Genomic DNA, 144179 nt, shown 5'->3' on the forward strand with positions numbered 1-144179 from the left:
AGCAGACGTTTGCTGTCTTGTTGCTTCATAAGATTTGAAACTTTTCATTTTGAAATGTAAAAACATTTTTAAAACACTTTCATTGTGGGACTGGAGAGATTACTCAGCAATTAAGAGCACTGACTTTTTCAGATTCTTGAATTCAATTCTCAGAAGCCACATTGGTGTCTCACAACCACTTAGGATGGAATCTGATGCCCTCTTCTGGCATGCAGCTGTACATGCAGATTGAAGCCTCATACACTTAAACAAAAACCTTTTAAAACTAAGGGGAGAGATTGCACCTGGACCTTTGAGCTGCCTTTTGTGAAGTGTTACCTTTTGTGTTTGCTACCTTTAGTTTGAAGTATATAAATCTTATCTGAATTCTTTAGTTTTTGTTTGTTTTTGTTGTTGTTCTGGTTTTTCAAGACAGAGTTCTCTGTATTGTTTAGAGCCTGTCCTGGAACTCCCTCTGTAGACCAGGCTGGCCTGAAACTCACAGAGATCTGCCTGCCTCTGCCTCCTGAGTGCTGGGACTAAAGACGAGTGCCACCAACACCCAGCTCTGCCCTCAGTTCTTAAAGGGTTCAATGCCTCTGCAAATCCTAGTTGTGATGGGACTTGGATGCCATGTGACTGAATTGTCTGGCATTTGTCTCTTTGGGGTGCTTCAAATAAGAGGTTTTGGTAAGCAGATATTGACTTGCTAAGGTATAAATTGTAAAACAATTTTAAAAGCCTTTTGCAAAGCTTCAGTCAGTCAGTTTACCAGAAGCTGACTTCCCAGTGGCTGCAAAAGCTAAAATTCGTCCTAAAGTGACTCTGTTTCTTCCACAGACCGCACAGCACCTGACACTACAAAAAACACAACAGACAAACAAAAATTCCATTGTATTAGTTAGAGTTTCTATTGCTGTGAAGAGACACCCTGATTACAGCAACTCGTATGAAGGAAAATATTTAACTGGGGCTGGCTTACAGTTTCAGAGGCTGACATGGTGCTGGAGAAGGAGCTGAGGGTTACACGTCTTGATCCACAGACAACAAAACTAAGTGAACTGTGTAGCACACTGGGCATAGCTGGAGCCTATGAAACCTCAAAGCCTGACCCCACAGTGACATACTTCCTCCGCACATGTATTCCAACAAGGCCACAAATCCTCATAGTGCCACTCCCTATGGGTCAAGCATATGAGTCTTTGCAGACCATTCATCTTTAGTGCTGGAGAGATGGCTCTACCAGAGGACCCTGGTTCAAGTCCAATCTCCTGGCTTCACCATACCTTGGTAGTGGCATACACTGTAATCTCAGCACCTGGGGCATGGAAGCAGGAGTGAATTGGAGACCATCATGGACTACATAAAACCGTGTCTCAAGATACAAACAAACCAGGCCCACCCAAATGCCATAGCTGTGAAACAGAGCTCGGGAACAAGCTATTTGGGGACTGCAGAAGCAAGGCAGATCCCATCCCAGATTCCTGGTGGCTACAGAAAGTGATAGTGGATCTTACAGTCAACCAATTATACCCCCTCCCTTGCAAAGAGCCCCCTTCTCCATGCTTGGCTACAAAAACCACAGCTTGAAGCATGTAATCTGCAGTCTCCCGAACTCTCTGGCCATTGAGTCACTGGGGCCTGGGGCCAGAGCTCAAGGAGACTCCACTTCCCTGGTGTCAAATAAACCAGCTTCATCTGTTTGAAGTCACCTAAATCTCATCTCTTATTATTCCTAAAATCTTATGTATCCTCCCTTACACTACCTAAAACACTGGCTCATTTTAGGACTACTGTGTGTTATAAATTGCAGTGATTTGATGTACATACAAAGATTTTCCTGCTCATATAAAAACATGGTAGTTTCACTATAGAAGACACTTTAAATATTTTCTACCTTCATGCCAATTTTATTCACAGTTTCTATTGCTACAGCCACAGCAACTGTTATAAAGGGAAACATTTAATGGGGGTGGGCTGCTCACTTACAGATTCAGAGGTTCAGTCCATTATCATCGTGGTGGGGAACATGCCAGCAACAAAGCCACACCTCCTGACACTGGGGCCATTTCAAACCACAATGCCTCAGCATGTAAGTATCAAACTATTAGAATTTGGACTGTGCTGGTTCCGATGTGGGCCATTTTATTGTTTTCCAAAATATATTTTAAATTTCATTTTCATGCTTAGGCCATGCCATGAGGGAATCTGTTCTCTCCTTCTACCATGTGGGCTCTGAAGACAGAACTCAGGGTATCAGGTTTGGCTATCTTGCTGGTCCTGATTTTTAATTTCTTCTTTTGAAATGGGGTCGCCTGAGACTCCTGCTCCCATGTCCCAAGTGCTAGCATTAGAGGCTTATGTCTCTACACTCTTAAGTTTTACTTCATGCTGGGGATCAAACCCAGGACTCCACCAAGCAAGAACTCTAGCAACTGAGGTATATTCTCAGCCCAGAATGTTTGATTCTTAAAATTGCTGTTTGAGGGATAGCATGGTGGCTCAGCAGGTGAAAGCACTTACTGTCAAGCCTGATGAGCCCTGGATGTGACTCTGAGAACTCACATGGTGGATGATCCCTGGGTGTGATTCCAAGAACTCACATGGTGGATGAACTCTGGGTGTGATTCCAAGAACTCACATAGTGGATGGAGAAAACTGATCCCTATGGTTTGTCCTCTGACCTCCACACACATGCTCTGGGACACACACTCACAATCTTGTTTTGTTTAAGATCAAAGAAGAGAGAGCTGACTTCCTAGAAGTCAAGTTCCACCTCCAAACAGACCACACACAGAAACACAAACAGCTTTGAGTGACTGCATTTTTAAAAAAATTCTATTGATGTCTCTGACTTCCAATTACCAACAAACAAAAAAGAATCATTAAATAAGGGCTGAAGAGATGGGTCGGCAGTTTAGGAGCGTTTGCTGTTCTTCCAGAGAACCCAAATCTGGTTCCCAACTTCTATATCAGGTTGTGGTAAACCACCTGTAACTCTAGCTCAAGATCACACACCCTCTCCTGGACTCTGAGGGCAACTGCACTCACATAGGAACACACACACACTCACACACACATATACATGCACGCACACACACACACACACACACACACACACACAATTAAGAGCAAAATCAATTTTTAAAAAATAAATGGTCTGAGGTTAGGACAGAATTCCCAACAATTTCCAAGTGGCCCTGAACATACCTTTGTCATTTTGCTCTCTGCATCTATGTGAGGTGGTGTTCTCATCAGTCAACTCTGAAAAACATTAAAGATGTTCTGTGTCTTACAGTGTCAAATATTCAGCCAAGATCTAACTCTTTATTTAAAAGTAAGCATACTCTTCTCATAGTATGTAAGTTCTGTTCCATGTTTAGTTAGTGGTGCAATTAAATTATTAATCATATACTGTGGTATAGTTATATGCTTCAAAGATTAGTGTTTTTGTCAATTTGAATCAAGCTAGGGTCATCCAGGAAGAGAAAACTTCAATAGAGAAAATGCCTCCATCAGAGTGGCCTGTTGGCCAGTCTGTGGGGGCATTTTTTTGATTCCTGGTTGATGAGGGTCCAGTTCACTGTGGGTGCTACCACTTTTTAGCAGATGGACCTGGGGAGTATAAACTGAGCAAATCATAGAATGCAAGCCAGTTAGCAGCATGCCTTCATGGCCTCCAGGTTCCTGCTTGAATCCTGCTCTGATTGTCCCTCTATATTGGGCCATATACTTAGCTGTAACCCTTTCCTGCCCAAGGTATTTTTGGTCATGCTGGTTTATTATGATACTAGAAAGCAAACTAAGACATATACCAAATAATTTTAAGTTTATGATTTATTATCAGTATTTATTTATACATTGATTTTATATGCCTTTGTGTACTGATAAACAGGCCTTCTAATGGGATATAATGAAGTCCTTTATGTGCTCAATATTAATACATACTTATAGAATACATACAGTAAAAACAGATGATGAAAAATTAGGAACATTTCACCATTGCACAAGAGATCTGTGGAATTAAGCTTTGGCTGTTTTTTCTTTGTTAGCTGCTTTATGATGCTAACAGTAAATTTGTACTGTTTTGTAGCCATCATCACCCACCTCTAGAATGCTTCTGTTTTCCTCAGCTAAAGCTCTGTACTGTTATGAAGTAACTTTCACATCCTTTCCCTCAAGGCCCTGACAACTATCATTCTACTGCCTGGTACCATGAATTTGACATCTCCAGGAACCTTGTATATGCTAGCTATTATGATTAGCCTATTTATGTCTTTCTCTTTTTGAGGCAGGCCATCTGTATCCCGGGCCATCTTGGATTAAGCCTAGATGCTCATGAGGATGGAATTAATTGAACTAAAAAAAGTGTTTTAAAAAGATACTTAAAGATGGCACTGACATCAAATTCAGTCTCCTGAAGTCCCTAATATGGATGCTATCATAATGGCAGGACATACCTGTAGGGACGTGGCAGAGGGGCAAGAGCGGGAGGGACAGTGTGCCCCACCAGGGCCACCTCTGTAAAGCTGCACTTCTCACACTTGCTGCACTGGGGACAAGGTTCATGTACCCTAGGCCACACTCAAGTGAGGCCCACACCACAGCATCCCCTCGGCTGAACACTAAGGAATGCCTGTGCTCTTGCTCATCTGTAAATTGTTCACGATTGTTCCCCATTTGAAAAAACAAATGCACTTTAAAGGTTGAAAACATACATACACTGAAGGTTGAAAATATACACACAAAATAGTTGAAAATGCACACAATTAAAAATGCCTGTCCTGTTAGTCCTGTAGGCTTTTGTTTGGTGAAACAATGTCTTATTATGTAGCCCAAGCTAGCCTTGAACTATCCTCTTAAATAGTTCCGTGTGCTGAGGTTATAGGTGTCTACCACTAACTACCCCTGCCTTTAGCTTTGTGGTTTTAATAACAAAAGGTAGCGATTGGCCTGTCAGAAGTCTACCTGGGAATTTCCACCTGGCAGGCACATGGTGAGAGTGGACGCTTTATCTAGGGCAGAGGCGTTTCCCAATGCATGGAGGCTATGGCACAAAGAAGCCATGGCAGCTGTGCAACAGAACTTGCCTCGGGGCTTTACAAAATGCTCAGTGGCTGCTCTCTGGGGCAAAGCCGACCCAGGCAGTGGGGAGGCTACTGTCACTCATGGTCCACTCCTAACTATTCCCCAGAGCAAGTGCAAGTTAAAACAGACTTGGCTAGAAGAAGTCAGAGGTTAGCTACAGGTGGACGTTCCATTCACGCAAACTACGCTGGGTATAAAGCACACAGAGTAGCTTTCCGTGTTTGTGTCTGTCAGTATATGGTACAGCCATGTCTCTAGTAGCTGGACCTCAATATGGTCTCCCCCAACCTCCACCCCACATACACCTATAATGGCTTACAGGGCCTTTTCATTAGTCACATTATTATTTAACCCATTGGTTCCTAACCTGTGGGTCACCACCCCTTTGGGGTTGATTGACCCTTTCACCAGGATCACACATCAGATACCTTTCATGTCAGATACTTACACTTCACAACAGTAGCAGAATTACAGTTACGAAGTAGCAGTGGTTGGGGTCTCCACAATAGGAGGGACTGTATTAAAGGGTCAAGGGTTAGGAAACTGCAGAAGCACTGCTCTAACCTCTGCTGAACTCCGAGGGGCAATGGTATCACAGTGACTGCATTTTGACTGCAAACAGGGTCATGGGGGATTTGTTCTTGGCATAGTGTTTGGGGCACATGTGATTTGATTTGTTGGGTGCGAGCCCAGGTTGTGCCAGCGAGAAAGGCCATGGGTAGTGGATGCGTTTAGAGAAGGCCAGCTGAGAAACCCTGGAGAAACACTACAGCTCAGTGAAAGCAGAGGCTGTGGTGATCAGCTCCCGAAGCAGCTCCTGAAACAGCCTGTTCTAGAGCCCTAATTGTTCTCTTTCTAACCATTTACATTCAATAGGCTCATGGGGCTCTCCTTGTCCGGCCCTGGCCTTATTCCTTGGTTTTATCTCCTTTCTGACTGTTACTGCCTCCTGAACATTTAATTTCTCCAAGCCTTGCTGCTCCCTAGTCTTCATTTGTACTGTTCTTTTGGCTCATAAGTTCATCTTCAACTCCCTCCATGCTAGGACGCTCAGCCTTGATTTAGGCTCACAGGGGAAGGCACTTTAATTGTTCCTGATGAACAGTTGCAACCCCCAGAAGGTGTGTTGGCTCAGTACCCTGGCTCACAACTCAGTATGCTCTACCCTCTGATGACTGCCCACCTCTGGCAGCAAGCTATATTTAGCTAGGGATAGTGCATGTTATCACGCACTGTGTGTGACACCCTGTAGACATTCAAACACTTCAGAGAAGGAGGAACTTAACATGCAGCATGAGGGGCTCAGGTTATGTTAACAGTGACTTTCAAGTGGCCACAGACTATGAACACCAGATTCCTGGGGGGAAACTGAGTCTCTGGTGCAGTTAAAAGGTCCTGAAAGTTGTGGCTGCTCAGGACAGTTTGGAGACACTGAACATTTGCGTGACTATTTGAGGACAGCAGCCACAGTACCAAAACAAGGTCCCTTCATCCATCTCTATGAAGTGGTTCTGAGGAAATACCTTTCCAAGACCTGAAACAAAATGACAAAGATATGGATGAGTTAAGTGAGAACTCTCAGCTAATATTTACTTACTACTGTAAATTTACTGTTTTACTAAGGGTTCTCTTTTACTCTTACTCTGACCCTATGACCCTCTCATGTTTTTGCATGAATATACATGATGAGAAATTAGTTTCACAAGAGATCTTATTGGAGAGATAAGAAACAGCAAGATACATTATCCTTCTTGGACATCTTAATTCACACATCTCTAAAGAAGAAATGTCAGGTAGTCCTGAATGTGAAAGGCCAGACTAAACAACTTCTACAACACTGAAGATTTTTTTGTCTAGATCTTGGGAGTAAAGGGTTTCTTAAACAGAATACAAAATTTCTAACTAAGTAAGTCAATCTGACTAGATTAAGAGCTCTATTCATGAGCTGGAGAGAAGCTCAGTGGTTTTGTGTGCATACTACTCTTGCAGAGAACCAGAGTTCAAGTCTCAGCATCCAGTTCATGTGGCTCACAACCACCACCTGCAACTCTGGCTCTGGTGAACTGGATTCCCTTGTCTGCCCTCCATGTGGCATGGCACTCTGAACACCCACCCCTCAATATACACAAAAACAACAAACAAACAAACACACAAACCCCCAAAAAACTCTAGTCACCAAGGCATCATAAAGAATGAATCACAGAAAAACACAAAATGACGAAGAAATCGTGTGCTGAACACATACACCCAGATGTGTCACAGTTTGAAATCCTGGTTGAAAGTTCATCCCCAATGAAATAGTATTAAGTGTTTGGTCATTAGGCACAGTCCTCATGAATGGAGCTAGGTGCTCTTACATAAAGTGTGGCAGAGGGAGCTTAAGTCTTTAAATTTTTTTTAAGTAATATTTTAAAATCCCTTCGGTGTTCTTCATTATTGTGAGGATACCACTCCTGTAGAGCAGTGGTTTGTAACCTGTGGGTTCCATCTCTTTGGAGGTTTAATAACCTTTTCACAGGGGTCACATATCACATATGCTGCATATCAGATTTATATTGCAATTCATGACAGTAGCAAAATTACAGCAACAAAAATATTTGTGTGGTTGGGGTCACCACAGCATGAGGAACTGTATTAAAAGGTGACAGTATCAGGAAGGTTGAGTACCACAGCTCTAGAGGATGGTGTAGTAAGATGCTGGACCTCAGACTCATAGGGAGTTGCATTGTGGGAGGTGTCAGTGTGTCACCCGGGGTGGGCTTCGAGGTTTCAGATGCTCAAGGCAGGCCTAGTGCCATTCTCTTTTCCAGATAAAGAACACTGTTACTTCTTCAGCATCATGTCTGCCCACATGCCACCAAGCTTTCTACCATGATGACAATGGATTAAACATCTAAACTGTAAGCTAGCCCCAGTTAACTGTTTTCCTTTATAAGACTTTGCCATGGTTATGGTGTCTCTTCATATCAATAGAAACCCTAACTAAGCCAGAAGTTGCCACCAGGGACTGGGGTATTGCTGTGATAGGTAAGACCATGCTTTTGTTTGGAGAGATATGGAACACATTGGGATTTTGGATTAGAAAAGCAGTTGAATGCTATAAGTCTCGGTTTCACGGCCCATACTAGTAGTACAGAGGACAGTGGTGCTGAAGGTGATTTGAACTGTGGGAGGGGGCCAGCGCAGTGGGGGGTCTGAGAGCAGAAGGATATTAATACGTGGTCTACAGATAGTTCTTGTGGTGTTTGATGAAGAACGTGGCTGCTTTCTGCCCTTATCTTAAAATATCTGTCTGAGGACAAACTAAAAGAGTCATGTGTTAATGGTTTTTGCAGAGGATAGTTCCAAACAACCTAGCATTGACTGTGCTGTGTGGCTGTTAGTGCCCAATCTTATGTGGATCTTCAATGAAAAGGAGCAAGCTGAGCAAGGAAAAACACAAAATGGACAGTTGGAAGAGAAAAGGAGCATCAAGAAGTGCAAACAGATTAAAGAAAAGCCCGATGCTTAGTGTAATAAAATGAGTGGTGTCCTCAGAGCAAGACCCCATGCAGCCAAGCTTCCAACCTATGGAAATGAGTTGAAGGAAAGCATAGGACTAGGTGTGGTGGTGCGTACCTTTAGTCCCAGCACACAGAAGGCAGAGGCTAGCAGAGTTCAAGCCAGCAATAGAAACCTTAACTTACAAGTTATCTTGGAAGAGGAGGCTCTGAAGACAATGGATCCGGTGAAGACAATGGCCAAGAATCTCAGATTCTTGTCATCTTGTGATGAGAAATAACTTCCAATTCTTCAAAAATTACCATTTTGGGTAGTTTGTTATAACAACACAGCCTAAGACAGAGCGTGTGCTCTAGTGTGTGTGTGTGTGTGTGTGTGAGTGTGAGTATGCACGCACGCGTGTATGAGCGAACATAAGACAGAAGGCTTTTTTGTTGGTTTTTTGAGACAGGGTTTCTCTCTGTAGCTTTGACTGTCCTGTAACTTACTTTGTAGACCAGGCTGGCCTTGAACTCAGAGATCTACTGCCTTCTGCCTCCCAAGTGCTGGGATCAAAGGTGTATGTCACCAATCTACAAACTCAGAGAAGTTAGGTAAAAAGGGGACCCTAAGAGGGGCAAACATGGAGGGCCCCCAAAAGGGAAAATACTTAAGATCTCCTGGGTAAACTGGGAAGGTAGGGATGGGGAATGGGAACACGAGGGACCAAAAAGGCCAAGTTAAAGGAGGAATGGAGGAAGAGATGTCTTGGTAAAGAGAGCCATTATTAGGTTAGGGAGAAACCTGCTGCTAACGAAATTCCCAGGAATCCACAAGGATGATCCCACCTAAGACTCCTAGCAACAGTGGAGAGGATGCCTGAACGGGCCTTCCCCTGTAATCAGATTAGTGACTACCCTAATTGTCATCATAGAACCTACATCCAGTAACTGATGGAAGCAGATGCAGTGACCCACAGCCAAGCGCTGGGCTGAGCTCCTGGAGTTCAGCTGGAGAGGGAGATGGGATCATATGAACAAGTAGGGATGGATCAAGAGCATGATGGGGAAAATAACAGACAGCTGACCTGTGCTAGTGGGAGCTCAGGGACTATGGAATGAGAGCTGAGGAACCTGAATGGAACTGAACTAGGCCCTCTGAATGTGTGTGACAGTTATGTGGCTTGATCTGTTAGCGGGAGAGGGCCTGGCAATGAGACCAGGACCTATCTCAGGTGCATGAACTGGCCTTTTGGAGCTCTTTCTCTATGGTGGGATGCCTTGCTCAGCCTTGATACGGGAGGTGGGGGGTGGGGGAGGGGCGCTTGGTCCTGCCTCAACGTGGTATGCCAAGCTTTGTGGACTCCCCAAAGAAGGTCTTACCCCCTCTGAGGAGTGGATGGTAGAGGTGGAAAGGGGGGAGGTCAGAGGTGGGAGAAGAGGGGGAACTAGGGTTAGTATGTAAAATGAAAAAAAAAATTAAAACAAAAATCTATTTTCAAATGAAAAGAGAAAAAAAAATGTATGTCACCACACCTGGCTGTCAACAGGATTATTTTCAAAAGTAGAAATGAATGAAATGGTTCCCAACTTTATCCACATTCAGAGAAACACTCACCAGACTGGCCAAGTTTAAGTCTGGCAGCACCGATATCGGCAACACGAGAAATAATGTGACTCCAAACCCTCTGGGAATAGGAGATGAGACGGAAGAGGAAGACTCGAGTCTTTTCAGGACCCTAGAATTCTTGCACCTTCACGCCCTGGATAAAGTGTACAGGCACAGAGACGTGCAGATCATCCCTGCTACGCACTGCAGGCCCCACCTAGCAACATCTCCAGTCTACAGCTGGCTGGACAGTGGGTAGAGCCATGCCATACCACCAGGACAGCATCACGAAGAGATGAGACTGACGCTTTGAAAACCAAGATAAGGGGCTGGAGAGATGGCTGGAGGTTAGCAGCACTGGCTGCTCTCCCAGCAGACCTCAATTTGGTTCTCAGCACTTACATGGTAATTGACAACCCTCTATAACCCGTGACAGGGGATCCAAAGGCATCAGGTATGCACGTGGCACACAGACACACATATATTTTGTGGGAATTCATTCAGCCAATAGCTTTTGGGGTACTGGCCCTTAGGTTGTGGTCTGAGGTGCTCCGTGTGGACTGAGTAGTGGAGAGAGGGGTGGTGGCTCTCTTGGGAGGTGGGAGAAGAAGCAAGTTTGTGTTGTTGTTCACATGGCTCTGGGGCAGATCGGTGGGACAAGGCAGCTTCTACCTTGCCCTGTATTTTGTTAGTCTGTGTTTCCTTTTGAATCCCATTTCCTTTTGTAACCCCATAATGAAGAGAATTTATAACTCTTGCAATACTTCTTGCTTTATGCACAAACATAATACCCATACATATGCAACAAAAACCCCTTGAGCCCTATATCCTAGTATGCTGATGCATGCCTGTTACCCCAGCACCCAGGAGGCTGAGGCAGAATTGCTGAACTTGTGGCATTGAGAGCAAAATGCCATTGAGGGCTAAGACCTTGTTGTAAAATCAATCATTTGAATCCTACTTTATGGTATGTTGGGATGTCAGTGGCTCCAACAGCAGCTGTCCACAGGATCAAGAGCAAAGGATACAACCTTCTAATTTCTTGCCCAGGCTATTCTGTCTCCTGACTCCATGATCATGAAAACATAAATATGTGCCGGGTGGTTTAAGAGATGGAGAAACTAGGCAGGTTAGCTTTGTCTGCGGGCCTCACAACCCTGTGTGGACTGCCTCAGATTCTCCTTCATAAAGACCCGACTCCTAGGTCATGTGTGTTCCAGATGCTACCAGATTCAATAACTGTAACTCGCGCGGTCTCATCACCTCTTAACCTGGATGAGGACAGGGACTCAGACTGAGCAGGTCACCAGGATGAGGAAGGAGATGGTTAGTGGTCAGCTCAACAGCTCCAAAACCCTTACAAGTCTTATGAAAGAACACTTAGCCTTGTACCATCACTCACATGTCCCCAGAAAAGGGACATTTATCGGCTTATTTCATGAATGTATCACAAAGGCCTTCCTTTATATAACAGTTGTAACAGAACCAGGGTACACAGAAAATGTGCTTGGAACCCTCAGTGTAATATTGTGAACCTTTCAAGTTCAGGTAGAGAAATGGGCTGCCTTAGTACTTAGTACTAAGTACTTAGTACTTCCCTGGCCTTGTCCATGAGGTGACTGATTACATGACCAACCTCCTTAGTACTTGTGTGGCATCATGTCTTCAGCGTTCCAAGACACCATAGGATTCTTCCTGCAGAGGTCACCGCTAGAAAGCTGAGGTCCCACCACAAGCAATGCCAGGAGGAGGCTATACAGGCAATGGGTCCTTCAGTTCACCTCTGTGCTGCTCTCTTGACAAATGAAGAATGCACTGTTGCCCAGTTGTGAAGACCAGAAACCACACAGACAACACGCAGATAAGTCTAGGAGATCAATAGCAAGTGTACAAGAGAAACAGGATAATTTTATTATCAGGTTTTGCTTCAAATAAAGGTACAATAGAATCTCTACAGTTCAGCATGATTAGACATGGCAAATGACAACAGAAATGAACCAGCACAAACGACAAAACTACTAGAGGAAAGGGAAGCCATTTCTCTGATAAAATATATACTATAGCTAAACTTCCTTAGAAACTACCTTCTAACCACTAAGTGCCTTCACCAAGTCGTTAATCAAATGCTTCCTAGATTTAGAAAATGATGATCAAGTGGACTGAAACATGCAATTCTTAATCTTGTTTCTCCAGCTACAAAAGAACAGTATTTCAAGAAAATAAAATATTTTCTAAGCTGTTTTCTGAAAACTTCAATGACCTTTTCTGGCTCAGTACCTGCCTTGAAATGTTCAAATGTTTGTATTGCACACAAAAGAAACTTGAGCAGCATAGTATGCACAAGAGAAGCTGATGAGAAATAAGATTGGAAACCCCCTTAAATTGTGTCCCATTTACATGATTTAAATATATAGTTTTCTGTATCTTTAATTAGTATAAGTAAAAAGGTAAATTTCTGAACAGCACAGAAATACAAATGTATCCAGAGTTTTACAAAATATATCCAACCCCTTAGACATGCACAACCTCTTAATTTTGGAGTATTATACTACATAAGGGAGCCAGTTTTTTCATAATGTAGGTAGGAAGTCATTTTTATGAAGTTATTTTATATGAAAAAATAAAGATGCACTTTCCTTTTCTTTCTGAAAAAAAGTTTGTGGAATGTTGGGAATTATGAAAAAGCAATTCCAAAGCAACGAAGTCAGAAGACTTGGAATGGGAAAGTCCTAATGGCACAGTGTGTCGTGAGGAGTGATAGTTATCTTTGAGTGATTCCAGGAGTATTTCGTCATAGTTAAGGGTTACCAAGAGATGGCATGGAAATCCATGAATGCTGGGCATTTCTCATCAAAGAACCAGAGTGCACAAAAGTTGCCACTTCAGAGATCCCAAGCAATGCCCTAATACACTAACAGGTTGGTGCAGTTAGCACCATAGATCAGTCAGCAGCTTCTGCCCTAGCAGGATGACTTCTGTGGAGGCTGCAGCAGATATCTGCCTGTGGGTAGGATCAGGATGTTGGCCTGCAGGACTTCCAAACTTATCACCAAGGGAGGGAAAGGGGCCACTGGCTGCTAACTCCCACAACATTTTCTCCATAAAATATACAGCTACCAGGAAAAGAATGTTATAGCTTCATTTAGAAACATAAATAGCTGATTACAATTCTAACTCCTTTAACGAACTCATACCTGAAATAGGTTAAACACTGATGTCAAAATACTCTCATTCAGACTTGAAATGCCCTGCTCCCCAGCCATGCAACACCCCAATTTTGTTTTAATTTGCTTTCTCCTTGAGTTTGTAAGGGAAGCAACTCTAAAAAACAGTAAGTGCTTAGTCCAAAACCTGGAAAGCAACAGGGTAAAGGAAGTCTTCCCTGTGGTCAAGAAGCCCCTGCTGTTTCTTAATTCAGGCTTGGGAGCTAGTGAACCATGAATGGATTTAGGGATGGACAATTCATACTCTTTATGAATCAAATATACATATAAAATTGCTCTCCACCTCTGTTACCTGCAGCTTCAGAATTTCTACTCATCTAGTCCACAGATTCACAGCTTTAATTCTGTCCCTTATCGATGTCACTGCCATTATGCTAGGAATGTCATGGGCTTCCTCATAACCACCTGGACAACAGTGCAGCTACCACCAATGTCTGCATCCTATAAACCTGAAAATTGTTGACTTTCAGTTCCTTGGGTCTAGTTACAAACACTCAGTTCTTAGACAGAAAAGCATTGTTAATCACTGGAGAAAAGTGTGGGTTTCAACAGCCACAACTCTACTGGCAAGCGTCGGAAGGCCTGGTGAGGGTTCCAGGGCTATGGTGCCAGTATTTGGAGACCACTCTTCAGTCTCTTGCTGGTGCCTAAAACAGTGTGTGGGCTCCCTGGGCTAAGGCCGGGTTTCCTAGTCTCCACACTGGCTTCAGCAGTGCCCTGCCAACAACAAAATGGCCTATGGACCTTGAAAAGTCAATGTTCCCTAAACCTGAAGGAAGCAGGCATATGGTCTTTTGACCATTCTAAGATGTTTTCTATTCCAAGAGAAGTTATTATATCCTGAAAGCCAGTAAAGTGACCATCTTAAGAGTTAAGTTTTCACTTACATTAAGAGAAGATTGAATTAAAATACACACTTAAGCCTAGCAGAGTGGTAAACTCCTATAACCCCAGGTATTTTGGAGACAGAGGCAGGAGGATGGCAATTTAGTGACCTGTGTAGTCAGACTGTGAGATTCAATGCAGGGGGACCCATACACACACTCAAATGGGGAATGTGATACAAAAACAGAATTAAATTTCATTTAACTTTTTTCCTCAAGTATATTCCAAGGTGAGCATTGCATTGCTTTTTAAGTGACAGCAGGCATTTACCCAGTCACACAAACCTGGTGTGAACTAAAGAATGAGTCATCATCTTATTGGCTAGCAATGCCAGTCACCACAGATACATCGCCGTGCTCCAGCCACATGAATGATAGATAGCACAACCCTGATTGAAATGCCTTTCAGCTTTGTGTGTCTTCATTACTTCTCTTTCAGATATTCCCTGGCTGAAACAAATGAATGGTATTCTCCCATTAAACTATTTATCTTGCATTAGCCAATTTATTCTCACTGGATTCTCTCAAGGTATTATGCTCAATTGAAAGTAGCTTGTATTTTGTGGTTTTGTGTGTAAGTACAAATCGTGAAGTTTTAAAGATATTAGATTATGACTATGTTCTTTTCATAGTCTTTAGTGTATTATAAGGAATAAATGAAATCAGTGTCCTTAATCAGGCCCCTTATTTTCCCAATGCTTGTAAATAATATGTAGATGTAATGATTATTCTACATGTCTTCTGTTACTAAAAAGGCAGGCCGTTCCCCAAAAGTAGTCCCTGAGAACACCTATTAAGGATCCCCTGAAAAACAAATGAAAGTTATAGATGACAAACACATGAACTCCAGCTGTGTACAAATCTTGAGAGGTTGACCAATTCTTGCCTGTAGTAACATGACACTGGCTACACTTTACCAAACAAATGATTCATGACATGCGTTTGGACTCATTCTCTTGCTTCTTACATTTCTATCATTGAAGGTGTGTGTGTGTGTGTGTGTGTGTGTGTGTGTGTGTGTGTGTTTGTGTGCGCGTGCGTGTGAGAGAGAGAGAGAAGTATGTAAGCATGTACAGTGACACACCACCCACACAGAGGTCAGAGGACAATTTTCAAGAGCTGGTTCTTTCCTTACACCTTGTTTTGAGGCAGGGTCTCTCTTGTTTCTGCCAATTCACTGCACACTCCAGGCTAGCTGGCCTGTGAACTTCCAGAAGATTATCCTGACTCTGACTCCCATCTCACTATAGGAACACTGGGATTATAGTTGTGGCTTTTTTGTGGGTCCCAGGGATCTGAAATCAGGTTGTCACGTTTGTACATTAAGCACTTTTACTCACTAAATCATTCCCTTGGCCCACTTCTTAGTTTTCCAAATGTGAGCTAGGTTGGGGTTTATACTTAACCTTTATTGGTCACCCTGTTTTTCTTTTAAAGGTGGTAGATCTGACTAAAGGAGGATTTCCAGTCAGGGAAGTAGGAAGGCCAAGTACCTTTGAAAGGCTCAATGAGATCCAATGGGCAACCATTCACACAAAGAAACAAGGCACACATTTTAGATACCAAAGTGCTGATCAAGACTACAACATAACTGGAGCTGATCATGCCAGCATGCGGGTTATTAGAATACCGCCCTACTGACATGTATGTGCCAGCCCTTCAGTGCTGCTGAGCCACCGCTGCTCTTCCCCCGCATGGTCACGGCCAGCAGGAGGGAAGCACAGTGGCATCTCTGCTGCCTCACACCGACTTTGTCAGGAAGAAATTCATCTAAAATGGCAACTCATCTTCAGAGCTTTCCCTTCTTGACTTTCACAGCTCTGGGAAGAAATGAGCTGGCAAATGTGTTTGGGGGTAGAAGGTTCCCTCCATGCCCCACTCCCACAGCAGAGTTAATGTAGGCCGGAATGCATAGTCCCTGTACTTTACAGGTACACTTTAGGGCTAACTTCAGAGAAAGTATGATAGCAATATAACTTAATTTTAGTCAATATAAATTACAATGGTCATCTAAATATTTAACCAGCAAAATAGAACAAAATATACATATTAAAATTTCTACGTAAACAAATGTACAATTTCAGAACTTAAAATTCACTAGAAGGTTCAATTGTGTACATTAATTAGGCTCAGAATGAAGTAAAAGTAGTCAATTTAACCCCCAACCTGGAAATCTAGTCCTGCTATGGTTGTGATTCATGTGTTCAGCATCCTGCAACATTCATTTAGACAGAGTGCAACTGTCCATGTAAACACTTTGCTATCTTGGTCCATGGGTATGGACCCATAGATAGAGGAGACCCTGGGAGCAACAGATGGGGAGGGAACATTACACCTTAGAGAACAAAGCAACTTCTGCTGTTGGCCTCAGGGCTTCCCGTTGGGTGGCTCAGGAAGACTCTGAGGGGTAGATGTGGTGAAAGTAGATAGCCATGAAGACATAGCTGTCTTTGCACTGGAAAAAGCGCCTCCCACTGACTGGCCTGTGAGGAAAAACAAAAGGAAAACTATATGAACTTAATAAAAAGGTTTAATTTTTTACATGCTGGGAATGGAACTTAGGGAGTGCTTTAATATTGCACCACACCTCTGGCCTATACTTAATATTTGTTAAGACACAATGAAAACACAACAACCATGAATAAGGGTAAATCACTGAAACACAGTAAAATGAAACAGGTACTAAAATACCATTTAAATCTTCAGTTCAAAATAACTCTTTTAATGGAAATGTCTTAAAGACAACCAAGTAATTTGTAACCAAAGGAGGAACATTAGGTACTTTGTAGGGGTTAATAACAGTATTTTATAGACATAGCACTAGCAACTCTGTGAATCAGAATTATCTGAAGAGTTTGTTTAATAAGTCCAACATGGGGCTGCAGAAATGTCTTAGGAGTTAAGATCATTTACTGTTCTTCCAGAGGACCTAAGTTAGGCTCTTAGTACCCGTATCAGTTAACTCATAAACCACCTTTAATTCTAGCTCCTAGGGATCCAATGCTTCTAGCCTTCATGGTCTCACAAACACACACACCTGCACATATTCATACAGAACACACACACACACACACACACACACACACACACACACACACTCACACTCACACACATACAAAATCTATGTACCTTAAAAGCTGAGTAACCACTTTCTTATACTGGAAGAAAATCTAAAACTGGTATATTAAACCAAGAAACACAGAACCCTGCAGGCCTCAAGTCTTTGTTGTTTTAAAGAATATTCTCTTCAAAGCTGCTGTGAATGTGAAATTATTTGAGTTGCTGCTATTGCGACTTAATTAGCAGCAGCAGCAACACTGAAAACCAAATGCAAGTGTCCTCCCTATCTTGTGGCTTCAGTCCTGAATTTGAGTTCCCTGCCATCTAACTCTTCAGAATTAAAGTAGGTAAACATTCAATGGAATATTCTAGAAATAAATGACTTATACATTTCCAGGCTGTTCTAAGTGGTGATGGCCCATCACACTCCCATCCATCCCTGTTCCTGCTTATGTCCCCTTTTGTCTAATGTATACATGCTCATTCTCCTGTCTACCTGTCATGTGGTAGACACCTGGTTATCAGACCGACTCCCATGGCATGCTGCTTGCTTTTTTATCAACTAAACACAAACCTAGACATGTCTAGGAAGGAAATTTTTTTTTTCTTGGTTTTTTGAGACAGGGTTTCTCTGTGTAGCTCTAGGTGCCTTGGAATTAGTTCTGTAGACCAGGCTGGCCTCAAACTCACAGCAATCTACATGTCTTTGTCTCCTGAGTGCTGGGATTAAAGGTGTGTGCCACCACTGCCTGAAAGAGGGAATCTTAAATGACAAAACGTTCCTGACAGATTGGCCTGGAGGTCAAGCCAGATACTCAATCTGCACAGAGGTCCTAGCCTCACTGCTTAGCAGTTTTTTTGCTCATGCAGACAAAAAAGACTAGACATGCAGCAAAAGAGGTCCTGATGGAAAAATGTATAGACAGGATTCAATGTGTGTAGGCTTAAGAAAGAAAGTAAAGGTATGGACAGTCATAGAAGTAAATATTTTAAAAATAATTAAGTTTTTAAAGAGAGTAAATGTACTATAAAAGAAAAACGCCATGTAAGATGGGAAATACAAAGGGAGTCTGGATCCTATATAGTACTGGCTGATTTTAATTTTCTGTATGCTGACAAGCAAACAACAGTGGCTTAGGAGACATGGGATTGTGAACAGTACAGCTGCAGTCCACAATATCATACAGTGAGATTTCAACTGACAAATCTACCAGGCTAACCCATGAGAATTATCACCAGTGTGTTCCACTGGAGAGAAACCCCATTTACAAAGCCTTGGGGATACCTGTCTTTTCAACAGTCACAGTCATCCCGGTAAAGCCCTTGTGAAAGCATAGTGCTCCTCCTTTTTCATAGTCTCCCAGCAGTGTATTAATCAATTACTGGGCACTACTCCTTGTTGTTCTGTAAACTATGTAACTGTCTCCCACACTGTGGGGCCCTGGTGTGAAAGTGTTCACACAGTCAAGGAAACCTTTGTTCTCATAGTCACAGCCACTTAACTTAAAGGATAGCTCCTACAATTATCTCCTATGGCAGGGCACCTGACAAGGAGAGGAGCCTTGCAAATACCACATTCAGAGCTTCAATAGACAGGGACTGAGCAGGAGACAGGCATGTCTGCTCCCACTGACAAGCAGGACTGGACAGCACCGATTCCTCTAACAGCTAACTCTTGAGAGTGCAGCCTACTGGCCCCTGCTCTACCTTAACAAGCTATCAATATTTTGTACTCAATTCTACTGTTATAATACCTTAATTAATCTAGGAAACTGTTTGTGTCTTTACTCCTAAGATTCAGGTAAAAGCATCTGATTGCTTAGCCAGCTCCAGAGAAAGGAGTCCCTTCTCACCAGAGTGTCAGCGGTACCAATGCTCTGACAATCAGCCCACAGCGTGGCTGGAAGCTGCAGCTTCTGGCTCTCACATAGCCTCTCCCCTTGATCTAGTCCTGGGAGAATTCACTAGCATTTGGCAAAAATGCTAATACAGATCAAGGTCCATTTTCCTTCTACAGTTTATACGAGTCACCATGGCTACTCTTGATGCTGTTTCCAGCTACCGCGAAAGCGAAAGTGAGACCCAATACATAGTGATTCTTCCTTTTAAAAACATTAAAAAATTCTAATGTTCCTTCTTTTACATTTATCAGTTATAGATTTCCAGTGTAACTGACCACATAAATGTAGCTTCATGTACTAATATCACTTTCTCCCTTCTTAGTGATCCCATTTAACCCTTCATCCACCTCTTGAATTTTGCCTAGACACCGCACAAATCACATACCCACTGAGATGTGAGGTGCCTGCTTTTCTCAAGATTTTATCTGCCTTCCTGATTCTCAGAGATATGCATGCCTGGTATTTTTGCAATTGTCAGAGAATTGCTAATTGTACATGTAAGGGGTATATAAACGGGAAGCCTTATGGGATGTGGAACCCCCTGCACCCTTTGAAGAATAAAGAGCCATTCAAGGAATGTATGTGAGCCTGTTTGTTTCCCTTCACCTGCAGACCGTTTTAGCCAAGCCTTACCAGCTTGCTGTAAGCCCCTAGAGGTGGCTGTAAGCCCCTGAGAGGACACTGAGGCTGGAACTCGGAGGTCCTCATTACAGTACTGCAAAATTGAATCAACTAAGATACTTTAGGTCTACCTTGACTTGTAAAAAGAAAAAAAAAGTATTTGTCAAATGGAAATTAAAAAAAAAAAAAAGCTTTGGAGTTTTGTTCCCACTGGAGATGAAAGGTTGTGGATTCTTTCAGGAATAATATGGATCAGGTTTGATCAAGGAAGGCCTCCTAAATCTTGACGGGTGTTACTGCTGGCCTTTCCAGGACTTGGCCATTATCTCAAACTTTCTCAGGGACTCCTATAAGATGCCTTCACCCACAGACACCAGGAAGTAGTTTGGAGAAAACAATGCCCACATTCGCAAGAGTTGGGGGGTGTGGATGGTCTTTGGTTATTTGTTGGGCTGTGGATGTTTGCTATCACTTACAGGAATATAGTATATTTTTGTTACACTGTACATAGGTTTCTACTTTTGTTTAAGGTTTTGCACCTATGCAGTTCATTTACAAATACAAGGTAAAGTTACAGTTTTTGAAACCTATTATAAATTATTTAGGATATCAAGAACATAGGTTAGTAGTCACCTATAGCAGTCAAATTTGTAAATATATTATAGGAATGTTTTCAAGATCATATAGAGATATTTTAGACAAATGGTTTTCACACACTTCAAAGACCTACATAACATAGCATTTAAAATGCTTTGTTAATCTAAGGTTTTTTTTTTTTTTTTTTTTTTTTTTTAAAAATAATAGTGAGACACATCTGCTCCTGGCAGTACCAATTTACTTCAGAGACAATGATGTGCATTGAAGAAAATCGTTATGGGGTTTGCTCTCAATGTGGCAAGGTAAGCCACTGGGCAAAGAAATCACTCTGCCTTTGACTAATGACAATGTGTTGTGCAGACTGGACATGCAGGACACACAGGAAAGACTGTTGAGCTTTGCCAAAACAAGGCAGGACAGTCCATCAAAATTTCTGCTTCACACAAGTCTGCCAGGTAGTCTGCAGGACACAGAGGAAATTGACTGACAAACTTTGCCAATGCAAGGTTGGACAGTCCTTCAAATTTCCTGCTTCACTGAAAAGTCTGCCAGATACTGTAGGTCTTAGGCTGAAGATGGATTTCCCAAAATTGCAGAGAAACTTCGGGTGACTGTCCAGGCAGGCAGATGTCTCTGTCATTTCTAGAGTTTTGGAAGTTGCTTGCAATGTTCTTCCTGTTTATTCAGGTAATATTATACTCTTCTGGAGTATTTGGAGTTAAAGACTAGATAGTTATAATTACAGTTTTCCTTAGTTATGATAGTATACTAGGTGTAAAACTTTGGATTCACTAAGATAGGCTAGATAATGCTTTATATCTCTGACTATGCTAACTACAAATGGACAGATATTGTAAGTGTAATTCTTACTTGATAACTGTTTTTGTTGCATGTAGTTTTACTATGCTAAAGTTACAACCTTTCATTTATTTATTTATGTTTTGTTTGGAGACAGGGTTTCTCTGTATTGCTTTGGAGCCTGTCCTGGAAGTAATTCCGTAGATCAGGCTGGCCTAGAACTCACAGAGATTCACCTGCTTTTGCCTCCCAAGTGCTAGGATTAAAGGTATGTTCCACCAATGCTCAGCATATTTATTTAGACAAAAAGGGGGAAATGTGGAAAGTTATTTTAAGGTTTAATATTTGTTTATGCTATGGAACATTTGTTTTAAAGATGCAAAGATGTGTTGCAGTCTTTTATGTTGCATTTGTTTAACTCTGAGAAGTCGAGTTACTTTGCCTGTCTAAAACACCTGATGGTTTAATAAAGAGCCGAACAGCCAATAGTGAGGCAGGAGAAAGGATAGGCAGGGCTGGCAGGCAGAGACAATAGATATGAGGAGAAATCTGGGGGGAAGAGGAAATGATCGAAGAGCAAAAAGGACGATAAACAACCACACATATATCAAATCCCATTCCTCTGGCAATAAAATGAATTTAAAAGTAGGGCTATATGTTCTATGCCTTTTAAAATGAGTTCATAGAGTCCTTTCACTATCTTTCTACAGGTGTAAAGAATGTTAGCTACCAAGATGACTATGCATATGTTTGAATGTTTTGTCCTTGCATGGTAGTGCTATTTTGGTAGTTCTTTGGTGAGGCTTTGGGATTTTATCTGTTTCCAGTTCCAGCTCCATGCTTCCTAATCCACTAGGATCAAAGGAATAGCCACGTGCTCACACTGTTATGAATTCCATCACAGCTTTGCCGACGAACTGTAGGCACCCTTTAAAACTGTACACTAAAGCAAACTTTTCCCTTGCTTCTTCTATTAGGTATGGTTAAAGTGGTGAAAAGGTAACTCTGGTTTCTAGGTTTGAAACTGGATCAAAATAACAGGTTAAAAATATAGAAATCAGGAGCTGGGTGTGGTGGTGCATACCTTTAATTCCAGTATTTTGGAGGCAGAGGCAGGCAGATCTCTTTGAGTTCAAGACCATCATGGTCTATATAACAAGTTGCAATTTAGCTACAGTTATGCAGTGAGACCCTGTCTCAAAACAATAATATCAAAAAACAAAACAAAACAAAAAACCCAAAACCAAACTGAAAATACCAACCAACCAAAACAAACAGACAAAAGAAAGGGAGGGAAGAGGAAATAAAGAATTTATTCAGATTCAACAAGGAATATCCTCTTAAAATATTTTTAAGTGGCTGGGTGTTGGTAATGCAAGCCTTTAATCCCAGCACTCAAGAGGCAGAGGCACATGGATCTCTATGAGTTTGAGGCCAGCGTGGTCTACAGAAAAAGTTCTAGGACAAGCTCCAAAGCAATAGAGAAACCCTGTCTCAAAAGAGCCCCCCCACACACACAAAAATTTTTTTATGTGAACAAAATGCTAGGCACAGAAGGATATATGTAACATGCTATGATTTATCTAGCTTTGGGTATCTGGTTAATACTGGCCTCATAAAATGAGGTGGAAAGTGTTACCTCATTCACTACTTTCTGAAAGGTTTTGTATATAATTTGTGTTATTTCTTCCTTAAACATCTAAGAGAATTTCAAAGAGAAGCTTGTACTCTCAGCACCTGGGATGCTGAGTCAGGAGGATCCAGAGTTAGAGGCTAAGAAGGGCTACAAAATGATACTGCCTTAACAAAAAGAAGGGACCAAGTAAGAGAAAGAAAGAATTTAAAAGCAACTCATGTTGGATGTGGATAAGTTAGAAACCTTCAACCAGGTTTTAATTTCTTCAGTAGAACCAGGGTTAGTTTGATTTTAAATTCCTTATTTGTTTTTATCTTTCAAGGAATTTGTCCATCTATGTTAAGTTTGTTGACATAAAATTATTCACAAGCTTCCTTTGTCCTTTCAGTTCCTGTGAATCTACAGTGAAGACACTGCTTCAGTGTCTCTTTTAGCCTTCCACTTGGAAAACACAATTGCCTTCCTTTTTTTTAAGACTGACATTTTTTTGAGACAGTTTTTCTCTGTAGCTTTGGAGGCTGTCCTGGAACTCACACCGTAGACCAGGATGGCCTTAAACTCACAGAGACCCACCTGCCTCTGCCTTTCAAGCGCTTTGATTAAAGTTGTGAGCCACCGCCTGGTTAAGACTGACAATTTTAAAATTCCCTTTGTATTATATGATCCACAAATGTCTATAACTTTATTTTAATGACCTACACATTGAAGAGAGAAATGGATACATGTGACAGCAGTCTCTGTTGAGAGTGTGCCTTACCGACAGCTTTTCCTGTTTGTACCACATTCCGGCTAGTTGTAACCATGACATTGCCAATTTTTTTGCCACGTTCACTGTTCTGAACAGAACTAAGGAAAGAAATACAATTTTTAAAAATCTCATACATTTGAGAACACCCACAACCAAATACTCTATTATCATCCCAAATTAGTACTGGGAAAATAAAAAGCAAAATTATTATGAGTAAATTTCAGAATGTACTAAAAGAACACAAGAATGAGCTAGGAGGTGAGGGCATAAAGACGTATCTCCTTTTCAGACATGGTTTTCTGAGAGCATGTTATCAAATGGGTTACTCTCTGAAACACAAGACCATCAAGCAGATAAAAAAAAAAAAAAAAAAAAAAAAAAACCAAACCACAAAAAACAAAAAACAAAACAAACAAAAAAACCCAACTGACAATGAAACACATGGCACATACTCAGACAGAATAATTTCCCCTTACTCTGTAAGTACTCACTGTGAGAATCTGAGTTTCATGTCTGACACTGAGTATTGGCCTTGAAAAGGATGGCTGTAAAACAAAGTTTAAGTTTAGATTAAGAGTACATCATCAATAATGCTGCAAAGAGCAGTCACAGGTACTGTCAGTAACCTCTTTGGGGGACACAAGCGGACACAGTGTTCTCAAACTGACAGTGGGGCCCTGTACATCATTCCTAATATAAGCTCTAGAAGTGACTCAACAGTTTTGAGCTCTATCTTCTGTTAGAGGTAGACATGTGTGCAGAAGCTACATGGTGAGACTGTCTCAATAACAAAGGACTTTCTTTGAAAAGCAGCCATTTTCCATCCCACCCATCTAGAGGATGTACTTACTTTGGGTTTATCTCTGAAAGTGCTGGGTGCTTATTGCTGTTCCATACCCTGTAGTTGTGAGTATTCTTCCAGGCAGCAACAAAAGTCGTTCCATAGTCTGATAACATCTTTTCATTATCTGCCAAGTAAATGGTTTAAAGAAGTTGAGCTGGACCACAGCCATCTGGGCACAAAGATTAAAACCATAAAGGGTGAAAGCAGAGTATTAAGTCCCACTCCCACAAAGTGGGGACACAGCCTACAGGTGTCAGCAAACTTAAGTTTAGTTCTGGAAATTCTGTTAAGAAGCTATGTAGCCACTGGCAAGTCACTTAATCACTCAGAACTTCATCTTAAGTGGAAAATAAGAGAACTGAGCCAAACCTTTTCCAAGGCTCTCTACAACTCCAAAATGTTTTCATGTTTTCCTTACCATTACAAAGATTATACTACTTACTGAACAAAAACTACAGACTTGACATTAAGTAGACTTACTGGCATAAACAGTTAGAATCTCTTCACAAATGTCAGAAGAGTTAAGACAAGCAAGTAAACTGCTTCTTTACTCACGTTTCCTTTGTTTGGACTTGTCTCAATATTTGGTGCGTCACTCTTGATTATCCAAGCATTGTACAGTCAAAAATACTTAACACAGGATTTTCACATTAATGCTAAATTAGCTTCTGCCTTTGTTGATACCATGGGGAAGTGTCAATGCAGAGCACTGTTCTGCTTGCAGGGACTGATCCAAAAAGCTATTGCCTCACATTTATCACACAGGCATTCACGTTTGCTGTTTTGTTTTTGAGATAAGGTTTTGCTATGTACTCGGGTTTGCTTCAAACTCTTGTAACCCTTCTGGTCTCGGCTTTCTTCTGTCCAGGTAGGTGTTAACTGAGGCATGTGCCACCATGGCTGGCTATGTTATTTACTTTGAAGATGAAATGCAAGTAGCTTTTACTAGGAAAGGCTAGGAGACAGTTGCATCTACAGCTTAAAGGTATGTTTCCACAAGATATTCCTGCAGCTAATTCTCCTCTCCTGATGGTGCTGGGGAATGGACTTGAACCAGACAGCTGGAGCCTCTCAACCATATGGATGAACAAGCTAATGGCATCCCCCCCCCCACATTCTATCTTCTGTATTGGAATGTCTGGGATTACTATTAAGGTAAAACTTAATTACTAGCTATAAAATGAGTTGGGTAGTGGTGATGCATGACTTTAATCCCAGCACTGAGGAGGCAGACATAGGTGGATCTCTGGGTTCAAAGCTAGCCTACAGAGTGAATCTACAGAGCGCGTTCAGGACATAGAAAAACCTTAAATAAATAATAATAATAAAAAGAGTATTAGCTATAGTGTTCAGAACAGACGTTCGACCTTACATGTATTACTATTATTATATTACCTGTGTAGCTTTGGCTGCCCTGGAACTTGCTCTGTAGACCAGGCTGCCTGCCTGTGCCTCCTGAGTGCTGGGATTAAAGGTGAGTGCCGCAGCCACCACCGCCTGGCACAAGATTATTTAACCCACCCTGGCAGATGGGAGTGAGAGTAACGATTGAAAGCCCCGATGACTCAAGTGCAAACCCTCTTCATGACAGTGTGGACACGCACTTTCACAGGTTATAACAAGGCAAACTGCAAGTTAAATGAACCTCACTGCTATTTAAAACAAAAGTAATATAATTTTTCAGTAATGACAACTGAAAAATATTCTAAAATGTACTTTTGCGACAAGTCTACAAGTATTTGTCAAGAGTTCTAGGGTTCCAAAGCTCCACTTCAAGTTCATATTATTTTCTAAGTAGAATAAAGTAGTTTTAACCTGAAATATATGTTTACTTGGCCTATTTTAACCATTTAACAAAAAAAAAATATATGTTTTTGAAGGTCACTCAGAATGATTTGCAATAATTCCTTTAAAATATTTCTTCAGTTAACTTAAAAATGCATAAGCAGTTTATAAACATTGTCAAATACTGACATTTCCTTTGATACAAAATAATCAGCATCCAAGTTGAAGTGAAAACAATCAGTACTGTCTTAACACATGTTGATGTCTCTATCACAAGGAAGGGTAACAGTCAGAAAACATGCTTACATAGACTCACTTTTGTAAAGGCTACTGTAAGCCATAAAACCAAAGTTCAAAACATAAGAAAAAGGTTTGCTAAGATAAAGTATTCAAAATGTCAGAGCTGTTATGTCTATTTGAATAAGGGGTGATTTTCTACAATGAATACCTCTTTCTTATGCAACTCAAAATATCCATAAACACCAGAACATGAAAATTTATGGGAAGAAATGTGGTTGTTTGCTTCTTACCTAACTGCAGTGTAGCAGCCAGCAGAGCATGGATATAGACTGCAAATTGGGCCCGGATCCATTCGTCCCCTCCTTCCCAGCCTGTGCCATCCAGGAAGACATCATCTCGGTTCTCAGTCACATGCCTCACTAGGTAATCTGCGAACCTTAGGTCTGCTGTGGTTGGGTTAAGCAGCTTCCTAAGTTCTGGATCGTGGATCTGGATCAGTGCTTCCTCTACCTACAAGAGTACCCAGGTACAAGTCAGAGCTGGGACAATCACACAGACATCCATGTCACACTTTAAAAAGAAAAACTGGGAAATAAAAAGTTGGAAATAAAAAGAAAATATGAGTAACAGTATTCTCAAAGACGAGTCTAAGAAAGAGACAGGTTTTTACATACTTTTACATACAGGTTTCTATATACTTTTACTTTTATAAAAAATGACTTTTTTATTTTTAGAAAATACAGGCAGAGGAGCATAGATGACTCAGTGGCCAAGAGCACTTGCTGTCTTAGAGAGGATCTGAGTTTGTTTTACAGCACCTGCGTGGTTGCTTATATGCATGGTTAACTCCAGTTCCGGGGAGTGTGACACCCTCTTCTGACCCCCACCGGCACCAGTGTGCACACAGTACACACATATACATATGTGTAGGCAAAATAAGCACTTGTATACTTAAAAAAAAAAAAACATGACTTACTTAAAAAGATACATGTGCAAATAAGAACATGACTTTGAACTATAAAAGTAATTCATACTTTTAAAAATATTTGGCAGTGCAAGTATTTGGGGAAACGTAGATATATACACAATGAAACTTGCCCTTATATTAACACAGAAAAGAACAAGCTTAGTTATAAGTTCTTTAAATTTTTCCATTTTGAGGGCATGTATACTTCAATATATTTCAAATACTGTACAAAAAGACTACCTTGCAAGGTTCTGTTTCGTTCTTTAGCTGTGGTGATTAAACTCAGGACCTCAGGCATACTTAGCAACTGCTGTACCCGTATACTCACCCCCAAATGTTAGCTTTAGATGAGGTAATAAAACATCTATCAAACAACGTCGGAAAGTTAAAGCACTTTGTGATTCTCTCAACTGTACCCTCTTATTTGGTATATAATGTTTTTCCCCCTCACTCAAATTTGGGATAATAAATATAATTTTGAATCTTAGACTTTTCATTTGCTATATTTCAACCATTTTCGCACAATGTATAAACTTTCTGTCAGTAATTATAAAAGCTTTAGTGATGTTAAAATTGTGAAATTAATTGAGTAATTAAAAAATTTAAATATAGCTGGGCAGAGGTGGCCCACAGCTTTAATCCCAGTACTCAGGAGGCAGAGGCTGGCAGATCTCTGTGAGTTCCAGGGCAGCCTGGGCTACAGAGCATGTTTCTGGACAGATTCCAAAGCCACACAGAGAAACTGTCTCAAAAACACAAAAACAACAGCAAGAAATTTAAATATGTCGATAAGGTATCAAATATCTACTCTGAACTTCCATAACATAAGGAACATATTAAGCAGGATAAATTAGTTTGAAATTTGTTTAAATTAGTTTGAAAATTTCACATTTTAATAAGGCACTGAGACCATGTTGGGTTGGTTTACTCAGGCTGGAATCCTTGCTCAAGCATTTATCAGTTGTTTGATAATGGGAAAAATAACTTAACTTGTGTACCTTAGGTGCTGCTATCTTATAGGGCTGTTAGGAAAATTAGATCAGTTAGTACACATAAAGTAAGGAAGCACAGTGAAGTATGCCTTTAATCCCAACATTTGGGAGGCAGATTTCTGAGTTTCAGGGCAGGATACACAGAGAGGCCCTGTTTCAAAACAAAACAAAGAAAAACAAAAACCCAAAACAAACAAAAATATATAATTAAAATTACTGGAGTAGTGCAAACGTTATTTTCTTTATTAGTGCTGTTACTATAGCTTCACAATTACATTTAGGAAAGGAAGAAGTGAGTTGGCAGGCCAAGTATATACTCAGACAAACGTACTTCCACAATGGCATCACTGAGGTGCTTCTGTTGTCGAAAGAGGATGTTAGTAGCTCCAGCCACAAATCCCCGGACAGTGACATCAGAGAGAAGATGATGCTGCTGCAACGCCATGTAAGGCAAACACAGATATCCCTGTGGATTATAAGAGCAACAGAAAAGAACAGAAGAGTCAAAAAAAAAAAAAAAAACAGCTACTTCTCTTTTCAAGCTAAAAGCAGAAGAGCAAAGAGTAGAAAAATGTCCATTCTTCCCTGCCTGTCTAGTTAATCTCTGACTCAATAAAATGATATTCACGGATGAATGTCTCGCCTTGACTGCAATCAAGTCCAGTTACTGATTTACTAATTTTCTTTACAAGACTCAAACCTCTGCAAGGCTGTCTCACTTGATCACTTTGGTTTTGTTCCAATTTAAATAAAGTCTGACTTTTTTGATTTAGTTAATTAAAAACATTACATTCATTAAAAAGTATGCTATCTATCAGCACTTAGGAGGCAGAGGCAGGCGGATCTCTGTGAGTTCGAGACCAGCCTAGTCTACAAGAGCTAGTTCCGGGACAGGCTCCAAAACCACAGAGAAACCCTGTCTCGAAAATCTCCCACCAAAAAAAGAAAAGTTATGTCATAGGAAGCAGTTAAGAATTTTAAAACATGTATCTGTACATGACCACCACCATGCAATGAGAAATGAGAATAGCATCCGTTCATTATCAAATTGCAAAAATGTCAAAATATTTGCTACAAACTAGTTGAAGCTCAAATTACACTGACAGTATCTGTGTTTAATTTCCATTTGAAATAGCACTGCCTTAAAATTATACACTCAGCAGGCATTTAAGTCTGCAAACCAAGCGAACAAAAAAGCAAGCTCAACCCAGTACAATCCCCAGAGTTAAAGGTGTGGTCAGTGGTAATGATTTGTGCATGAATGCAGGGCAGTGCTGTTTAATTTTATTTGTAGCTTCATGCTGTACATAAATCATTGCACATACCAAAAACCTATTTTGATCTTTCAGCAACAGTTTCTATTTTCCATTTTCCTTTCTGTGAATATTTTGACTGGGCTACTTACAAAGAACCTTGTCTTGAAAACACATACACATCTCTCTACCCAGTACTTTACCTAAATTTACACCTGCTCATCTGTTGATATATTTTTAAGTTGTTTAATAGAGCACTGTTTATTGTAAATAGGATTCATAGCTTCATGAAGGGAAGAATACATTTCTAGTCATATAATGGAACATTCTAAAGCCATCAAAAATGATGAGCTCAACTTTCAAGAATGTCATATAAAAGTAGTCAAGGGGCAGAAAAGTATGAGCACAGACTGCTATTATTTGTGTAAAAGGCGTAGGGAAAATCAGTGGGAAGGTCTTGCTGGTCAGAGGCTGTAGTCTATCATGGCTTGGCAGCTTTTTCAAAGCTCAGTGACATGGGGACTCCCCCCACCCTCCACCAACGAGAATTCCTGTTCTCTACCTGCCATTATCTAGAGAATGTCCCTGAGCCCACAGGACTGACCTTGTCTGAAAGCTGTCTCTAAGCCTGGATGCCAGCTTTATCTCTAGGCTGACCCTTGTACAGTTCCCTGTTACAACCTCCACTGACGCACATATGGCAACTAAGACTTGTGCCAGGAGCATTGCTTCAGGACCCTGCTGTCACATATGAAGCCTTATGGTGGGGTTTGTCCCCAGACTCCCCAATCCTATATATTTCCTGTACTCTGCAATAAAACAGCAGATTCACCAAAGCTGTCTGTTTCTCTGAGGGCTGTCTCTGTTGCAAACACAACTTTCTAAACCCCATTCCCTGCTCCTGTCCCCTCCACCCTCATGGACCAATGCACCACTCAGTTTGGAGGAAGAAGCAGAACCACAAGAATCTATTTCCTTATGCCATAAAATACCGAAAGAAGGAAATAAGACATTGGTAATGTTCGCAGACATTCTAGAAGGTGGATGGGCAGAGACATGATGAGGAAACATTTCTTTCTGGTTCTGGCAGTTGAATCCACTGTGTGTATGCCAGGCATACATTCTATATCCTCAGTCCATAGAAAGTTTTATTACAGGTGCTTCAGACCATTTTACTATTGAACTTAGTGGAAATATTATATTGATAGAAGTTCAAAAGAGTTTAATATAGTGTCATTATTTTTCTTTCCATGATGCTCAATTTAGCTAAAGTCTTTGGGAGGTGCTGGAATATGGTTGCAGGAGAATATAGGTCTTTTTCCAAAAAGATTTCACACCTAAACCCACACCTGGCTTCCTACTTATCTAGGACAACTTAGCATCTGTATTTGAAATAGCATAAACTAATAAGACAAAAAAAAAGGCAGAACATTTATCACATATGACTAATATACACTAATGCACAAATTACAACAAATAAAAATCCCAAGCAGATATCAGTGAGATATGTGCATATCCATATTCTCAGAAGTATTCATGATAGCAAAGCAGTGGGATCAAAGAAAGTATCCGCCAATGGATGATTAAAAAAAAAAAAAAGAGTAAGGTAGAAAAATATAATGGAACATTCATCTCCCCTTCAACTACACATACTAAAAACTCTATATATTCAGTTATAATTTGAGCAGTTAAGTGACTTTGTTTTTATTTTCTGAGACAGGTCCTACTATGTATCTTCAGCTAGCCTCAAAGGATCTTCCTGGCTCAGCTACCAAAGTGCTGGGTCACAGTCATGTGCCACCACGCATGGCTGAGATAATTATATTCCATTATTTACATTTTTTTTGTTTTAAATGTACAAATAGCAATTATAATGAAGTAACTTCTAATCACAATTTTTACGCTACCTCAACTGATTATACTAAATGACTTGCACCTGGAGAGGAAAGCCGACACATGCCACATTAGACAGAAAGCGATCCCAGTCCTTTCTAGCCAGTCAGACCCTAACTATGCCAGAATATGCCCAATTCCAGTACAAAATCAGGGGGAAATGGAAGACACTCAATACTAAATTCTAAATTTTCACACCTTAAAACACTTCTCTCTCTTTTTCAGTTCCTCACCCGCCCCCAGTTCCTCTGCTCATTAAACTGCAGAACATGAGTTCAGACGCATTTGTTGTAAAGTTTTGTTTTCTGCCATTCTTGGTACCCACAATTTACTTCCTGCCACTCCATGGGTACCCTGCTGCTAGCTGCTGCTAGACTCATCATTTCCTCAGTCCTTCTGTTACTTCTGTATGTTTTCTTAAATCAGCTCTCAGGAAAAGTTAAGACAAACATTTGGCATTCTATTACCTCTAGTGTTTACATAATAAAACTGGTCTGTAAGACTGATGACGTGGCATTAGTCTTATCCAAGTTCAAACACTAAGGTGAGGAACTGGTTTAGCGTTAAGAGCACAGGCTGCAGCCCAGGGGTTCCCAGCACTTGGGAGGCAGAGGCAGGTGAATCTCTGAATTTAAGGCCAGCCCAGTCTACAGATTGAGTACCAAACAAAAAATGAGCACAGGCTATTAGCAGCATCTACATGGTGGCTCTCAACCCTGTCACCCAAGGGTGTCTCTAGGGTATCTAACACCTTCTGACCTGAGCAGGCACTGAATATACACATATACATACGGGCAAAAGAAATCTCACACGTGTAAGAGAAAAGTAGATCTAAAAGAACTTCAGGATGAAAACAGCTTAAAGACAATGTGGTTTTAAGAACATTTCATCTTCCAAAGTTACTGACAAAAAGGACTAGTATTTGTAGTTAGGAGTGTGATAAAGCAACAAATTGGGTTTTACTCAACACAAAATAAAAGATAAAGTCAAGAAGAAAAATGATTTAGTTATCATAGTAAAGTTGTAAGCCTATCACATAGTCAGTACCAGCATAAAGAACATAAATCTATCAGGTAAACATGGTTTATTGACAACATTCACACCACTTTAATTCAGTAACTTGACCCTCAAAACCAAAATCCTTCTTCAGTTTATTTGCCTCCTGATAAAAAGTGCTCTGAAAGACACAGGAGAAAGTGCCAGTTTAAAAAAAAAAAAAAATCACAATCTTGGGTTGGAGAGCCAACTCGGCGGTTATCACCCGATGCTTTGCAGGGCACTTTGGGTTTGCTTTCCAGCACACACTCACAGTCGGCCACAATAGGGCTACAGCATATGTACATATATTTTCTTACTAAGGGTTGCTATTGCTGTGGTAATACACCGTGACCAAAGCCAAGTTGGGGAGGAAAGAGTCTATTTCTCCTTACTACTCTCAGGTCACAATCCATCACTGAGTGAAATTAGGGCAGGAAGCTGGAGGGACAAACTGCAGCAGAAACCTAGAGGGATGCTACACTGGCTTCTTGCTCAACCTGCTCTTACACAACCTAGAACCACTTGCCCAGGGATAGAGCCACCCATGATGGACTACTGAGCTCTCCCCGTCAATGTTTAATTAAAAAAATGCCCTGCAGAATATTCACAGGCCAATCATAGAGAGTTGGTTTCTTAATTAAGATTTCCTCTTCCTTTTTGTGTTAAGTTGACAAAAACTGACGAGGACACTTGGTCCCTTGTCAACTTGACACAAACATATCACTTATTAATCATAAGCCTTCCTTTCTTATTCATCGCCAAGATCTATTACTATTACAATATAAACTGAACATAAAAGAAGTTCATCAGTCTTTAAAACATTTCAATACTTTAAAAGTCCAAGTTTTCTTTAAAAATCAACTTTTTTTTTTTTTTTTTTTTTTTTTTTTTTAGTTCAGTCTCCTTAAAATATCTAAAGGCTCATAACTGTGGTTTCCTATAAAATAAAAAAAGCAAGATAAGGACTTTCTTATTCCAAGAGAAATAAAGGTCTAGACAATCTAAACAAAAGAAAACCTAGGTCGGTTCCACAGTGTATAAAGCTCAGTGTCAGACAACTGGGGCTCAATCTTCTCAACCTCCAAAGGGCTTGAGCCACCCCACTGCTCTGGCTCCGCCATCCAGGCACACACAGTATGTTTATAGCCTCTCAATTGCTCTAGTTTTGATGCTTACCACATTACTGGGATTTCTAAAATGCAGGTGTCTCTGCCACAAATGGACTGCACCTTCACCAATAAATAGCCTCTCTGCAGCTCTCTTCAGGGACTCTGACCCCGCCATACAATGCTAAGTCTCAACTTGACAACCTCTTCAGTCATGGGGCTCCTTTACCTGAGGACGCACATCCACTAGAGGCCTTTCCTTGCTTCTTACGTAGTGCTAATCCCCAGCTACTCTCCACATCCCCTTCATGGTATGAAAACCAGTACCATCTGGGAGTCTTACACTTTACCAAGTTTAGTGGACAGCACAACAGCCTTGTCCTGCTCTGGACCACACCCTGTGTGCTGACCCAGACGAAAAGCTTCGCAGTTGTTTGTCTTGATGATGTTGGTCTCTTTCAGGTGTGCTTGCCTGCGTGTGCGTGTGTTTGCGTATTTCTGTTTAACAGTCCCAGCTGTCCTGGAACTTGCTCTGTAGACCACACTGGCCTTGAATTCATAGAGATCCTACCAGCCTCTGCCCCCAGTGGGGTGGGATTAAAGGCGTGGGCCACTTTGCCCAGCTTGCTGTTGGTCTCTTTCTGATCACAGCTGATTCTTTAGCTCCAGCTGACCACTATCAACTGTCCCAGTTAAAGTAAAGGTTTCACTTTAGTGGTTCTGGCCTCTTGTTAATTGTAGAGGATTCCTCACCCCAGATGATCAGATCTACATTTCTTTACTCAAAATAACAAATGGCCCTGATAGTTCCTAAGGGACTCTTCAAAATTTCCTCTGAAATGCCACAAGCCAGTACGCAGCATTCTTCCATGGCTTCTGCTTCAGGTCCTGCTTCCAGGTTCTTGCCCCGGTTTCCCCAGGGATCAACTGTGGCCTAGGAGTTGTAAAGTGAAATGAACCCTTTCCTTTCCACGTTGCTATAGAAACCCTAATTAATACAGAAACTGGTAGGAGGTTCAAGGGATTTGGGGGAAGATAACAGAAGGACTTTGAAACTTTGGGCTACAAAAGCTATTTAGTGTTCAGGTGTTAATAAATTGTTGTGGGAACTTAGAAGTGAATACGAGAGCAATGTGGACAATGGAGACCTGGCTTGTGAAGTTTCAGAGACTGTCAATGTCTCAACATTATTTAAAAGTCTAAGGTCTTTTGTAAATTCTCAAGGGAGTCTCTTGATTATAGCCCCTTGTAAAATCAAAACTTTTGACATAGATTGGCACAGAATATACATTACCACTCCAAAAGGCAGAAAAGGGGGCACGGTTAGGAAATACTGGACCCAAGCAAGACTAAAACCCAATAGGAAAAACTTCAAATCCTGAAGCTCTATGTCTGATGATGTGCACTTTAATTTCAAAAGACTTAGATGGCTCTGCCTCTCCAGCTTTGCAGCCTGTAACATAAACACGTTTCGCCTGGTTTCACTCCCTGTATGCAGCTCTCTCTGGCAGATATGCTATGGCTCTGGCTCAGGGTTTCCACACCAAAGAAGACTTAATTTTCACAGATCCATTCATATAGGCTGCCAACCTCAGAAACTCTCTAAAGCCATGGAGGAGGAATCCACGACCCTTCCTTCATACTTCTAAAGGCAGCACCCCGTGGATATCATTGTCAAGTTTGGCTGCCAGCTTAGGATGAACTCTGGCTCCCTTAATTACATTAAGCAGCAGAGCTTTTTTAAAGCAGAAAAGGCCTTAGGACCTCTTACATAAGTCTGAAACTTAGCTGGGTAGAATCTTGTCCGAGGGCATCCTTCCCTTTATTGTAGGGCTGAGCAGGCCTCTCCTTAATGACATTAATTTCCTTAACTCTTTTAGCATAAGCTTTGGCTGCATCATTAACTTTCTTGGTTTATTTTAAATTGTACATTTTGTATGTATTTCTGTCCTACTTACTGTTTTTTCATCATAGATCTGCATAAGAGTTATCAATAACAACAAAGCCAGATTCAGTATTACGTTGCCTTGAAATTGTCAGACATTAGTCTATTACTTTAAATTTAGCTGCAGAAAAGTAGTTAGGACAACTTTCTCTTGTGATAAAACACCATGACTAAGGCAGGTGACAGGAACAAGAAACTGAGAACTCACACGTTCAATGGCAAGTGGGAAAGGCAGCGGTATGAAGCTTTTAATATCAAAGCCCACCCCAGTCTCACCCTTTCTCCAGCAAAGCTCCACCACCTCAAATGCAACTGTCAATGGGAGGCCAAATGTTAAAATGCCTGAGCACTTTAGGTCAATTTTCATTCAATCACTATTCCTACCCTTTTTTGGTTTTCATGTATGTTTTACTTCATGAATAAAAGATGAATAATGTACACAGAAAAAACAGGCTTTAATTACTTGGAAGGCATATTTATATTTTGAGGATGGAAAGAATTTATGATAACTAGCACATAGGACAATAATATGTGTATAGTAAAAATTGAAATGGACTTTTTTTCCTGTTCCACTTCGAAAAATAATTCACAAATGGCAATGGTAAATTTTTCCTAAATAATTTGAAAAAACAAAACCAAAACCATTTCAAATGAAGCAGCCTCAGGTATATCTTAGAATCATTGTTACTGGTTTATTGTACCATCTTTAATGCAGGACTGATGTTAAAAAATTATATCCAATGACATAAGATTTTGAATCAAAGACTTAATTTGATTTATTACATTGTGCTTAGTTATTTAGAAGATATACTTCCGTTAATATTACAAGTATACACCATGATACCTGGATCGAATGGTTTGTCATAAAATGATTAAATAGTTTTGGGATATAATTTTACACTAAAAAAATAGCAAAATTAAGTATATAAAATCCATATATTCTTAATGAGTATAAATATGTATACTTATGTAAGTTGACATTTAAGCAATTTTTTTTGTTCTAAAATGGAAGCTTTTAGAATTATTTCTTTTTTTCTCAGATAGTCTCTCTATGTTGTCTAAGTTGGCCTTAGACTTCTAGATTCAAGTGGTTTTCCTGCCTAGTCTACTATGTAGCTGGAGTTACAGGCTATAAGCACAGTATTTTAGTACAAACTTTAAAGTTCAGTCAGGATTGTCTAGACTTCTTATTCACACGGATTTCATTTCATTCTTTGTTTTCAAAGAGAAGTCTAAATAGTCAAAAATGGACTGAATACAGTGACTGCTGGCCTCACTACCCAGTAGCTTCAAAAGTCTTTCCCTTTGAGCTTTTTCCCCATAGTTTTAAATACGGTCACAGATCTAACAGCACTATGCATTCAGCATACATTTTTCAGTTTTCAAGGACAATTTTTAGACTCTCAAATGCGTTCACACACTTAATGTCCTCAATAAACGATCTGCATTTTACCTTTGTAAAGATGGCCAGAGGCATGCCGTACTGGTCCTCTTCCAAACCAGAAATGAGTCCTGGTATCAGGACCACCTGCCTGGTGTTAGCTTGAGGTTGTACAGTAATTGGAGGACTGTCTGAGGGCATAGAGTCTTTTTTAAATATGTGTGTCTGGTCTGACCCCATCTGTTCCCTTTCTTTCAAGCTAGAGTCCTCTAAAACACTAGGATCCAAAGTTTCCCAGTCACTTTCTGAAGACTCTGGAGATGGACGAGGTGGGAGTTTCAGATAGCGGCCAGTATCACTGGGTTCTTGTTCTTTGTTGTTGTTATCTTCTACTTGGAAACAAGGCTTTTCCAACTGGAGGACAGTGTCTCCTCCATGGTTTCCTGAAATGACTTTTGTGACAGTTCCCAAGCTGGTATTTGAAATGTCAGAGGTGGACTCAGAAATAAAATCATCTGCAGGGTTATTACTTTCCTGAAGCCCAACATCTTCAGACATACTCTTTCGGGGTCTATACTGAGAACAGTCACTGAGGCCATGTTCAATCATGCCTAAAATATAAAATATTGGAGAACAGCTTGGATTATAATAACATAGAAGAAAATAAGAAGTATATGTTTTATTTCATAGAGTGGAAATCTATAATTTTTTTTTTCAAAATCTGTATTTATACCTGAATTAATCCCAGTCCTCACATAGGCAGAGGCAGGCAGATTTCTGAGTTTGAGGACAACCTGATCTACATAGTGAGTTCCAGGACAGTCAGGACTACATAAGAGAAATTCTATCTTGTGGGGAAAAAAAGCGTTAAGATGGAAGCCTGAATACTCAGGTTCTATACCACAACACACACACACTGGAAGAAGGGAATACTCTTACAAGCTGTCCTCTGACCACCAACATACCATGGAATGTAGCAACCCCCCCCCCCCCACACACACACTGCTAAAAAATAAAATAAAGAAATAAAGACACACAGACTTATTGTTGATCATGCTGTATGAAAGACGTGTCACCTGCCTCAGGCACCTTCTGGTTGATATAATAAAGAGCTGATTGGTCAATAGTTAGGCAAGAGAGGATAGGGGGCACTTTCACCTGTCCTCCAGATAGGAACTCTAGGAAGAATCTCAGAGGCAGGGGGTTGCCAGCAAGTGGAGGAAGTCAGACATATGGTACTGAGGAGAGGTAACAAGCCACATGGCAGAATGTAGATTAATATAAACAGGTTAATTTAAGTTTAGGAATCAGTTGGGAACAAACCTAAGCTATAGGCCAAGCTTTCAGAATTAACAATAAGTCTCTGTCATTATTTGGGAGCTGGCAGTCCAAAGAAAGACCTGCTACATTGGCTATTGGCTAAAGGGGGAGGGGGGGAAACCCAACTATTACCAAAAGAAAAATTAAAAGAGAAATGTTAATATTAATGAGTTTATTTTTGTATACTTTTATTACTAAAAGTTTAAAGTAAAATAACCTTAAACAAAAATAGCTGTGGCTATCCTCTTACCTGGAAAAAGGGATAACACAGTCATTAGGGCACCCACCAATCTATTCACTGGAGAAATGTAAAAAAGAACCTGAAATGGATTCCAATGAAATGAAGTTAGAAAATTCAAGAGACTATAATAATATTTAAAGGAAAGATTCTTTGCATATGATTAATACTTAAAAACAACAAACAGGGGCTGGAGAGATGGCTCAGCAGTTAAGAGCACTGACTGCTCTTCTAGAAGACCCAAGTTCAATTCCCACCACCCACATGGTGGCTCATAGTCCTCTCTAATGGGATCTGATTGCCTCTTCTGATGTGCACGAGGACACAAAATAAATAAACACATCTTTAAAAACAAACGACACGGCCCCACCCCCCAAACCCTTAGGTCATGATTTAAAAAAAAAAAACAACAAAAAAATCAGCTTTCCTACGCACCACAATTCAGGTACAATTTGAGGTCTGGTGATAATTCAAAGGATAAAGGTGCCTGCCAAGCTGGATGACCTCAGTTTAATCTGTGTGTCCTACATAGAAGAAGAAACTCCTCCTACACACACACACACACACACACACACACACACACACACACACACACACACACACAAATGTAATTATAAAAATACTGCCAACAGACTGTTGGGCTTAATATTTTTAATCTGAAACTAACCCCAAGAAGACAATCACACATTTAATTCTGTAATATCTGACCATATTCTTTTAAAAAGTGCCAGTGGAACTCACTTCAGCAGCACAGATACTAAAATTGCAACTATACAGAGAAGATAAGCATGGACCCTGTGCAAAGATTACATGCAAATTCATGAACATTCCTATTTTTTAAAAAGTGGCAACCATAACTGGGTGTTGGTGCACACTTTAGTTCTAGCACTTGCGAGTCTGAGGCCAGCCTGGTCTACAGAGTGAGTTCCAGGACAGCCAGACCTGTTACACAAAACCCAAAAAAACAGCTAGTACTCTGCTTCCTGAGTACTGGGATTAAAGGCATGCATCACCACCACCTGGACAGAAAACTTTTTCTACAAAACTCATCATAGCACAATAGTTAAGAACAGCTGCTGCTCTTGCAAAAGACCAGAGTTCAATTCCTAGCCCACATTAGGTACCCTGTAACTACAGCTACAGAGTATCTGATGTTCTATTTGTGGCTTCCACAGGTACCCACACACAGACACACACATAAACAGAAGTACACACATACACATTCCAAAAACAAACTTCTATAAAAACAAGTGGTAAGCTAGAATTGGCCTAGTTCATAGACCTGAGGTCAGCAACAATCATGGCAATCCCAAATTCCATCTCTTTGTAGTACAGATCGGTCTGGAACCCAAATTTAAGCCTATTAGTGTAGACAGACTTTTGGTAACAATTCTGAATTTAGTGGTGGTCATGCTACCTAATTGGCCCAAACAAACTGACTAGACAAATTCATATTCAATGATTTGGGAAGTCGTATGTCTGAGGAAGGAAACAGCCAAATTACTGTTGGAAGTTTCTTGTATATAAAAGGGATGGGCTCTGGGTAAAATTAATTGGACTGTAGAAATCCAAGGTTGTAATACCCTGGAAGCACCAAGTCTGACTGAACTAACACATTTCTTTTTCTATTTAAGTTAGTTTAAACTTCTTTTGGTGACACTATAATTGAATATACTATCAAACTGCCTCCAAAAAGAGCACACAAATTTTTTATGACAGTAAAGAAAATAATTTTGTTTCATTTGATAGACAAAATACGTCTTAATACTTAATCATCAATTCCCTGTTACATAATATATAAGCAATGTCAATAAAAGATAAAACATCTGTTCTTCCTTTCAACCTTTGTGTATCTCACCTTTTTTTCAAGAAGAATTAGCTTGAACAGGATCAAGACCTGCAGAAAGAAAATGAAATGCTGTGTTAAAATAAGAACTCTGGTCTATTAATCATTTGTTATTTTCTTTTCTCAAATACAATCATGTTATATAATATTAAATAATTATAGTACTTATGATACATGAGAAATTATGAACTTGAATTGAGAAATTAAATATTATCAATGTCCTCAAGAAATATGAGAATCATTTACTCTTTAATTAAAATTGTTTGTTTTTGGAAGGAATAGTTTTATCTCTGCTTGAAAAATTTCAAGAAAAGGGAGAGATTTGAGGCTAGGGAATGTGTGCACCTACCACCGTGTATGACAGCCCTGTGTTCAGATACTCAGACATTTAAACTATGCATGGTGGTACACACTTGTAATCTCAGCACTCAGAGGTGGAGGCAGAAATTCAGTCATTTTTAGCTACACAGTAAGTTCAGAGCTAGTCTGGAATATATAGCATTTACATGGATATTCAATGAAAGTTTGGTAAATAAATGACTAATGTGCCTATGTCTTAGACAACATATAATTAACTATAAAGATCATAATGTCTGGCACCAAAAACCACAACAAAAGAAAAAAATAATTTATGTAGAAAAATGTTCCATTTTTAGGGAACACATTTTTTTCACCCACACTAAGTGAAATTGCAGACTGCAGAACAAAGGAATCAAAAGCAAACTCTATTCAGCAAGAGGTACTCCCAGACTTTAACCACACAAATACTCCTGATGCCTCAGCTCTGTGTGGTTACAAAGCTGTCTAAAAGGAGCAAAAGCACAATTATGCTGTCAGCTGATTGTGATGCTGCCTACTGAGTTCACAGGAAAAGGAACCCAACAACAGCCTTTCCCATTTCAATACATCACAAGTTGAAGGATATCTATCACACCTTGTGTCGAAAATGAAGGACAAGATCTCGAGGAGACAGACCTACAATGTAAACAGGAGAGCTAAGTGTGAACGGAATAGAGTAACTAAAAAAGCAAATGAGAATATGTAAATATTTAAACATTTATGTAATATTTGGTTAAATATATATACACACAGAAAGAGTACTGCCTAACATAATCTTCCCCAAGAATGAAAATGTTTAAATATGCCCTGTCAGACACATTAGCTACTGAGGACTTTAAATATGACTTTAAATTTTTATTAACAGCAATATAAATATACAGGTCTATACATTCTTAGTGAATACTGCTTTAGACACTGGGTCTAAGACAGCTATTCTACAAACATAAACCACCAAAGTTTAAAAATCATGACGCTTACACCATAGTGGCAGCCAATCATTTAAATGTGGCTTCTGGTCACTATATTACATATAATGTTATTTTTTTCTTTTTAATCATACTGTGTTCCTATTATTCATCTCAAACATCACAGTAAAAGAGAAAAGAGTTTATAAATACACTCTCAGAACAGGACTATCTAGCTGACTTTCTGTATAACGATATTAGTATTAGCTATTTCACATTGAAATGGAAACCGAGGAAGCACATGTCACCATAATTGAATATTCACTACAAAAGAATAAGTATTGAGTGTCTCGGGTAACAATGGATGTTTTGAATGTCAAAACAGTGTACATAACAAATCCCCAAGATGAAGAGTCTCAGTCAAGAGCTAAGCAGCACCCCATCCCCCAGCACTGGTAATTACACTGATCATCATTAAGGGAAAGAAGTCCAGTGTTATTCTAAAAAGCTCAAACTCACCTGTAACTGTCACTATCAGTGTAAGAGAATTATCAATCTTGTATTAATGCTGGCTAAGAGGGCATTTAAGAAAGAAAGCAAACTTCAGAACTTAGATCCCATACAAAGATTGTGTGAATATTTAATTACTTGTATAATATTCAATGAAACCCAGTTTGGACACAAACAATTTTGAGGACATAGCATCTGACCTGCAAGTTACTTACCAAGATACACCTGTGATCCTTCTAATGAGGCCCCTCCTAAGGAACTGTTCATATGCTCATAGAGCTCCTGTGGAATGCAGACTGAGTTTAGAACCTTTCACTGTCACTTTAGACACTAAGCAACCAGAAATAGACAATCAGAAAAGGATTGTGTAGGTTATTCTGCCATCTACTAAATTACGCAACCAGTCTGTGAAACCTACTAGTTTTCAGCACTCAATTCATTCCTTCTCTTGTAGATAACATCAGGAGAGTACCTGAGCAAAAAGCTACACAGGACAGTCTCTTTTTTGAGCCATTTCAGAGCTTTAATAGTAGTACAAATTACCTTCCCTCTGCCTAGTTTTTACATTCTAACTGCCCTTCTTCCCCAGGACCCAGGACAGATCCAGGAACTAGAAAGCAGATGCTCAAATTTATAGACATAATGCCATAGCACAACACTTGTAAAAGACATTGATAGTTATTTGTAGTTACTACTTCCTCAAGGACAGTTTGAGTTTAGTACTTGGGTAGAGCTTGCTAGAATATCAATGTTTAATGCAAATATATTTTAAATAAAGATTTACTTTTATTATATATATTTTAAAGAGGAATCTTAACACTTTTCTTAATGTGCATGTGTGTCCCTGAACAAGCCAAAGAACACATCAGACTGATCCCTAGATGGTTGTGAACCATTCAATGTGCTGGGAACCAAACCTGGCTCCCCGGCAGGACAGCAAGTGCTCTTAAGCACTGAGCCACCTCGTGGGGCCAAGCAAATGGATTTTCACACCATGTTTTTCTTAAACTATCCTTCATAGTACTACTACAGAGCTACTTGATTCATTAAGCTACCTTCCATCAAACACATTTGTAGGGAAATTAGTTACCTTTAGAATAGAAATTTGGGAAAAATCCTTCTCTTCAAAATACGCATGTGTAATGAGTTGAAGTTTTGCTTGAAGTAAGCCATAAAGAGGCTAAAGAAAAAGAAACCATCATTAGGTTGATCATAGTGAACAACAGGAACAAATAAACCCCTATCTTTTTCTCTGACAATATCAGGAAGGAAATTTATTAGCACCATCTGAGGCCCACATACACAGCTGAAAGCTGTGATATCAGGCACTCGCTCTGTGACACCAGGTGAAAGCTATCTTGGTAAGGTGGTGGTGAGTCAGCTCAGACTCTCGGCCTGGCTCCATCTTTCAGCTGCTTAATTAAGGGCCCTTAACCCTTTCATACCTCCTCACCAGTGACCCTGTACACAAAAAAGGTGCAACTTCTATGGCTGTGTTAAGATCAAATAATAGGAAAAGCACTTAACAGAGTCTCTGGCACATAGCAAGAATGTAAATACCTACTACATTCATTCTGTTGTGGTAATGTCTAATCATCCTCAAGTGGTCTGGTTCCTACACCAAGCTCAACACTGACTTAAGCTCACATCCTTTGTTACCTGTTATCTGTGGAAGGTGAGAGCACCTAGTCTATGTCTTCTAACATAATATTATTTTGTATACTTGAGCAAAGTTATCCTTTAATTCTTATTTTTCCTACCCAAAATGGATCATATCCATCCTTTTGTTTAACATTCTTGAGACATTTTCTCATTTATGTGTCTCTTTTAGAATACAAGCAATACCGAGCTAGTTCGTGTTGCAGAATATTTGTTCACACTGTGCAGACGTGTCTTTGCCAAGGAACCTTTTGATTGGTTTAATAAAGAGCTGAATAGACAATAATGAGGCAGGAGAGTTTAGTGGGGACTTCTGGGGACAGAGTGGACTCTGAGAATAAAAAAGGCAGACTCAGAAGACTCCAGGCAGACTCAGAAGACACAGGAAGTGCAAGAAGGAAGAGACATAATGCCAAGTGGCAGAATGTAGATTAATATAAGTGGATTAGAGCTGGGCGTTGGTGGCACACGCCTTTAATCCCAGCACTCGGGAGGCAGAGACAGTGGGATCTCTGTGAGTTCAAGGCCAGCCTGATTTACAGAGCTGTTCCAGGACAGGCTCCAGAGAAATACAGAGAAACCCTGTCTCGAAAAACAAACAAACAAACATAAATGGGTTAGATTAAATTATAAGGACTAGTTGAGACATGCTTAGGCCAAGCATTCACAATTATAAGTCTTTGTGTCATTATTTGGGAGCTGGCTTGTGGGACAGTCCCTATCCCTGTAAGTATATGAATATTATCATTAAGCACAATATCATTATATTTTCATATCCATTTTAATGCTCTATGAACAAGTAGAACTTTCTGATTAAGTATGCTGTTCTCATTCCTGTCTTTTTTAGATGCAGACAAAACTCGATTTTTTTACCGTTTTTATACTTAGTAGTCTCACAAATTATGAGACTTAGAGATTTGTTACTTTAAAATATGTTTACTTGTAAAATGACATTAGCAAAAATATCTCAAGATTGTTAGGAAAATAAAAAATAAAATGTTATATGAAATGTCTGGTAAGAACTAACACCTGACACAGACAGACACTTGGTGGTTTCTGTTATCCAAATTGCCTTTTGAAGATGACTTCTTGGGCAGCCTTTCAACATGTATTTACTTACACATATGATAGTCTATGTTTTGGTTAATGGGCCCTTTATACAAATTAACTGATGTATATTTTTCAGGCTAACTTCTAGAAACTGTATTGTTATTATAATTTATATATTATTATTACAAATTATGATTAGAGTTATTGTGAGATGACATGGCATGCTGGAGCACACCTTTAATCCCAGTATTCATGAGGCAGAGGCAGGTGGGTAAAGCTCTGTGAGTTCAAAGTTAGACAGGCCTACAATAGTGAGACCCTGTTTACTCCTGCAAGAAAAAAAAAGTATATACTATTATAAATTATTATTATTCATGGTCTCTCTCCAGTTACTTCTCTCTCCTTTTCCTCTTACTCTTTAGATAGAAACAAATCCTATCGTGCAAACCTGGATTTACATTATGAAAAACTTTTTTCTGGCTTTTTTGGAGACAGGGTTTCTTCGAATAGCCTCTAAGAACCAGGCTGTCCTTGAACTCACAGAGATCCACTGCCATCACCCGGCTAAAACTTTTTGTTTGTTTTAAGACAGGGTCGCATTATGTAACTCTGGATGCCTTAAACTCACTATATACAGACCAGGCAGGCCTTCAACTGTAAAAAATCTGCTTGCCTCTGTTTCAAGTACTGAGATTAAAAGTGTGCCACCATTCCTAGCTATATAAAGAGTATTTAAACTGCCTGTGGATAAGAAAATTAGTTAACTACCCAAGAAATAATCAGACACAATCTACATATATCTGGTAATTGGGCCAATAAACATTTTCAACTTTGGTTTGGAGTGACTAGAAAATGGATAAGACAGTAATCATAAAATACAGATAATTAACATGACATAGATCTAACTATTTCCCACAAGGGAGATTGGTTTTTTTTTGGGGGGGGGGGCACTAAATTTTACTGTAGAATCAGGCATTTGATACAATGATGTCATTATATTACTAATTATCAACAGTCATCAAATACTGTAAATTATTCAACTGAGGACCATGAAAACCAAAAATTTCATTAATTTATATTTCCTTCCTTTAATGGGAGATGTCATTCTGTAAATATGTTTCTCTTATTGGTTAATGAATAAAGCACTGTTGGCCAATAGGAAAGGAAGATAGGAGGGACGAGGAGACTAGGAGGAAAGAGGAAGGAGTCAGCATGTAGAGACTGGAGAGAGCAAAACACCAGTCCCACTCTCCCGTAAGATGAGACCACGTGAAAATACTTAGATTAATAGAAATGGGTTAATATTTAAAACAGAGCTAGCCGACAAGAAACTAGTAACTGGCCAACAGCATACTATCAAATACAGAGTGTGTGTGTGTTAGTTGGGACTGGCAGCGGGGGAAAAACTACTCCTAACATTCCTTTCTCTCTCTGACCCTTCTTCTCCCCAACTCTTCCTTTGTGGCGATGCAGATCAAAACTCGGACTTGTATAATATATACATCCCAGTCACTTATTTTCTTTAAAAAATAAAAAAAAATAAAATAAAATATGACCACATACACATATAATTCTACAAGTGGAGGCAGAGGAATCAGGAGCTCAAGGTCTTATATAGAGTCCCAGGCCAACCTGGGCCATGAGGCCCTGTCTTAAAAACATCCTGATGTTAGAATAGGGGCAACGACACTGGCCCAGCTGATACTTGCAACCCTAGATATACCCTGAGGATCCAAGTGTGATCCCTGGGACCTACAGAAAGGCAGAGGGAAAGCAGTGAGTCCACAAAGCTGTCCTCTGCCCTTCACATGTGCGCTGTGGCATGCACTCCTCCCCCAAGACTAACAGTACAATTTAAAAAGTAAAATACATGTTTAAGTGTGTAACTGTTAATGTCAACATGAAAACAATGCATATAGAAGAAACACAGCTCTGAAATACTGTTATAGCACATGCACTTTTACCACGTCATTGGCTTTTCTCAAAATTCTCAAATTTAAAGTATATATTAAGGTTAAATGTCTTTACTACAATAGTTATAAACTCTCATAGTACAAATAAAATTAGAACAATTATGATTTTTTAAAGTTATTAAAATAGAGTTTATCCAAAGTCCTGGGAACAAATAAAAATAGATAAATGAAATATAACAGCTGCTTCATTTGGGCCAAATGTCAACTTGCTCATCTTAGAGTTTTCAGCAGAATACATATAAGAGCAAGCTCTTGGAAGCAGTGGACACAGGAGCATATCAGTAAGCACTTGACTAATTTTAGCAAGTACTTATTCTCTTACATCTCTTTCTCTAAAACAACAGTTCTGCCTTGAAGGTTTCTATGTAAGGAGGTTTCGAGATCTCTTACCAGCTTGCTCAAAACACAGACACTTTTCTGAACAGTCTCTCTGGTGATGTCAGCTTGCCTTACTTTTAATGCCTATAATGAGCAAACAGTTATTTATTAGAAATACTTCATAGCTGCATTTACAAAACAGTTTCAATATGAATGTAATAATTAAGTAGAAAAAAATCTTGCATTCAGTTAAAGAACTTGACAGTGAATCTCAGATATGATAGTTGAACATATCTGCTAGCCTTGGACTGAATGTAAGAGTCTAGGCACTGGGTAGAATAGTGAAGAGACAATCCCCACTGTCTTGGAATTTATAGGCTGATGGAAACTGCTTTATGTACAAGTCATAAACCAGACCAACCATTCAATGAGAACCAACCCATAAAAACTAACTGGTTAAAAAAAAAACAAGATTTGCTACCTCCTAAAAATATACCTGTCAGATATCCAAAAACTGAGAGTCACAAGGAAGGAAAACAACCTACCAAGAAAATGGGAGCCTTCAAAAAGACTAATGTTGCTAGATTCATAGCTGCAAAAGTAGACTTCAAAACTAGTCAGGAGAGATAAAGAAGGCCACCATACCACAAATGTGTTTTTAGGAACTGCTGCTCAAATTTACTTTCAGATGTATTTCCTCTTTTCATTAGTAAGGATACCGAAAATGTTGATACTCTCTTTTTGTACCTTTCTATACATTTAACCACTTCCACTGAGTTTAATTTTTAATGTGTTTATGATGTCATCATTTCATTAGCTCTCATTATGTAAATTTAAATATGCTCATAAAAAATAATACATGACAAGAAACCCACACAAGGGGGCTCCGGGTAGCTGTCATGGCGGGGTTGTTGAAGAAGACCACCGGCCTGGTGGGATTGGTTGTGTGTAACACTCCACACGAGAGGCTAACAATATTATATACAAAGATTCTTGATATTATGAAGCAGTTCCCTAAACATGCAGCCTATAGAAAATACACCGAACAGATCACCAATGAGAGGCTGGATATGGTCAAGGCGGAACCAGATGTTAAAAAATTAGAAACCTTGCTTCAGGGTGGTGAAGTGGAAGAGGTGATTCTTCAGGCTGAAAATGAACTGAGTCTGGCAAGGAAAATGCTGCAGTGGAAGCCATAGGAGCCCCTGGTGGAGGAGCCTCCTGCCAACCAGTGGAAGTGGCCCATACGACCACAGTTCCTGATGGCCGATGAGAATTAAACGCGCAATTAAATGTTCTGTTATGCTAAAAAAAAAAAAAAAAAAAAAAAAAAAAAGAAACCCACACAAACAAATCATAACAAGTGCTGGTACCTATGTGGTGAAAGAGAAACCCTCACTCACTGCTAGTAGGGGTGCAAATTGTTATGGCCATAGAAATCTAAAAGTTTGGAGCTGGAACAATGGCTCAGCAGTTAGGAGTGCACATTGTTCTGACTAAGGGTCCCAGTTCTGTTCCAGAACCCATGTCAGGTGGCTCACAACAGCTCCATGGAACTGAACACCCTCTTCTGGCCTCTTCAGGTACTTGCATGATATACTACATTAAAAGGAAAAGTCTGATTCCCCAAATGACCAACATCTGAGCAAGAGTTGGAGGAGCTTTTTCCTGCTGTTGCATACCTTGGCTTCAATTTGTCGGTAGCAAGAGATACCATATATGGTGGCTCCGTTTCCATTTCTGGGTGGCAAGTGAAAAAACACAGTATCTAACAGACACACAGAAAAATGTAAATAGTGATGTTAATTACTCAATACTAAACAATCATATGTGAAGTTATAATGCAATCATTAACACACAAATGATGACACATCCAGGCAGCACCACAGACTTTTTCCCAATATTATAGTACATGTTTGTCACAAAACCTAAGAGATAATAGGTCAAATCAACTGTACAATTACAGAAAATATATGCAGGAACTGTTCCAGACTAAGGGAAAGTCAAGTCATAAAACTGATGGCAACATGTGAATCTTGATTGGGTTCAAGAAATTTTGAGAAAACTGGGGAGATCTGAACATAGACTGGATGTGAGATGACATCATGGAATTACTGTTAGAACTTTTAGCTGGATAATGTAACTGGATGCTAGGGAATGGTTATATTATATAGGAGGTACATGTACTAAGGTATTTAGAAATCAACTGTCTTTATTCCAAATGACTTTAGAATAAAAAGTAGACAAAACTGAACATACATGTAAACATAATGAAATAACTTATAATATATTCCCTATATCTAAATTTAACTCTTTCACCAGGTTGAAAGCATCAATAACAAAAGTCAGGAAGAAACATACTGTAATAAAACTTATTTTAAACTGCCTAGTAACATTTGCTTTATTTTATAAGGGAAATGTTAAATATTGCAATAGGAAAACAGGTAGTCAAATTATGCTGAATCTGGCTTAATCAAAGTAAGATAGTACTGCATTAAGTCTGGCAAAGCACTTTTCATTTGGGGGTAGAAGACTCAGTGAAAATGTCACCACAATCTTCTCTGAGAACACAGACATTCTCCTCATGCAAGCAAGTAACTTTTAAAGTACAGGGTTGCAACAATAGCTACAGAGTCAAAGAAACAATCTTAACTGTATTCAGAAGGACATGGGTGGCTTAGTAAGTCTGAAACTAGAGCTTCCCAGGCCATGAAGCCAGAGTGAAGTCTGAAGCATGATACAATTGTAGGCAGAAACCCATCAACAGCTGTCTCACTCTGGCTATACCTGAGTGCTCTGAATAGGAGGGGATCCAAGGGTCACTGACCACAGAAACAGACCCAGCACTCTAAAGCTTCTCTAGTGCATACCTCATCTCCAAACGGCACACATACACATTTCATAAATAATCATAATAGGCTCAAAGGCTTTCATTTACCAAAGTATTCAAGTCTGTTATGGAAAAAATTTCCAAAATCACACGCAGTAATTGGTCTACTGTTTAATGACACACCTTCCTGATAGTTATGTGCACCGTCTGGTAAGGCAAGGAAAGGCAAATACTTCCATTCTTCAGGTAGAGCATGACTGTCATGTCCATCTCCTGGAATCAGGGGTGGGTAAGAGAATTCAACCTACATTGGAAAAGAATGTTAGCAAAATGGTGATCAAAGGGAAGACTCTTAACTGACAAACAGTAATGCTCTTAAACTCTGAACAATGTCATTGGAGATTATCAGCAAACCAACACAGAGAGGGAAGGTTTATAGACTGTTCCCTGTTGACTTAAAGTGCCTAGTTGTAACTCAAAATGTTGTCTACTCATAAAAAATATGTTTAAATAGAACTTAGATATTTTACATACTCAGGAACTCTAAGTGAAATTAAGGTTATGCTAGGATGACTTGGGTTCAGTGTTTATAACAGTTTCTTTGTGAAAATGTGGTCCAGACTCAAATAGCCAATTTTGGGAACACAACCTATTCATAAATTGTAGACCGCATGCACCATGTTGGCAGTTTTAGAATTCTTATTTCCTGTTGGTAAAGTTGCTACTAATAGATAATTGTACTTGAAAACAGACGAATTTGCTAATTAATTTCAAAACAGTTAACCTCTTTTCTACATGGACACATACAGTTTTTTATTTTTTTAAAGACAGAGTTTCTGTGTAGCTTTGGTGGCTGTCCTGAAACTCCCTTTGTAGACCAGGCTGGCCTTGAACTCACAGAAATCAACTCGCCTCTGCCTCCCAAGTGCTGGGACTAAAGGTGTGCACAACCACCACATACAATCTTAATAGCTACATGGTATTAATTATTTATTTAGCAGTCTTCTTATTTCAGAATTTTAAAACAGCTTTATAAACTAGTTATGTTTTCCAAATGTGGCATAATAAAAATACTTCTGGTTTCTACAACAAAGACTCTAAAACACGTGAAACTTCCTGAGTCATAAATTACTTATGAGTCCCAATACACATGAGCTCATGTTTAAGCTATCTTTAGGATAAGGGCTGTCACCAGAAAGACAGTGCCTTGATTAGAAAGATAGAACTCTCAAGCTATGTTCTGACCATGGAACACAGCTCAGAGACTAAATCCAATCATCAAATGACCAATGTGTTAACCGATCATGTTTATGAAGTGAAACCTTTAAATCCTTTAACATGGGGTTCAGAGAGGTCCTGAGTTGCTAAGTACATGAACATGCAGGGAGAGAGTGGATGCTCCCTGTCTCTCCTTCATGTCCTCCTGTATGGTCCCCTCTCTTCCCCTGGCCACCCTTAAGTTTACGGTTGTGGGAACCTTTAATTTAGGGCTAAGTAGACAGAAGTCAGGTGGCCTGAGTCTTTGGGACCTGTAACTGGCATTTGTAATAAGGTAAGTCTTATGGAACAAAGCCTTTAAAATGTGGGGTTTGATGCTAACTCTGGATGATAAATAGGTAAGAATCTGAGATCAGACATGGACATTAAGCTCCCAGAGAATAAAGCACTCACACTCATTGTTATTCACTAGTAAGTAGTAGAAATTCATGGACCAAAATCTTAGTGTGAAGGAGAGATTAATGTTCCCCAAAGGTATAATGATAAACCAAGAAAACTTAAGTATTTCTCTTTAAATAACCAACTAATGTGGCCAGACCTACCTTGATTTTAGTTATTTTATACATTTATTCTGAAGTAATAACAGGAGGAAAGAAGACAACAATGGCTGACTTCTAAAAAGCAGAAACAATAATGATGCTCTAGATCACAAGGAATAGTTTTTTTGTTTGTTTTTAGTGTACAGGTGTTTTTCCTGAATGTATGTAAGCATACCATGTGGGTACCCTTTTCTAGTGATTACCAAAGAAACAAGAGGTGGGGTCCAAAGCTGAGGATGATGGAAGGATTCATCCTCAACTGCCTCCAAACCTGTTAATTCTTCACTAGCTACCTAACAGTTAACATCACTCTGCCACATATGAAAATGGTGAAGACTATGTTGAGGCCCAGTAAGGGAAAGCTGCTTTCTCTGGGTCAAAATAATAGAACCCAAATTATGCCTCTGGACCTAGGTGCTAGTAAAATGGCTCAGCTGGTAATGACACTTGTAGTCAATCCTGAAAACTTAGATTCAATCCCTGAAGTCCATGTAGTGGAGGAGAGAACTAACTCCCGGAGTTGTCTTCCAACCTCTGCCTGTGTGCCTCGTCTGTCAACCACCTGGCCAGAAGACTATTTCTTCTTTGGTTACAGTCCAAAACCTACTCAGACTCTGAGCCTTTTCAACATCTATGTAGACTACTCCACCCCATTTATAGTGTTTGCTGACTTCCATGGCTGAGCCCTTCCTGGTTTCTTGGACTCTAATTTGAAAAATTTCAGAACCTATGAGATGGCTCAAGTTAAAAGAATCAAGCCTAATCAAGCATAATCTCCAGGACCCCTACTGAGGATGGAGAGAACTGTTTCCAAGTTGTTTCCTTTATAAAATGCCTGAAAATAGACTATTTGACAAGAAATAATCTATCTATGTTTCTATAGTAAATTTGCAGGTTATAGATCCCAGACTTTTATTTGTTTCAGATTGCCTTTTTTTTTTTTTAACTATTATTTATTTTTGACTCAGAGTCTTACTACGTAGACCAGACTGGTTTTGAATTCAGAGATCTACTTCTGTCTGCCTCCCAACTGCTGGAATTAAAGTCATGTGCTACTATGCCCAGCTCTTTTTAAAAAGTCATGCATGGGAGCTGTGTTTATACAATTTCTACCCTCTCTCTCTCCCCTCCAACTCCTCCCATGTCCTTCCCTGTCCTCATGATTTTGTCATAGACACACACACTCAGAAATGTACATATAAGTGTAACCTGCTGTATCTATTTAGTGTTGCTGTTATGTAGGTGTTCAGGGCTGAGCACTTGGAATGGATAACCTATCAGGCACTCATCCCTGGAGAAGACTGATTCTCCCTCTCTAAGCATTCATTAAGTGTCTGCAGCTCTTCACAGTAAAAGGCAAGTGAAACCTCCATGCACATACATAATAAAATTAAAATGTAATTAAAAAAAAAAAACCAAGGTATGACTTTCTCTCTTCCTCTTCTCTATCTCCCTTCCCTGGCAGTAGCCAAATCTTATAGCTTGTTGATGTTTTCTTTCCTTTTCTTTTGGTCTTTTTGAGACAGGATTTCTCTGTTTAGCCCTGGATGTCCTAAACTGGCTCTATAGACCAGGCTGGCCTAGAACTCAGAGATTTGCCTGCCTCTGCTCTCTGAGTGCTAGGATTAAAGGTGTGCACCACCACCATTCTGCTCCTCCCTCCAAACTCTAAAGAAATGGTCCTTAAACTTCCTTCTGAGTCAGTTTCTAAATTGTTTTATTAAAAGACTAAAAGCCCACAAAAGGAAACCTCAATTTCCTTGGTAAAGTTCCAACTGTTTTGCAATTCTGTTTTTTTCTTCCTCCCCGGAAATAGTTCATAAGATAGAGTACTTGCTGCTCTTTCAAAGAGCTCAGGTTCCCAGCACTCACATCAAGCAGCTCACAAGTGCCTGTTACTCTAGCTCCAGGAAATCTAACTCTCTCTTCTGGCTTCCACAGGCACCTGCATGCATATGAACATATATACACTCAGGCACACACACATAAGCAAAAAATAAATAAGCAAATCTGGGGGGGGGGGAGAGAAATACAGAGTCATGAGGCCCGCCCACCTCTGAGGAGCTACTGGCAGTTATAGTTGCTGGGGAATGGGAGGGGATCATTTTCTTTAACAGTATATCCATTCATCTGCCCAAGTGTCAATGAATAACTTCCCCATTCATGCTTGTGCAGTGGGTCACACACACAAAAGTCACAAACAAAACATGAAGGAAGACTTACTGAGAAGAAAGGTTCAGTAGGAGTGGAGGGCATGGAAAAGAATAATGGAGGAGAAAAATGACCTAAAGACGTTACATACTTATGTGATGCTCTCAAAAGAATAAAGGGAAGAAAAGAAATACAGTTTGCTAAAAACATTCAAGAGGTAAAGTTAAGCTGGAGGTGGTGGCACATGCATTTAAGGCCAGCACTTGGAAGGCAGAGGCAGGAGGACCTCTGTGAGTTCAAAGCCAGCCTGGTCTACAGAGTGGATTTCAGAACAGCCAAAGCTACACAAGGAAACACTGTCTTGAAAAACCAAAACAGAATCTTAAGTTGCTAGCTATGTATCCAGATCAGGAACTCTACAGAAAAGAGCTCAAAAGGAAAAATTTAGGGTGGTCAGATGGCCTAGTGGGTAAAGGTGCCTGCTGCCCAGAGACCTGAATTCAATCTCTGGACCCTGTGTAAATGTTGAGAGGATGGACACCACAAAATTGTCTCCTCACTTCCACACATGGGTCATGCGCCCATTCCATGAATACTGTACACACAACAAATAAAGTATTTCAGAGTATTTGTGTACACTGTAAAGATGTGTCTCTGCCTAAGGTGCTTTCTGATTGGTATGATAAAGAGTTGAATGCCAACAGCTAGCCAGAAGGCATGGGGGGGGGGGCTTCTGGGCAGAGAGAGGACTCTGGGAAAGAAGGTGGAGTCACAGTCAGAGTTGGAGGAAGCAGGATGGGCAGCTCAGAGATGAGGGAAAACCATGTAGCAGAGCGTAGACTAATATAAACGCACCTAGGACAAGCCCAAGCTAAGGCCAAGCTTCCACAATAAATAATAAATCTCTGTATTGTTATTTGTTAGCTGGCAGCCCAAAGACAAATCAACTACAATAAAGCAATTTTAAAGTTTGGAAAATAACTGCTCTCTACTGAGTATCTAAAAATGTAAAACTATGAACAAAATCAGAGCTTGCCTGATACACACTTGATTATCTAACAAAAAATTATGGCAATCTGATTTGCAGGCTGGCTCAGCCTTGGTAAGTATGGCTCTCATAGCTCTCACTCCTCAGAGAAGCCTTTCTTACTTTTTGTTTTTTGATTGTTTACAGAAATCCACAACTGGTAAGAATGCAAAGAACTGACCATGAGGTGCCCATCCCCAGTTGCTATTATCTACCACACAATTCCTACACCCAACGCTCAGGGAACATGGTAGAAGAGGGGTGGAGACATTCTAAAAGCCAGAGGAGGCTGGGAGTTGGTGGCAAATGCCTTCAATCCCAGCACTCCAGACACAGAGGCAGGTGGATCTCTGAGTTCGAGGCCAGCCTGATCTACAGAGTGAGTTCCAGGGCAGCCAGGGCTGTTATAGAGAAACCAGGTCTCCAAAAGCAAAACAAAGCAGAAGTCAGAGGACAAGGGTATCTGCTGTGAAACACTATCTTCTACATGTAACAGGGAAGCTGCACACATGAAATCTCAATAATATGGTTGCCTAAACGAGACCTGCAAAATGACAACAGTAGATATGCCAAGGCAGACAGGGGTGGGGTGGGGATATGTGTATCTCACAAGGCCCCGCCCCTAGATGAAAAACTAAGGGCAATGAAGGAGCTGAGAGATGGAGACCAGTCTTTTCCAGGGATAAGTCCCTGATTATCTACTCAAAGTGGTCAACCCTAAACACATATACACACCAGCAACATCAAATGAACTCAGCAGGTTAAAGGTGTGTGTGTGTAAACCCCAGCTCTCATGGACACAGGCTTGCACATGTGTGACAGTAACAAAGATGAAACATAAATTTTAGGAGGAGGGACACAAGAGGAATTGGAAAAGGTGTAGAATTATATAAATAATTATTCATGTAAGATATGAAACAAAGAGCAGGGTATACTGATAAATATTTTTGTTTGTTTTGTTTTAAGATAGGATCTCTTTACAATGTAGCCTCTGTTATCCTGGAACTCACTCTGTAGACCAGGCTGGCCTTGAACTCACCGAGATCTACCCACAACCAAAAATCTTGTGTTCGCTAGGCAAACACTCTACCACTGAGGTACATTCTCCCAGCCCAGGATTAGGTTCTTCATGCTTTGTTTCTCCAATATCCCGGGGTAGGTGTAATTTTACAAAGGTGAATAATAAATCAAGCTACTTTGGCATCAATTGGAGAAAAACTCAACCAGGATTTTTTGTTTGTTTCATTGCAATTATTATCTGGCATAAATTATCTGGCAAAAGAAACAGAGAAGGGCAAATTAGGAAACTATTTGTATTTGCTGGTCTTGGAGTGGTGTTATACTGGCCACCTGACTTCTGCACAGAACTCACTTTACAAAAGCAGTCACTTTTACCTGTGTGCTGAAACCAAAACCCAAAGGAAAGGCATGCAGGGGGTTACTGCATCTTTCCTTTTCTGTTCTTTAATCTTTATGCAGCACTACATTCGGTTTCCTTTACAGAAATATGTATGACCAATAAAGCCAGTAAGACAGGCAAAAAGCATAATAAAAATCTAGATTTTCAAATGACAGCAAGAATTAGGAGACTCCATCCTATCCCCTATCCATACCAATGTTTTCTTTCTTTTCAGAGCTCCATTCAGTGTAGTTCTGAAGCAAGCTTCCACATGGTCCTTTACCCAGAAAATCCACATTGCCACATACATGAACACACGTGGCACAGGAAGCAAAGGTTCCACTTCTCACTCCAGGGCTGTTTTGTTGTTTGGTTTGTTTTCTGTTTGTTTGTTTTTCAAGACAGAGTTTCTCTATGTAATGGTTCTGGCTATGCTGGAACTCAATTTGTACACCAGGCTGGCCTCAAACTTATGGAGAGCCACCTGTCCAGGGAGAGCTGTTTTTTAGTAAGATCTCAGCATTTTTTTTTTCAGTAAGATCTTTGTCAAGTTTTGTCATTTTACTCACATCTTACAAAGCAACTAGTTAGTTCAACAGCTGTAGGTGTGAAGTACTAAATAATCGTAGTATCACACACACAGTAATGCTACTCTCTTTAGTGTCATTCTATCTTTTTAATCTGAGGATAAAGGAATATAATATCTTAAAGTTAATAGTCTCTTTTTTGATACGGGGTCCAAGTACTCTGTCCAACTTAAGATAATCCTCCTACCTCAGCCTCCCAGTTGCTGGGATGGTGCCATGTGCCACACCTGGCTTGAAGTTAACAGCACACACACACACACACACACACACACACACACACACACACACACACACACACACTCCTCTTCACTCCCTTCACTAAGGAATTGAACTTTTGTCAGTATTTTAATGTTACATTCTCTGCGAAAGGAAAGGAACCAAATACGTCGTTATCTATTGGTAGTAATCGTTTTTCTCAATATCTTGAGCATTCAATCTACATCCGCTAGCATATTATGACATCATTGCCTTCCAGCGTTTGTTGGGACTCAACAACCCTGCTCTATTTTGCTCCTCTGCCTTCAACACAAAAGCAAACGCTCTTTTCACACGGTGTGTTGAAGAGCCAGCAAACAAGCTGCCTAATACACGTCCGCTTGCACTGACTGCTTGGTAAATTACAGTTTTATGTACTGTAACTGGTTTGGAGTGTCACCCTAAGCAAAAGCAAAGCTCTGGACAGGAGCAAATCTTAAAAGGCACAAGAGAAGGGGGCGGGGCCGATCGCCAACCCTAAACTACAGATTCCCAGGCTGGCAGGAGATAAACAAAGGAAGCCGATTCTGCCGGGCGGCGCCTGCGAGCGCGTCAGCCTCCTAGAGCATTCGTGTGGGCAGCCGCAGCTCACCACCTCCGGGCGTCCAAACGCCGAGTCTGTCTTCAAGACTTCCTTTAAGGGCAAACACCCGGCCGGTCGGTGAAGACTGACAGATAACCGGAGGCGCCACCGACCTTCTTCCTCTAAGCCCGAACCCCCGCTGCTCGGCATGCAATTCTCAGAGGGACTCGGGGCGCGCAAGGCCGCGGGCGCCCAGGAGGCGCGGGCCGGTCCTCACCTGGCAGCCCTTCTTGTGGTGGAAGCCGACCACCACGATGTGCAGGACGGGCCCGCAGGGGGCGCCGTCCCCCTCGCGCCCTGCCTTCTCCATGGGCGTCCGCCGCAGGCCCGCACCGCGACTCCAACCGCCGAGGTCGGGCCCCACGGCCCAGAGCGGCTGCCTTCAGATGTCAGCCGGAGAGACACATGTGCGCCGCGCCATGGGCTCGAGGGCCGCCGAACAGCTCCCTCACCTCGGCGAAGCCCCACAGGGCCTCCACGGTTCTGCTTCATCCGCTTCCGCAGCTTCCGGGCTGTCACCTGACGCTACAGCCGCCTCCGGAGCCGTGGGGCGGGGACCCGGACGCCTCAGTCTGGGCGGGGTCTGAGGCGGCATGGGCGGAGCCCAGATAGGGGGCGGGACCAGAGGGAAAGGGGAGGGGCGTGGCTGGAAAGCAGAAGGGGCGGGGCCTCCCGGGGGAGGCGTGTTCTATAGAACCTGCAGGGCGGGGCGGGAAGGATGCAGACCCTCAGGGACCCTTGCAGAAGGGGTTGAGAATGGTTGCTGATTACACCTGCTCCTTTCTTCCTACGTTCTTTGTCAGATCACTTCTAAAATTCTTGAAATCTCCTTCCAACTCCCCCAGCTTCTTTTTAAACGTGTTTTCTCTTCACTCTTTAAATCTTTTGTAGAATCTCTCAGCCTTGAGTTTTAAATACCCAACAAGGAGTCATATTTATGAGGTTCGGTATCTCGTGCGTTCAACGTCTAAATTAAGTTGGTTGCTTAGTCAAATTTTTCTTTGGTTTCGTTCTAGAGGTTATTTTTTTTTCCCGTTTAATTTTTTTGTGCAGCCCCATGTAGTGGCTGCATGTGTGTAATGCCAGAACTTGAGGAGCTGAGGTAGGATTGCAAGTTTCAAGCCAGCTTGGGCTAAATAGTGTTAGAAATGTGCTCACAAGGTAAAAGATAACGATTCCAATTATAGTGGCCCAGCAAAAATTTGTAACTTCACATCAGGCTGGGCTTGGTGGCGCATGCCTTTAATCCCGGCACTCCAGAGGCAGAGGCAGGGAGATTTCTGAGTTTGAGGCCAGTGGGGTCGATAGAGCACAGAGCGAGTTCTAGGACAGCCAGGGTTACACAGAGAAACCCTGTCTTATGAAACAACAACAAAAATAATTAATAACAACAATTTCGGACAAGGAGAGTCCTAAGTCCGAAAATCATACAATCAAGCGCTCCTGCTCAGAGCAGCCTCAATCTTCTATCCCTAAGGCTAGGTTTTAGTGGTATAGGTGGGTGGTGGAGGCTGGAGGCTTAGCTTTTCCTCCTTAGCTGAGTGAGGTTCGATTTCACATCTACTCCTGATCAACTAATTTAGAAAGAGGCCAGAAAAGGAGAACAAAGGGCAGAGTGCAAAGTAAGCAGTGTTTAAACCGACCTGGGGCCTGGGGAGGAGACAAAGAACACACATGATTATTACCCCTGTTTGCAAGAAAAGACAAATTTTTCCCAACGGAGAGTTTAAGGTCAGTCTAGGTAAATAAGAATCCTCCTCAGACCTGCAAAAATAAATACATAAAATATATGTAAGAGTTTGGAAGCAATTTAAACCTTGAATCATAACATCTTTGACAACAAAGATTTACATTCTACCTATGAAATGATTATTTCAGTACATATATACATACATAAAAAACCTGGGTATATATCACGGTACTAGAATATTCTAGTAATATATATATATATATATATATCTCAATGTACAATTTTCATTGCATATTTTTGGGTTTATTATAACTAGCACAAAATAGGTCTGTTGTTCCAAGGGTTTCAAATCCTTTGCTGAGTGAGCTACAATTTCAAAACGCAAATTGTTTAGATTCTACTAAAAAAAACTCCACATTTTTCAATATATTACTATCCATATCCTTTTTATATTATAAACTTCTTGATAGTGCTCATGGAAATACTATTTCCAGTATACAGAGTACATTAACATTTCTTAAATGTTACCCTTTTATGTTAAGTACTTGATTTTTACTATTTTCTTTGTTTTTAAAAAAAAGCAATCTGTTTTTATTTTATATATATTGGTGTTTTGCCTACATGTATGTCTGTGTGAGGGTATAGGTTTGGAGTTACAGACAGTTGTGAGCTGGCATGTGGGTCCTCTGGAAGAGTTGTTAACCATCTCTCCAGCCCCCAACTTTTACTATTTTCTTGATTTAAACTGTGTTAATACTTTCCACAATTGGAATAGCTAAAATTAAGTTTAATTTCACACCTTTGTTTAAATGTGTGGCTAGATTTCTGTCTTCAGTGAATATCAATATTTAACTCACTGTTCAGGAGACATAATTATGCCTTTAGAAATATGTGCCGCTTTGTATCCTAGAGAGGTCATGTGAGATTAAATCATGTATTTATAACCATTATGTTTAAATGTTTTAAGATATCATTTAAAGGCATGCTGTATTTAGTTACTATCTGACCAAATGCTTACCAGGAAGTGACTTAAAGGGGAAAGGATTTGTTTCAGCTCAGGGTTTGAGAAGATACCAAAGAAGCAAGAGACAGAAGACTTCAAGGTCTTCAAACTAAGCTGTTTTTACATGAACCAGTTCATGTGACTAAGCTACTCAGGTTGGCCTTGAGCTTGCTTTATATCTCAGGAGGTCTCAAAACAAAAGAAAACACAAAAACAAAACAGAAAACACACGCATGCGCGCGCGCACACACACACACACACACACACACACACACACACCACACCACCACCACCACCACCACCAAAAAAAAAAAAAAACCAGGTTAGGAGGGTATAGCTTAGTGGTAGAGGACTTTCCCAGTGTGTGTGAGTCCCTAGTTTAATCCCCATCCTGGCAAAAAAGAAAATTGCTAGTGTTCGTTTTGTTCATATCATTGGAGACTTCAAGGATTGACTGTATTGTTACCAGCACTTTCCCTGCCAGCCTGGTCCCACAGCCCCACCAGTCCCAAAATAACATACAGAGTCTCTATTAGTTACAAAGCTGGTGGCCAATGGTTAGCTCTGGCTTAATTATTAACCAATAATTACTAATATAAGTATTTCTACTTGGTCTTACCTTACTAAGAATGCCAGACTCACGTGTTCTCTCCTTCTGAGATCACATTGTGACTCTGTCCTACGTTTCCCAGAATCCTCCACCTCTCCTACTCCCACCTATCTTGCTTCCCTGTTGGCCAACAGTACTTTATTCATTAACCAAAAAGAGAAACATATTTACAGAATGACATCTCCCATCACTGTATTATTCTTTTTCTGATGAAAGTAATACAGGAATAAAGAAAGAAAAAAATCCAGAAAAGAAAGAGGCTTCATAAGTGAATTGGGCCTTACTCTGTATTTAGAACCTTACAGAGATTAATGAGTGTGCCTTAATTCAAAGAACATTGGTTAGATCAAATCTAGGAATGTGTTGGCTTTAGTGAACCAAGCAAGATGAACTGTTGCCTTCATGTGGTTTATGGTTATAAAACAACCTTCATTTTACATTTATTTTGTGTGGGGGAATGCATAGGTTAGAGTGTTGAGGACAGCTTTTGGGAGCTGGTTCACTTCTACCCAGTGAGCTCCAGAGGTTGAACCTGGGTTAACTAGCTTAGCAAAGTGCACCTTTACCCATTGAGCCATCTCACCAGCCTCCAAAGAACAAAGTAGCAAGCAATAATGCTCTCTGTATGTAGTCCCTACCCTAAACGAATAATCATGTTAGTATTAGGAAACAAAGATCAATGAGTAACAATATATCAAATATAACGCAGTTTGTTATGCATTATATCTTGTCCTAACCAATTTTATAGGTTATTTAATTTAATCATTAAAATAATCTTTTCAGTGGGCGAGAGAAATAGTCCCATGGTTAATGGCATTGACACCTCTTCCAGAAGGCCTGAATTTGATTCCCAACATCCATATGCTGATTCACAACTGACTGTAACTTAAGTCCCAGGGGATCTGATGCCTTCTCTGGCCTCCATGGACACCAGGCACACGTGTGACACACAGACATTGATGTGGTTTGAATAAGAATGGATCACATAGGCTCATATATTGGATGTTTAGTTACCAGGGAGTAAAACTGTTTAAAAGGATTACAAGGAATAGGAGGTATGATTTTATTGCAGTAGGTGTGGCCTTGGAGGATGTATGTCACTCACTGGGCATGGGCTTTGAGGTTTCCAAAAGCCATGCCAGGCCCAATTTCTTTCTTTCTTTCCTTCTTCCTTTCTTTCTTTCTTTCTTTCTTTCTTTCTTTCTTTCTTTCTTCCTCTTTCTTCCTCATGAAACTCAGAATGGGAAATCATCTCTGAGAAAGGTATTGAGACATTAGCAATATCTTTACTAGGACATTGAGGAATATCATATAGTTAAATGAGAAAAATCGCTCAAGATTGGGGTTGTTAAGGAAATACATTTCAGATGACAAGTGTTGCATATTAAATGGAAGAGAAATGTGGTTTAAAGACAAGATCAATAAGAGGAGCTTGGAAGTGACACGGACCAACTGCACACAATGTCCCCTTCACTTGGAACTACCTTTGTCTGTTTATCCACACTCTAATCACCATGCAGGACTAGACTCTTGTCAGTTCCTCTGTGAAGCTTTTCAAGCTGATACGTGTGACCATGGGACAGTTACTTAATTTCTTTCAGCACAAGGAACTTAATCATGATTCTTGCCTTAAAGATGACAGTAAAGAGTGTATTTCTGCAGTTGGGAGGCAGAGGCCAGTGGATCTTTGTGAGTTCAAGGCCAGTCTGGTCTACAAAGTGAGTTCCAGGACAGCCAGGGCTGTTACATAGAGAAAGCCTGTCTTAAAAAAAAAAAAAAAAAAAACTAAAAGAATAAAAAAGTGTATTTGTAATTGCCCTGGCACCTAGTAGATACACAAGACTTATGGAATGGGGGTTTCAGGGAAAAGCCACCACTAATTGAAATTGAGAATGGAGTAGAGTTTTCCAGAATCCCCAGAGGCATTGCTTTATGTGGTAAATTTCATAGTGCTACATACATACAACTTATTATTTGTCCTTTTTCCCACTCACACACATAGAACACTTTAGTGAACATTGCTTTAACCAGCAAGCTGCTAATCAAACAGTATTCGGCAGACTTTTGTTCAATGAAGGAATAAAGGGTGCTTACCAAACCCTGTAAAAATGAATGTTGTTCATTATGCTCTCCCTTATTTTGATTGTTTAGCTTTAAGCCCCTCAGATACAAAAGAGACAAACGAAGGTAAACAATTTATGTGCTTCTTCTTCTTTTTCTTCTTTTTTCTCCTCCTCCTTCTAAGTAGGACCAACTCAGGGCCTAATGAATGCTAGGAAAGCACTCTAGTGCTAAGGTAGGTGGTCAAGCTCATTATTTTTTATTTCCTATTTTGTGTCAGGTCTTGAAAGATTTTAGTTTGCAGAGCAAGGATGTAGGAAAGGGGCAGGAGAATGATTCTTGCAAGCAGAATACAGAAAATCATAAAGAACAGACATTGACATGGGAGGAAAAGACAGAAATTATGAGAACAAGAAAGTTACTATGGTGATGGGGCTAGTGGTCATGCTAGGCTGATTCTGTTAAATAGGGCTAGTACCTGAATCATCAATCTCTTGTAAAATAACTGAAGTCTCTCAGGTCATGGCCCACATCAAGGAAATGGGCCCCAACCCTGGAACAGATGGTTCCAGATGAATGGTCCTGGCCGGGTCATACTTGACCAACGGACAGTCTGGGGTCTTTCCCTGTCATCCTGTTATTTTTCCTTTAAAGAAGAATAGGTCACACCTGGGTGATCTCTCAAACATGAAATTATACTTTGTACTTTGTAATTATACTTTGTAATCAATCACCTTATGCCCTATGCATGTATGCCGCTCTGCTCTCTTTAAAAAGGGCCTAAACCCTCTGAGGGGTGTGCAGCTTTCCCCGAGATTGCTGTCACCCGAGTGCACTCGCTCAATAAACACCTCTTGCTTGTTGCATCTCCTGGTTTTGGTGTTTATGTCGTGGGGCTTTCCCATCGCCCATCAGGACCCCAGAATTAGGGTCCAACAGTCTTACCAATTTGTCCATGCTGGGCAACTGTGGCCTCCTTCTCTCTCTTAAGCGTTGGGATTGCTGGCCACTCCACATAGCAGGTTTTTGTTTTTTAAATCTTTTTCCAAAACAAAATTGTGATAGCATGCTTTCCAAATGTGATGACATCAACATACAGAGTGACATCTAGCGGTTGCCTATTAATAAACAACTGTTAGTAACTTTAAAAGCCTGCAATAAACTAGACTTCTAGAAAGGACAAGAAGGAATTAATAAAGTACTAAAAATTAAAAAAAAAATCTTGTGAATACTTGGTATAGAATTTTTTTTTTAATGCTTCGTATGGGTGTTCAGTCCTCTAGGATTAAAAACCAGATTCCTTAAGAAAATGAGTAGTTACTGAGAACGCAGAACGAGTTGGTGATGGGAAATCTTAATTGATTTTTATAGCTCTGAAGAACGATTCCAGCTTGAGATGCAGCCTTCTAGAGGAAAACTAGCCAACTCAGAGATCTCGTATGGTGTGGTCTTCAGGCATGGAGGAGGCCCTCAAACAATTTCTCAAATTTAGCAGAACTCTGGGGCACGGGATGGTGGTAGTCTATCGAATCCGTCGGTGATCCATTTGGATTCACCGATCGCCACATCGGCCCGCGACTAGTTTGGCCTGAGCCAGCTGTGGAAAAGGGCGGAAGCGCGCTCTTTTAAAGTCTGCGCCGGTGGCCTTATGCCACTTCCGGCGTGGCCATGGCGGCAAACGCGACCACGAACCCGTCTCAGCTCCTGCCACTAGGTAAAAGTCTGGCCCGGGGAGCGGGCGGGTTGCCGCGGGTCCGCGCCGGCGGCCGAGGCTTGCTCCTCCGGCCCGGCCTTGCCGTCCCGCCCGGGCGTTTTACCCGTCGGTGGCCGGCGAGGGTCCCACCTAAGGAAGGGCGCCCTCGGCCTCTGTGAGCTCGCCAGTTAAGGTGCCATGCACGGGTAGCCGTCCCAGCTCGCAGTTTGGTCTGTTCGGTCCACAGACCTGGCAGAGTCTATGCTGTATTTGGTTGTGTGAGGAGGGCGCCACGGTCAGCAGTGAATCTTAAAAAGAAATCTGGAGATGAGCCCCGTTATTCATTAATTCAACAATGGGTACTGCTGAATAATGAATTCAAATTACAGCCGTTGCTTTCAGACAGCACACTGAAAAAACACCGTGCCGAGCAGTTCTAGGTAGGCTACAGAGACGCTCAGGTTGGTCTGTCTCCAGGCACAGAGGTAAAGGCGAGGGAGACAGTGACAGGAAGCTGGCGTCGATAATCTTGCATCTCCTCTGTAATGTTTTGGCGCTGGTGAAGTTAGTGAATGTGGCTATGATGGAAAGATTTTGCAGCGGCCACTTCAGGATGTGTTAGATACTGTTCACCCAAAGAAACACTGACGAGGAAAAACTATCACGGTTTCCACCTTTATTTAGATTAACTAGGTAATCTAAATAAAATAGCAGTCATGTTAATTGCAGCAAAAAAGAAGGTAAGTGAAGGCCAAGGCAAACGTTTGTGCTAATGGTTGAACGGAGATTTGTATAAGATGTAGTTATTTAGTGACTGGTTTTTGTTTATCTTTAGTGATACGGAAATAATAAAGTAAGCACTCAAATGGTTGTTGAACTAGTAAGTGGGTAAAACAGTCTTTTTCCTTCCATAGAGCTTGTGGACAAGTGCATAGGATCAAGAATTCACATTGTGATGAAGAGTGATAAAGAAATTGTTGGTACACTTCTAGGATTTGATGACTTTGTCAGTATCCTTTTAAAAAGTGGTAATCGGATAGGTTTTTTAAAAAGAGGTATTAATATAAGAGCTGTAGACAGATGACATATTTCTATTACATTAAAAAACAATTTATTTCCCAGGAACCTGGTAACATTTTAAGAGGTGTGCTTGCAGAGAGCAGATAGGGTTCTGGCCAACAACAAACCTTTTGAATTTGCACCATTGTGATGAACATATTTGCAACCAGTCAAAAACTGAAACCAGAATAAATTCAACCTTGTTTTCTTAACAACACATCTCAGATATGGTGTTGGAAGATGTCACAGAGTTGTGAGTAGTATTAAAATCAACCAATTGGGGGAGTTGGGGAGGAAATACCTTCTTGAATTAAGGGCCGGTGCCTTAGTTACTTTTCTGTTACTGCGAAGCCAAGGCAGTTTGTAGGAGAAAGTGTTGAGTTTCAGAGGGCCACCACCATTTTCATGGCGAGGAGTGTGGTAGCAGGCAGGTGTGGGACTGAGAGAGCCTACCGGGTATAATTTATTTCTTTGAACCTCAGAGCCCACCCCAGTGACGCACCTCCGACAAGGCCACGCCTCCTAACCATTCCCAAACAGTTCTACCAACTGAGGACCAAGTTTTTCAAACATGTGAGCCCGTGGAGGCTGTTTTCATTTAAACTGCCATAGCAGGATTCGTATGGTTGATTAAAAAGTATTACCGGTTGGAATTATTTAATACTAAAACTTTATTTACTGGTGTTTGTGAAGTTGGGCCGGAGGATTATTATCTTAATGTTATTATTCCTGAATTTCTAAGAAATTAGTGTGAACAAACTTTATAGTGAGCTATATTTACATGACTGTTATCCAGTGGCAGACTGTATTTATGAAAATTATTGTAATTGTATGAGTCATATTCATCCATATGTAAGGATAACAGGATTATTGTATTTCTATGAGTTCATATGTAAGGTAACAGTTTTGGTGCTAGGGACTGAACTCAGGGCCTTTTACTCTGCTAGCCACCAAGCTATTCTCCTTACCCCAGGAATGATTTTTAGAAAGGAAAAGTGTTTCCACAACATTGCCTTTGAATACTTACTTATCCTGACTCCATTTTTTTTTAAATCTATTTAGTGAAATTACACCAGAAGGAAGAAGGATTACAAAATTAGATCAGATTTTACTAAATGGAAATAATATAACGATGGTAAGACATTAAAGCTGTTTTATTTTGAATGTAATTAGTTCTATGGGGCAGGGATTACAGAACTGACTAAATTACTGCTTAGCTCAGCGTTCATGGCCTAGACATGCTAAGGATGGGAAGGGAGGCTTCAGTCATCAGTGCCCCAGCACAGCTATTGAAAGAGCTCTGGGCCTTAAGATTCATTTACTGAGTAATCTTTATTACCTTTAATATCTTTAGTTCATCAGGAATCATTGTAGAAACTCTTAAACATCAATTAGTGATGTGGGGATTACTAACAGATGTTGATGACCCGGAAAAATAGGGAATTGAAGGATGGGAGAGAGAGGTGACTTTGGTCCATGAGGAGCATATGGGGGGTTTTAGGTGGAATGATAGTGTTATTAATAAACTCTTTTTCTCTAATGCAGCTGGTTCCTGGAGGAGAAGGGCCTGAAGTATGAATGGATTGCCTTGACTTATGCTAGATTTTGGCTTTTTAAAAAAACCTTTGATGTTTAGATTCTATAAACTGAAGTTTCCGTTAAAAGGAAATACTTTGGAGATATACACCCATTTTTTCTAAGCTAATCATGGTTATTTTGGGAAAGGAAGAGTTTTGTTTTGTTTTGTTTTTTTAAAGACATAAAATAAACATGTTTTTGGTTAAAGGTGATTTTATTTATTATATTGAAAGGTCTAGTGGAACAAATATACTTATTTTGATACTTGGTTTCACATTGATTTCTGTTTATTTTCTTCCTCATTTATTTGTTTTGGGAGTGGGATCAAGCCCTTTTATTCAGAGGCTTGAGGGTGGAAGAGGTCTGTCTCAGCCAATGTCCGCCAATGGTTGACCTTCCTGGCCTCTGGTTGACCTTCCTGGCCTCTTTGCTAAAAGTGAACTTAATTCTTGTTTTTTAAAAAAGATTTTATTTATTTTGTATATTCTATGTGTATGAATAACTCACTTTCATGTAGGTCTGCTTCCTGTGTAGTGTCTGCAGAGGCCAGAAGAGGGTACTGGACCCCCTGGTATTAGACTTATGGTGGGTTGTTACCTGCCATGTGGGTCTGAGATTGAACCTGGGTTCTCTGCAACAGGAACAAGTGCTCTTAACCACTGAACTGTCATCCCTGCTCCTGAACTTTATCCTGAAACAGCATCTATTTCAAAACAAACCGAGCTTTGATTTTGAATATATCATTTAAAAACCTTAATGATCCCTTAAGAAAATTGAGTTCAAACTCTGATACTTTGTAATGAAGTGTTCCACATTGAATTCAGCTTTTCCTAATTCCTATTGAAAACATAAAATATGTGTGCAGTATGTACATCGTAGAAGCGCAGGTAAGCAAAGTAGCAATCACATTTTATATTTTCCTAGACTTGAAGACATTTTTTATTTTTTAATGTGTGGGAGTGTTTTGCCCGCATGTATGTTTGTGTACCACATACCAGCTTTGCATCCGTGAAAACCAGAAGATGGTGTTGGGTCCCCTGGAACTGGAGTTACAAGGGATTGTGAGCCTTACGTGGATGCTGGGAATGAACTGGGGTCATTTTCAAGAACAGCAAGTGTCTTAACTGCTGAGCTATCTTTCCAGCTTCATCTTTTCCTATACTAATGCCCCTCCAAAAAACAAAAGTTTTTGAGGGTGTGAATATGTGGTGGGTTGAATATGTGGTGGGTGTGAATATGTGGGTGTGCGGTGCACGTATGGAGGGCAGGGGACAACTTGCAGGAATCGTTTTCTCCCCTCTATCATATGAGTCCTGCATATTGAACTTAGGTCACCGGGCTGAGTAGCAAGCCTTTGCCCATTGAGCCTTCACCCCTGTCAAAGAGTTTTTGAGTGTGTTCATTTTAACAGAACTTGCCTATCCTAAATGCTTAGGTTCCATATAAGTACATTAAAAAAAAAAAAAAGAAAAAAAGACTAAATGGTGAGTATTTGTCAAATATTTCAACGGTAATGTCTATAAAATTTTATTTAATGTTTTTACAATTAATTTAGCCTGTGCTTATTAGCCACAGTAATTTTAGCTAAATCTTTATATATAATTTATGTTTTTCCTAGAGTAAGTTCATAGAGTACATGTTGTCATATTGCCAATAGAAAATTTGTATCACACTGCTTTTCCAGTTTTTCAATACCCTTTACACCCTTATCAACATATGACTGATCTATTGCTTCACTATGACAGGCAAAACCTAATTTAAAAACTTAAAAAAAAAAAAAAAACCCAAAACTTACTTTGAATCTTCTTGTATTTAATGAATTATTTGAGGCTTTCTCACCCCAACACTCTTTGGACACAGGGTCTTGCATACCTTCTAGGCTGTCCTTGAACTTGTGATCCTGCCTCAGTATCCCCAGTACTAGGATACAGGCATGTTCTGCCACACCAAATATGTATAAAGCTTTTACCTATTCGTCAAAAACTTTTGTGAGGTTATTTATATTAGTTGCTCTTACCATTGCTGCAACAAATACCAGACGAGAGCAGCTTAAGGAAAGGAGGGTTTGTGTTGCCTTATAGTGTAAGAAAGTCATGAGGAGGCAGCTGGTCATACTGTATTCACAGTCAGGAAGCAGAGAGCAGTGAATGCTGCTACCCAGCTCCCTTTTCTCTTTTATTTAGTCTAGGAACTCAGTCCCTGGGATGATTTTCCCACCTCAATTTCACCTATAAAACCCCTTCCAGACATGCCCAGAGGTTTGTCTTTATGGTGGTTCTAACTCCCATCAGATTGAAAATTAACATCCCCAAGAATTTTTGATATAATGTATTTTTATATAATTATACTGACTTAGGTCTTATTTTCATCTGATCCAAATTGATCAGAAAGTCCCTTTGCTGTGGGGGGAATACATACACACATGCGCGCACACACATACACACACACTCTCTGTTAGGGTCTTACTTTTTTCAGTGTTTATTTAAATCTTGAACTTATCAGTTTTAGTGCTTCTGCTTATGAAAATGGTTTTTAAATTTCTAGAACAAGTATTCATTTGTTTGAATTACATGTTATAAATATTACTATATTGCATAATTTCAGTTTGACTATGGTTTGCTTCCTTGCTGACTTTTCCTTTTTGGACTGGCTTTCCCCATCTTTTTATTTTCAGTACTAGAGAAATGTGTCATTGCCAACTCCGTTTTTTTTTTTTTTTCTCCTATGACTGAGTGAATACCGTGCACAAAGCACATATTTTTATATATATTATGCTGTATGTTTTATAGGAGGAGGCATAGTTGCCCATGTGGCTACATGCATGAGTCTACTTGCTTACTAGTTTTTCTAGTCTGTTTTTTTTCTCAGAGCTGAGAATCAAATCCATTGTCTTGTACATTCATGGAAAGCACTCTTCACTGAGCTGTATACTCATCTCTCCTAATCTTTTTAACAGTAATAAAAATGATGTAATTCCTCTCTGTTTACACTTCTGAGTTCTCAAACTTGGCAGGATTTCCAACCATGAAATGAGTAGAAAACCTCCTTTATTTACTGTCCATCTAGCTATAACAAGGTCTCTAGACACTGCCACATATCCTGAGTAAACAGTCACTCAGGATTATTGACAGAGAACCTTCTAAATGAGTGGATACTATTTATTGAGCTCTCCAGAATCACCTAATATTTTAGTCATGCACCAGGTACACTGAATTTAGATAACTAAAGTTTGGGGGTGGGGGAAGGCTGTAACAGAATGTTCCATCAGAGCAAGATTGTTAGTGCATGTTTTCCTGCCGGCCTGGACCCAGTGCCCCAAATAACACACAGAGATGCTGTACTAGATATAAAGCTGTCGGCCTGTTACTAGCTTTTCTTATTGGCTAGCTCTGTCTTAAATATTAACCCATTTCTATTAATCTAAGTATTTCCACGTGGTCTTATCTTACCGGTGAGAGGGCCCAAAATTATTCTCTCTCAGTCCTACATTTTGAATCTCTTCCTACCTCTCCCTGAATTCTCCTTGTCTCTTACTTTCCTATTGACCAACAGTGCTTTTATTCATTAACCAATAAGAGAAACATATTTACAGAATGACATCTCCCATCACAAGATAGGTGGTTTTAAGCTTGAGGGATGCTGAATTGGGAGCTAGCTGTACATGCTCTCACTGTGGGAGAGCAGTTGGCAAGCTGAGGACACTAAGGCTTTACTTGGGCCCCCTGCCCAGCTTGTAGGCAGCTTCCACTGCAGTCTCCCACTCCTGGCACTGTTCACTGCTTCCCAACCTCTGCAAGGGGCTCCATGCATTCTAACACCCCAAAAGTCCGGTCTCTCTAAAACATACAAAGTCTTCTAGTTTCTCTAAAATATCCTAAGTTTCTCTAAAAATTCCCTAAACTGCTATGAAATGCTGTTTGTTTTTTTTTAAACTGGGTGCCTGTAAAATGGAAAATAATCTTACTCCATGTCTTATTTAGGGTTGCTATTGCTGTGATTAAATAAACACCCATATCAAAAAGCAACTTGGGGAAATAGAGTTCATTTGTTTTAAATATCTCGACTCACAGTCCATTGAGGGAAGCCAAGGCAGGAATGCAAACCCCAGGTGGAACCTGGAGGCAGGGGCTGACACAGAGGTGGGAGTGGTTCTGCTTTCTTACAGAATTCAGGGTCCCAGCCCAGGGGTGGCATCACCTATAATGGGCTAGGTCCTTCCTCATCAGTCACTAAGAAAATGAAGCCTGCCTAAGCCTGATCTTCTGGAGACATTTTGTCAGCAGATGTTCCCTCTCAAATAACTCAAGCCTGTGCCAAATTGGAAAAAAAGAGTCAGCACAATTGACCTTTTGTCACCTTGACACGGACTTACACTGTTAAACCATAACCTTTCCTTTCTTGTCCATTCCTAAGGCCACACATTAATATCAGTGTCATAATATAAACACTCCGAAATTGTCTTTGGAAGTTCAAACACTTAAAAAAAAATTCATTATCTTAAAGTATCCAGTCTTTTAAATCCAAAGTCTGTGTAAAATCACTCAATTGTAGGCTCTGTAAAATAAAAAAAGAAACACTTTGTTATGCCAAGAGGGAAGAACCAGGGTACAGTCACAATCTGAACAACGCAAAATCAAACTGCAGCAGTGTCAACACCCAGCATCCAATGTCTGGCATGCACTCATGATCTGGGCTCACTTCTCCAGTTCCATCCTCTGCAGCCCACACAGATGGTCCCCTAAGCCCAGTCTGGCTCCTCTCCAAGGCTGCTGCTCTTTGTGGGGCATTTTCTCAATTGAGGGTTCCTCTTCCCAAATGACTCTAGCTCATGACAAATTGGCATGATACTAGGCAGCACACTACATGACCAATAAACAAAATGAAGTTTGGCAATGTTGCCCTGACAGATCAAAGCCACATGAACTACTTACTACTTTGCATACTTTGCATATGCTATAATAAAACAGAAAAGCAAACAAAAAAAATTAGGGAGGAGTGGAAGAAACTGGATTCTAGTACACTGCTAAGGTAAAATGATGTAGCCATTATAGAAAACAATTTGCCAAGTACACAGAATTAAATAGTGAGTACAAGTCATAGCCGTCCTGCTGCCTGGCTACACATCCAACAGAACTGAACAGGGCTACATGAATGTCTACAGCAGCATTGATTATAAAAAAACCACTAAGTGTGAACAATATCCATCCCATCACTCAGCTGGGAGAATGATGAAGTTCTGCCATGCATGCTGGGTAGAGAAAAGGAAAGTGATCATTAAAGGGCAGGGTTTCTTTTTGGGTGGTTCAAACATGAGATTACTGCGGATGCTCTACAAAATTCGGTGAATGTATGACAACCTACAAATTCAGGTGAATTTGATACACAAATTATATCTCAATTTTAAGATTCAGGCAGGTGTGAGATCTATACATTTTTATTGTTTAAAACAATCATTTTATTTTACATACTAATAACAGTTTCCCAAACCTCTCCGCCTCCCACTCTCTCCACCTTTCCCCCACCCTGTCCCCATCCACTCCTCAGAGAGAGGAGTCAGTAAAGTCAGCCAAATAATGTTGAGGCAGGACTAAGCCCTCCCTGCTATATCGAGGCTGAGCTAGGTATTCCTCCATAGGGAATGGGCTTCGAAAAGCCAGTTCATGCACTAGGGATAAATTCTGCTCCCACTGCCAGTGGCCCCATAAACTGCCCCAGCCACACAACTGCCACCCACATTCAGAGGGCCTAGTTCATTCCTATGCAGGGTTCCCAGTTGTCAGTCTGGAGTCTGTGAGCTCTCACTTGCTTGGGTCAGCTGTTTCTGAGGGTTTCTCCATCATGGTCTTGACCCCTTTGCTGATATCACTCCTTTCTCTCTTCAACTAGACTCCTGGAGCTCAGCTTGGTGCTTAGCTCTGGATCTCTGCATCTGCTTCCATCAGTTGCTGGACGAAGGTTCTATGATGACATTTAAGGTAGTCCTCAATCTGATTACAGGGGAAGGCCGGTTCAGGCACCCTCTCCACTATTGCTTAGAATCTTAGCTGAGGTCATCCTTGTGGATTCCTAGAAATTTCTCTAGTGCCAGGTTTATCCTTAACCCTATAATAACTCTCTCTATCAAGAAATATCTTTCCTTGCTCTCCCTCTCTATCCTTCCCCTAACTCGACCATCCCATTCCTTCATTTTTCCTCTCCCTCCCCTCCTTCCGTCCCCCTCCCCTTTCACCTCCCCCCATCATGTTCCCAGTTTACTCAGGAGATCTTGTCTATTTCCCCTTTCCAAGGGGATTCTTTGCTCTATGTCTAATATCCACTTATGAGTGAGTACATACCATGTATGTCTTTCTGATTTCTTGTCTGGTTTACCTCAATTAGGATTTTTTTTTTTTTTCCCTAGTTCCATCCATTTGCCTGCAAATTTCAAGATGTCCTCTCTCTCTCTCTCCCTCTCCCTCTCTCTCTCTCTCTCTGTCTCTCTCTCTCTCTCTAACTACTGAGTAATACTCCATTGTGTAAAGGTATCATATTTTCTTTAGCCATTCTTCTGTTGAGGGACATCTAGGTTGTTTCCAGGTTCTGGCTATTATGAATAATGCTGCCGTGAACGTAGTTGAGCAAATGTCCTTGTGGTATGAGTGTGTATCCTTTGGGTATATGCCCAAGAATGGTATTTCTGGGTCTTGAGGAGGGCTGATTCCCAATTTTCTGAGAAATCACCATATTGCTTTTCAGAGCAGCTGTACAAGTTTGCACTCCCACCAACAATAGAGGATGTTTCCCCTTTTTCTCCAGCATAAGCTGTCATCTGTGTTTTTGGAGATCTATAACTTAATGAGACCTTAAAAGAATTATTTCTGTGATTGCCATTCTGGCTGGGACTGGAAGGAGCCTGACTTTTTCTGAATATCAAAGTCCCCCAATGGCTCAATGGGAAAAGGTGTTGGCTGCTGAGCCTGACCTGAATTTGATCCCCTGGACCCACGTGGTGAGAAATAAAGAACCAACTTTTATAAGTTGTCCTCTGTCTTCTACACTCAAACCCACGTACACAATATCTGATTAAGCAAATGAACAAACAAGTAAGTAGTTTTAAAAGGCCCCATCTAGTTAAATTGGAACAGAATAAGAATTCAAGTAATATTGTTTTTGGCCATTAGCCTAAGAATGTTGGACTTTCTTGGGGTGGAGATGGACAGGGCCTCATTATTTGGCCCTGGAAGTCTCGGGTAGACAAGGTAGGCCTCTAACACAGAGATCTTCCTGCCTTTATCTTCAGAGTGCTGGGATTACAGGCACAAACCACCACAGCAAGCAGAATGTTGGACTTTTAACTCATTGAGAAAAGGGAACGCCATTTAGATTTGTAATTCTGTTAAATTTAACATTTTTTGGATTTTGCTTTTCAATTTTGAAATTTCTCTCTATAAATTTGATGAGAGGATATTATTTATGCTGGGCATATCATTGTTGTTATTAATGTGTCTAAATCCTCGGATGTGCCAATTTAGATCATGTTACTACCTGGGCATAACCCACGGTGGGAAATGAAGTGAATTTTTGGACTTGGAATTACAGAAGCCTGAAAGTTATTTTAATTCCTGTATTATTTTGACCCCCTTTAAAGCTCTTTGTGACAAAATACCACATGAACAGTAGCTGGTATTCAGGAAGGAATCATGTCAGATTATGCTCTGTCCTGTGTGTTGTTAATGGTTAGGCCCAGTGGGTCAAAAGGACAAAGAGACTGAGAACCTGGGGGGGGGGGATGCTGCTTTGCCACTTCTGGTGGTTTCTTTTTGTGTGGTGGAAGATTAGTCCACACACCTGGGCGCTCTCTGCTTTCATGGATTGATTTGATTAAAGATAGGAAGATGAAGACATGTACTTCATTTTCTTTATGTACTTTGTGAGTATTTTATTTTCCTCTTGGGAGGGAATATGAATTCTGCTCCCTTCTTTGCTGTTTAATGGTTATCTGAGATTGGGCAAAATTCATGCAAAGAAGGTAACCCAGCCCACTGAGAGAAACCACCAAGCCTATGTGTGCCCTTAAGACTCTGATAGCCCTCATCTGCTCCATTAGTATGGTGGCCTTCTCTAGCTCCTGGCTGTCCCTTTACCTTATCACATGTGTGTCTTCCACAATCCTCAGCCATAGGGGTGATGTGTTTAAAATGCAGAGCAGAGTCACATAACTTTGCTTTTCAAATTCTCCAGTAACCTACCATATATAAATGACCCCAAGCTTTATAACAGAATTCCAGGACCTGTTGGCCTACTATAGAACTCCCTGGCTCTTTCCCCTGATTTGGATTTTGGCTTAATGCATGTTGAGCCTATGAGAGAATGGTCTTGTTCTATTTATAACTGGCTGTAGTAGCCCCTCCTCCAGGAAGTCCTCCAGAATCTCCTACCAGTACTGCTCACTACCTGCGGATGGGTCTTAGAGACTTCAAAGGCTTTCTCAATCTTGTGCGGTTGTCCACTTCTGGGAAAATAGCGTTCACCATGCATGCCATGTAAAGTTCTGGTTTGAAGGGAAATGTTGGATTAGAAATCAGAGTTTAACCAGCAGCACCAGCGTTTGCATAGCTTGCTGGCACGTTGACTGACCCTAAGTACAGCGGGGCACAGTTACTAGGATTGCACTTCTGGGATGAACTGAATGAAGTGGGAGGACCCTGTGCTCTTTGAATCTCGCTTTAGGAAGACAGAGACAAACAAGGAAACCCTATACCAGCGGAAAACAGCACCTGACATTTCTAACTAGTGATCTCAGCGCAGCTTGATGCCCCAGTTCACACCATGTGGGCCCAGTCTCAAGGACTGTGGGAGCAGCCAACTTTTGTTGGAACAAGACAGTAGGAAAGCAGAGATCTTGAACAAGGGTGAAACTGACTGCATCCGATTATCAAGGCCTCATTTTTAAATCAAAGAAGAAAAATCACCAGGCACGGTGATGGTGGTTCCTGCCTCTAATCCCAGCTCTAAGGAGGCTAAGACAAGACTGTGAATTTTACATAGTAGTTCCAGGCCTGCCTGAAGTGAGCGCCTATCTCAAAAACCAAAACAATACAAAACAAAATCATTCATGATATCAAGTGACCACCAGAGGGCACTGTGGGACTGGGCTGTTAGTTGTTGGCGCCTGAGGGCTTTCAGCTCCCCAGATGTTCATGGGAACTTGATCTCTGGTTACCCACTCCGTGGTACTTGCTATTGGATCACAAAATAAGGCCAGGGAAAGTTTTAATTCATAGTTTCACACTTTTTTTTCTGGACAGGGTCTCACTCACTATGTAGTCCTAACTGGCCTGGAACTTACTATGTAGACCAGGCTGACTTTGAACGGAAGGAGTTCTGTCTCCTGAGTTATGGTATTAAAGGCACTCACAACCATGCCTTTTACTACACCTTTTTATAAAGAGCAAATCAATTTTTCATTCATGTATTTATATTTTCTGCAGAATTGTGTGTTTTACCTGGAGTATGCCTCATGCCTGCTAGGCGAGTGCTGTACCACTGAACTATATTCCATGTTTTTAAATTTAGGGACAAGATATCGCTAAGTTATTTAGGTTGGCCCTGAACTCACTTTGTATCCCAAGCCGATCTTGAACTTTCAATCTCCCTGTTCCAGCCTGAATGTGGTGTTGTGAATACAAACATGACCTGTAGGCTCAGACTCACCCACGTTTGTCATCTCAACCTTTGCCAGCTGTGTGATTTTGGATAGGTTATACACTTAACTCTGTAGGTTTTGATTTCCTACTTTGTAAATTGGGGGGGACTACAGTTCAAAGTTGTGAAGATTAATAAAGACTATATAAACATACATATATATCATTTATATCTATATCTATATCTTTAAATATTCCATGATTGTTTGGGGATATAGTAAATTCTCAGGGAATGGTGGCTTTTTACTGTTGAAGAGCCTCTTTTTTATTAAAAGGTAGCTTTATTTTTAGTTAGAGTAACAAATACAGGGCACAATGGGTTTCTTTATGGCATTTTTCAAACACACTTAGTTTTGGTTGATCTCCCCCACACCTGCTCCTCTTCTCCATTTCCTTGGCTTCCCTAACCCAGCCTTCATTCTCTCTCCCACAGTGCCCCCTTTCCACAGTGAAAGGGCTTAGGAGGACCACACACCACCTCCCTCGGAGATGCATCTTGCATGTAAACAAACGATTTTTCACTTCGGAGATGTTTTACAGATCAAAGGCTCTTCCTTGCCTGCTGGGAAAGAAAAATGTAGTTAAAGACCCTCCTCCTACGGAACTCTGACAGGTCTGTGAACAGGCATTCCTCTTGAAGGTGTCCTGCATCCACCACCCAGGCTCTGTTGGTCCCCAGCTGGCCTGGGTGCCTCACTCACTGGGTGCTGCAGGTGCAGAGTGGGCAAAGCCTGCATCTCAGCAGATGGTGTTGTAAAGAGCTGCTCCTCTACTGCAGCCAGTTAGTAAGTGGCTACTTTACTGCATCCCGGCCTCCCACAGCCAATTTTTCTGAACGAGTAGTGGTGAATCTTCAAGCTGATGTGCCCACTGACATTTATTATGGTGGGCTGATTGTCGGGAGTGGTGTTGATACCATAGATGAGCAATAGCTGGGAACCATACTACAAAAATGTGAAGAAAAGTCCTTGGAAACCCACATCGAAGAGGATTGCTATGGAGAAATTCTCTCTCTCTCTCTCTCTCTCTCTCTCTCTCTCTCTCTCTCTCTCTCTCTCTCTCTCTCTCTCCTCTTATGTGGTTACTTCAGACCAGAAAAGAACTTTGGTTCTTTATAGAATTACTTATTACAGCTATTCAAAGTGATACTAAAGAAAAAACAATCCAAAACAACAAAGTCTGGATTTGAAACCCAATGATACAAATTTCTTCCAAGTTTCTAAAGGCAAAATTATGAATGGCCATGGAGGATGAAAGGTACCTTATTTATTCATCCACTGTAGTATTTCACTGCACATGACATCTTAGTTGTAGTTTAACTCATACATTTTCCTGTAGCTGGGATTTAGTTTGACAGTACGATGCAGTTATCCTGTTAAGCTTCAGCTGCTAAATCCACCATATTATAGTACTAATGGATCCATTCAGAAATCAAGATTCTTTTATGAAATGTTGATTAGAAAGTCAGTGTCTTAAAATGGAAAGAAATCCACGTGAGCGTAGGTGGATGAGAGAGTCGCTGGAGGGAAGTGAGGACTGAAATTCCCTGTGTGCTGTGAGCATGCTCTGTGGAACACAGATGGTTTTCATGAGAAACCATCACATGGAACTCGCCCTAGGAGGAAAATCCATTCTGTATTTGTATTGTTTTGTGTATTATGTAATTTTATAGACGTGAAAATGTTTGTGAGCTTCGAGTTACAGTTTCCTTTCTGTTTAGAGATCCCTCAGTTGGACCTGTCTTAGAGTGTCCCCCATCGGGGTTTGGTTCGTTTTCTGCACACGCAGTACTAAAGATTGAATCCTGGGCCTCACATACTGGCCAGAGCTACAACAGAGCTAGATCCCACTTCCTCTTTAAAGCCCCTCAACGCCTTGCTTTTGTGTTGTTAAAGCTCCCTTTGCTCTTTAGCATTTTCCCAATTTGGGTTCATTTCCCCCCCCCCCCATTTAAGTGATTGATGCTATTCCCAGTGGGAATACCCTACAACATGCGTATGCCATTGTGCTCATCACTGTGTGAACAGTGGCCACGTGCGGGTCCGCACTGCAGTTTTAGGAAAAACAAAACAAGAAGCTTCATCTGCAGGTTTGGGATTGAAGTGATTACAGTTGTCCCTTTGCACACCATCATTTTCTTACTCGCCTCCCCCCCTCCCCCCAGACACAGTTTCATTATGTAGCCCTGGAAGCTCCGGAACTCAGAGATCGACCTGTCTGCTGGAATTAGAGGAGTGTTCCACTACTTTCCTATTACATAGGAAAACTATTTAATAATCACATGATAAGGTAGAAGGCTTTGGTTTTTGATGTGATCCTTTGTTCTCAAAACAAATGCAAGCCTGTGTAGCCCTGTTTGTACAGCCACTTAAATATAAAATTCAATGCCCCTCTAAGAAGTCCCATAGCTTCCTAATGTAGAAAGTGTTAGTTAGATATCTTTATACCTTCCTTTTGGCTACTTGAGTACTTTTATTTATATTGGCAGAAAATTAAAATTAGATCCTCTGAAATTGGATTACATATCTATTACATATCAGCAAATTTTGCTTTGTCTTTTCTTTTCTTTTCTTTTTTGAGACAGGGTTTCTCTGTGCAGCCTTGGCTGTCCTGGAACTTACTCTGTAGACCAGGCTGGTACAGGCCTGCCTCTGCTGGGATTAAGGGTGTGTGCCCCCAGCCCCCAGTTCCATCAGCATCGTTGTTCACTGTACAGCAGCAGTTTTGCTGGTGAGGAGATACTGCCTAGTGAGAGGGCAGACATTAAAGGATGGAGAATATGGAGAGCGTGTGTGTGTGTGTGTGTGTGTGTGTGTGTGTGTGTGTGTGTGTGTGCGCACGCGTGTGTGTGCGTGTGTGTGCATGTGTGTGTGTGTGTGTGCGCATGTACATGTGGGGTGTGGTGGGGGATGGAACTCCACCTCATAACTGTTAGGTAAGTGCTCCACCTCTGAGTTGCATTCCTAACCTTTTTGATGTTGAAAATTCCATATTTCGAAGAAACCTTAAATATCGATGTGTTTATAAAGCAACTTTAAAAACATGGAAAGTAGAGAAATTGATTTGTGTTTATTCAGCGGTATAGCTGGCTGCTAATTATGTTTTCACTAAATGTATGAAACTTCCTACATCTTGTAGGAAACACATGGTGTGTGAGTTTAGGGACTCGTTAATTGTCTAGACTTCAAAAACCATATTGTCCATGTATTATAGAAAAGTATAGTACCATTTTGATTAGTCTGAATGTTTTCACAGGCCCTGAAATAAATTTGACTATGTGATTAAAAAACAAGACAAAGACAAAAACCACCCCAGCCTGCACCGGGTGTGATGTGAGTCCAGACTCTTGGACTAAACCCCTCCCCTTCCTGGCTTTGTAGTTCCCTCTTGTCAATTTGATATACAAACACATTGTTGTTAAACAATAACCTTTCTTTTCTTATTTGTTCCCAAGATCTCATGTTAATGTCACAATGTTAAACAGTATATCATTCACTTGGCCCCTTGAATGTCGGTTAGGGGGCTTGGGCAGCATATGGGGTTACTAGCAGTGGATCCAGTACTTATCCCTAGTACACGAACTAAGTTTTTGGAGCCCATCCCCCTATGGAGGGATACTGCGCTCAGCCTAGATACAGGGTGGAGGGCCTTGGTCCTGCTCTAAATTATGTGACAGAATTTGATGGTTTCCCATGGGAGGCCTCACCCTCTCTGAGGGGTGGATGGGGGAAGGGCATGGGAGGACAGGAGGGAGAGGGAACTGGGATAGATATATAAAATAAGATTGTTTTTACTTAAAAAATCTGAATCTCTTTTTCTGTATAGATCCTCAATCACCAAGGGGAGGGGTTTGATAAAGAGGTTTGATCCTATGTAGGACTGAGTGCTCCAAAGTCTCTTAATCTTTGTATCTTGTCCAGTTGTGGATCTCTGTGTTAGTTCCTACCCACAGCAAGAAGAAGCTTCTCTGACATTGGGTAAGCAAGGCACTGATCCATAGGTATAACAGAATGTCTTTAGGGGTCGTTTTATTGCTGTCTCTTTAGCAGAGCAACAGAATTTGGTTTTCCCTTAGGACTATGGCCTAGCCATTGTCAGATTATTAGACACCCTAGTAGTGCCAGGCATGACTTCTGTCTCATGGAGTGGGCCTTAAATCCAGTCAGAGAGTAGTTGGTTACTCCTACAACATGTGTACCACCACTGCATCAACATATCTCATAAATAAGAACACTGTTATAGTTTGCAGGGTTTGTAGCTGGGTTGGTGATCATCTTTTGCCTCTGGCAGCATGCAGAATGCTTTTTAGTACCATGATTGTTAGTAAGAAGGAGTGAAGCCTCTAATTAGACACCAGCTCCATGACTCTATGTCTGATGAGATATTTAAATGTTGTCTTCAGCAAGAGGGCTTTATCACCAGTTAGTGGAAAGCAACAATAGCCCTTGTTACTTCTTGGACTTCGTCTTAGCTTTGTTCTCCAGTCTTATACAAGTTGTGATCCTCATAGACTACTATGAGGTAGTCTGCTAAGTTGCTAAAAATGAGTGAATGTCTTTCATGGAGACAAGTTCCCTCTCTGGCTGGTACCCTTCTTCCAGCATGAGATTCCCATGGAAATTCCCATTTGTGTGTGTGTGGGGTCCATTGTTCTAATAGTCTGGTTGAGAGACATGAGTGTCTCTTTAGAATATCTTCATTTCTGTCATACTCATTGTAGTAGGAGTATCATCAGAGTTTAGACCAGCTGAGATGCATAATGAGTCCAAGGCCAATCTAGATTTCACAGGCTCATTAATGCTCCCTTTAAAAAACCCTGTGATTTGTCATTGGTTTTAACTAGCTTCACGGTCAGCATCTCATGAGGGCAGTGAGAAACTGGAAGGACCTTATTTATTCTTCTACAGAATTGCCTGGAGAGTTTCTCTTGGTAATTGCAGTTGGAAGTGTGATATTTAATTAGCAGAGAACACTGAGTCAGGCAAGAGGCAGCCTGTCACCAACAGAGTGAGGAAGGGCTGGGGAAGAAGTGATACACTCAACAATACAGAATAGTTTGCTTCAGGTATCTTATAGACCTAGAATGACTGTTCACATCATCAAGGCAGTGATTGTAGAAACAGAAGGGGACTCCCACTGTGAAGAAAGCCCCAAGAGACCCAAACTTGCTTCTGTACACTTGATACCTGGGAAAGTAGATGTTAAGTCCTGAGAGAAGAACACCTTACCCAGGGAAACCTGGCTTCTGATAGCCTAGTAACTAGGGCCTGAGTAAGAATATACCATGTGTTCAGGCTTATCCCCCGTCACAGAACCAATAGACCATATGAATATATTATTAAAAGGCATTTATCAGGTTTGTTTACACAATAGGAACTGGGTAATCTACCAATGGCTGTCTATATGCTAGTGAGACAAAGAGCCAGATAATTGCTTAGTCCAAGAAGGCGAATTCTTCAATACTCATACTTCAGTACTCACTGTAGACCTGGAGGTTCCCAGAGAGTTGCCAATACTGAAAGCGTGGTGTAAGACTGAAGAAGCTAGTGTTTGACATCACTGAATGATGGCACAGTGACAGACACACTCACTGAGAAAAGTGCTGCTCATGCTCCTTCCCTCCTATTTCTTTTTATCGGTCTATCAGCCTGGTGGAAGAGACACCCACATTCAGAGGGGATCTCTACTCCCCTTTTGGCCCATGGATAAATCTTTCCTGCCATGTCCTCACAGACACACAGAACTGTGACCCATCAGTCTGAGACATGTTTTAGTACAGTTAGGTTGACAACCAGGACCAAGTATAACACACTGGATCTGTGGTTTTTGGAGTAAAGAGAAGACCGTGATGAGTTGAAGGCAGTTAACAACAGCTTGTAGTAATTTCTTACTTTACAGACAAGAAGCCAGGGAGGGGCCTTTGACTTGCTGAAGGAATTCATGGGTTGTGCTGGCTCATTGCTGATGTCATTGGAACTTCTCAGTGACTCTATGGTTGAGCTGCCTGGAGAGTGTCTCCTGATAATGGCCATATGCTTGGTCATGGTGAGTAGCCCTGGAGAAAATGATCTCCTCCTTTCCAGCAACTGACTGAAGCCACTTGTGTCTGAGAACAGTTATGATTTTCTACAGAACCATGGAGACACACTTATAGTTTATTTCCAAAGAGCTATCCCTGCACGTGCAACTCTCTTTGGAGTGATAGCTCTTCCAGACCTGAGCTCCTGGCACTTGGAGGAAAGTTGATGCTTTGGAACAAAAAGGTATGGGAGGATCAGGAGGAGGGGCTTAGCTTGGACAGAATGCTAGAGAAAAGGGGGCCTAGGAAGGAATTTAAAGGGGTTGAATGGGGTTCTGGCTTCTATTTCTTACTCTTTCTCTTATCAGTGGTGCGATTTTTAATGTTTCTAAGCTGTAAAGTGGAATGATGATGTGCACTTCAGGGTTACATGGGAACGAGGTTAGATAATGTACTTGCAGAGGGGTGTATACCCACGTATACCCACATTTTGATGTCCAGAAAGCCTCCGCTAAAGGGCATCAGCAAAAACAATAAAAGTGACATTAAAGTAACACTTTTTGTACGAAGCCCTGGAAAGTAATTTTTCTTTTGAGCTACCAATTTATTCTAAGTGGTCCCAGAAAGTGAGTATACACAGAAGATAATGAAAATCCTTTCTTGCTTGGGCAGAGGCAGTAATGACTGGTTGCCCCCAGTTTTGATCCTCTTTCATTGTTGCTCAGCTAAAAATGGCTTTATTTTTCATTTAATTTCTTTTCTTTTTTCTTGTTTTGAGTCGGGGTCATATGGAATCCAGGCTGGCCCTGAACTCACTATGTATCTAAGAGCTAAGAATGACCTTGAATTCCTAATCCATCTGCTTCCAGGTGGCAAGGGTTAAGATTACAGATTTCTGCCTTGCTGTAACTACAGAGCCATGATGGGACCCCACACTAAAGCTACATTCTAAGCCAAAGTGGATTCAAGTGATAGGTTACTGGTGGATATTGCAGAGTTACAAGAAAGTCTTGGGAGTTATGGAGTGTCATTCTAGGCCTGGCCAATGCATGAGTGAGACTTGTACAAGCCTAACCAATACAGATGCAAATGCAAACTACTGTGTTCAAGTTGGCAAAGCTAGGATCTGCAGAGGAGTTCTATTCTTTTTTCTTTCAGGCTGAAAGCTGTATTAGATCTAGACTCAGAAAGGTGAAGACAGTCCAGGATTTTCCAAAGCAAAAGAAGTTATCATAGCTGGTCTTGGGAGATCTCTGGCCAGGTAGACCTTCAGTAGCTTGTTTGTAGGTAAAAGGAAGTGCACATGAATGAAATGAGCCTGAAGATTATTTAGTATTTATTTGACCAACTCCCATATGTTTACTTTTTTAAAAAGTCCTTTCAATGGCTGTTTTAATGAGAAATCAAATAATCACAAAGCTGGAGAGAACATTCTATTCTAATTCAGCAATTAGTAACATTATGCTGTATTCCCTTTATGCTCTTTTCCTTTTCCCTCTCTTCCTATTTCTCTCAGGCTATCTTTCTTTCTGCTATGGTTTGGATACTAAATGTTCCCCACAGGCTTATGTGCTTGATTCTTTGGTCCCGAGCTGGTGCTTGGGAATGCATGAGACCTTTTGAACATGTGGTCTAGATGACAAATTTGGGGCCATACGGGCAGTATTTATGATTACAGGCTGGCTCTGAGTGTAGCCTGAGTTATCTGCTTCCTAATGTACCAAGATTTAAGCAAGTAACCCCATACTCCTGTTCCTATGGACACAACTGCTGCTTTCCTCACTGAGATGGACCACACCTTCTCAAAATTGTGAGACAAAAGAAGTCTTTCCTCCCTTGAATTGCATCTTCTTAGGTATTTAATCACACCAGCCAGAAAAGTAACTAATATAGAAAATTGGGGTCATGACTTCAATGAAGTTCTTAGCTCTAGAACTGACTTGTCAAAGGACTATGGAAGAGTTTGGAGCAGCAGGCAAGGCAAACCCTAGAATAGTAAATGGAGCTTAATGGACTATTCTTGGAGAAGTTCCCAAAACAAAAATGCAGATAGAAATATGGGAAGAAATGATTGTGCTCTTGGAGTTTCAGAAGGAAATCAAAATGGGGTTGCAGAAGGTGGCTACATTTTGCTCATGCTATAAAAAATTTGCAAGAGGCTGAATTGAAAAGTGATAGAGTAATTTTATTGAGGGAATTTCAAGACAGTACAATGTTAAGGGCGTGGCATGGCTATTGCTCACTGATTTTATCCAGATCTACAGTGAGAGAAAGATCAGAAAGCCGAGCAGAAAGATGTGAAAAATGTACAGCTTGATGAGGAAGAGAATTGAGATAGGTTAAAGGTGAAGACTGTTTAATCAGATGCAGTTGTTAAAGAGATCCCCTCTTATTAAAGGTAAGCCAGGTGCTGAGAGACCAGGAAGGGCGCCCGAGCTGGGAGTCAGACCCCTCCTGTTGTAGGCTCTACCTTATCAGAGTTCTTCATTTGAAATGACAGGTCCATGAGCAGAGAGTGCCAAAGAAGATAGAGGCCTCTGGGTTCTTTGCTTCAACAGGTCTGCCCAGGGGAAGCCTCCTCTCAGTTTTGGCCAGTTAGATGCTCAGAGGCTACTGCAGCCAAGATGGAAGGGGTTCAGTCATCTTGAGCTGGACCTGGTATTGTCCAGTTGGTACTGTTTTTGCACATATGCAGGATATCAGTAGGAGGAGATCTTGGAGACTTGTGACAAGGTTCCAGAAAGCAGCAGAGGCTAGGCAGTGTGTGGCATAGTGACACCCCCAAAAGAAGGTCCTGAGAGTGAGGTGTAAGTTGCAGTGGAGCCTGCAGGATGTTGCACATGCCAGGAATGTGGTGTGTCTGCCAAGGAAAGCTACAGACACCAAGTGGATTTGGCCCAAGAGAGAGGATTTTTATTTTTGCAGACACCAGAACTAGATGAATGATGATAGTAAGTTATGTTAGAGGCTAGATCAGTGGTTCTCAACCTGTGGGTCGCAACCTCTTTCACAGGGTCACCCAAGACCATCCTGCACATCAGTTATTTACATTATGATTCATAACAGTAGCAAAATTACAGTTATGAAGTAGTAACAAAATAATTCTTTGTTGGGGATCACCACAACCTGAGGAACAGTATTAAGGGGTCATGGCATTAGGAAGCTTGAGAAGCACTGTTGTAGATGATGCTACTGGACCCTGGACAAGGAGCTTCTGGGTTTGATGCTTAGCCTCCTAGGCTTTAGTTATACTTTGGTCTGATCTTTCTTGCTTGCCTCTGTTCCTCCCTTTTGGAATTGGTACTTACTTACATTGTTTTGCATGTTGGAAGTATGTATTTTTTTTTTAATTTTAAAGGGATGCACATTCAAAAGATTATTTTACAGTTTAGAAGACACTTTGAACTTCTGAACTGGGGCAGAAATTGCAAGACTATTGGAGCTTTTGAAATTGAACTGAATAGATTTTGCATTTTGAGGTGGTTATGAGTCTATGGGGGCCAGAGGCAGAATCGTATGTCTTAAATGTAAAATGTCCTTGAAGGACTCATGTGTTTGGCTACTTGGCCCCCAGCTGGTGGTAAAAAGAGAAAAGTAGCTAGTATAGTTTTTTTTTTTTCCTTTTGGCTATAGTCTTTTAAAACAAAGTTCTGCCAATACACTACACTAGTTTATCTGTAAATACATCTATGTATTTCTTTAAAATAGAATTTTGTTTTTTTTAAATTTTTTAAAATTATGTATAGTGTTCTGTCTGCATGTATGTCTACAGGCCTGAAGAGGGCCCCAGACCGCATTACGGATGGGTATGAGCCACTGTGTGATTGCTGGGAATTGAACTCAGGTCCTCTGGAAGAGCAGCTGCCTGTACTCTTAACCACTGATTTTTAATTACATTTTTAAAATTTCTTTTAAATACCAACTTCAGTTTCCCCTCCCTCCTCTCTTCCTGTTCCCCCCTCCTTCCTACTCCCCATTCACTCCTCAGAAAGGGCAAAGCCTCCCATGGAAGTCAACAAAGTCTTAGCATATCAACCCCCCACCCCACCCCATCCCCTCACATCAAGGCTGAGAAAGGCATCCTGCCATAGGGAATAGGTTCCAAAGAGCCAGCTCATGCCTTAGAGACAGGTCCTGGTCCCACTGCTAGGGGGCCCACAAGAGACCAAGCTATATAACTGTCACCCACATGCAGAGGGCCTAGGTTAGTCCCATGCAGTCTCTTTAGCTGTCAGTCTAGAGTGTGAGCTTCCATGAGCTTGGGTCAGCTGTCTCTGTGAGATTCCTTCATGATTTTGACACCCCCCCCCCATCACATAATCCCTCCTCTCTCTTCAAGTGGACTTCCTGAGTTTAGTCCAGTGCTTGGCTGTGGATCTCTGTATCTGCTTCCATCAGTTACTGGGCAAAGATTCTATAATGACAATTAGGGTAGTCACCAATCTGATTATAGGAGAAGGCCAGTTCAGGCACCCTCTCCACTCTTGCTTAGTCTTAGCTGGGGTCATCCTTGTGGATTCCCGGGAATTTCCCTGGCACCAGGTTTGTAACCCCATAATGGCTCCCTCTATCAAGATATCTCTTTTATTGCTCTCCCACTCCATCCCTCCCCCAACTCAATCATCCCAATCCTGACCTCTCATGTTCCCAAGTGCTGGGTCTAAAGGCATGTGCCACCAGGCCTGGCTCATTCTTACTTTTTAACTTTGAGTTTTGGTGATTTATTTGTCATGAATCAGTGATTCTTGATAGAATAGTGACCTGGCTTCCAGTTTAAAGCCAAACCTAAGTGGCATCTATGAGGATATTTTAGGGAGCCCCAATGTTCTCCCCACTGTTCTCAGAGAGAAAGTTGATCAATTCTAGTGGCATCACTATCTCCCAATGGTGGTACCTAGGAATTTTGTGGATTGACTGGCAATGTAGCTGGCCTGGAACATGGGAAGTATTCTCATATTGTCACTTAAGTGGCGCTACAAAGTTAGAATGGATGGACATGACTGTGCAGCAGAGGAGATACAGGACATGGTGTCAAATCCTGCACTCTGATGTTAGGAAAATGCAGACTGAGGAGGATTTATGCCAGATATCCCTTTGCAAATTTCTTTACAGATGGAAATTTTTTATTCCTTTTTTTACATTTCCCATGCAGATATTTCTTTGCGACAGAAACTTCCTAAATATGCTATGCATAACAGACCAAGAGCTATGTTTTATTACTTTCCATGTCACTTAGTATATCCATGTGCAAGATGCCACATAGACTGCCAAAGGAGTAACAGGTCCAGCCCCTCCTCTGAAATCAAAGATATCCACCTATGAGAAACTGTAGGCTTTTATGAGCACAGAGCGTACTGGTTAAAAACAGGGATGAGGGGATCCAAAGAGTGCTCAACACTGGCTACACTGATAGAGTCCGCCAGCACTGAGTATATGATTCAGAGGAATTGCAACCTCACTCAGATTAGGGGCCTCATAGACTCCTAAGGTCATGGAGTGGGGACCCCAATAGGCTCTCTGTACCGGGATAAAAATTACAATTGCCAATCTTCAGCTACAAGAAGAAGGGAAGCTGCATATGATGAAAGAGATGGTGGCGGGGAAATGGCTGTCCAGAAGAAGACAGAAAAGAAGCCAGTGCTCTGGGACTGGAATGTATTGGGGCTGTCTTCATTGTTCTGGCTGTGGGACTCTCCTTTTTGTGTTTGTAGCCATTGGAGGATTTATATACAAATCATGGAAGAACAATGACATTGAGCAGTATCTCTTTTTTCTTTTCTTCTTCTTTTTTGTTTTTTTGAGACAGGGTTTCTCTGTATTGCTTTGGAGCCTGTGCTGGAACTAGCTCTGTAGATCAGGCTGGTCTTGAATTTACAGAGATCTGCCTGCCTCTGCCTCTGGAGTGCTGGGATTAAAGGCGTGCAACACCAACTCCTGGCCATGCAGTGTCTCTTTTTCAACACTATCATGGAAGAGCTGGGACTCTCAATCAAGAATCAGAAAAAAATTAAAGAAAAAGTCAAGAACTAAGGGCAAATCTTCCTTCACAAGTATGTATCCTTACTTGTCATCAGAGATGGACTCAGAGAAAAGAGACTGTGACATAATCCAAGAACATACCTGTAGAAACTGTGTAAGAAGGCCATGCCCACTGTACATGTGGGGAGGAAGGATTTCTGAGGAGTAAGAGACATGTTTCCACATATCTTTATCCACGACTCCAGTCATGGATAGAGGGAGAAGAAATGCACAATTTTTAAAGCTCATATAGATATTATTTAGAAGTAAAACTGATTCTTTGCAGATGAATTTGTATGCACTTATTTTGCATTTTCTCTTTCCTCCAATATATTGCTACATGTGCCTTCTAAATAATAATAAACAAGTGGATTTTGTTTTTCATAAAAAAGAGAACATCCATATGCAATATATTACACACTGAAGAAAAATATTTATGATACTTGTTAAATAATATTAAAGCAGACTTTATAGAAGGGCTATCACAGGCAGGAAATGAGGTTTCACAGTATGGACAAAGATTGAACTCAATTCTGAGTATACTGGAAAAACAGGAATTTATTGGCAAGAATTAGAATCAGAATTCTGACTCAGATTTCAAAACCCGTGCTCTTAACCCCTGTGCTACCCTGTGGCCTAACTGTATACAAACTGGCTAGTAATAGCTGTTTTTTTCATATTCACAGGATTAGTATATTTAATTGCTTTTATTCTGTCTCATTCCAAGTTGGGCTTGGAAAAGATCTGAGAAATTTGTCAGTTCTAAGAGAGTGTTTCAAGAGATACTAAGGGAAGTGAACAGACATTCACTTTGTACCTATTTGTATCAGACACAATGGCAGAAACCTTCACAGTTGTATAATTTAGCACACATAGTAAATGCCCATCAACCTTTCGGTGATATCCTTGGATGGCTGGACAGACTCTTGACTATTTCTGTTTCCTGGTTCTTTTCATAGGAGTGTTGATGGGGTGTAACCTGAAACTGTAGCAACTGCTAACTCTAGAAGCTTCTTGGGTGAGGAAAATGATTTTTAAGAGAGCTCCTGTATCTTCTAGGAGCAGAAAGAATGTCTCCCAGGAAAAAGACGGTGGTATCTTCTCCAGAGAGTGGCTCATTGGGGTCATCACCTGCAGGTGATCTTGCTAAAATTATCCTGCTCCTTTGTGCAACACAGTCTTCTTACTGGAGATCACCTCCTCCTATGCCACAGAACATTTTAGAACTTGCTCCTCTGATAGGTAAACATAACAAGTTTTGAGTTCTTGAATCCCCAGCCCCTGGGAAATGTTCCAGAGATTAGAGCTGATATGTAAAGGCTTTGTTTGTTTTTGTTTTCTGCCTTGTGTCTTGTTCCACATCTTACTCACCTCAGATAAAGTCAGAGCAGCAACATTATCTGGCCTGTTGTGCAAAGGGGTTTGTGGTAGGCAGATATATCAAGGCATTAAGAAATCAGTTACACGCAAACAGGTCTGTTTCAGTTGTTAGTAAAATATACCCTATTCAACTGTTAGGTTTATTTCACCCTGTATGTTCAGGAGGACCGGGCCTTTCTTAATTCCCTAGGAACTTCCTAACCTTTAGTGTCTTGATTTAATGGAAATAGTCTTCCCAGCTAGCTTTGCACTGACTTTTTTTCACGTGTTAGAGAAAAGGGTGTGGGCTTAACTCTCTATTCCATTGGATTTAACTCTCTACTCCATTTAGGTCTTGGTGATGTTGTTCCTAGCTGTCTGAGACAGCAGTGTGCATCTCCAGCTCTCAGCTTCCATACATATATTTAATATGGGACCAGTGAGGGCATAAATAGGTCCTTTGGGGGATATCTAAACCACTGGGGAGAAGGAGGAAAGCAGACCATTGATCACCTCTGGAAGCCTCTGGGTTTTTTTTTTCTATTTGGTTTTTTTCCATTGTAAATACAGCAAAACAAATTGATATTATCTGCCCCAGAGACTCCCCCACAGGATAGCAGCACGCAGGGTACACAGCATTGAACTTGGTGTCTTGTGCTCAATGAGAATTTGGGTGCAGTGCCAGTTGGGCATTGTTTGGGATTTGAAGGAGCCACAATGAAGAGACCTCAGCCTGGTGATGGGAAGGGAATGTATTTTCTTGGGGTCTGAGGACCTTTCTTGAGGATACTCCCCTTTCTACCTCACCAGATACACACAGATCTTCATGGCACCCATCTATATCACTGTGGGTGAAAGTAGATCCGTAAGCAAGGACTTCAGATCTAGTGGACTTCAGGTCACCAAGGTTGCCAAAACCAGGAATTAACGTCATAAGTTCTGGCCAGTGAAATAAAGCTGCTGTTTGCATCTAGATAGGTAAAGTCGTCATCAGGGCACGCTGAGAGTGGAGATAATATGTTGAACACACAGAAACAGAGTGGAATGAGTTCTGGGAATGATAGTGGATGCTGGCAATGTTCCCTACAATATTCCCTTGGTTCACCCTGGAGGTCATTTTTACCTTGGGTGAAATGTTTCTGGGTCATGCCAGTGACTGCTTCCTTAAGTGCACTGTTCTGCTTAAAGCTTTTCTCTGGCCTTGTAAGTATGCTATGCCTGAAATGCTGTGGAATTAATATCCCTAGGAAGAATTCTTAAGGGTCTGGGAGTTTGTGGATAGAGTCCTGTTTTGTTTCTTAATTGAGGTTGGCTCTGAGTTGCACACTGCACATTTTAACACAAGATTTCCTAGTGGGACTGAGCTACCTCTGCCTGGCCTGTTTTGTTTCTTGGTGGAGGTTGGCTCTGAGTTACACACTGCATACTCTAACATAAGCTTCCCAGTGGGATTGAGCCACAGTTGTTTGCAGCAACAGTGTAAGGCCCAAGACTGTCCTTTTGGGTGAGAGATTCATTACGAGAGTTCTTAACACCTTAGAAAGACAGCATGGTGGGTGCACTGCAGAGAACTCAGACCCATAAGGCGTCATGGAGGTTCTACTCTTATAGGTTCTAGAGAGAGGGCGGGTAGAGATTCTATGCTATGTGGTTGATGAGAAGCATATAATGCATGTATAATACATGCTTTCCCTGTAAGTACATGCCTAACATTATTATATGGGTTCTGGTGTCAGAACTCAGATTTTCATATTTACAAAGGTGAGCACTTTACTGACTAAGCCATTGCCTGGCCCCTGGCTCCTCCAGAATATCTAGACTAGAAAAGTCCCTAGGGAAAGAAAATAGCTTAGTGGCCAGCAGTCAGGAGATAAGGTCAGGAGGAATGAGGAATCACTACTTATTGGGTATTCCTTTCCTTTCCTTCAAGACTGGGTTTCTCTGTGTAGCCCTGGCTGTCCTGGAACTTGCTTTGTAGACCAGGCTGGCCTTGAACTCACAGAGATCAGCCTTCCTCTGTCTCCTGAGTGCTGGGATTAAAGGCATGCACTAGCCTGTCTAGCCAGGTACAGGATGTTTTTATGAGTGTTTAAAAACTTGAAAATGGGGAAGCTGATGGCTACACATCATAAAAACATGAATAATTGCACATGTAGAAATGATTAATTATGTGAATCTTATCTCAATGGAAACAACATCAACTACACAACCAACCCACCACCAATGACAATTAGGAAGGTTTAAAAAAACTGATTCCACACCCACAGTTCCACATTCTGATCTGCCCATCGAAGGGCGTGTGGTTTGCTTCCTTTACATAGATGTTGACTGCCAGGCTTGCCATTTGCTTGGTGGCTGGAAGCAGTGCATTTTGGGGATTTGCTGATTATTTCTCTGCAGTCTTCATGGTGAGATTGTGAGGAGCAAGAAATAACATCTGATCAGAGAAAGAGCTACCACTCATTGGAAAGCATCATTAATTTCAAAAGCTTGTGTCCTGAGCTATATGGCAAAGTGGAGACAAATTAGGGCGCTGTCTAGAGGAAAGTGGAGGGAGGAGACGTGCCCTCCTCACAGTGGAAAGCTGATGTCATCCGTTCTAAGCAGTTAGTGGCTGTGAGGGTGCGTGTGCATGTGTGTATGTGTGTAGTGTGCATGTGTGTATGTGTGTAGTGGGCTTGGAGGAAGACTGAGGGGAGGTTGGTGGGAGGGGGCTGAAGTTTCTACTAATGCTACTTTCAAGCCGCTTCCTGGCTTTGTTGTTTTGTTTCTTCTCTGATAAAGGGACTTTGTGTTTCCTGTTTGTCACAGAGCCCTTCTGGGGCCTAATTAATCCTGTGGAAAGGGCAAGGAACATTTCCAGAAGACCTGGCTCCCAGACTCTGCTCTGGGATCCAAGGTGCCCAACCAGAGTGTACTCCTTTTGCTGGGTCTTGTTTTCAATAAATCAGAGCAGAGCAAGATCTTCTACAGCCCCTTTTAGGAATAGTTTGGAAATGCAAATTCATTTTTTAAATTTTAATTTTTTGAGTATCATACATAAGTACTATATTTATGTCATTTCTACTCTTCAAGTCCTCTCTTATTCCCTTCAAATTCATGACTTCTTTTTCTTTAATTAACACACACACACACACACACACACACACACACACACACACACACTAATGTTTCCCTATGGCGCTCTCAAAAAACCTTAGGGTTGTTTGTCCCTCCTTCCTTCCTTCCCTCCTTCCTTATTGCCTTCCTTCCCCATCCTCAGCTAAAGCCCCCTCCCCCTTTGCCAATGTCCCCCTTCACAGCACCTGAGTCCTACTGTTCTCTCTAGGGCATCTTCTGCTCCACAGCCACTCTTCACTTCCCTCGTTTCGTGCTCACAGCTAGGATCTGCAAACAAGACACAGTGTTTGGTGTTTGTTTTCCTGGCACTGTGGCATGTCATAAGACATTCAAAGCACTCGAACAACACAAGACAGGTTCTTATGTAGCCCAGGCTACTGCCTTCAACTTGCTACACAGCTGAAGATGACCTTGGATTCCAGATCTTACCATAGTTGCCTCCCAAGGTCTGGGATTTCGGGCACACACGCTGATGCTGTTCTTTTAATTTTCTGTTCCTGAAATCTTATGAAGGCAGATACTAAAATAAGAGACAAACAAATAAAAACCACCCCCAAACAAACAACAACTACAAGCCTTAATGGCTAATGAAAACCATGAGCAGGTGTTAAGAAGGTCTGGGTAATTTTCCTTGTCCAGGCAAAAGTTGTTCTGTTCTTTAAGCTTCTCATGGTGCATGTTGAACACATGGTATGCATTAGGCTTTGTGCCATGTTCTTTCACCAGGGTTATGCAACTGGATAACATTCTGAGATTTTTAGTGTTCCTGCTTTATGAATCAGAAAACCAAAGTCCAAAGAAATGGCCTCACATGCTCTGAAAATTCACAGCCAGGATTTGAATGCAAGTGTTTTGTTAATTGTTTCAAATTGGTCCTCATGTAGCCCAAATTGGCCTGTAACTGGATATTAGATTACCCTGGCCTGGAACTTACAGAGATCCATCTGTCTCTGCCTTGTGGGTGCTGGGTTTAAAGGTGTGCACCACCATGCCTTGCAGCTAAGATAAATTTTAATATAAATCAGTGTTCCTTGTCAGTTACAGACTTCTACTGACTTGGAGTCTTTAAGCTGCAGGATTTCATGTTTTGCTCCTCAGAAGACTAAGTAAAGCAATTATTGCTGGAAGGCTACGATGGACAAGTATAGTGGGACCCCAGTGAGTCTCTTGTTGTCTCCACTATATGGGCTGCATGACCTTTTTGGGGCTAATGGACATTAGCGGACAAGACATAAGTACAGGCTGAGTACACAGTTGTACATTGGCCTGCTAGAACAGTCAGGCTGACGCCCAGTTACCATGCTACCATGAAGTCTAGGTTATCATGCTGGAGAGAGGTCACAGGAAAGAGGCAGATCTGGAGATATCAGATGGGAAGAAGGACTGTGGCAAGGAGGGCGTGAGGGTGAATGGCATGGTTGAAGCAGCCAACCATGAACCCAGAGGCGGGAGAAACTGTCAATTATTTAAGTTGCAGTATTTTTGGTGTGTGTGTGTGTGTGTGAGTGTGTGTGTGTGAGTGTCTGTGTGTCAGTCTCTCTGTGTGTGTGTCTGTGTGTGTGTGAGTGTGTGTGTGTCAGTGTCAGTGTGTGTGTGTGTCAGTATGTGTGTGAGTGTCTGTGTGTCAGTCTCTGTGTGTGTGTGTCTGTGTGTCTGTGTGTGCGAGTGTGTGTGTGTCAGTCTGTGTGTGTGTGTCTCTGTGTCAGTGTGTGTGTGTCAGTGTGTGTGTGTGTGTCTGTGTGTCAGTCTGTGTGTGTCAGTGTGTGTATGTGTCAGTGTGTGTGTGTGTCTGTGTGTGTGTGTCTGTGTGTCAGTCTGTGTGTGTCAGTGTCAATGTGTGTGTCAGTGTGTGTGTGTCAGTGTGTGTGTGTGTGTCTGTGTGTCAGTCTGTCTGTGTGTGTGTCAGTGTTAGTGTGTGTGTGTCAGTGTTAGTGTGTGTGTGTCAGTGTGTGTGTGTCTGTGTGTGTGTGTGTGTCTGTGTGTCAGTCTCTCTGTGTGTGTGTCAGTGTGTGTGTGTGTGTGTGTTTCATATAACAACACACAGCAGAAACGCAAGTTGCAAGCACTCCAGGGGAAAGCAGCAGGAGGGATGCCTGTGAGAGCTCACTTTCAAAACTTCCCAGTCAGTGTTCCCAGGGATGCCATTCAACCACAGCCCCTGGCTTGGGAGGGCAGCAAGTGCTCACCCTTTGTGAGTTGCTTCCATGTCAGCTCTCAGCACACCAAGCTCTCAGCACACCATGCTCCTGAGTGCTTCATTTATTTTATTCACTGCTTGTCCTAGCCAGATCTCACTGGAGACAAAGGCAGCATAGCAAGCCTCCAAAAACAGCAGATTCTAGAATAATGCCAGCAATTGGCTGTCCTTATCAGACAGAAGCCCACAGAATTGATTTCATTTTAGCAAAGTCTCCTAAGGTTTAAGGCATTGGGTCTGTTCAGCTAGTCTTAGTAGGTAACCCTCATATCCATATGTACAACCATAGTGCCTCTTTCAGTATTCTCTATCAGGGACTGCTACTTTAATATCCACTTCCTTCTCTGGCTCTCCTACTTATTGACGTCTATGGTATTGGATGATAATTTTAGCTACTTTGCTTGAGGGAAGAGTTGGTTACAGATCCACAAAGTGCTCTTGGGCCTTTGCTTAGATGAGTGGACAGAGTAAGCTGATGGCAAGGGCAGATTAATCAGGGCAATTTTTGTGGCGGGTGTGTAAAGGGTGTGTTGAGTCAGCAGAACAGATCTGAAAGGTTGTTCAAGGCAGAATGGTTGGAGTTGGAGGTCTATGTGCGGGAATTCCCCTACTTCTTTGTTTCCAAGTCCATGGAATCTTCAGGAAAGTATAACTGGTGACTTTATTCTTTTTCTTTTCTTTTTTTCTTTTTCTTTTCTTTCTTTTTTTTTTTGAGATGTATTGAGTATTAAGTTCTGGGTGTGAATGGTAGGAGATTTTCTATGGAGATCCCCACTTCCTGTTTTCTGTTGGCAAGAACTTTACTGGTACAATTAGTAGAAATTTGTTGTCATCCAAAGCTTCCTCTCTCGTGAAGAGTTTGCCTATCTTCCGTGTGCAAACCAAATGGATATGATAAATAGAGTACCATGATCATGGGGAGGCAGGCTAGTGGTAAGTAGTGGTGCTGTCATCACCCATCTAATTCTCTTAAGAGAATCCAAATTTGTTTGGTTAGAAATGACCAGATCCTGGGGAGAAACTGTGATTGTTTTAAACTATCCAGGGGATACCATTGTTCTTTGGGAACTGGGCATATGACCAAGTTCTGGTCAGTAAGACATAAAGATGGATTTCTTGCTGAGTGTGCTCTGTAGGATAGTTGTATGTTGTATTTAGAACAGAGACCTGCCTTCCTTTGTTCCTTCCCCCTTCCTTCCTTCCCTCCCTCTCTCCTTTCTCTCTCTCTCTCTCTTTCTCTCTCTCTCTCTCTCTCTCTCTTTCTTCTTCTTCTTCTTCTTCTTCTTCTTCTTCTTCTTCTTCTCTTTTGAGATAGGATCTCTTTGTATAGCTCTGGCTGTCCTGGAACTCACTCTGTAGACCAGGCTTGCTTTGAACTTACTAAGATCCACCTACTTCTGCCTCCCGAGTGCTGGGATTAAAGGCATGCACCACCACAGCTCTGCTGTAACAGAGATCTATCTTAAGAAATGTTCCTTCTTCTCTGTTCCTGGGAACCAGCTCCCTTCTTATAGTTCCAAACTGGTGCTGTTCTTTAATTTTTGGATCATTGTTCTTGACGGTAGCCCTACTTCCTTTCAATTCGAATTAGTAGCTTTCAGACAAAATAGCAATAAATCTTTTTAAAAGGTTAAAAAATAGACAAAACAAGATGAATAAATGTGCATGGATCGTAAGTAATCCTGTCATTTTCAAAATGCTACAGACTTGATAAATGGTGGGAGGTTAGCTTAGCACTGTGGGTAAGAACATGCGTGGGTCTGAGTCAGAAAGACTGGGGTTTGACCCCACCTTAACTTGGGTAGGTAGTAGAACCTTCTTCAATCTGCTTATTTTTGAGGGGGTTAAAACATATTGACATGATAATCTGTTAACATAGTAACACATGTTCTGTCTGCTCAAAGGAATGTCAGGAGCCACCGCAAAAGCAGTAACAGTGCAATTCCTGGAAGACACTGCCCCAACGATCCTAAGATGGAGACTCTTGGGATCCCAGACAAAGAAACACATAGCACCAGAGCGACAATTTCCAGGCATGAGTCCGGGAAATTATTTACAGGGAGCAGTCATTTCCCTATCGGGTGGTGAGACCACAATGTTCTGCTGACGTATGTCTACAATGAGGAGATCTACTTTATAGAGTTCATATCAGTGTTTCTGGTATTTTGTTCATGGCTGGAACTGGTTTCTGTCAGTGATTTGAGAATGCTCAGGTGTCCAGCTTTGGTTGAGACCCCTAGGGACAAACCTGCCACATGGACTGCTTCACTGAGGACCAAGAGAAAGATGGGAATTGGAGCTCCTATAAAAGAGGAGATGAGCTGTGTGTTAGCATTTGTGGGTATTCATCATGGACCAACATTTCATGGAGTTCAGTGGAAAACCTTTAATTATCCTTTCCATTTTACAGAACAAGAACCTGGACAATAGAGAGGCAAGATAAACCCCAGTATCGAACAGAAAAACATGTGAAATAGGCTTCAAATTCAGGGTGCAGGTCACCGTAAATCCTGCTCTAAACAATAAGTCAAATCCTACATTTTAACCTCAGAGGTGCTTGGCAAAGGATATACATGTATACATACATACATACATATATTGTTTGTAAAAATTCGATAAATCTGAAGTTCCATTAGATACATATGTTAAAATTATTTAATGCATTTAAAAATGGCAAAAGAATAGTGACTCAAGCTGGCAGATGCAAAGAAATTTGAAAATATTAAAATTAGTGGTTTATAATGTATCCCCTTTCATCGACGGGACAATTACCTGCCATGAACCGTGTCAGGGAGTTCAGTAATCAGTTGTTTGGTTCTGTGTTCCTGGGTGGACCGTCACAGTGGTGGGAGCAGAAGAAGGAGGAGGAGGAGGAACAGGAGGATGCTGTTCACCTCATGTCACAGGAAGCAGCACACCTCTAGTGATAATCTACTTCTCCAGCTAAGTGTCATTATCCTAAAGTTTCCAGTACTTCCTAAAATAGCACTAGTGGATGCGGACCAAGTATTTGACATATAAGCCTGTTGAAGAAGTTTCATATTCAAACCACAGAATTCTGCCATGCTCATGGACAGCTCAAGCAAACTATAGTCAGTCAACCTCCAAAATTTCCCAAAGTTTTAGGGCTTGAAAGACAGTTAAATGTATTAAGGGTACTTTCTGCTTGTCTTAGGGTTACTATGCTATGACGATACACCATGGCCAAAACAACTTGAACGAAAGTGATTATCTGGATTACACTTCCATATCACTGATCATCATTGAAGGAAGTCAGGACAGGAACCCAGACAGGGCAGGATCCTGGAGGCAGGAGCAGATGCAGAAGCCAAGGAGGGGTGCTGCTTACTTTATTGCTCCTCAATGGCTTTCTCAGACTGCTTTATTATTATTATTATTATTTTGAAACAGTCTTATTTTACATATCAATCCAAGTTCTCTCTCCCTATCATCTTCCCATGCTTTCTACCAACACCCCCATCCTATCCCCCATCCACTCCCCAAGGAGGATGAGGCCTTCCATGGGGGAATCATTAAAGTCTGTCCTCCATGTATCTAGGTTGAGAGAGTAGCCCTCCATGGGAAATGGGCCACCAAAGTCCATTTGTGCACTATGGATAAATACTGGTTCCACTGTCAGAGGTCCTATAGACTGCCTAACTGACACCCTCATTCAGAAGGCTTGGTTTGGTCCAATGCTAGTTTCTCAGATTTACAAATGGAGTCCATGTTCAGCCTGCTTTCTTATAGAACCCAGGACCACCACCCCACGGATGGGACCACCCACGATGGGCTGGGCCCTCCTCCATCAGTCACTAGTTAAGAAAATGCCTTACAGACTGTGAGTTCCTGTAGAATAAGAAACAAGTTTACACACTACCAATATAAAGTTACTCAAACATTCCTAGTCCAAAAAGGAAGGACATAACAATAGTAAGGGAGGTGGAATCCAAGCATGACTGAAAAGGATTAAGGTGAACATTTAATCCTGAAACTTCCTGTCCATCACCTGGAGCATGTGGACCATGATACGATTTCCAATGCCCTTGGGCATCCCTGCCCCTATGTCCTTGCTGCTTATAGTTCAGCTAGCCGCATTGCCTGTGGTATTCTTTCATAGACAGTCCATGTTTTTAGCATCTTCAACATACTCAGGTCTCCATTACAGCTTATGTTGAATGCTGATAGTTTCATCCACCATTCTGTCAAGATCTGCCTGTTAGGACCCCAAACCTGCCACTAATTACCTGGCTTTCAATGCCTTCCTTTGAGCCTCCATGACCCACACACCTTTCTATTGTGCATGCCTGAAACTCCAACATCACATGAACATAATCAAGGCCTGTGGCTTAAGTAGTAACTGGATCCGTTTTGACCATGGTTGTTAGCTGTCACAAGAGCAGTCTGTAGTCCATGGCACAGTCCTTCCTGTCAGTAATTTGCTATTTAAGCTCCCAACAAAATTACCCATTAAGATCTGCTCACAACATCCTAAACTTTTTCTAGCATTCCTCTTCAAACTTTTCTAAATTTACCCCCAAATCAATTCTAAAGATTTACAAACCACATAGTCATCACATTTAGTCACAGCCGCAAACCCACTCCTTTGATATCTATTTTCTGTTAGTTGGTTTAAAAAGATTAGTGTGTCATAGTTTATATGAAGCAGTCAGGGAACAACTCATTGTTTCTGTTTCTCTCCTTTGACCTTGTAGGTTCTGGGGATTAAACACAGGTCTCCAGCTTTGATGCTGTGCACGTTTAGCTGCTGGGCCATCTTGCTGGCCCTTATATGTTAGTTACTTTTATATTGCTGTGACCAAAACAGCTGATATAAACAACCTAAGGGAAGAATGACTTATTTTAATTCATGGTTTGAGAGCTCAAGGTTTCTTCGCTCATATTCATGGCCAGAACAACATAGTAATGGAAACAGGAGAAGGAGGAGGAAGAGGAGGAGGAGGAAGAGAAGGAGGAGGAACAGGATGCATGGAGGACAAGATGCATATAGCAAGAAAAAGGGGCCAGAGACAAGATTATGCATTCAAGGACATGCCTTAGTGACTTACCTCTTTTTACAAAGCCACTGATGTAGGGTCACCAGCTAAGGGTCAAGTATTGAGCACATAAGCCTATGGGGATAGTTCATATTAAAATCATAACACATAGGGCTGTTGTTTTAAGTTCACAGGAAAGCTTTCATTCCCTGTGGGCAGATGTGTCCCTGATGTGTATACTTGTAAATATCATCTTCCCATCTCCCTAGTCACCATATTTGCTTTCTTGTTGGGTCCCATTCTTGATAGAGCATTGAACAGGGGTTCTAGACTCTAGGCCTGCCTATGTCTGTCTATCGTTTCTCTCTCTTGGGTCTAGCTACTGGGCTTGTTCCCATCAACCACTGAGTATTGTTTTCTGTGTTTCTGTACTGTGCAAAGGGAAAAGTCTTGGTTTGACTGCCAGCCCTGAATAAATGAATGCATTTACTGTTATTCTTAATCACTTTCTCATGAATCAGCCCATTTAATATCTACCATGGTAGTTGATTAATTAATTCTAATCCTTAGTCTTGCACTTTTAACCATTTGATTTAAAATGATTCTAGTTTGAGGTGCTGAGTTTGTTTTAGCTGTGTAAATGGGAGCAAAGAGAAGCACTGTTATTCCCCCCCCTGGCTTGAAGAAACATTTAATGACTTCTAGAAAATGAAAGATGTGATTATTAGAGCAAGGCGATTGAGAGTACCGAGTAAAATTAAAGACCTAAGAGGTGAGTTGATTTCATGGTTTGTGTGTCTCAGGTGTGCCAGAGCAATTTGGTGACACCAGCTTATGCATAAGTAGAGACAGGCACTGCAAAGCACTGCCATGGGCCCCGTTTCTTCAGTTTTCGGTGTGCCTGGGACTCATTTCTCTGATGTAAAGCTCGAGTTTTATTCAAGCAAAACTTGAGTTTTACTATGAGACATGTGTAGGGCAACAGAATACGGCAGAATTGATGGCTGCCATCTATGTCTCAGTGAACCCACGGAACTATGTTATTCTGAGAGGAAAGATGGGTGGGCGAACTTGAAATACGGTGAGATCCAGGGCTCCAGGGAGGTAGCAACTGTAGATAATTATATTGAGATAGAAGGAGGCCTGTTATCTGCGGTATTAAACGATCACTGATTGACTTTAATCATCAACAACCAGAACCTTCAGACAGAACGTATTTTGTATAAGGAACCCCCAGTGGGCCTGTGAGGTGGCTCAGGGGTAAAGGTACCTGCCACAAAGTCTGATGAGCTAAGTTTGATAACCAGAGCCTGCATGCTAGAAGGATACTCCTACAAACTGTCCTCTGACTTCCACCTGAAATAAAAATGTAATAATATTTTTTTTAAATCAACAATCTGGCTTTAGGAAACTGCTTCATCTTGGTTTAATTTAATTTCTATGCAATTTTTTTATTTGTTTGATTCATAGAAGTAGAAGTAACAATAAGCCAAAGGAAATAATTGCCATGATGTTAAAATAATAATAATAATATTAATAAAAGGACAAGGTATGTGCTTGAAGTGATAACAGTTGCCACCACACTGAGACCAGCTTGGGCTACATAGAAAGATCTGTCTAAAAAAAAAAAAAAAAAAAAAAAAAAAGAAAGAAATCAGATTATTGTTTTGCTGGGTAAGCCTTTCGAGCACTGCTTGACATGACAGCAAAAGGGAGTTGGAGAGATGGACTGCTCTTGCAAAGGACCTGGATCTGACCCCCAACACCCATGTGGTGGCTCACAACCATCTATGACTTTAGTTACAGCTATCCAATACCCTCCTCTGGCCTCCATGGACACAACTTGTCTTAGTTAGGGTTACTATTGCTGTGATAAAACACCATGGCCAAAGAAACTTGGAGAGGAAGGGGTTTCAGCTTATGCTTTCACATCACAGGTCATCATCAAAGGAAGTCAGGACAGGAACTCAAGCAGGGCAGGGACCTGGAGCAGGAGCTGATGCTGAAACCATGGAGGATGCTGCTTACTGGCTCATCATGGCTTGCTTAGCAGGATTTCTTATAGATCCTAGGAGCACCAGCCCAGGGGTGGTACCACTCACAATGGGCTGGTCTCTCCCCCATTGGTCACTAATTAAGAAAATGCCTTATAGCTGGATCTTATGGAGGTATTTTATCAATTGAGGGTCTCTCCTTTCAGATAACTCTAGCTTGTGTCAATCTATAAGTACATAAGTGACAAAACTATCCAGGACAGGCACCAGGCATGTATATAGGCATTCATATTCTCAGGTAAAACATTCATACACATAAAATAAATAAATCTAAAAAAATTAAATGAAAGCAAGACAGATATAAAACTATTCCTTAAATTCAAGGGCCTACTACTACTTTTGAAGGCAGTAAAATCTCTTTGGAAGCCATAGTAAAGTTACTTTGGAGGGTTGCAGTAAAGTCACTTTGGGGACCACAGATGGTCAGCTCTTTCCAGAGATGGTCTGATACTGTGTCTACAGGGATGTTTCCTTGTGGACCTTTAAAGATGTGTTTATTTTTATTCTTGGAGACTTTTATACATTAAGACCATATTTATATTATTCCCACCTCCTCTTCTCCCACCCACCCCCAACTCTTCCCATGTGCCTTCCATTGCCTCTTAAACCAATTTCCTGGCCTCACAGCATTATTACTGTTACTTATATAACCTACGGAGACCATTTCATGTGGCACATAGATGTATGTATTTAGGGCCGACCATTTGGGATTAGATAACCCAATCAGGGCTCAACTCTGGGCAGCATTTATTTTTCCTCTTTCAGCAGCCACTGACTGTCTGAAGCTCCTCAAGTAGGGGTGGAGGCATGTGAAGTTCCCTCACTGGCTTTGGAATGCCAACTGGTATCGTCATTACGCAGGCCTTGTTGAGGAGACCACACTGTTGAGACTTTATGAGAGCAGCTTTACTGTCAGGTCTAGAAAACACCATCTTGCTGCAGGAATCCTGGTCCTAAATTGTAGTCTTGCAGTGAACTTATATCAGTGGCCACACCTGCCTTGGGCATGGCCTCAGGCAGATGGAAGTGGAAAGAGGGAGGCTTGAGGCGTGGCTTTCCTTGGCCTAGTCTTTCTGGTGGGTCAGCTGATGTGGTAGGAAGGACAGAGAAGCATTCCCATGGTTTGTATTTTTCTGTGTAAGTGTCCCCAATAAACACCCATTTATCATTATCTTGGGCCTAGTGAAATAATTACATCCTTGCTGTCACTAACTCTTAAAAATCTTTCCACCTCCTCTTCCATGGTGTTAATTGATGCTTAGGTGTAGGTGCTAGACTGTAGCTGTGCTCAGTCTGGATGCCCCCAGTCACTTATTTTTATGTTTTGACCAGGTGTAGATTTTTTGTAATAATCTTCATCTGTTCCCAAAAGGAAATTCTTTGATGAGGGGTGAGAGCCTCGGCACCTGTGGGTGTGTGAGTAAGTACACAGTTAGGAATGACACTGGCTTCTGAAGTGGCAGCAGCATGTTCCATTGTCAGGTTTGTGACTTCTCAAGTCATAGGTCCACACTACTAGGCATGAATTCCCTCATATTACATGATGTCTTAAGTCCAAATAGATAGCTTTTAGTTACCCCCCAAGATAAAAGTGCCATTATTGTACCGTTGGGAATGTCTTTCAAGGTGGGTCATTGTGGTTTGTAGGCATTACAAGTAGGTAAGACTACCAGTGACTTTTCCCCCCCTTGGATAAGGTACAGTTTTCAGAGAGGAGATTTCCAGGTCAGTTACTGCTCAGTTCTTCCAAGTCCTGTGTCTGAAGTGTGTGGTATTTTTAGCAAGGGAGTCTAACCTGATGGGGATGTCTCCTGTACATATGTTTCTCTTATTGGTTGATTAATAAAGCACTGGCCAATGAAGCAGGGTGATAGGTGAGACTAGGAGACCAGGAGGATTCTGGGAAGTGTAGGCAGGCAGGGGTCATCGTGTGAGCCTGGGGAAGAAAGGATGCGAACGAGGTCACTCTGGTAAGGTAAGACTATGTGGAAATACTTAGATTAATAGACATGGGTTAAAAACTAAGACAGAGCTAGCCAATAAGAAGCCCAAGCCAGCGGCCAACAGTATTATAACTAATATAGTGTCTGCATGTTCATTTAGGGCTGATGCAGCTTTGGGACCAAAGTGGCTGTGGAACTGGGTGGGAAACATCAAAACACTTGCCCTAAAGTTCTGTGAGGCACCCAAGGGCAATGGTAAAAGCCTAAATTGTGGCGTGAGTCTCTTAGACTCCCCTGACTAGCAACTGTAAGGAAGGTTTCCTGTGCTTAGTACTTGTGCTTTTGTTAGGCAGTTCAGTCTATGTTATGTCCTTGAGAGGAGTAATATCACCCATGTGGCACATGTGTGTGTGTGTGTGTGTGTGTGTGTGTGTGTGTGTTGTGTGCGTGCACACACGCATGCACACACATGCACATGCCTGCGTGTGTGTGTATGTGTGTGCATTTTGTTAGGCCACAGCAATGAAAAGAGTAACTCAGTTACAAGTCATATTCATATAATACTATATAGAGTTAAAAATAACATTACTAACACTTCTTCTCTCTTTTGGTTTCCTTTAGGATCATTTTCTGTCCGTAATACAGAGCCTGGTTCAAAAAGCAGGTGGTTGTGATCAGTCTGGCACATGCAGATGTCCTTTAAGTTGTAGTGAATTATAGACATTTGATTCCCTTTCTGGTGTTAGTTTCCACTGCATGGCAGTGACAATTAAGAACAATTAAACGAGTCCTTCTTATAGCCTTTAGATTTCAAGCACAGGGATTTGGCAGAGCGCTAATCACAATAAAACACATGGGGCTTTGCAGGCAAACAGAATGGCCAGACCACACGTGCACCTGTCTTCTTACCGTGGGCCTAGACTGGGATCTTCATCACTAATCTCTTTCCTGCTCTGCTGGGACATGGCTCCAGAAACTTGCTAAAAGAACAGCTCTATGTGCCAGATTTTGTGGCATCCACTTGTAACCAGCCCCAGATTTCAGGAGACAGGGCAGGGGCATGGTGCTTTTGAGACTCACATGTTTACCTAATAACTTTGAGGCCCACCTGACTGCAACATCAAGACTGTGTTTTAAAAACAAAAAAAGCAAAAACCTCAAATCCCTCCCATGAGCAAATAAGTGTCAATAACCAAACAGCACGTTGTAGGAGAGTCAGCCACTAGTCAAAGACAGTGGCATGCTGAATGAATGGTTTTGCTCTGTCTGTTCTATTTCATTCCGTAGACAACAGAGGCTGGTGAAACTATTGGATTTGCTTCATGGCCGAATGCAAAGTCAAGACTGAAGCTGATTAACCCTGCCTCAGAGGTTAGAACTTGCCATGAGGTGAAGTAAGCCCTTCACAATTCCAAGAGTCACTTGAAGGAAACTGAAAATACACACAAAAGCAGAAATGGGATAGTTAACCTTCAGGACCCCATTGCTTCCCTTTACCAACTCATGGCCTGCCTTCTTTTTTCTGTTTCCCAGCTCTTACCTGGTTCTTTCAAAGCCAATTTCAGCCATATTATAGAATAAATGTTTCTGCCTTTATCGAGATATAATTAACACATAAAACTGAATAAGTATACAGTGAGATGATTTGTTATGTCTATATTGTAAACCACTGGCTACAATCAAGCTAATTACATGCCTCACTTCTCAGGACTGAACGTTTGTGTGCATTTTGTTTGATTCGGAGTCTTGCTGTGTAACTGTATTTAGCCTGGTATTCACCCTGCAGCCCCGGCTGGCCTTGGATGAGGTTGATGTCCTCCTGCCTCAGACTCCTGAGTGATAGAATTACAGATGTTTGCCACCACAGGTATCTATGTGTTGTGAGAGAAAGTAAGATTTGATATGAAGCCTCAAATAGTTAATCTTTATAAACAACAACTTGGGAGTCATATATTGGGGTAAGAACCTGAAAGATCAGGAAAGCAGGGGAGAGACACCAGTGACTTCCCACTCTTTGTTCTTTCTTCCAAAAGGGCTGAGAGAGGCCCCGTCTTTTTACTTCCTGTCTTCTATCTGGCTACAATTCTCCAAACTTCTATGGTTAATTTTGGTCATCTAGTGCCTAGATCTATTTGTCAGAACACAATCAAAATGTCACACAATACTATTATCTAAGGAAACCCCAAGAATGCAAGACAGAATTACTAATGGATGTCACTAACTGTAGTGTGATGTAGGTTCCCAGACCATACTCATCCTAGAACTTGTTTGTCACCTCTGACTGTCTCTGTTGGAGACACGAAGCCTAGTTTTGGACCAGTATATGAGTGCTTGTCCAATGGGTCTCCAGATGAGGCAAAGCTCACAATGACAGTCTCACTTGGCAAGGACAGGTGGACCTTAGAGACAGCACAGACTGCTGCTGGGACTGTGTGGCCTGCACACTCTCTTCTGTCTTAAAATATTGATGATTCTCTTGGCAGTTTTAGTGTCATTTTGTCAATCATGCATAGGACAGATATGATCATTCCCAGAAACCCCATTTTTTTCTTGGACATTTTCCTCTAAAATTATTTGGGAGCTGATGCTTCTCAGGTTTCTTGTCTGGGGATGCCAGCTGTCACTTCAGACCCTGGGAGCTGTTCTGATTCAGTGCTGACAGGATTGGATGTACTTCTGTAAATGAGTTTTGAATGAGATTGTTCTTGAAAATGTGTGCCTCTGTCTATCACCTTTTAGTTTTGTAAAGAAAGGATATACCTGGCATGATATTTGGCCAAGCTAACAAAATGATAAGTTTGCTTTTGCCAGAGTTAATGTTGAAGAATGGGGAAAGTTTGTTAGTATGGAAAAACATGCTTGTTTTTATGTGTAAATGAAGACAGCTGGAGATATTCAGGGCAGCCACTTGTGTAAAATTCATCTGGTGGTCAGACAGTTCATTTCTTTGCACTGACAATCTTTCCCTGTCTCAGGATCTGATACTACTGGACCCTCACTGGAAATTCCTCTTGGATATCTTGTTGTAGTCCTGTGTCATGGAACTCATGCAGCTTTGGATTTTCAGGACTGGCCCTGTCATGTGCTCCAGCAAATTTTAGATGGAGTGGGTGTTAGGGTGCGCCAACTCATAGCACTGGTTCTGAGCCTGGGTGTTTGCTGTTGGTCAGTGTGCCTGCTCTCCCTCATCCTCACCACCAGGGTGAGCTCTCCAGCACTGCCCTGGCTAGCTCACCCTATATAGCAAGCAGCAAGGGACCAGCCTGATTCTGCTCTCACCCCCTAGGAGCTGGTACACCACACCTATACCACCAGGACTAGCTATACTGTGTTCCCAGGCAAGGTGCTGGGGCCACTCTTCCAAGTGCTGCAGCTGTGAGGGGCAGGGCTGTCTCATTCTTATGACCTCAGGGGCCAGCTTTCCTACCTGCCACAGGCTGCGAGGGATAGGGGTAAAGGGAAGGCATCTCCCTGATACCCACTCAGCCACATGACAGATGAGTAGTGGGATCAGCTCTCCCATGCTCACGCCTTTGGGGTTGGCTCACCTGCACCTCTGCCAGCAGGGTAAGTGTCACTGAGCTGCCCAGGCAAGGAGCAGGACCACTCTACCGAGTGTTGCAGTTATGAGGGACTGGATCAGCTCTCCTGCCTAAGGGGAGGGGCGAAGGGCATCTTTTCCTCTACCATGCCACCACTTGGTGAACGAGGGAGATGGGACCAGTTCTCCCAGTCTCAGGCCCTCAGGGGCAGCTGCTTGTAATTCACCACCACCAGGGTCAGCTCTGTTGTTGCTACTGAAGGGCAGATGTGGGGCAGGGCCAGTTCACCCTAGTTGTAGCCAGGGAGGGCGGGGCCAGGTCTGTGCAGCTCTATCCTCTCTCTGTTTGGTGTTAAGAGGGGACACAATACAGACCATGGCTGCAGCAGGGCATGGACCCAGACATGGCCCCTGGCAGCAGCCAGGACATCATCATGGCCCCATGTGGCAAGCAGACCACCCACCTCAACCTGCTTTTTGTGGCCTTCACCTCTTCAGATCTCTCTCTCTCTCTACAGGACATGAGCCATCCTGTCTCTCTCTTCCATACCCTACCATGGATTTGCTTACCACAATAGTGCCTAACTGACATCACAAGGCCATGGGCAGGCTCATATTTCTGCTCCCTGCCCAGAGTGGATAGCCACAGGCAGGTGTCATAATCTGTAAAAATTTCAATAGACACCCTAAAGGATTGTTTAAAAAAATGTATGTTTAGTACCTATTTTATCTTTAAAAAATCAGTAATAATTCCCTAATATTACCAAATATCCAGCTAATTTTTATATTTATATTTATCCAAATTGCTGTATTAATGTTTTCTTGTAATTTCCCTGAATGGAAATCTAAACAATTAATACATTATAATTGGTTGATGTTTCCTTGTCTCTATCTTATTCTGTCTCCATTCTCTTCCTGTCTTTGCCTCTCTGTCTCTCCCCTCCTGTGTGTGTGTGTGTGTGTGTGTGTGTTGGTTTGAAAGAAAATGGTCCCCCAAAAGGAGTGGTACTATTAGGTGGTGTGGCCTTGTTGGAGTAGGTGTGGTCTTGTTGGAGAAAGTGTGTCACTGTGGAGGTAGGCTTTGATGTTTCATATATGCTCAAGTTGCACCCGATGAGACAGTTCACTTCCTGTTGCCTTTGGATCAAAATGTAGACTTTTTCAGCACCACATCCATATCAGCTACCATGTTCTCCACCATGATGATGATGAACTAAACCTTTGAAACTAAAGCCATGACCTCAATTAAATGTTTTCTGTTAGAAGACTTGCTGTGGTCATGGTGTCTCTTCATAGCAACATTAACTTTACTTAAGATTGTGTGTGTGTGTGTGTGTGTGTGTGTGTGTGTGTGTGTGTGTCTGAGTGTGTGAATGCACTTGCCAATATGTGCAACTACGGAGGTCAGAACAGAACATTTAGATCTTAATAACTCTTTGGTTTTATTGCTTTGAGAGAGGGTCTCTCACTGAACCAGATGTTTACTGTTTCAGCTAGGCTAGGTGCCTAGTGAACGCTCAGTGAACGCTCAGAATCCACCCCTTCCTGTTCCCCAGTTCTGGAGTTAAAGAAACGCACAGCAATGCTGAGCTATTTTCACAGACACTGGCATCTGAGTTCAGGTGCTCATGCTTGCAGAGCAAGTGCACTCATCTACTAAGCCATACACCCAGCCACTAGGTGACGTTACATAAATAGCTCATATGAGATTCTTATGACCCCTTCCTCACCATGTTTGTAATTTATTTGTTGAAGAAATCCATTGTTTGTGTTACAGTTTCACAGTTAGCCAGGTATATCCAATCTGCAGCCCAGGGGCTAGGATAGCAATGAATGTTGCACAATACATCTGTAAATGACAAAAGCATTTCCTGAAGTCAAAAGATTGGACACATTTGGTATAGTTCACTCGAGGCCCCATTAGCTGGAACATAGCTTCACAAGCTGTCTGCAGCTTCCCTGTGTTCTCTGATTGGCTTGTCTCTACTGCTAATTTAGGGGTCATTAACAGCCACTGGCCAGAACAAGTAATAAGGGCTAGAGGAAATCTTCTACTCCCAAACCAGTGCCATAAAAAGGCCATTGTTTTTGTCCCCTGACCTCAACAAGTCCCTTGCTCAACTATTAAACGTGTGCTTTTCTAAATTTTAAATTGTTCCCCAAGATTTTCTACATCACAGCCATTAGCACAAGCATCTTAACCTAACTTTACTAACAATCTACATCTCAAAATTCTTTCTAAGGGAGGTGGTTGAATCATTAATCTGCTCCAGCAGCAATGCTTGAAAAAAGTCTGTCACTATTATTGAGTGACACTGCCCAGTGAGGAGCTAGAAACCCCCTGAGAGTTTCCATACAACTCATAGGTTGTGAGGGGTGTAGTGACTGCTATGACAATAAGCAGAATTATACTAAATGGCAGCATGAGGTCCTCAGGTCACATAGTCTTGGGGTCTCTTCCTCTCCAAGACTCATCCAGCGTGTTTATGCTGACCACTGAGCTGTGGTACATGGGTTCCAAAGCTGCTTGTTGTTCCTTTTACTGGGCTTGCAACACAAACAAACACATCCAAAACATAAGCTAGAGGAAAATTTGAGGGAAGCCAAGAATATTTTATAAAATGCCATTTAAAATTTATTATAAGATTGCCGTGAATAAATCACTAAAATTTTCCCACACAATTTATAATAATGAATAACAATAGTAATGTAAATGATACAGCATAGGACAGAATCTCACGAAAGAACGAATGCCTATAGTATCTTTCAAATACTGTTTTGTGAACTTTCTGTTACATTCTCAAGATACTACATTAATGGAGAAAAATATCACCCAAAATCAGCATGTAAAACATGATCCTAATTTTGTAAAATCTGGATCTATGGGATTAATCATATACAATTAGGTGTGCCTATAGGGTTGGAAAGCACTTTGTTGATTTTTGGGTTTTTTTTTTTGAGTCATGGTTTTGCTCTGTTGTTCAGGCTAGCCTAGAATGCACAGTATGGCTCAGAATGGCCTCACATTTGTGACAATTCTCTTGCCTCAGCATCCCAAGTGCCGGGATTGCAGGCATGAGTCACTACCCTTAGCCTGGAAGATAATATTCTAAGAAGTGGTGTGAATTGTATCTTGGGTATTAATCTGTGCAATAGCACTAAAACCAGCATACATTTCACTTTTTAACAGCAAGGAAAAAAGAAAATATACATCAGTGTGGAGGGAATTATGAATGGCTAATGAATCAACATAGAAAGAAGAAAAAAAAATAAGGAGACCTAGGAAGAACAAGAAGCTCTGGGTTCAAATTTATATTTCTTGATGGTTAAGAGTCAAGAAACTTCTACAGGCCTGAGAAAACCAAAGCTGTCTGCTGAGACAGAGCTTGCCTTCCTCAGGACATCCAAACCAGGAAGACATCTAGCTCAGGTATTTTTCTTTTTTAACTTAAGTGTAAAACTGCTTAACTTTATAATATTTTTTGTAAATTACATTTTTAAAAACAATGTCACTTGAGAACACACACACACACACACACACACACACACACACACACCATAAAGACACCTACGTCTATCTCTCCTTCCCCTGTCTGTTACATTTAAAATTGAAACACACACTATCCCCTATTTCTTCTTGAATTCCAGACTTTGTTCAGATTCTGACTTTTCTTAATCTTTCTCCACTGTAGTCAAGGATCTGGCTTTACCTGAGTGACAGTCCCTAAGAGGGTGGGGCACATCTCCAGCTATGTGCAGCCGCACAGGGCTGTTTCTCTCCGTGAGAATGAAACATACTGCTCTGCAGCAGCTGCCCTCTCACAGATACTGACATTGGGGTTAAAGTATTGGTGCAGATGCATCCCACTCCCCACCAGATTCTCTGACCCCTCCCTCTCCTTCTGCCACAAGGGCTCTGATTATCTTCAGAGACTCCAGCGTGCAGGGTGTCTCTGGTGCTGAGTGTGAACTCTTGCTATGCTGTTGCTCCTCTGTCTGTGCATTGTGTTAATTATTGTTTAATAAACATAGGAGTTCCCAGCAATCCATCTCAGTCCCCTTGAGACACTCACCCTGCACCTAAAACATAGCACTGTTGACAGTTAACTTTGATTGTTTATGCTTTTTTGTAGTTGTCAAATGGATTTTTATCACTTCAATAAAAATAAGTATATATTTTTTAAAAATGGTGGACTGAGGCATTAGTTCTGGGTTGCAAATGTCAATTTTATTTTTTGTTAGAGTTTATCAGAAGTCCCATGCTGAATGGAAAATTGAAGTGTACATCTTTCCAATCCATTTTTTTTGGCATGCATGTATGCGTGTATTACACTTGAAGATAATTTTTTTTTAACACTCAGGACACTGATTAGCTCAGAACTCTAGAACTCACCACTTAAGCCTGGGCAATCTATCTTAGTCTTTATTTGGTTAGAATGAAAAATGAGAAGGAATAAATACATTTTACCTTAACCTTTCTAATTCACAAGGATACTGCAAACACAAATTAAACAATGGAACATCTAGCAAAAACATTCTGTGTGCCATTATTTTGTGTGTGTGTGATTATTTTCAAGAGCAACATTTGTGATATTTGTTTTTGTAACATACAAGACACTTAGACACTTACAGTAATGTCCCTTGGTGCAGACCCCTCTCCCTCCCAGGGTTGTGTTCTGTGCATGTCTCCATGTTCAAAAAGGCCTGTGCTGGATCTCCCACACCCAGCGCTATCTTTGTCCCCACATATTTTCCACTGGGTAGAACCCACCTCTACCTTTGCACTTGGATAATCACAGAGAGACATTGGAGGCCAATCAATGTTTCAGGATCCCAGTGGAGGCTGCTTTTTTGCTCTTGTGTTTTGGTGTAGTCAGTAAGCTGTATCAGAAACACAGATGAACACTCGCATCATTCCCCAATGTCGGAATGTATTGAATAACAATAAATCCACAAAGTCTGTCAGCTTCTTTGGCAGTCATTGAACAGACATTTGTAATAAAATGTTACTGAAGAAAGGAGTGTCAAAAACACCCAAGAAGCCAGAGCTTGGAAATAGATGGAAATGTAGAGTAGTTTCCCTGGGAGTGAAATAATTCACCTGCTGAGCTGCAGCTGATGTTGGTGGTAGAGTCAAGCCACAGGATCAGAGTTCATCTGCTGGGGTGAGGGGAAGTGAAAAACAGGACTGTATCTGAGCAGACTGATGAATGCCAAGTCCAGAAAGGTCAACAGGAGGATGGAGAGATGGCAATGGGAGTAGGCTGCATCAATAGTGGGTACTGAGTTAAGCTGAAGCCATTGGGAGAGTTGGGAGTCTGGTCCTCTGACACACTCATGGGGTGGCTAGATGACCTGTTATTGTGAATTGTGACCATTGCAACATTGAGTGTCTACCTTTTTTTATGGGGCACAGGTGAGGGAGTTGCAGCCTTTCCTTAGTCTGATATGTCTAGTAAGCCTCTATACTTTGTTTTGCTGATATTAGATTTTAGTATATTCATATGCTTACAGACCCAATTCACCCTGAAAATTTACAGGGCAGCATCTTTTGCTACTCTCAGGAATGGATCATTTATCAGTTTGTGCCATGTGTGTGGTGCCAGACAGATGATTTATGTGTCAACCTAGGCACAGTGTCACCCTCCATCCTTAAAATGGAGAAGACATTGCTTGTAAAATGGAGTCTTTCAGGGTGAGGCAATCGGAAAAAATAAAACACTGTTTTATGCAATATGGAGTAATTTAGGGCTGCATACACCTGATCTTAACATTTGACCTGACTCATGAATTCATCACCTGGGTCAGGCCTTTTCTAGAGTCCCCATAATTGCCCTAGGAATTATCTATTCAACCTTAGCAGAAGACAGCTGATAAGACAAAGATGAGGAGCTATGTGGTGAAGTGCTAGCTGGGATTATGCAGATGAATCTTGGAGTGAGATCTGGGCTCTCTTTTGAACTCTGCTGTCACTAGCATGCTTGCCAGCTCTAGTTTTCCTAGCCTACTTTGGGTGCTATTGTTTGTATTGAACCTGTTGATGCAAAAACACAGTTGTCACCTCAAAGGGAATAAGAGAGTTTATTTTGGAGGTAAATATAAGTGACCAAGGCCCAGGAACATGGGTTCATGTCACCTTAAATTCCATATCCCAATGCAATAATAGTTTCAGTTACAGAATGAAAGAAAATCATACATCAAGGCAGTTTTCACATCCATTGGTGGGAACATCAGGTTGGTGGGTTGCAGCAAAGCAGGGTTATCACTGTGGGTCTCAGACATTATCTTATGGCAGCTTTAGCTTGGAGCTGTTGGAAAAGTGTACCCTGTTGACATACTCCAAGAGGAATTACCTGATAGTCACAAGGCTATTGTGTCAGATGTAGAGGTGGGCAATGAATGTCTATTAAGGGGGCTAAAGAAAGCCCAAGATAATTTGTCTCTGTGTTTGCAACACTTGAACTCTCCACAGGTCAGTGTTGATGAAAGATTCAGCGAATCATTTGTAATTAAAGAATAGGACAGGAGAATGATCTATATCTAGTCTTGTCATAGGTAAACAAGGAGAAAAGGTGACATTCGTGATGAATCTTCTCTAAATTATAAGGGGAAGGTATTATTTCCCCTAGTAAGTAGTTTTGTATCTTATAACTGGATAGAATGCTATAGAACAACTGTCTATGTTACCCCAAAATTAATTTGAAACTCTAATCCCCAGTGTAACAATGTATAGAGGAAGGATCCTTGAGAGGTAACTAAGGTTAGATTAAGATGTGAATAATGAGATTATTGCATCTACAAAAAAGAAGGTAACATTGTTTAAAGGTTATGTGAAGACATGAGGAGGAAGGTCCTTACCTAAACCCCCAAAATGCTGACTTCCTAGTTTTAGACTCCTAGCCTCTGAATCATGAGGAACAAACATTATATAAACCACCGAGTCTATAGTGTTTCTTGTTTCAGAACAGCCTGAATTGACAAAGAAGAGTGGGGGCTGTTTTAAGTTCCATCATTTTCCAGAAGCACAGAGCTCAGGTAAAGTTCAACACTGTCATTTATAAAGCCCTCAGTATCCCAAAAAAATTGTTCCGTATTGATGACTTTCAGGTTCTGGTGGGATGTTGGCAGGTGAGTCAGATCTTTACAGTCTTTCACAGTGCAGAGCTCTGCTGAGCTGCTGGAATGTTCTCTGCCCTTGGTGGATGAAGTCACAAGCATGAGAAGAGAGGTTCTAGGTCCAGAAGAATGATATCACCCACAGCCAGTTCGTTCCCTGATGGCTTCTTCAATCAAGCTCCAGCTGCCCATATATAGCCTGTGTTTAAAATGCAAGAGGAAAACAAATATAAGGACAATTGTTTCAGTTCACCATTTTTCCCATGCACAGAGCTGGGAGAACTTTATCGTCATCATCATCATCATCAGCGGCAGCAGCAGCAAACTCTTGGTTTTTGCATCTCTGATCCTGATGTGTGTGTGTGTGTGTGTGTGTGTGTGTGTGTGTGTGTGTGTAGTGTGATTTGCTCAGTTCATTTATCCTTGTGTGTGCCAAGAGGAAATGGGAGCAGGCTTTCACTAAACATCAGGATAGGAAATTAGAGAAAAGAAGCCAAGAGTGGCAAAGCACTTCTTGAGGCATCTTGACTTACAGAACTGGATTCTGAGGGGTAGCTTGCCAAGGGAGAGAGACAAAGGGAAATATGCACAGTGTTTGAAGCCAGAGAGAGCAGAATTTGAAATCTGATTCAGTAGCTTGCTATCAGTATAGCATCAAATTAAAATGTAAAAGTTAGCATATACTTAATATCAATCTATGTATCTGTCTATGTATCTATTCATCCATCCATCAATCTGTTTATCTATCTATCATGTACTTTTTCCTTTCGAGAAAGGCCAACTGTAACTTTAGTTGGTCTGAACTAACAAAGATCCACCTGTCTCTGTCTCCCTGATTCTGGGATTGAAGATCTATACCACCATGCCCAGTTTCCTCTTCCCCTTCTCATTATTATTATTATTATTATTATTATTATTATTATTATTACTATTGAGCCCTAGCTGGTCTGGAACTTTCTATGTAGGTCAAGTAGTCCTTGAACTTAGAGAAATCTGCCTGCCTCTGCCTCTAGACTGGTAGGTTTAAGAGATATGTGCCACCACACCTGGCCCTCACTGCCTGTTTTTATCCCCTTCTGCCTTCATGCTACGTATAAAAAATTATGTTTACACACACACACACACACACACACACACACACACACACACACAGAGTTTTGATTGTGCATATGAAAGAAAATGTGGTATTTGTTTTTCTGGGCTTGTTATTTTACTTAACATAATGGCCTCCAGTTCCACCCATTTCCCATTACCGTGGAATAAAATTCTATTGTGTACGTGCACCACATTCTGCATCCATCTTCCGGTTGGGTGGATGTCTAGGGCAGTACCAGTTCCTGGGTATTGTGTATAGTGCACCTATAAACATGGGTGTGCCGACGTGGATTCCTTTGGGAGTACCCAGGAGACATACAGTTGGGATATATGGCATTAATATTTCTTTCTCTCTTTTTTATTATTTTACAAGTTTATTATTTGACAATTTCATCTGGCTGTGTATCGTATTTTGAGCATTTCTCACCCCTCATTTCCTTCTCCCATCCCACTGCCATTCCCTTGGGACTACTTCTTCCCAACAAAATTTCCTCCCCCTGTCCGATTTCATGGTGTGTGTGTGTGTGTGCGTGTGCGTGTGCGTGTGCGTGTGTGTTTTACTCAATTCATTTGTGCTTACCTTCATGAGCACATTGATGGGGTTATTTACGAGAGTACTGACAGCTTACCAGTGACTACACTACTGACAAAGGCCTCTCTTTTCCCGAGTCCTCAGAAAACATCTTCTTTTCTTTGGATCCTCAGTTAGAGCTAGGACCTCATAAGCCCCTCCCCATTCATACTAGGATGCTGACAAACTCAATCTTGTGCATTTTTATGCAGGTAACCACAGCTGCTATGAATCCATTTCCAGTATGAATACAATGGCCATGCCATACTTGCAAGATAGCATTATAGGGCCCTTCTCCTGATCCCACAGCTCTTACATTTTTCCTGACTCCCATTCCACTGCATTCCCTGAGCCTTGGGCCAGGGGGTGATATAGATGCCTCATTTGGAGAGGAACACTAGGAAGTCACTTATTCTCAGCACTTGCACTAAACACTGCGCGCAGCAGTAAGCTTCGCTGATCAAGGCTGAGTAGTTCAGGTCTATGGGTACAAAGATAAATATTTATATGGCACTTTGACATGTCCACTTAGCAAAACCACAGTACTAGCTTCTTCCTTAGGGACTGAGACCTCTCCAGCTGTGGATTGTTGATCAGGCTTATAGTACTGGGTGTAAATTTCCTCTTGTGGAGCAGACCTCATAGCCAATCGGAAAGTAGTTGGTTATTCTCTTAATAACCATACCACTATTGCATCAGTGGGCAAACCTTGCCTGGCAGATTGGTATTGTAACAGGAAATGTTCACTGTTAGCTAACATTGCTGAGGACTTTGGCAAGAGCCTATACTATTTTAGGGAATAGGGCCTCCTTAACAAAACCTCATGGGGGGGGTACCCCACATCTGGCACTAGGATTTCCATTTGACTGCTTTGGTGGCTGGAATGAAAGTGTCCCACTACGCTTGTGCTTCTGCATACTTGGTCTCCAGTTGGTGACATTGTTTGGGGAGGGTTAGAAGGCATGGCCTTGCTGGAGGAAGTATGTCACTGGGGGCAGGCTTTGTGAACTAAAAGAATTTGTGCCATTAGAACTTGCTTTCTGCTTTCTATATGTGCTTTGAGATATGAGCTCTCAGCGGCTGATTCAGTACCATGTCTGTGTCTGCCACCTGCTGCCATGTTGTCCCCATCATTGTGGATCTTAACTTTTAGAACTGCAAGCCATCCTCAAACTTTTCCCTTCTATAAATAGCCTTCATCATGGTATGTGATCATAGCAATATAAAAGTAGATAATGCTATAACATGGATTATGGGAGCAATATTATCTACTCATACAGGGAACCTCCATTCAAACTCATAGATTGCAAAGTAGTGTGTTACGAGCACTTTCCCACTAGCCTGGTCTCTCAGCCATGTCAGCCCAAATAAAATACAGAGACACTGTATTAATTATGAAATTGTTGGCCAGTTACAAGTGTTTCTTATTGGCTAGCTCTGTCTTAAATATTAACTGGTTTCTATCAATCTAAGTGTTTCCACGTGGTCTTACCTTACCAGAGAGAGAGGTCCGGACCTCTTCTCTCATGTCCTACATCTTGACTCCTCTTCACTACCTCTTATAGCGGTAAATAAGGATCAGGATAAACAAATAGGCCGAATAGATGTTTATTCAGGGAGAAATAACTTACAACCTAGACAGATGAACACCAGGAAGTTCAACCCGATCCTCTCCTGTCTGAGTCACGCCAGAAAGAGAGCGCCTTCCTGGCCCCCTCCGACCTTCTTCCTCAGGTCACCTCCGCCCATCGCTCCACCCCCCAATGGGCGTGGTCAGTGCTACAGAAGGACTATCTCACTACAACCTCTCCCAGAATCCTCCCTGTCTTTTAGTCCTGCCTATCCTGCCTTACTATTTGCTGACAGTGCTTTATTCATTAACCAATAAGAGAGACATATTTACAGAATGACATCTCCCATCATCTCCTCTATTCTGTCTAAAATAAAAAGAAGAGCTTTAACTATAACATAGTAAAATATATAACAGAACAGTTATCAAATAAGAACTATAGTTAACAATATTAAGTTCATTATTATCAGGAATTAAAGAAAATATTTTATCATCTGTCCTATCTTTGTGAGTCTAAAATCTTATATGTAACTTATCTTTAATCCTAACTAAGGAAAAGTATAACCATAACTATCTGTCTTCAACTCCATCAAAGACCACAGAAAGATAATATATAAACTCTAGAACTGACATAGACAACTTGCCTGGTCAGTCACCCAAGGTTCTTCTGTAATGTTCCATCTTCAGCCCATAGGCCTGGCAGACTCATCAGCAAAGAAGGAAACTTTAAACTGTTCACCTGTAGTGGCAGTTTGTCAGTCACTTTTCTCTGTGTCCTGCAGACTGCCTGGCAGACTCTTCTATGAATCAGAAACCCTGTATCAATGTCCATCTTGAATCTGTAGGTCCTGATGTCCAGTTTATACAGCATAAAGTCAAACAGTCCAGACAAGAGCAGTATCTTGCCCAAATGGGTAGTCTTGCCATATTGGAAGTAAACTCCATAATGCATTTCTTCCATGTCCATCTTCCTTTGTGACACAGGTGGTGTTGCCACAAGCAGTTGTGCCTCACTATCAAGAAAAACCCTAAACCATTTTAAATGTCATATTCTGTAGGTCTTTGAAAGGTTTGAGGAATATTTGTCCAATACAAATATATCTGTGTATATCTAGAAAACCTAACTAAAAGTTTTGATTATTATAAGTAATATATAATTTATACTTAATTATACATTACATTTTTAAATGGGCTATATAAACATAATACTTAAATAAGAAGGAAGTATACATGTCACATGACCTTAAATTTGTATCAATAAATGAAAATCCATTCCAAAGCAAAGTATTCATTTCTATACCATAATCCCCTTTTTACCTTTAAAGAGAGACTGGTTGTGATTATTAACTATTTGTAACCAACCCCATTTAGATGAAAACAAACATTTATAAACAATATTTGGGAATTTGGGAGTCGTTCTTTCCAAACTGCTTCCTGCTGGTAGGGGGCGCTGTCATGGGGAGCCTAAGAAGATGCAGAAATCCTGGCTGTAGTCTGCAAGGCTGCCTTGTCCCAGCTGTTTTGAATGTTGGATCGCCTGGGATGCTGTTTCAGGGGTCTTACTCGATCAAACCATGTTAGTCTGGAAAGAATCCATAGCTTTTTATTTTCCATGGAAACAAAGAAAAAATTTCCCCCAGTAACCTGTCCTTAGACTTAAATTTTGAGGTCAAAGCATTTTAAAAATATATATGTTGGGTTAATTTAACAGCATTGATAATCAAATATATTTTATCAGCTGTAGCTCTTTCCTCTTCAAACAAGCAGTCTAAAGATAGCATTATAGTACTCAGTATCCAGACTCTATGTGTATTTTCCATTTTTATGTGGCTTTTTTATTACTCTATTTCTTTTTCTTTTATTTTTTATTTTCTGAGACAGGGTTTCTCTGTGAACTTTTGTCTGCCCTGAAATTCATTCTGTACACCAGGTTCGCTTTGAAGTCATAGAGATTTGCTTGCCTCTGCCTCCTGAGTGTTGGGATTAAAGTCATGGGCCACCATTGCCCAGTCACTTTTTGTTTCTTTTTCAACCAAATAAATTTTTATTTTAACCAAATAAAACATTTTCTCTCCTAAGCTTATGTATATTTTTAAACACACTGTAAAAACCTTTTAGGTTTTACTTTATCTGAATCTGTCTTTACTGTATATCTCTACCTTTTTTCTATCCACAAGTCTTGTATCTGCTAAACAGCATTGCTAAAATTAAAGTGCCAGTTGTTTTGGCCACTGGCTTTCCAATATGGCAGGGGTACATTTACTGCCAGCACTGAGATCTATGCTTACTGCCTTGGTCTATGCTGCCATCAAGCAGCATGCTGCTGGCTTGAAGATATGGTCATTGACTGTCAGCTGCTCGTACACACCATTCTTGTTTGGTAGTGGAGCCTCTTAAAAGAGCCATGCATTTTTTGGCACTTATGCCAAGTCAGGAAGACTCCCTTAAAGGAGATGTGCAAATCTCTGCCTGTCTCTAGCAAAACAAAGCCCAACCTGAGAAAAATGCAGCTACCAAGAAGTCTTGCTTGTCTCTGTTATTTTGTTTTTAAAATATTTTTTTTTAAAAGCTTTTGTTAAGTTTTAAGTGGAAGTTTTTAGTACCCACATTGTAGGTGCCATTTTGTTAAGAGCACTTTCCTGCCAGCTTGGCCCCACAGCCACATCAGCCCCAAAATAACACACACAGACTCTATTAGTTATAAAGCTATTGGCCAATGGTTAGAGCTTCTTATTGGCTAGCTCTGTCTTAGCTATTATCTCATTTCTATCAATCTAAGTGTTTCCACATGGTCTTATCAGAGAGAGAGTCCGGAGAGAGTCCAGATAGCTTATTCCTCTCATGGCCTACATCTTGACTCCTCTTCACTACCTCTCTCAGAATTCTCCTTGTCTCCTAGTCCTGCCTGTTTGCAGGACTTGCTTTCCTATTTGCCAACAGTGCTTTATTCATTAACCAATAAGAGAAACATATTTACAGAATGACATCTCCCATCAGTAGTGGGTTTCTATTTTCTTTTTGATTTTTTTGGGGGGGGGGCTATGGTCTTACTGTGTAGCCACACCTGAACTGGAACTTGCTTGGACTCACAGAGATCTGCCTGCCTCTGCTTCTCAAGTGCTGTGATTGAAGGTGTGTGTCACCATATGTAGATCATAGGGCTTTTAATTTTATGGAAGTTTCTTCTGAGTCAAAACATTTTCTCTCCCTACACTCAGGAGATAACTAAAGGTCACATGTTTTGGAGACATTTAGTCTAAGGCATGGTTAGTGAATGTTTGGAGAATTTAAGGAAGAAAATCTGTTTGTTCCTTGTATGTTGGTAAAGAAGTCTTTTGCCTTTTTCTCCTTTTTGGTTGGGGTATATAAGAATTTTGATCAATAAACTTGGGGTGTTCAGTATTCACTGGATTGCCCTCCCAACTCTATTCTGTGTCTCTGTCTTTTCCTTAGTATCTTTAAGTTTTCTACCTGCCATTTCTCAATCCACACTCTCCCCTCTCACTCTCAGGTACAGTCAGGGCAAATTGGATGGATCCTGCTAAAGTGAAACAAGATGCCATACCCATCTACTGTAGGAGGAAATATCTCTGATGATGGCTGATTTGCGTGTATAACAGAATGTTATTTGGAGTCATTTTATTGCTTTACTTATTTTTTTTTTAAAGAGCAGTAGTATTTTTTTCCTCTAGGTCTCTGGATTATCTAGTCTCAGGTTCTTGGTCACTCAAGCAGTGCTGGGTATGGGTTCCATCTTATGCAGTGGGCCCTAAGTCAAATCAGATATTGGATGGTTATTCCCATGAACTTTGTGCCACGATTGCCCTAACACATCTTGTAGGCAGGTTTGTCTACATTTCTCTTTTGGTAGTTTGCAGAGTACCTTCCTGTACCAAAGACCTTAGCATTTAGGGATGACAGCTCTATATTGGCACATTTTAACTTCTCCATGTTCAATGAGTTTGTGTAGGTGTTGTTTTCAGCAATGGGGGCTTGCATTCTGTTTGTGGAGAACAACCCATTATCTTGGTAATAGCCTGGGTTATTTGGGGGTTCCCATGGGACTCCTTGGCCAGCATCTCAATTGTATGAAATCCAGTTCCTGGTTCTGGAAGTTTCATTTCATGATGTGATGGCTAGTTGGGACTCTGTCTCCCCCATTATTTGGTAATTTCCTGTACCTTCATATATGTATATATTTTAGGAGGCTTCTACTGTATTAGATTTCTATACCATCCCTACAATGGCTCTTGATTTTTAACTGTGCTCGCATATTCCCTCCCTTATTTCCCTCTTACTTCTCTTAATTCTTTCATCTCATAGCTATTCTATTTCCCTTTCTTAGAGAGACCTATCTGAGGTTCCCATACTCCGATAGTGAGCCTCTCCACCGACACAGTAATCCAAATCAAACCGAATCAAACCAAATTAAGAAAAAGTCCAGGATTAATGAATAAAATACTCCTGGATGGTCTCCTGGCCCCCAGAGAGGTGATGGGAGAAAGAACCAGAAAATCACATGGCCTTTCTGTAAGAGGCCATTTAAATACCCTGTAGGCATTGTCTTGAGCATCTCTGGGGGAGGACCTGCCAATTTTCTGTTTTCTGAGACTGGGCAGGGTTTGAAGTGAGTGGGGGAAGCTGAGGCAGAGCTCCACCCACACACTGTCTGCTCCCCCTAAATCCCTTACTCTATATCTATACCCAGTCTTTGTGGTTCTGTGGATTGTGGCTTAGTTATCATTTACTTAACCAATAATACCACATGTAAGTGAATACATGCTAAATTTATCTTTTTGTGTCTGAGTTATATTCAGAATTTTTTTCTAGTTCCATCCATTTACCTGTAAATTTCATGATTTCATTTTTAAAAAAATGGCCGAGTTATATTCTGTCATATAAATGAATACATTTTCTTTATCCTCTCTTTTGTTGAGGAACATCTATGTTGTTTCCAATTTCTAGATATTATGAATAAAGCAACAATGAACATGGTTGGACAATTGTCTCTGTGGTAGGTATATTCCCAATAGTGGTATAGCTAGAGCTTGAGGTAGATTGATTGCCATCTTCCTGAGAATATGCCATATTGATTTCCACAGTGGCTGTACAAGTTTGCACTCCCAGAAGCAATGGAGGAGTGTTTCAAATTGTGGAAGAACTTTCAAACAATCAATAGAAAAGCCGTGTCACTCACGAGGCTGTACAATCCAGGAATGTATGGGATCAACCTAACTTTGTAGATGAAGGAAAAAATGTAACCACCCATCCCTTTTTAATACAAAGGCTGTGCAACCCAAGACACTAGGAGGAAAATCAGTGCCAGATGTATTGGCTTAGAAGAGCCATTAAGAACAGTTGGATACCTCCCAGAACTTAGGAGGCAGAAGCAGACAGATCTCAATGAGTTTGAGGCCAGCCTGGTCCACAATATATTTCTGACATAAAATGGCACAGAATATACGTTACCTTTGCAAAAGGCAAAATGTTGGTATAATGAGTAAACACTGGACCAGAGCAAGTCCCTTCCCAGGGAGATCCATGCATCCTCCTTAGAGCCCTCCTTGTTACTTAGCCTTCCTGGGTCTGTAGATTGTATCATGATTGTAATTTGTTTAGCAGTTAATATCCACCTATAAATTAATACTTACCAAGATCATAAAATTTTAGTGGGTGAACTATGTCATAGTCAGAACAATTAAACTGCCTATGTGTGGTTCCCAGGAAAACCAAGTCAAGTGCCAGAATAAGAAGTGTCTAGCTGGAAGCTGTTACCCACAGGTGTCTTCCAGAGTGAGGATTTATAACAGGGCTATTGATCTATACTGAGTAAGGAAAGAATAAAAAAGGATCTTTGAATTAAAAAGAAATTCATATAGCTGCAATGGCAGGGCTACTTTTACATGTTGACTGGATGGTCAGATATTTGTTTAGATGCTGTGCTAGGTGTGTCTGTGAGGACAATATTGCATTTGAATTTGTGGGTGTGTTCCACCCCTTCATGGGGGCTGGGGCTCATTTAAACCTTGGGGGACAAATAGAATAAAAAGATGGAGTAAGAGAATGTGTCTGTCTCCAAGCAGGGATACCAATCTGTTCTACTTCTGACTCAAATTTAGACTCTTGGAGATAATTCCACCAGCTCTGCTGCTTCTTAAACCTTGGAACTGAACTGGAACTATACATAACCTATTTTTCATCTTCATTTGCTAACTACAGGCCATGGGACATTCTACCCCCCTCCAATAATCCCCTTTATCCAAGTCTGTGTTCATCTCAGTTCTTCTGTCTACATCTACATATTTCTCTTCTGTAGTTGGACCTTTTGGCTTGCCCTAAGAAGGCAGATCCTTGAGATTGGCAGAATAAGCAGACACTGGCCAAACCCTTGCAAGGTAAGGGGGATGGGTTTATGGCCCATGGCTCCAATAAATTGGAGACTCTTCTCAGTACTGTTGGCTTAAATTTTATGATTTTGGCTTTTTCTCACTCATGGGTAACAAGGCCAAGAGAGAGGCTATGGTGTCCCATAGCTGTCCCATCCTGGCTGACCCTCTGATTTGCCTTTATACCAATCAAAGATTCTAAATCTTCCTTCTCTTCCCATTTTGGGACTTATTGATCTGATTGCTTCTGGACTTCATCTATGTGATATTTTACACTTATTTGTGAGCATAGCTATTTACAGTTGAGTGCCAAGAGCCATTGCATGGTGTCATAGACCATTCTGTCTGAATTCTGTCTATAGAGGGAGGTCTGTCTCCTTTTCCACAATGTAACCTCAGATATACTGTGGATCTTGAAAGTAATTGTCTCACTCTACAGACCAGTGCCTAAAAATCTTTGGAAGAGGCCCAGAATGGATAGGAAATTCGATCTAGAAAGAGGAGTCCCATACAGTCCACTTCCATCACTAGTTGGTTGTGTGACCTTGGGCAGTATCCAAAAACCCTTTGGACAACATCCTTTAGGTGAAGCATCATCCAATTCCCTTTTCTACTCCTGCATCTCACATCAGGCATCATCACTATCTTCTCACTGCAGGCAGCAGGGTGGAGTCAGTGGCCTCACCCCAGCCAGCAAAGCAGGCTATTAACAGTACCCAGGCTGCTCTGGTGTAAAGCCTTGGGGAGTTATCAGGGCTGATGCCTCCCCACTGACTCTCAAGAACAGAACTAAGATGACTTTTCCTCCACTCCACTCTCTTTCTGGGCTCAACCTCTGGGAAGGAAGGTAGTCAGACTTGGAAGCCACAAAGGGGGCAATGGCCAGGCTAAGGGGCACAGAAAAAACACATGGGGGGGGGAAAGCATGGCTGACAAGCTAAGTTTAAGGACCGCACTGAACAGGATTGGAGATGTGATATTAGCTTTAAGAGAGCATTGGTGAGATTCTCATGTTCCAGTGGTCAGTTCCACACCCGTGCGCTCATGGGCAACACTAACTCAACTTAGTGAGTTATTTTTTAAAAAGCACCAAATTGGGAGCATGAAGTGTATAACATGGGATTTGGGAGAAGTTGGGAGAGAAAAAATATGGAGCAGATGTGATCACATTTCATTATGTACATGCAGGGATAAGGAAGAGGGGAGAAGTAATTGGAAAATAATGCTGCCTTCTCCTCTGCCTTCGTCAAAAGGTTCCATCCTCTCTGGGGATTGTACCAGAAGAGGAAAAATGTGCCCCAGATGAACCAAGTATAGACTGGAGGAAAAAGTACCTCTAGCTTACTGCCACGCCCTCTCCTCCAGGAATGCCTCAGGCCATCATCTGTCTCAATGTTCTTCCATCCCCCGTGTTCATATCCACTCTGGACTGTCAGACAGGCACAGACACCAAGCAAATGAATCCCAGTCCACCTGGAGCCTAGCACTCCCTGCACCCTGCTCAGCTGCCTACGTGTGGCTGTCAGAGGAGGCGCAGTCCGCCAGGGGCGCCCCGAGGTGGGAAGGGAGGCAGCCTTTGGCAGCCAACGGGTGCGGATCCCCGAGGATCTCTTCCTGACCCGCTGGGATGGGCTCTGTCTCCTCTGCGTTGGCGCGGTCCCGCAACGCTGTGGTACAGCCCGGATCGTCGCCGCCAAAGCCCGAAGTGCCATTCGCTGCTCCCGGATCTCGCAAAGACTCCAGAAACCGGAGGCGGCGCCAAGGCTCGTCCGGACCTGCCCCAGGTTGGGAGCCACCAGCGGCCCGCCCGGAAGCTCCCCCAAAGTTGGAGGACGAGGAGCTGTCCTCGGTGCTGAAGTGTTTGCCCACTATGTCTCAGCCCTCCTCCAGCTGCTGCTCAGCAGGTGAGTTTCCTGGGTACTCCAGGGAGTGTGCACGGGGTCTTGGCTTCAGGGACAAGGACAGGTTCTATCTCCCAACATTGTTTCACTTTTCTTGTCGTCTTGCCCATGATTTCTTATCCGAGTCAAAATTCTTTTCTGGTTCAGAAAGGACTGTCATTATTTCACAGGGGTTTTTTGCAGAGGGGAAGACAGCTACACGCTAAGGACCTCTTTTTCTCAGCTTTGCACCTGTATCAGCACTATGGGGAGAAATCTTTATTGTCACAGGACAAAAGAAGAGTTAAGAAAGACAGGACAACAGAATTAAGCATTCCTTCCTGGGGAATCGGGAGTGATCAGGAAATTCCTGCGAGTCTAAAACCCACAGTGTGTGGGCGGGGAGGACTTTTCTTGCATAGGCAGTGAACTAGAAGTGAAAAGTTCGCAGAAAATCTGGACTCAGATGTTGCTTTCCTTGTGATTTTGAGTTAGACACTCTGCCTGAGCATCAGTTTATTTATCTGCCTTATGAGGATGACAACATATTTGACTTGTTTACTGGAATGCAATACAAGTAGAACCTTGTGAACGGTAAAATTCTGTGCAAATATTTAGTAATTCACAGGCACTAAAACTTTTCTTATAAAATACCATTAATGGCCACATTAGCTTTAATCTTTTTTAAGCAACCTTTTCACTGAAAGAGGATACATACACATTGTTCAGAAGGGAGGATTTGTAACTGTAAATGTGTTTTATAGGCATTTTCTCCACCTTCAGGCTATGTATTTGTGTACCCAAGGAAAGAAAAGTAGATTAGGAGTCAGAACACTTGGGGTCTGCCAAGACCAGCATCCCAGGGCAGGTACTTATTCCCCAAGGTTAGGATATTGTTTTGAAATGAGTACAGATCTGTTTGTATTGCCTCCTATGCCATGAAACTTAAGAAAGTATGGGGGTGGTAAAATGGCCTGCAAAGTATAATTGTTATACAAAAGTGAGGCATTATAAAGGCATTTTGTGCTGTTTTCTAACATGTGAACATATGGTTAGCTTTCATACAATGTGCTCTGATTTGTGCCCTAGTTACATAAGATGAAGTTTGGGCTTCCTTTAGGGAACTCTTCAATACTGACTTTTGGTGGTAACACTTAAATCACAAACATGTATATCCATGAATAGAATTTTTTGTCCTTTTTTCTTACATTTTGGTGGATTGTTTGGATGTTGCATATTTTTAATGCCATAAAACAAATTACTAGGAATTTGCATTGAAATAATTTCTGTTCTAGATTCCATTAGTACACCTTGGAAGTATTTTTCACTTTAACTTTTTATTGCTTAAGAATAGTTTTGTCAAGATCTCCAATTTTTATTTCATGAAGAACATGTCTATTTGAATTTGTCTTTTGAGTTTTAGATCATGTAACATTCTTAAGCAATAGCAAAGTTATTAGATTTCTGTATTTTCCTCTTCTCAAAGAAAGGTATGGGCCAGGGACATCTTGTCTTCCTTCCTTATTTACTTCCTTGATTCCTTCCTCCTTCCCCCTCTCTCTCCCTCTTTCTTTCTTCCTTCCTTCCTTTCTTTCTTCCTTCCTTTCCTTCCTTCTTTCTTTCTTTAAGTCAGGGTCTTACTATGTAGCCCAAGTTGTACTGGAACTCATAGAGATCTGCTACCTCTACCTCCTGAGATCTAGGATCATAGGCATGTGCCACCAGGTCCAGTGGCATATGCCTTTAATTCTAGTTCAAAGGAGGCAGACACAGGCAGATCTCTGTGAATTTGAGGCTAGTCTGATCTACACAGCAATGCAGCAAGTTCTAGGCCTGAAAAGGCAACATAGTGAGACCTTACCTAAAAAAGTAATAAAAGCAGAGGAGGAGGAGGAAGGGGACACATCTTTGAAGTGCAGTTAGTTTGGATAACTAGCTGTGAACCAGGTTCATATTTACCTCTGTAAGAATGGAGCACATTGATCCCATGATGTTAGGTTGAACCGCATTGGATTTCATTAGAAATTTATGAATTTATAATATTGGGCAAAATGATATATAATTTGTGAACTCCAGGAACATATTAGCTTGGTATACTGAATCCCAAATGCTTGTGTGTATGAGACACACTGGTAAGTGCTGATGATTGAGATTGTGAGGTGACAATTTGTATTATGGTTTTACAGAGCAAGATGGCAAGTAAGGCACAGAGAACTGGCTAACTAGACATGAAGCTAGCAAACTCACAGTAAGAATCTAGTCCCAGGAAGTCCCTAGAGATGCATATTCTTATTTGTTTCACCATGCTGATGTCTTAGATTCTGTGTGTTTAGTTCCCATTTATAACTCCCGTGGTTTCTTGCTTAGTGGCATGTTTTGAAAGTTTTATCTTAGTAGTGGGGAAGGGAAACAATGGAAAATGCTTTGGAGCAAGTGGAAAGTGCTGGAAGGAGCATGTCAGAGCATTAAGGGAGAAAGGATCACCTTGGGTATTACTGAGGTGGTAATTAAAGCCAAGGACCTTAGGGGAGAGCCAAACTCGGGGTGCAGAGGCAGCTGTATCTCCTCATGGAAATTTAAATTCTCTGAACCCCTGAGACTTCTTTCTTTAAGGATAGTGATGGTCCCCTCCTCCCCTTTCATTCAACAAGATAAGATGTTATAGCTCAAATGGGGACCTGACATACAGTAAACATAGGTGTTTACATTATTTACTTTTTAGGTGGTATATGTGCTTATGCATGTCCATGAAGAGAGCAAAGCAGGATGTCTGGTGTTTTCTTCCATTGCTCTTGACAATCAGAAGCTCACATTTTGAGTTAGGCTGGCTGCCAGTGAGCTCTTGGTATACAGCTGCCTCGGACTCCTCCATTGTGTGGTTACTTTGCACATGGGTTCTGGGGATATGAACTTGGTGCCTCATGCTTGTGGAGCATTGCTTTTACCTACTGAGTACCAAGCATGGGTGTTTTGTTTGTTTTCAGAGTTTTGGGTCAAAGCTCAATCCACTTTCAATGAATAAACAACCAAAGAAAGAAGATAAAAAGCTTCCCACTGTTTTCTGCATTGCTCAAGTATTTATGGCTGATTATCAGCAGCTCCTTAGCTTTTATTAGAAACCTCTCTGAATGAGTAGGCATTTTCATGCTATTGGTGAAAGACATTTTATTAAGAATAATAATCTGTATATTCCCTTTGGATGCCTTTAAAATTTTTATTTTTTCCACTCACCAATTTCTTGGTCTTATTGTTTCAACACTTCTATGTAAGTGCTAAATCTCTCTTTCTTCCATGTCTCCCTCAATCCTTTCCTTGGTTCCTTCCTGGGATAGAAAAAAGGGCCTTATACATGTCTGACAAGTGTTTCACCAGTAAGTTACTCCCTTAGTCTCTAAGTATTGATTTAAAAGTACAACCAAAGGTTTGGAGTGATGACTTAATGGATAATCTACAAGCATTAGGACCTGAGTTTGAATCCCCAGCAGCCATAGTCTGGGCATGGCTGCATATAGCTGTAACCTCAGTTTTGGTGTGGAGACAGGTGGTTATGAAGAGTCCTTTGGCCAACTAGCCTACCTGAAAAACTGAACTTTATGTTTGATAAAAGATCCCCAAAGACAAAAGACCAGTGGTCTTCTGTCAAGGCAATAAAGGCAAAGAATTATGGAGGAAAACATCCAAAGTTCTCTTCCGATTGTGCATGTATGTATGCTTGCATGCATGTGTGTCATGTGTGTGAACTCACTGTTTATACACACACACAACAAGACAGAAACCACAATACATCTCACACACATACACACACACACTCACAGTCATGCAATTGTGCACGTGTGTGCATATACATCATAGACTCCCCCCCTCACAGAGACACACAGATACCAAACACACATACAAACACACAGACCATATGCATGTGTGCATACATACACAAACACACACAGGAAAAAAACCCAAATATTTTTCAAGTTGTTATCTTGAAGCATTGTGCCGTAGAGGTTTTAATCGTTCCCTAGCTTCCCTCTACATCTTTTGTGACTCCTGAGGACATTACCGCTGTGTGCCTCTGTCTATGTTCTCCTAGGTGTTGGAATCAGTGGCTCTCACCTGGAAAGACAATTCCAGAAGCCCAGGATGGTGGTCATGGGATAGGACTGGGGTACTAGTATGTGAACCAACTCTCAGCTAATTTTATCCCCTCCTAAGTGTGTATCATAGTCATTTGATAATGTTTCTGGGCTGCTTTCAGATGTCTTGTTTCTAAGTCAGATGAGCAACCCAAGAGTTGTCAGATCAGTATCCAGATGCTTTATTGCTGCTACTCAAATGGTCACGCATTGAAGAACAGTAGTAGAGATGACCTGAAGGGCATCATTAGCCAGGGATGTGGTGTTAGCAGTGCGAGTCCTTGCTCTGAGATCTGGGTGGATGCTCTGGAGCCAGGGAAGCAACCCTCATTCCTTCACCTCCCTAGCCCCTTAGCAACCACTCTCATGCCATTTTTTTTAAAATATGTCAGAGCAATTATGAACCTTTACCAGTCAAGCTTTTAACTTGGGATTAAATTTTTGGTAATTTTCAGCTGAATTAAAAAGACTGACTGATGTGAAAATAGAACAGGACGCTCGTCATTTTAAGACAGTGGGTGGCTGGGTAGGTGGCTACATCCAAGTGCTTTCATCTTCAACACTCAGGGCATCTCCTGATGTGTGTCCCTATTATGAGTTAATTTGAACAGACAGGAGCAAACTTCTAAAGCTTAGGCTAGTGACAGGTGACACTGATGAGGCCTGGTAAGGACAAGGGCATGTGGTGAGCAAGTGTCAGGCTCCTGGACCACAGTCACCTCCAGGGACTGCCTTCCCAACTTTCTTCCTCCTCCTTGGGGGCTGGTCCCTGAATCAAAATCTTATCACTGCTGAGAAGTCTCAGCACCATTTTTCTTAAATTCTCCACACTGGTAGTTACTAGTTGTTTCTTCCTGAGTCAGACTCAACTTAGAATAGGGGATACCAAGTTTTTTTTTAGCCCTGGCCGCAAGAGATGCATTTGTTCTTGTTGTTGAATTGGGGAAAGGAATGCTTGTGACCTGTACTGTACTAACAGTGTAAGGGACATTGAGCTGTCTCTTTATCATCTCATCTTCATAATTTTCTGAATAGATGGAACAGATGGCTGTTGTCCTGGTTATTTTTGTCAATTTGACACAAGCTAGAGTTATCCAGGGAGAAAAACTTTGAGCAAATGCCTCCATCAGATAGCCTGTGGCAAATCTATTAGGCTATTTTATTTTCTTTTCTGTTTTTTAACTTTCCTTTTATTTATTTTTTGTGTCTTTTGCATCATGCATCTCCATCCCAATCATTTTCCATCCCTGCATATCTGCCCTCTTCCCTTGCAGCTGCCCCACCCCAGATAAAATTTAAGAGAAAAAGGAAAATAAAAAAACGGGGGGGGGGAATCTCATCATGGAAGCTGTAGAGTGACAGCTGTAGAGTGTAGAGGCACACAGCAAACCTTTCTGTCCATGTGTCTTTACATGCAAGTGTTCATTGCAGAGTCATTGGTCTGGTTCGAGGCCTCTGGTTTCTGTTAACCACTGATGCTGGGCCCTCACTGGGACTCCTCTCGGTTATCCTGCTGTTGCCCTGTGTTGTGGAGATCCTGCAGCTTTCGGTCTGCAGGACTGGTTCCTTCACGTGCTCCAGCAGATCACAGATGGGGTGGGCCAACTCAGAGCCCTGGTCTGGGCCTTGGTAGTTGTACAGTTGTCAGCCCACCAGCTCTCCCTTATTCTCACCACTAGGGGCGCTCTCCAGCATTCCCTTAAACAAGGGACAGGGCCAGTTTTTCTTGCTTTCATGTCCTCAGGGCTGGATCTCTCATACCTACACCTTCAGGTCTAGCTCTGCTGTGCTGCCCAGGCATGACATAAGGGCCACTCTCCCAAGTGCTGCAGCTGAGGGGCAGGGCTAGAGCTCCTGCTCTTATGACCTCCTGCCTCAGGCTAGGATGGGGGTGGGTGGGAAGATGGGCACACATCTCTCCCCCGCCCATGCTGCCTCATGACAGGTGAGTAATAAGGACAGCTCTTCCATGCTCACAACATCAGGGCTGGCTCACCCACGCCTCTGCAAATGGGATTGGCTCTATTATGCCGCCCATACAAGGTGTAGGGCCTGTTCTGAGTGTCGCAGCTGGTGGCAGGCAGAGGCAGCTCTCCAGCCCTTCAGTCCACTAGCTCTCCCACCTGCCCCAAGTGTTAATGGGTTTGGGGGGGGCAACTCTCCTGTGGGGTATTTTTTTGATTAATGATTGACCTAGGAGGTCCCAGCTCACTGTGGGTGGTGCCACCCTGGACAGGTGGCCTTGGGTTGTATAAGAAAACAGTCTAAGAAAGCCATAGGGAACAAGCCAGTAAGCAGCACTCCACCATGGCCCCTGCTTCAGTTCCTGTCACCAGATTCCTGCCTTGAGTTCCTGCTCGGACTTCCTTTCATGATGGACTATATAGAAAGTGTAAGCTGAAATAAACCTTTTTCTCTCCAAGTTGCTTTTGACCGGTGTTTTATCACAGCAACAGAAAGTAAGCTAAGACAGGTGATTTAAGTAAACTTTTTGTTCATTATTCATTACATACTTTCCTAGACCACTTGCAGCTAGCTAGACTCACAGGAGTCTCATTACTAATTCTTGCTCACAGTGTGGCTCCAGGGAAAGAAGCTCTGGAGGCTTGTCTGGAGTCATGGAGGCTTTGATAGTTCCTAGTGCTACAGACCCACTGCTCGGAGTCTTTGTCTGGGAAATGGAAATTGTTTGGACTTCACTAAGATAAGTTATATATAGGTGCTTGGCACATGCCACGGGCATGGCTGTCACTTCATATAATTATGACATGAAGACTCATGAAGAATGAAGCAGTAAGCAGAGTAAGGAAGCCAGGAGGGGCCATACATAGAGCAGCGGTTCTCAACCTATGGGTCATGACCTGCCACAGGGGGCCACATACCAGAGGCTCTGCATACCAGATATTCAGATTATGATTCGTAACAGTAGCAAAATTACAGCTGCGAAGGAGCAATGGAGTAGATTTATGGTTGGGGGTCACCACAACATGAGGAACTGTATTAAAAGGTCGCAACATTATGAAGGCTGAGAGCCACTGGCTTAGACGAAGAACTAAAGTCAGAGGGGGTAGGGAACGAGCAAGAACCATCCTGGATGCTTAGGGGGTGTGGTCTAGATCGCTTCTGAGGTGAAGACTTACAGCCCCACATATGTATGCCGTCCTTGCAATCATTTTGTCTGTTGTATCCAAATTGGTCAGCTTACATTGCAGTGTGCTCATTTTAATCTGCCTTCTAGGAGTAGAGGTTAGTGAATGGAAATATCCAAATAGAAATACCAATGTGCAGTGAATTCCTATGTGTACAACTATTTCTCCAACTATACTCAGTTATGTTAAAGGGCTTTAAAAATCAATAATGAATAATTAGAAATACTCTTCTGGGGTGAAGTGAGTGATCTTTAAGATACATCATTTGTTCAGAATCTTGCCAGGCCTTTCTGCCCATACATGACTGGGAGTGTCAGAATTTGATGAGTCCAGTCACCTCTGCGGGCACCTGTGGCTCCAGCTCTACCAGCGTGTTCAGGGCCCCTGTTCCAGTCATGCCTGGCCCAGTGGTCCCTGCTCTATGTGCTGCCCCAGAGGTATCTACTCAGCAAGCCCTTTAATTGGCTGCTGCTGGCAGAGGACTTTGAGACCTGCTCTTGTCACACAGCTGGCTTGGTTTATGACAGGTAGTCTCACTAGGCCCAAGGAGCTGGGGATGTTATACTTTGTGTGTTCAGGAAGAGGGACAGAACTGTAAATATTTTGCACACTGGTCATTATCACATTTTAGAGTCGATTTTCTATATCTCATAACTAGAAGACAGGCTCATAGAGATCAAATGACTTGCTTGAAACCACAGAGTAAGTAAACAGCAAAGCTAGGATTCATATTGGTAATTCGGGTAAAGAGATAACAAGTCCAAATCAAATAAAGACGGATAGTGTGAGGTGAATCCCAGTTCAGTAAACTGCATGCACTATCTTTTAAAGGATTTTGGGAAACCCCTGCCTCAGAACTACCAAGGCTCTTGTTAAAAAAAAAAAAAAAAAAAAAAAGATTCTTTAAGGACCCCTCTTAAATGGGATGAATCAGAATTCTAGCAGTGAATACCAGAAATCTACATTTTAAAACCACCAGTGAGGTGACTTTTACTCACTCTGTCTTTGAAAATGGCTTCTCCTAGGATGTTCACAGCATTCATTGAAAGCATGAATGATTTGTGCATGGACAGAATGAGTCACAGTTGGATCAAGTGAGATTATGTATGTTGAAGGGCTTTGAAGCTGTATGCACACATCAGACAGCCACTTGATCTTCATGGAAAGGGCCAGGAAAATGGACACTGAGTCAAAGTTGGGGGAATTGACACTACTGAACAAGTATTCCAGGGAACCAATTGTGCTCTGCCGAAATGAGCACTTCTCAGACACTATGTCCGTGCTCTGCCACCTGAGCCCAGGGAAAAGAAATGGAAAGTAAACACATTTGTAACAAGTTCCTGGTTCTTAATCTTAGTTTACTTTAAAGAAATAACAATGCGTTGATTTTATGGTTAGTTTTCCTATTATTTGAACAATTGCAATTTTACTCGGAACTCCACCACAAATCATGGAGATGGTACTGCTGTTATCCCATTTTATAAATGAGGAAATTCAGGTGGGAACTAGCTGAGATTACACAGCAGTAGGTCTGAGCTAAGTTTCCTGATGCCGGTGCCTCTGCCCGCAGTTCTGCCCTGGCTGCCTCAGTCTAAGCATCCTGCAGGAATGTGAGTGCCCAGATTGAAGGAAGTCTTCTGCCGCCATGTCTACACATGGAAGCCTGGGGATTTTCTTTTCAGTAAAGAAAAAAGGTGGCCAGGTGAGGTGGTTTGAATAAGAATGCCCCCCCCCCACATTTGAATACTTCATCACCAGAGAGTGCAACTATTTGAAAGAATCAGAGGGAATTAGAAGGTTTTGGAGGTGTGACCTTGTTGGAGTAGGAAGTATGTCACTAGTGGTGTGTTTTGAGGCTCTCCCCCCTTTCTCTCTTCCTGCCCATGAGTCATGATCATGATGTAGAGCTCTGCTACTTCTCCAGCACCATGTCATTCCGTGTCTCTTCACAACAACAGAACAGTGACTAAAATACCAAATTACTAAGTATTTTTCCCAGAGGAAAGGACTGAAGCCCAGAGCTGCTGTCATCAGGAAGCTCTGGTTCTGGTTATTCTGGTGGGGAACCTAGAAGGGCAGTTGCCTGTCATGACCTCTGTGTGCCTCCAGTGTATATGCGTGTCTCCTCACATGGTTGGATCTGGGTGAAGCTGTCCCTCACTAGTGCTTACTCTTCTGATGGAGCTGGGATGACTCCTGGAGGATCATCTCTTCAGCTGGAGGGGATGCTCTTTTGTACCTTCTCTAACACTTTCTCCAGATCTACCATTTTTCAGAAATCCTTATTATTACATCTATCTTAATTAAATGCCCTAGAATGTACTAAAAAGATGTTAATTTAGACATATGTATTTTCAGGGATGAAGGGAAAGTCCTCTACTATCTGAGTGTCCACCAGGCTGAACTGACAATAGGCAGATAAGTAGAAGGAGGTAAACAAATTTATTTCATATGGGTGGGAACAGTTACAGAAATAGTGATTACCCAGTAGCCCAGCAGGGAATAGATACTACTATACCCCTTCTCAGAGGAGAGAGGCACATTTTTGACAATTTTGAGGAGTAACAAATGATCTTAGGTAAATGAATGGGCCCAATGCTCTAACAATGGCAAGTTATTATCTTTGGGACTTGAATGAGATTTAGCAGAGGGACAACAGCTTGTGACTAATTTGCCCAGATAAAGTCACTTACCCAGATAAAGCGCTTACAGTGCTTCGGGCACTGGAAGAGACATCTGATATTCTTGTTTGTCTGAAGACCCACCTGAGAAATAGCTTCCTTGTCTGAGTTTTCATGAAGTAAATTCATGTCTCTTGGGAAAAATATTAAAACATGAAAGTGGCTGTAATTAAAAATATCACTCCAGGGTGCTGTATTTTAGGGTATTTTCTGAGCCCCAATAAATTATTTTAGAAGTTCAAAATTCAGTGTCAAGTTCTTTTCCCCATGACTACTTTTCAATGTTCTCCCCCTTACATGGAGATTCCGTCATGTTATCATTTGCCTGCCAGTCAGTGAGTGGGCTAAGTGGTCTCTCTGACCTCAGAGCTTCCTAATAAATCTACCAAACTGAAGACTCAATATATACAGGGAACAGTGGAATCAGCCATATACGGTTCATTAAGTTCTTTTTGGCATCTCAGTTGGTTTGGCTTATAGCCCAGTTACCTCAAGAGCTGAGCAACCCTTATTTTCATGTTCTTAAAAAAAAAAATCACATGTCAGGGCTCTTGAGAGTTTCTTGAGTTCTGTCTGGCTGTTGTCTGTGACTTTGTTATTATTCCTTGTTTGTTGATGTCTTAATAACTGGGCATCTTCTTCCAGCCCAGGAGACAAAGAATATTGTACCACACTCCCCAGTCAGTTACTTACCTAGTTCTGTGGCAAATGTGCTGGTGAAATGTGCCTGGAAGCTGCTTTTACAGTGGCTCACAGGCTGTGGGGACTCTGTGCAGCATGTCGGGGAAGACAGGGGTGCAGGCATGAGAGAAGGCTGTTTTCAAGCCATCCTCACTCAAGAACAGAGATGGGTTCACTTTCTCATTTGAGTTCAGTCCAGAACCCAAGCCCACAGGGTGGTCCCTGCATTCAGGGTAGGTCCTTCCTCCACAATGAAACTTTTCTAAAAATACCCTCATCAGTAAACTCAGGGGTGAGTTTCCATGGTGATTTTAAATCCTGTCAAACATACAGTGAAGGTAAACTCTCACAGCCCTCCCCGACACTGCACACATATGTGTGGAGGTTCAGAGAACAACTTTAGGGATCAGTTCTCTCCTACCGCATGGACCCTAGGGATGGCGCGCAGGTGTCAGGCTTCCACAGGTGCCTTTGTCCTCAGAACCATCTCACCAGCCCTTGATTTACTTTTAACGATTAGAAAAGTGCAACTAAATAATCAGATAATTATATTTGTAGGAACGATATGTTAGTCTTCACCAACAAGTACTGACAGGCTAGGCGCCAGATGCTTTAACACATTTTGTCAGGCGGGTGAGGCATGGACAATCATCTGCTATTGCGTGCTTAGCCAGTGCAGGGCTGAGATATGAACCCAGCTCTTGGGCGCTGTGCTGAACTGTATGAGACTTTAGAGCTCAAATCTGATGAAAAAATTGCTTCAACTTAGTCAGAAAGACAAATAATTTTTTTTCTCATTGTGGAACATATAAATATTATATACATATATATATATGTGTGTACATAAGATCAAATCATATACATGCACACACACACACACACACACACACACACACACACACACACGAGTGTGAATGTAGAAGAGAAGCCCAGATAGGAAAAGACAAGGGAGAGAAAAGATGTGTGGAAGTAGGGAAGAACATGGCCAAATTACAGCATATTCTTTGTGAAAATGTTCTTATAGGGGGCTATGAGATGGTTCAGCTGGTAGGGTGATTGTATCACAAAACTGGAGACCCAAGTTCAATCCTCAGAACCCATGTGAAGGTGTAAGGAGGGAACTGATTTCACAGAGTTTTCTTGATTACACATATGCATGGTGATGGTCACACCTTTGCCTACCCACACGTTATGTATACAAAGTCACACTGAAAATGTTCTTATGAAACCATTACTACACATAATGAATATATTCCAGTAAATTGGCTGGTTGACTGACCATGATCAAAATACACTATGTACATGGCAGAAAGAAGCCCATTATTCTATACCTGCTGACAAAAGATTGGCTAACTTACTGTCACAGAAAACAGTAGTATCCAAGAAGGAATGCAGTGCCTTGGAAGATAGACCGTTTCACAAATACATTTCTGAGATGGCTCAGTGGATAAAAGTGCTTATTGCACAAGCGTGAGGAGTTCATATTCCCAGAATCCATGAGACAGCTTGGCAGACACTGACAGCTACCTGTATTCTCACCCTTCAGCGGGCAGAGGCTGATCCCCAGGATCAGCTGGCCACCTGGACTAGCCCGAACTGCCAAGCCCTGGGTTCAGCCAGAGATCTTGCCTCACTGAACAAAGTGAAGAGTGATTAAGCAAGATACCTAAGGTCAGTCTTGGGCCTTCAAATTCATGAGCACACACATGCATCCACATACATGTCAACATGCATATAAACACTACGGATGCATGCAAAATAGTACATTTTACAGCCATTCTTAATGTGATCTAAGTAAGATGTAAACACATGGACAGGTGGTTGTCAGGCAAGATTCCATCACTATTGAGTTGGATTGTTTCTATTTGGTAAAGACTGAAGTAAGAATAAAATAGTGTATCTAATGGGACAGGCGAGACAAGGAAAGAAATCTCAAATGATCATCCTAATGAAACGGGTTTTGCCATCTATATATAATCTTAATTTTTGTTTGGGTGCACAATAGGGTCTTTATCTAGTTGAGACTGTGGCATAAAATGTCAAGCTTTTCTCTGGGAATTCATACTAGGAGCCAGGATTCCAGAGTGAGACCGATGGGGGATTCGGATTCTGGCCTCGTTAATGTGTAGTCCCAGATGCATTATTCAAACGATTCTTAGAGCCAGATTTCTCACCTGTAAAATAGGGATTTTGTTCCAACAATGAAATTGTGCTGTTGTACATATGGGTTTAATGTGACTTTCTTAGCACAGGGCTAGGTACAGATATGCTGCTCAATTAATGTTTTTGTGACTAGATGTTTGATACTTTTTATTTTAATTTTTTATTAATTTTTTACATTCCAACCCCAGTTCTCCTTCCCTCTTCTTCTCCCACTCCCCCCACTCCCCCGCCACCCACCATCTGCTCTTCAGCGAGGATAAGGCCTCCCCTAGGACGTCTACTAAGTCTGTCCCATCATCTAGTTGAGGCATCTTCCCAACCCCCACACCCCTGTGTCTAGGCTGCTCTCCATATAGAATGGGCTCCACTATGTCAATTTGTGCATTGGTGTTAGATCTTGGACCCACTGCCAGGGGCCTCATATATTGTCCCAGTCACACCATTGTCACCCATATTAAGGGAGTTTAGTTCGGAGGTTCCCCATTTGTCAGACTAGAGCCAGTGATCTCTCACTAGTTCAGATGCTTTTAAAAACAGTAGTAAAGTCTACTTTAGTATGGATTCCTGGTACCTAAAAAGGCCAAGCAATGAGCCAACCGGGTGGCTCAGTGGGTAAAAGTGGCTTGCCACCAAGCCTGACAACATGAGTTCAATCCCCAGACTCCACATAGTGGTTCTTGGACCTTTTCCTGTGTGTGTATGTGTGAACATATGCACACAATAACATTTTTTGAAAGGAGTTAGGCAATTGGCTTGCTTTAATGAAACTCCCATTGCTACTTCCTAAGAGTCCAGTTGCAACCAGGATTTAACTTTGCCTGGGTTTCTGCTGTGCACAGCTTTTTCCATTGTATCACCTTTTCCACAGCCTTACTAATTGTAGGCTCTCCCGGGAGAAGGGAAGCTGGCAGCTGTGCTCCCAGCCCTTCTGGCCCATCGGCCTTGCTCTGCTAACAATCCTGGGCTTCTGGCTTCTCAGGGTCCGGCAAGGGGAAGCATGAGAGTGACAGGTAAATGGGAGCCTCAGGCCACACCTGTAGACAGTGTTGCTTCTAAACCTGTCTTATCTCCCAAAGAAATGACCCCACATATAACATTTTTCCCTTTAAGAAAATTCTTCAAAAAATAGAGGTCTTTTTTTTTTCCATTTGAGATCTGGCCCCAAGTTGGCATCAAACCCATAAATCCCCCCTTCCCTCACCATCCTGCAGTCTCCAAATGCTGGGTTTGATCCCAAGCTGTTTTTTTTTTTTGTATGTGTGTGTTGTTGTTTTTGTTTAGCAGCCTACTTGAATATACAAATCTTGAGGAGAGTAAGGAAAAATACATGCCTATTCTTTATATTTATTTTATTACTTTTCTTACAAGTATCTAAAAATCTCAAGTTGAAGAGAATCTATTAATCTAGGATATTACTTTTCAATTCTTACATTCTATGACCTGTGAATCTATACATGTGTCTTAATGACTAGTATCATTATCTTTATGAATGCTATTTGGAATCATCTTCCTCAGTGTTCAAGTTGTTTTGGTGTAGCACTTTGGAAATCCGTGAATAATTTGGTTCCTGGGGATTTTACAAGGTAACTACTGATGGACCATACAGGTGTCAGCCTAGAGTTCATTGTGGAATTTGAATTTCTACTCTATTGGGAATCAGTGACTTGAGGAGAGCTCAAATAATACTGAGTCTCTCTTCTGAGGGCTGGTTTTGCTCTAAATCCACTAGTGAGGTTACAATTAGTAATTCTACATGAATTGAAAATATATTTATAAGTAATCATTACATTATACAAAATAATTAATACAAAACACAGTAAATATATTATTAAATATGTAGTGTGTTACTACTTATATTAAACATAGTATGTTATATATTGTCAGGTGATATATATGATTATATACTATAGTAAGAACTTTAAAATGTTATATAATATTAAGTACTATACAAATGTACTAAAATAATATAATGGGAAGGTTCTTGGAAAAAAAATGTCAAACAGCTAGCTGTGTTGACTCATACCTGTGGGATATACTGAAGAAGCAGAGGCAGGAGGATCCGAACTTGGAGGCCAGGTTGGGCTCTACCACAGGGCTGATGAGACAGATAGCTCAGTGGGTAAAGTACTCACTCAGCAAAGATGATATCCTGAGTTCCATTCCTAGGACCCATGTAAAGGTGGAAGGTAAAAATCCAACTTCAAAGAGTTGTACTCCAACCTGCACACCATGGCATTAGATTCCACCCCAAGTACACAACACAGTAATAGTAACATGTTTACCAACGCTAGCGCTTGCCAGGAATGGGCAAGTGTTGGTGCATCTTGGTAGACAGCATGCCAGGTGCGTCTAGGCACAGATGTTCACATATGTGCTTCATGCACTTGTATCTCATGATGCATGCTATTTACAATGTAGTATTCTTTACTTCTATTTTGCATATTTCATATGGTGGTTGTATATCACAGTTGTAATGGCTACATCTCTGTGTACATAGTATAGTCCCCTCTCCTCCAGTTGGTAGTGTTAGCAGGTTGCTTCCAGTTTTCTTTCCCCAAAACAGTTCTATAATCTTCTGAGTTGTAGTTTAAAACACCTTCTCTAATCTTATCCAAGATTATAAGGCCCGTGTTTCTTCTGTATTTCTCAACTCTTACTTTTTTTTGGTTAAGTGTGATAAAAGGAAGTAACAATGTTGCCATTGTAATACACTTGTATAATGCACACACACACACACACACACACACACACACACACACACTTGTTCTTTCTTTCCTCTTTTTGTTTTCATTTTTCTTTGTTTTTAAATTTTCGAACATTATTTATTTATTTAGAAACAGGGTTTCCAGTCTGGCCTTGAACAGGCTGTGTAGCAGAAGACATGTTTGAGCTCCTAATCCTCTCCCTCTGCGCTGAGTGCTGGGGTCACTGGTGTACACCATTGTGCCCACATTGGTTTTTTTTTTTAACCACTTTAACTGCACACAGCAGTGACACTGAGCGCATCCACCAGGCTGTGCAGCTGTCCGTCCCCACTACCCATCACAGAGCTCTCATCTTCTGCACTGAAACTCCCTACCCATTATGCGCTGTCTTGGTTCCCCTTCTAAATCCCTAGCGCCCACTGTTCTTTCATCTGTGAGTCTGACCACTCTAAGTTCTGCGTATGAACACTGTGCCTAAGGTTCATCCATGCAATACGTATTAGAATTTCTCTATTAAAAACGACATTACTAAAAATTAAAAACATAGGGCAAAATTGAAAGAATTCCTTAGCAAGTACTCACTCCCATGCCCATCACCTAACTATTACCATGCACACATGTGTACACACACACACACACACACACACACACACACACACACACAGAGAGAGAGAGAGAGGGGGGGAAGAGAGAGAGGTCTCTGTATACATTTTGAAGCCTAAAGTTGAAGTTAGATGTTGTCCTTGATTGCTTCCCATTTTCTTTTTCTTTTTTTTGAGACAGGTTTTCTCTGTGTAGCTTTGGAACCTATCCTGGCACTCACTCTGTAGCCCAGGCTGGCCTCGAACTCACAAAGATCCACCTGTCTCTGCCTCCTGAGTGCTGGGATTAAAGGCGCTGGCACTTTTCCATTTTCTTTATTGAGAAGAGTCCCTTGCTGAACCCAGAGCTTGTCAATTCTGTCTAGTCTAGCTAACTTGCTCTAGGAGCCACTGTCTCTGCCTCCCAGATGTTGGGACTATAGGTCAGTTCTGGGGATCTGAATTCTAATCCTTATGCTTGGGCAGCCTGAATTCACTAAACCATCACCCCGGCCCTGTCATATTGAATTCACTAACTTTTATTTCCAGTCTTTATGCTTCTCATCTCTTCTGTGGTCTAGTTACATAGATAGCTGCATTCTTCTCATCTCTGGGACTAAGTTATATGGTAATAGCAATAGTAAGGCTTCTTATTTGTTTATTAAGATGCTATATGTGAACATGTATATACATAAACATGGAAAAGAATATGTATTATATGTTAAGGGATAGAGTGCCATGTAAATGACGTATTGTGCCATTGTCTGTATATATTCATGTTATGCATATGCTTATATTCCTCATAAAAAATAGTTAGGGAATTTGCAGTGACCCCTATTTTTGTTTGAACTTGTTTTAAATATGGAGACTAGAGCTGCAGTTTGTAAAATGTTCCTTTTGCCTCTGAGGGTTTGGTATGACTTTCCCTTATGATAATAACTATGAACAAACAATTAGCTAGCCTAACATTTCAA

The 144179-nt window shown here is 41.4% G+C and overlaps 2 protein-coding genes, 1 non-coding gene and 1 pseudogene across 3 annotated transcripts; 3 read left to right on the forward strand and 1 right to left on the reverse strand.

Moving 5' to 3' along the window:
* Positions 1–15961: 15961 nt before the first annotated feature.
* On the reverse strand, positions 15962–58446 carry Avl9 (AVL9 cell migration associated). Its single transcript, XM_051203169.1, has 16 exons — positions 58093–58446; positions 50240–50360; positions 48909–48994; positions 47299–47370; positions 43317–43406; positions 42442–42508; positions 41407–41447; positions 40485–40523; positions 38639–38708; positions 37141–37679; positions 28784–28918; positions 26784–27003; positions 24475–24592; positions 24116–24169; positions 23634–23722; positions 15962–16746 (listed from the first exon to the last, which is right to left on the reverse strand). The coding sequence occupies exons 1-16, from the start codon at positions 58183–58185 to the stop codon at positions 16631–16633; spliced, it is 1950 nt and encodes a 649-aa protein (XP_051059126.1). The 5' UTR covers positions 58186–58446; the 3' UTR covers positions 15962–16630.
* On the forward strand, positions 39360–39466 carry LOC127235892 (U6 spliceosomal RNA). The gene has a single exon (XR_007835735.1). It is a non-coding gene; the product is annotated as a U6 spliceosomal RNA (small nuclear RNA).
* Positions 48110–48538, forward strand: LOC127235768 (NADH dehydrogenase [ubiquinone] 1 alpha subcomplex subunit 5-like; annotated as a pseudogene).
* A 6350-nt stretch (positions 58447–64796) lies between the features above and the next one.
* Lsm5 (LSM5 homolog, U6 small nuclear RNA and mRNA degradation associated) lies at positions 64797–67840 on the forward strand. The gene is made up of 5 exons (XM_051203074.1): positions 64797–64953; positions 65847–65942; positions 66217–66244; positions 67054–67126; positions 67537–67840. The coding sequence occupies exons 1-5, from the start codon at positions 64908–64910 to the stop codon at positions 67567–67569; spliced, it is 276 nt and encodes a 91-aa protein (XP_051059031.1). The 5' UTR covers positions 64797–64907; the 3' UTR covers positions 67570–67840.
* Positions 67841–144179: the final 76339 nt, after the last annotated feature.

The sequence above is a fragment of the Phodopus roborovskii genome, unplaced genomic scaffold (assembly GCF_943737965.1).
Source record: "Phodopus roborovskii unplaced genomic scaffold, PHOROB, whole genome shotgun sequence".
NCBI classification, from domain to species: domain Eukaryota; kingdom Metazoa; phylum Chordata; class Mammalia; order Rodentia; family Cricetidae; genus Phodopus; species Phodopus roborovskii.

Bases quoted from the DNA above. Each gene is read 5' to 3' on its own strand.
- Lsm5 (XM_051203074.1), top strand. From the start codon at position 64,908: ATGGCGGCAAACGCGACCACGAACCCGTCTCAGCTCCTGCCACTAG. The intron at 64,954-65,846 runs GTAAAAGTCTGG...TTCCTTCCATAG, and splicing joins GTCTCAGCTCCTGCCACTAG to AGCTTGTGGACAAGTGCATA. The intron at 66,245-67,053 runs GTGAGTAGTATT...AAATCTATTTAG, and splicing joins TTGGAAGATGTCACAGAGTT to TGAAATTACACCAGAAGGAA.
- Avl9 (XM_051203169.1), bottom strand. From the start codon at position 58,185: ATGGAGAAGGCAGGGCGCGAGGGGGACGGCGCCCCCTGCGGGCCCGTC. The intron at 48,995-50,239 runs GTGTGTCATTAA...TGTGTCTGTTAG, and splicing joins TGCACATAACTATCAGGAAG to ATACTGTGTTTTTTCACTTG. The intron at 23,723-24,115 runs GTGAGTACTTAC...TTCTTTCCTTAG, and splicing joins ATGAAACTCAGATTCTCACA to TTCTGTTCAGAACAGTGAAC.